Consider the following 123,150-nt stretch of genomic DNA (forward strand, 5'->3'; position numbering starts at 1 on the left):
ATTTGGGATCGGGAGATGGACGGCTTGTAAGAGCGAGCAGAGGGGGATGGGGGGGGGGGGGCTTCGGGCTGCCCTGGATGGGTGAAGGGCAGGGAGGGGGCTGCGCTTACCAGGAGGGTGGGTGGGAGCCACCCACCCACCCGGCTGCTGCCCTGCTCCGGGCTGTGGTTCTAGGTGGTCCTCCTGGCTGTGGTCCTGGACCATCCTAGGTGGTTCTAGATGGCACTAGGTGGTCCTGGATAGCCCTAGGTGGTCCTAGATAGCCCTAGGTGGTCCTAGACAGCACTAGGTGGTCCTAGACGGCACTAGGTGCTCCTAGACAGCCCTAGAAGACATCCCATGCAGTGAGCAGGGTGGGAATGACCACTCTAGGAGGAAAGAGCCTTTGCACCGGGATGGTGCGAGGACCGAGGTCACCCTGCCCGTGAGGCAGCAGGAGGGAGCGAGTGGAGCTGGGCAACAGCCCCTGCTCCCCAAATTGTCCCCCAAACTTAACTCCGAGGTTCATTTTAGTTGCAACTCTCTCTCTCTCTCTCTCCAGGTGGTAGAGGCTTATAAGCAAGGTCTCAGACCAGCCTGTTGGCTATGAGCTCAATCCCTGGCTCCTGTGTCTCTCCAACTACCGGGCCTGGAAGGCTGGGTACCACGGGAAGGTTTCCTTCCTGAAGAAAGATCTGTGGAAGGTAACGGCATCCCGAGGGTCTGGCTGTGCTAAGGCAGGGCCAGGGCTTGGTCTGCATCTCCGGACAGGCTTTGCTGACGGTTGCTTGCTCCTTCCCCAACCCACGCTGCTCCCAGGAGGCAGAAAAACCATCTTCCTTTTCCAGGGGAACACCAGCCTGGGCAGCCCGTGGCTGGCTGCTGTTTGAGAAGAGGTCTTAGGTGCTGCTGACACACGGTGACCTTCAGAGACGTGCTGCTAAAGCTGGCATCACGTACAACCGGAGAAAACCCAGCCGGGAACATGGTTCCGGGACGATGCTGGAGGCGGGTGTTTTGTAAGAGGTGCTGCTTTCACATCCAGCTCCCGGTCACACCAGCACATCCCCGTCGGACACGTTGTGGGGCGTCTTTGCTTCCTCCGAGGTTCAGAAGATCACCCGCAAGGCATTCGGCCACTCGAATGGTTCCCCCCCGTTCCCCCTCTGCCTGTTGCTTCTTTCATTCCCCTTTTCCTTCTCTTTTAAGGTGAATCTTTCGGATTGCAACAACGTGATCGTGTTCCTGGCCCCCAGCGTGGTAAGTCGGTCCCTTACACCCCGACTTGTTCTGAGCGAGCTTGAGGGATGGTTTTCTTAGAAAAGAGAGAGAATCTGGGACGGCGGCAAAGACTCTTTAAAAAATAAGGCCAAGCGGGCGTCGCTGTGAGCGAGCGGTTTGGTGCTCAGCACCACTCGAATTTATAGAATCACAGAATCATTTAGGTTTGAAAGGACCTTTAAGATCATTGAGTCCAACCGTTAATGTAACACTGCCAGGTCCACCGCTAAACCATGTCCCTAAGCGCCACATCTACACGTCTTTTAAATACCCCCAGGGATGGTGACTCCACCACTTCCCTGGGCAGCCTGTTCCAGTGCTTGACAGCCCTTTCGGTGAAGAAATTTTTCCTAATACCCAATCTAAACCTCCCCTGGCGCGACATGAGGCTGTTTCCTCTTCTCCTATCACTTGTTACCTGGTCCTAGTCCTAACCATACCCAGGGCTAGTACCAGCCCTACGTTTTGGAAGGGTCTTTGGTTGATGCTGCCTGCTTGGGACCCACCGGCCGTGCCGAGAAGCTGCCCTGTGGTCCCTGGTGGCACTGCCGCTTGATGACTGTTTCCTAAGGCCGCCTGACTCTGGCTGTCTCTCTCTTCCCCAGAAACCTCCCCTAGCCACCAAGCTCCTTGCAGAACTTCCCGACGAAGCCCGGGTGGTGGCTGGACGCTTCCCCTTCCCTTCCTGGACCCCCACCAGCAGCCTTGGGCAGGGGCTAGAGCAAGTCTGGGCCTATGACATGAAGGAGGTGCGGCGAGCAGCGCAGAGCGGCGCAGAGGGAAGCCCAGTCTAACAGCAGCCTCGTTAAGCCTGGCATTAAGAGTCAGAGCCTCTCCAGCCCTTGGGCTCAGCTCAGGACAGCAGCGAGAGGGCTGCTTGGCCAGGCTTTTTCCCGGGGACTTGCAGGGTGGTAGTCCCTCGGTTTTCCAAAGAGTGGGCAGTTTCAGGGAAGCAAGGGAGGGGAAAATCAGACCTAGAAATCCTGGAATTATCGCAGGATTTAAGGGCTGAATCTCCGGTGCCTCTTTCTGTACATTTGCTACTTTATTTCTAGTTAATTTTTCAAAATAAACATTTGGTCCGTTCTTCCCTTGAGACTTCTGCTTTGCCTTTGAGCCGCCGAGTGCTCCTGGAGCCAGAGCAGCCGCTGCTCCCGGCCTCAGGCTTTGCTCCGCCGTCCCTTTGAAGGCAGCTCAGGAGGGAGTTTGTCCAGCTCACCTCCCGCCGAAGGATCAGTTTGGCCCCGATCACCTTATATAACGTTCCCTTTTCCACTCAAACACAGAGGAAAAAAGGGTTTCCCCACCGTAAAAGAGCAGCTCATCCCCTTTGACTAACCTCTTAGACCAAAGTCTAGCTTGAACCAGCCCTGGCCTTATCTTTTAGAAGCTGAGAGGGGAGCTAAAGGCAGGGGCAGAGTTAGCCCTTGGACTCCGGTCTAGGTCTGACCCAGGAGAAATGTTATCGCAGGAACGGGAACCTGTCCCTGCAGCCCCACAGTAAAAAGCTGCCTGGGAACCTGACCCTGTGTCCCGAGGCGTGATGTGCTTGGGGAACAGCAGAATTCCTACAGCTGAGGGGTCGGAGGAGAGACGAGACGCAGTTGTCTTGTCTCATTTTAGTACTGTGAATTTGAGACCGAGAACACCCACGTGGTTTCCCTTGCTGTGCCTCCCAGCCGGGGAAGGATACTTGCCCCGGCCAGTCCACACAACAGAAAGCTCCTTCCTTTTAAATCCTCCTCTTTCCTACGATCATGCTGCTCCTTGGAGCCGTGGCAGAGAGCTACGGTTTGTGGCTGACAGTCCTTCTGCCTCTGAGCAGCGAGTGAGTATCGGCCGCCCCAGCACTAAGCGTGCGTGGCACCTCGCTGCCAGCGAGCTTCTTCAACCGGAGGATCTCCTGCTTGTACCTGCAATGGGGAAGCAGCACCATCATTGTTCGTGTAGTCCCAATCCCGAGCGATCCATTTGAGCGTACGCTATGCCTTGCGTTGCTGTGTGCTAAGGACACGCAGTGTCCATTAATGCAGAGCAGCCAGCCCAGGCACTGAGCCACGCCGGGAACTGAGCCCCGGCAGATATAAAACCACAGCCTTTTCCTGAGGAAGAGGGGTTTGTCGGCTCTGCCAGGTAACGGTGCCAGCAACAAGCCTGCGAGTCTGACCCGAGTTCAGAGCCGAGCTGGCTGGGGAGTTACGGCAGGCGCGGTCGGACCATTGCTCCGACAGACGTGCCCTGCTTGTTCTCACCCTTCCTTGCCCTGCTTCAGGGCGTGATGAGCCAGGGAGAGAGGACAGTAGATCAGGGGTTGCTGGAAGGCTTTAGATTTTAGGCAACCTAGCTTAAAATCTTAGAAATCTTAGCTTTCTCCAAAGGATGGGTGAGCACGCAGGGAAGGAGACGTGCGGCTGGGCAGGCCAGACGCTGCCTCCCCCCCCACACACCCTGCGGAACAAGGGATGGCGGCAGCTGCCGGCACAGCTGGACGTGCTGCGGGACATCGGCCGTGCCGGCAGCGCTGTGGGAAGGCAGCGGCGAGGTCAGGCGCCGACAGCGTGGCGGGCATGGCGATGTCGCTGGCAATTAGCCTGGGAGAGGAACTTGGAGCACGAAGCAGAGAACACGTGAAAGGGGATCCTACCATCTCACCTGGCAAGATGCTTATCTATGTATTCCTGCAGCTCCGACACCTGCTCTTCTGCCACGATCGCCCGAGTCAGCAGCTGGCTTCTCTCCTGCTCCAAATCCTCCTGGAGGGACAAAGAATCATGGAGAAAATAGAGCGCTCTGTGAGATGGGAGTGAAGTTGCTCAGTCCCTCTCTGCCAGGCGAGGCTGACCACTTCCCCATCGCTCAGCTCTGGCACCACTTGGCGTTAGGCTACACAAGCAACCGAAAACTGATGCGCTCGGGGAAAGGAGCCTGGTGACGATAGCGCAGCTTTCTGCAGGCACCACCGCTCCAGGGCATTGGCCGGGCAGAGCAGGCAGCCTTCCCTGACCAGAGCACAGGCATGGGGGCCAGGGCCACGCCAGGACAGGCAGTAACCCCTGCCTGCCAAGCCATGATTTACTCCCCCAGAAGCTTCACAGACGACTGGCGGAGCGGTCACTAGATCTGGCACTCGGACACAGCTTTCACACCGTTCCACCGGTAGTTTGTTGCAAAGGGAAGGTCGCTTCCCTTTTAGATAAAAAACCCATTTGTTCTTTGCACAGTGTCTCTGGGCAGTGGATCACCAGCTTGCCCAAGTTAACTGCGCCGTCCCTGTGTCACCAGGAGGATCCGAGGTGCTTGACGGAGCTCACCCCCGAGGTGCACAGCAGAGCCAGGAGCAGGACCTGCTCCCAGTGCAGTGCTCCAGCCTCTCGGCCACGGCATCTTCCTTCTTTTGGCCGCAAAGACACACAATTTAGGTGTTTAGCTTTACGTGACCAGAGAATGGTGAAGAACTTCCTTAAGTCGCTGTGGACAGAGGAAGGCATGACACGGAAGCGGGCTGGTAGCACATCTATAGCCTTGTCTACCACAGACAACCGAACCTCTGCTTGGTTTCCAAAGCCCTTTTCCCTGCGTGTGGCAGTCAGCGTGGCAAGGATCCCAGCACCAACCCTTCTTTCCACTGCTGCCATCACACTGCCGGACAGCAAACCCCACCTCAGCCAAGCCCGCTCCCAGCGAGCATCACCACGGTTTCATGGGTGCTGTAGGGCAGCGTTGCGGATGGAGAGAGCTCTCCTCCCCGCTCTGGGCCACCCCATTCCCCAGTGCAGCACAAATATCCTTGCACCCAGGGGGAACCGGACTGGGAAGCTGATTCAGATTCAGACTAGACTTGAAACAGGTCGAATACAGACCCCGTTTGTTATACAGATGCCTAAATGCTTGTGCTGAAACACGGGAGGGAGCAATACAGTCCAGCAACGAGCAGCCGTAAGGGCTGCTCTCCTTCTTGTAGTAGCAGGGACAGTACAGCCTTGATACTTCCCCGGCCGGGGACCTGCTAGCATCACTTGGTGGGCTGAGGCCAAAGCCACGGCAAGGCTCTGTGGAAGGTTTCCCTGCTCCAGCCTGGAGCAGCGTATTGGCCCCAGGGCAGCAGCTGGCTGGGGCAGCACATCTTTGACATGTGGGTGAGGGATAAGCTTTTATTCAGATGGGCTGTTCCAGACCTTTACCTGGGTGGTGTGTGCGAACTCCCGGAGCTGCTTCCTGACCTCTGCCCAGCCCTCCTCATCCAGCTGCCTAGGAGAGAAAAGCAGATTTCGATCATGCCCGGACGTTCAAATCCAGCCCATCCGCAGGTCACGCAGCTCTCTTCAGGGGCTGGACACGACTCGTGCCCATCCAACCATAAACCCCAGCGCTCTGAACCTTTTCTCTTCCGATGCCTCAAACTTCTTCTGGGCATGTGGCACCGTCCCCGTGCCCGGGCACGAGAATCTCAGCCCTTCTGCCAACCTGGGATTCCCTACTGCGACGGCTGGGTTTGTTCCAAGTTCACATGAACAGTCATACATCAGAGGACTCCATGCAGAAAGAATCCTTAACCTGACACTGCAGGACCCAATTTGATGGAAATAGAGAGCGATCAATACCAAACGCTGGCGCTTTTCATGTTTCGGGGCACAGACCCACCCGTTCTGGTCACCGAGCGCAATAGGTGAGCTGTCTTGTGCAGCCCAGCCGTGGGAAAGTTCTTCCTCTTCTGTCCCAGTCTGAATAAGCAAAATACAGGTCACATCTGATGCTCGGGGAATTTGGGTTGTATGAAGGGAGGAATGCATTGTGCTCAAGAGCGGCTTTCGCTGCGACTGCCAGAGTTCCCTCTGGTGGCTGCAGCCTCCCAGCCCAGGCACACGAGAAATCAGGGCTGAGATTTCATGGGAGCAGAAGCGAAGGGAACAATAAACAGTGAAGCCGTGGAGCTGATAAAGATGAGAAGCAGCAGGAATTATAGCTGAAGTGCTGCGGTAACACCGGGCTTCCTGTCTCTAGCTAGAGGAATAAGCATGGATAAACCCGTCAGCACACAGAAAACAAGTATTTGAAGTGTGTAGGGTCTCTTGGCAGCTAAAAAAAAAAAAAACCACCTCAACAACAAGATGCATCACTAAAATTCAGGTTCTGGTCTTTCTGTGTCTTGCTCCTGTGGTGAGTCTGCCAAAATTAATGCATCTATTCAAGGACTACTACTACTTTTCAGTGTGGAAAACATGGCAGAGCCTGGTTAAGGCTCAAGCTTTTCTCTGAGACACTCCTCCAGAGCCCAGTGGCTCAGGCACTGACCGCCTCCTCAGTGCTGGCATCCAGTTAATGAAATACCTGACGTGTTTTCTAGGCTCCCACATTTTAAAAGGCTGAAAAATCCCAGCTCAGATTTCTCCTACACTTTGTTCCACCTCTCCACAGCTATAAGTTGATAGAGTTTCAACAGAATAACGGAGCAGGGGGAAGAGACCCATCACAAATGAGCAAATAAAGGGTATGTCAGGAAGGCAGGGAGGTATCAGTACAGGGTCACCTAAGGGTTCCAGCCCGGCTTCTGCGTTGGGAGGGAGGGAAAACAAGACCGTCCCAAACTGGTGGTGTTTCACTTGCCTTTCTCGGGTTGTGATCCACCCAAGCGCTCGGGCATATGCTTAAATTTAAAGAGATCAGTGGGACTAAAAACGTGATTAAATCAAACATGTGCTTAAGAGCTTTCTTGGCTCAAGGCCCAAATGACCAACTCATTTCACCGCAGGAAGCGCTGCACTGAGACGACAGCTGGCTTTTCTTCTCAGATGAGTCCCTATCAGCTTGCTTTCTCCCTATTTATTACTGTCTCCAAGTAAAGCAGAAAAGACTCCTCAATCCACACGGCAAGGAGAATTCCGAATTACAAATATCCCGAGAAACAAACCGCACTTACTGCTCAGGAGACAGTGGGAAGGCAGAGGTTTCTTCCAGTCTTTTCTGAAGGCAAAGGAAGAACAGTATTCCCGTAAGCATTAAACCATTGCAAATCTCACCACAGACCCTGCCACTTTGAAGTGGCACAACATATCCTAGCAGTCTAACAGCCACCAGTGCCCCGGCAAGGAAGTGATGCGCAGTACAATCTTAAGGTTTAGGTCTCCCATCCTCTGACTTTTTAAATAAATGCATCTCGCGCAAATCAAGAGACACGTCTCTGCCCAGGCAGAACCAGTGGGAGGACATGGAGCTGACTGACGTGTTTCTGACTGTGGTCTCCTGCTCAGTTAGCTATTCACGCTGAGGCAAAGGCATTCAAGAACAGAAAGCCCCATCCTATCCCCCCCTTACTCACCTCTTCTTTTAGCAGTGAGTGAGTCTGCTGGCCTGGCAGCTCTCCCATAACATCTGCTCCTCCTCAGCCCTCCCAGAGCTCAGCGACCCCAATCTACGGGGCTGCTCAGCCTCCTGGATCTAACTGTAACTCACCCCTACGCAGCAGGGTTGAAGCAACGAAGGGACCGCTTGGACATCCCGTCTCTTCCCAAAACGAGAAAGCGAGCAAGCACTGCCCCTGCCTTTGCCACAGGCACAGCAAACCCTCAGGGAACGCCTAAGGAAGGGGCTGAATCTATCGCTTGTGAGACTCTCCCCACCGCCCTCCGGTTTCACCGCCGCAGCGAGCCAACAGCCCAGCCACCACCTTCTGCAATTCGTGTAGCTGCATCTCCAGTTTTGCTTTATCCTCCCGCAGCCGGTTGAGCTCCCGGGTTGTGTTTGTCAGCAGCTCTGGGTCTGTGATGGAAAAGTGAAGCTCGGCAGGGCCACAATCCATAGCGCTGCTGCCCAAGGACCGGATCTGCTCGCGCTGGAGCCTGTAACATGCCAGAGGGGTTAGTCCCTGGTAGCTTTGATTAGGTAACAACACGGAGCATTTCTGCTGCTGATGGAGGTACCATTCGCTTGGGACCTGCTGGCTTCTGGCCACCAAGAGCCAGTCCACCTGCGAAGGATAAGTGGGAGAGCCCAGCAGTAACGCACAATATTCCTGGGAGTGTTTCTGAGGGGAGCTTGTCCTAGAGCTATTTGTGGCTTTTATGCCACAAGAATTTCTGCTGCTTCCCACAGCCCAAGCTGCTGAGAGAGCTGTGGAGCAGAGCTGAGAGCACTGCAGGGATGGGCTGGGAGGCAGGAGTTATTTGTGGTACCTCTGCATTTCCACACCATCCAACGTGGAATCAATCTCTCACCCTCAATTTTACACAGGAGAAACATATGTGCAAAGCAGGTCCAGGGTGTCCAGAGCACCCTGATGTGCAGCTGGAGACACCTTGCTCCTGGCTTGTCAAGAGCAGGGAGATAAATGTGCATTCCAGATCCTCTGCTCCACCTGGGAGCCCCGTTTGCCTCCCTCTCGGCCAGGGCTCTGGGTGCTACGGGGCACTTCCCCTTGGTCCTTAGCAATGAAGAGACAGAGGTAGCCATGGCTTAGCCCTACCCGTAAGCAATCAGCAGGTTCTCATGCTTCTTGACCAAGTTCTTCATGCGTTTCTTGTAGCCACGTGCCGCTCTAGCTAGCTGCTCTTCCCGAGACTTGTAGGAAGCCCTGATATCGTTCAGCACGCTGTCCACAAAGCGTTTCATGGGAGCATGATCAGCTGGGGCTTTGCTAGGCCCCGTTACGTTGCTGGATTTGCTGTCCATGTAGTCCTTTAAACACACAGAGAAAGAAATCGAGGTGATCAAGTCGTTCCCTAAGGCATGTAGCCCATTTCCCCCCAGAGAAGGTCCAGGCATATTTGTGCTAACAGCACAGAGAATAGGGCATATCTTCCATTTTTGAAGAGCAGGAACGACTAAATAACTTCCATCATGGCCCTTCAAGACAGAGAAGGCATCTGTACTGTACCAGTGACCCGTGTAGGGAAACACAAGTTGGCGTCAGGAGTTACCATTTCCAGTCCCGTCTTCTTTCCACCGTGCCCTGCTCTCTCTGCTAGCTAGGAGATGCTTCAACATTGCTCTGTTAGAAATTAAACTATTCTTAATAGTAAAAATTCCTTTGCTTAGTCTCCTGATCCATCACCACACCGTGTTCTTCGGTACCAGCCTTCTCCCAGCACAGAAGCTCTTGCCAAAACCTGCTTACTGCTACCTAGGGGGGTAGAAAGAGATTTCTTCCCAGTCTCACTGCTCAATATAATCAGGTATCCATGCCTGAACCTGCCCGAAACGCCTGCCCTGTGCCGAGTCCTCGCCATGCTCTGTGAGCCCTACATCAAAGGTGCTTGTTCGCAGAGCGGGTCCCAGGCACCGGCGTTACACGGCTCTGTAGCCGATCACGGAGGCTGGCAGAGCTCCCTGCGGGGACAGCAGCAGAGGCACCATGGAAGCAGCGACAAAGCCAGAAGTGACATCGCCTGGCCTGCCGAGGGAAGTTGTCAGGGCAATGGAGATGAGAAGCCAACTGGAAGGCAGCCGTAGTAAATTAAGAAGATCTTTCAATTCAAGTAATCTGACCAAGAAAAGTCCCAGCAGAAACTCACAGACCGTTTCGTGTGGCCATACAGGAAAGCTGGGCGAGGAGAGGGGCTGGCATCTCCTCCCCCAGGCCAAGCCGAGGGCACAGAGCCCCCTTCCAGCTGCAACCATGGCTCCCTGAACCCCACTGCCTGCTCTGCTCCACGGCCCAGCAAGGAGGGGAAACAGCAGCAGCCTGCAAGAAGTAGGCAGCCAGCATGGCGAGACCTCCCCAGGCGAGGGGAGCCCCTGGGGCTGGGGGTACCCACCGCCACGTCCTTGATGTACTGCGCGAGCCGGGAGCGATATTCCTCGTTCAGCTCCTTCAGCCGGAGCTGCAGCTGAGAGTTCTCCGCCTCCACCTCTTGGAGCTGGCTCTGGGAGGTGAGCAGCACCTAGGCACAGCAAACACGCTCGCTGCTGCCCCGTCCTCCGGCCAAGAAAGGGGCACTAAGAAGCTCCATAAGAGATGGGGGACTTCATTTCCCGATATTCAGCTTCACTAGAGCTGGGAAGGTCCTGGGTTTTCACAGGAGCCCACTGGAAATGTTTATAGTCTCTGTTCCCCTGCTACCTTCTGTCGTTTGCAATCCCTGCCTCCCAGTGATTTCACCAACTCTTTCTAAATATCAGTGAACAAAATTCCTCCCACCACCTGTGGCAAGCAGCACCTTCCACCACGTGCATCGCAGCCCTGGAGAAGAAAACTGCGCCGGGAGGAGCACCTTGGTATGACAAACTCCTCGGAGAGGGAGATGTGTCGGAGTACCTCGATACAAGACATCCACCCCCTGCTAGCTCTAGGAGAAGCGCATGGCACCCAGGAGGAGCGGATGAGCAGGGGCCGGATGGGTGCCGGGGGCTGGAAAGAAGCCTGCCCTTACCGCTGACTGCTCCGCCAGCTTGTGCTGGGTGTCCCCAATCGCTCCCTTCGCCTCTTGCAGCTCCTTCGCCATCACGATCCTGGGCACACAGGAAGAAGGTGTGTTTATTTTAACCCCCCCCCCAAACTTTTCTGTAGGTCCAATACAGCCAGCTTTGAGAAGGAAAGCACTACGGGATGACAGAAATCTCTCAGCAGCAGCTGCCAGCCCCCAGCTGCGTGCCAACCAGCGGCCGCAGAGCTCTCGCAACCAAAGGTGAACGTCCTCCCCAGTCAGAGGGTCTAGTTCTGCAGCGTCCCTGCTGTGGCAGCCTTTGCCGGGACACCGACCCCATCCCAGCCTGTCGATGGAAGAACCGCTGCGGGGGTAAGGGCTAGGGCTGGATTCATCTCTGGGCTGTCACACATTTGCTGTGTGTGTCACAGAAGGTGGATTTTCAAAGGTGCATAGGCCAGTTGGGTACCTAAACACCACCGACTTCTAAGCAGACAGCTAATCCTCTTAAGAGCCTTGAAAATATCAGTTTTTGCTTCCAGGCCTCACTTGTTCCAAGGTTGAATCATCATTTCCCTCCCTGTACCCCACCAAAGGCAGGCTGCCTCCTTTCCTGTTCCCAAGGCTCAAATTCAGCTGCAACGAGCTCCATAAATGCCCAGTCAAACAGAAGGACGTGCCCTCGAACACTCACACTCTCTCTTCCAGCTTCTGCTGCTGTGAATCGTAGGTTTTCTTCAGTTTTTCAAGCTCCACTTTTACATGATCCTGGTTTCCAAGCAACTGAGGGACAAATGAAGAGGAAGATGAGACAGAGGGCTGAGCTAAGAGAGGGATTCCTGAACGGGGAAGAAGTGAGGAGAGCCTCCAGTTGAGCACAAGTCCAGCTGAGCAGTGACATACTGGGGAAAGGACAGGTTTAACTGGGCGTGACCAGTGCTCTGTAGCACACCAGAAGCGGTGTCTGATCTGGAGAGAGCACACATGGAGGTGCACACGTGTCGTTCTCCCAAGGGAAATTCTCGCGCTGAGAGTCAGATTCCGAGCAGGAGCTGGTGGCGGAGCCCAAGCTGGTTTCTCACGGGCTGCAGATGGGAAGGAGGCAGGGAGCATGTATGTGCTCTCAGTTTCGGGTGCTTTATCACCCCCATCTTGCTCAAGTATCGGCAAGAAGAAAATAAGTAAGTGTCCTCTGCACTTGTTGGCTTTTAAACTCCTGCCTCTGTTCACCCAGGGGCACTGAGCGAGGGAACCACAGCTGCCCTCTCTCAGCTTTTGCCTGCACAAGATCTGGAGTTATTCTAGTCTTATTTTTCAACTGCACAGCTTAAAAAAAAAAATTTAAAATAAATCAAGGCATCAGCTTGTCCACAAAATTCAAGTTAGCACCAGGAGGTGCCAGCCACAGTCAGAATAAATTCCCCCTCTGTTTCCCCAAGGATCCAGCAGCACACCCCCACACACTCACGTTTCTCTCCAGCTTTTGCCGCTCGTGTTCAGAGGCAACTACATCTTCTGGCTGGTTTTAGTAAGAGACAGAAGAAGGTGCCTGTTAGATCCCTGTTCTCCAAGGAGCTGGCGACGGGGAAGAGAGGTCCTTACCTTCACCTTCCGAGCAGAGAGACGATGCACTTTTGCTCTCACTCTTTCCAGCTCAGCAGAGGATTCATCGGCCATGGCGGGGGAGCGGTTGCTCTCTGTGCAGGGAAGGGTGCTCCTGGCATTGGCCAGGTTGAGCAGCTCTAGGCCGAGCTCCTCCTTCTTCATGACCTGCCAGGTCAAACAAGAAGGAAAGAGCTTCTGAAATCCTGCCTCTCCGGCTCCGCACGCTGTCTGTTCAGCACATACCCGCTGCTCTTGGTGTGTACACAAGGCAGGCACTCACATCCCCTCCTGAAAGCAAGTTTTATTTTTAGTTCTCTCTCATATGTCCAAAGGTATCAGCGATTTTTCCAATTCTCATGGAAATGCAGGGTATCATCGCCAGGCATCAGGATTATTCACATGTAACCTTACTCCCTCTGCCCATCTCGCTCTCACATTCCCATACAGATCCCGGTGCCGGCCCAGCCCTGGGCACAGCTCTGCCACCACCTCTCCGTCATGACCTCCAGCCTCCCTCCTCGCTCTAACCCTGTACCCTCCACGCCGCTTCCCAACGCTTCAGGCATGTCTTTCCCCATACAACGGCTTTGAACGGCGCTGGACTCCATAACGTAAGAGAAGGGCCACATCTCCACCCGTCTAGGCTGAGCCACCCAGCTAATTCCAGCTTTGTTTGAATGCATCCCTCCAGCAGCAGGCAGCCCACAGCACCGTGTAGGCAGGGAGATTCAAAGCCATGCTGGTGCGAAGTGACACATTTCCAAAAGATAAAGAGGATCTGAATGAGAAAGGCTCTGTTACAGGTGATCTGGAAGGAACACTGGGGGAATTCATGTCTCACGGGAGGGTTTCTATGTAGATAACAAAGCTTTGATGGGGTTTATGACTGGGGACAAGCTTGAGTAATTGTTACCATGGCAGTGAATCGGGAGGATGGGAGGCAGAGGTCATCTGAGTCATCCGTGGAGAGAATAGCTTATCAAAAGATAGCACAGGGTGGGCTGAGGGAGAGAGGAGAGGAGAAAAGAGGCTGACAAAGAGGTGAGATATACAGCTGTGAAAACTGACAGCTACGCAGAGACAGGCTGCTTGTTCTCCAACCGAAACCGATCCATCTGCAGCTGTCAGCCCTGACAATTTGATCAGAGGGGGTCACACAAGCGCAGAAGTACCAGCTTAGCAAAAGAAAGAGGCAGTCCCAGGTTTGCGGTGGGCTTCGCTGCCTCCTCTGCGCTCCCGAGCCTGGCCCGGCTCCAGGGAAAACCCCGGCGCGGAACCGGTTCGCAGCCATTTGGGTTCCCTCCGACAGCCTCGCTTTGTACCGCCGCTGCAGACGGCGTAAGCCTGCCGAACAAAAGAGGAGGAGGAAACGGAGAGTCGAGAAAAGGTCAGAGTCTTGAAAAGGAAGAATTTACAGTCAGTTAGAAAACAGGCACAAAGTGCCTGACTGGCATCTTCTGGAAGGCACTTCCCCAGGGACAGGCAAGGCCAGCTCTGCCCCGCTCCTTCGCCTGGGACAGACACAGGGCGATGTGTGAATCGAGCCGTACAATGGGGGCCGCGACAATTCAGAGGCTCTAACTGTTCCCGTACAAGGGACCGTGAATGAGCTCGCCGAGCTGCTTCTGCGCCAAGCAGCCATGACAACATATTGGCAAGGTCACAAGTAGCACTTGTAATTGGGAATGTGTAAAAGGTTCATTGTCTCCCCAGAAGAGCGCCGGGGAAGGGGAGGGGGCAGAACCGCAGGCTGCTTTTCCCATTTCCTTTGGGAAAGTCCACACTGGGAAAATAATGAGCAAGAGGCCCATGCCGCGACAAGTCCCAGCCTGCCAAGTTGGAGCCTCTTTCGCTTCAGGCAGGGATATTCAGTAATCGGAGCCAAGAAACCGGGGTAAAACCCTCAGCCTACCAATTACAACCGAGGAGTTCACCTTTGGCTTCTAGACCCCGCTCCACAACTTCTTCAAGATGCTATCCGGGCACATAACTGAATCCATGTGCTTTCACTCTCTGAAACGTTCCAGGATTCGTGCGAAAACAGTGTGTTATTACTGCTAACCTGCTAAACCCACCATTTAGAGATGTCAGCCACCTGAAAGTCCAATTTTTGACAAACATATTGCACCCCCTTGGGGACAAGAAGCAACCAAGATTGCTGAACGCCAAGCTGTTCCTCCGCGAGGCTGGCAGTGCCGTGTCTCGGCAGCGTGCTGCTTTGCTGGCAGTCAGCTGCATGCGCTCTGCCTCGTGCTCCGGCAGGACGACAGGGTAGGTTCACACTCCTGCAAGCAGCTGAGCTTGCCTCCTCGTAAGAAATTTCCATTTCTCAGCTTACGGGAGACAAATGATAGCTTCACAAGAGTCACTAACTCACTTATTTGCAACGGGATGATCACGATCTCGTATCCTCCTCTACCAGAGCTCTGCAGACCAATGCTTATCATAAAGACAGACTGGACGCTGCCGAAACCAGCATGCCTGGTCCCAGCCCCACATCTTCCCATCACAGCTCTGCACAGGGCCAGCACGGTAAACCAGGTCATTTGGCTGAACCAGCTAAACTATCTGCCGGGGGAGGGAGGCAGGAGGGGTGTCACTCATTCAATCCAATTCAAAAAGAAGGAGAAGCGGGAGGGGGGAGAGGGAGGGAAGAGAGGAAGGTCTATTGAAGTAGCTATTCTTGCCAAAGAAATACACAAATCTGGGTCCAAAAGACTTCAGTTAATAACTGCTAAGCTAACAGTCACCAGGAAATTTACTATATTTTAAGGAACAATCAGCAACTTGCTTACATTCAGTGTTTTTATAAACTTGCCGACCTCAAAAACTTCCAGGCCCCTTCCCGCCGCCGTACGAAATGAGAGCGACTACAATCAGTTCACGTGCAGCCTGCGCAAGCCATGCAGAAAAAAGGGAAACAAAGCGTGCTGGCAGTCAAGAGGGACCTGCGACGTGCACTCAGACCAGCCCCGCGGTGACCTCCTCGTTACTGCTAGTGACGGGGATCCGGGATGGCATGAAAAGAGAAAGACTCTGACAGCGAGGTGCCCAGAAGAGCACACGGGTCAGCGTGGGCTCAGCGCTGTCCCTGCTGAGCTGAGCAGGTTCTGTAAGCCCTGCTAGAAGGTGACCACGTTACATGAAATCCCTGAGCCCTGAAAACAAAACCATGCCCGAGCTACGCTGTCTCACAGCTGACAAACCTTACTGGACCTGAGCTGTGACGCGGATACGCAACCCCAAGCCCAACCAAGCTGTCTGTAGATCGGGTAATTGTGAGATGGAGTCGAGAACACCAGAACAAACGCTACAGCCTGTCTCACCTCCTGGTCCAGTTCTTTGCCTAGGGCCAAGTAATTGCTTTTCAAAATGATGTACTCATCTGCCAGCTCCTTCCGACTGGTCTCCAGAGCATGCAGGCGTTCCCGTAAGGCATCTCGCTCCCCAGTGACTTTCTCACTGCTGAGCTCCAGCTCCAGCACACGGTTCTCCAGGGCCAGGATCTGCAGAGGGGAGGCAGCAGAATCAGACTCTGGCAGAGACCAGCAGCAATCATAGGGCATTTATTTGGCCAAACAGGTTCTGGCACGCTATGACTTAAAGAGAGATGAGTTTCATGCAAGTTTCATGGTATCTGGGGTGTCGGGGGGGAATCCATTGCTCTAGCTAAAGCCAGGAGAATACGCCAAGCAAAATAAAGATGGATGCGTAATGAACTGCAGTTCTGGATAAAGGTATTGGCAGAGCTGAAACCGGCTACTTCAAACATTTGGATACCATATTTTTCAGTTCAAAGTTCTCCGTCTCATACTGCTCCTTCATTTTGTTTGTCTCGATCTGGATATCAACGAGGTCTTTGGAAATCTAGGAGAGAGAAAGGACATTATAAAGGCCATGGACTGATTCTGAGGCCAACATACTGTTTCAACAGGTTGCGCCGGGGAATTTGGACACAACACACACCCCTAGAAAGAGGCATTTCCCACCAGATTTTCCACTGCAGATCTACTGGCCTCATACGGCTTCACGGCTCAGTTCTCTCCAACTCCCAAAGTATTTGTTTTACCTTCAGTTTTTCCTCTTCAGTGAAGACCATTCTGGTTGACAAATCTGTTTTGGAGCCAGCCCGTTTCCCCATCCTCTCCTGCAGGTCTCCGAGCCGGTACAGCCTCTCATTCCTATCCTGCAGCTGCACCTAGAGACACACCACAGCTCCAAGAGCGGGTGCCAGCCAGCAGAGCCCTCCTCTCCCCCATGCTATTCTCCCACCGCGGTGCTGGTGGAAGAGCACAGCATATCCAGCTTTTCAGAGCTTGACTAGATTGTAGATGGGATTTTCAGCTGCCATTTTCCTCCTGCGATTAGGCTTTCATTTGCAGAGCGCTGGTTCCACGACCCAGGAAGGGGCTGCAGACCTTCATACTTATATTTTCGTTAGCAAGGTGCTGCACGTGCTCTGTCAGAGTACTTACGTTCTCGTTCTCTGCAACACTTCCAAAATCCATGTGCTCAGAGGTCAGGATCTTTGCACGGTATCAGGCAGGCAGCGACTGAAGAGCAAAGGAAGGATCTAAGGATCTCTATGGCAGCAACTTTTCCCTCGAGGTCCGGCACAAGCGACGTTGCTATCAACTTTGGTTACTAGAGGGTGCGGCATCCACCTTGATTTTAAGGTGGAGCCAATTATTATAGCCACCCCAGGAGCTGTTAGAAGAAAAGAAATGACGCTTGTCAGGAGGTTTCGCTATTCCTAAGACAGCACGCAGCAGATACTGAAACAAGAAGCTTAGCAGACACCCTCAGTGAAGCAATATTGCCAGCTAGGAGGTACCACTCCATTTATATTATGGACCATTCCCAAAACCTGCCCATAGGGATGGCCTCCATCTCTATTGCAGGGATCTTTGGAGAATTTTAGATCTGATTAGTCCATTAATTAATCCAACCATCTGCTCCAAGACCCTCCAGTAACATCTAACATCAACTTGCTTCCAGGCAATTTTCTCTTGATCTCTACAGTCCTTGTATCTCCTGGGTCAATGAGCCATCCAAAGGGTACCAGGATCTTTGAGCTCTGACCAAGCTAGAACTGGTGACAGGAAAGACCTTCCCCAGTTTATCACTTCGCAGCAGAGACGCTATGTGGAAAAATATAAGTTTCAAAGCAAAGCATGCACTGAAACAAACTCTCATTAGCCCAGACAGTGCTACATCTGGATTGTGCTGGTCTACACGCTGCCGCTGACTCCAAACTGTGACCATCCAGGCCTGAACGGGACAACTCCCAAGTGTGTGCAAAGCTGAAAGTACTTGAACAGAGTCTCTGATGTAAGAACGAGGATAATGGAGAGCATAAGACACAGTCGGTAACGCTGGAAGACCTTGGTGAACGGCAGCCATGGGGTAAAACGAATGCCAGTTCTTAATCTCCTCGTTTCGGGCTTATTATCGCTGCTATTTCTGTAGAGTGGGTGAGTTCAGGTAAGAACTTGTCTCTTACAGAAGAAAAGCTTTGACAACGTAACATTCAAAAAGACCATAGCTCTGACTAACTCCTCAGTATCTGTCAAAGCTAAGGGGATGAAAGAGGGAGAGGGGCCATCCTGATAGAAGCTCCGTGCCGAGCAGTTTACCAGCTCCTCACCTGGTCCAGGCTCTTGGAGAAGATCCCGTGGCCCCTCGATGTGGATTTCACAAACGGCCATGGAAGCGAGACCCAGGGGATGAGCTCTTTTGAGGCTCAGGGGAAGGAGAAGCTAATGCAACATGCAATTACGTCTTATTTTTCTGCAAAAGAACTTAGCAGACCTGAAGTAATTTTATTAAGGTAATGAAAGTGCTGATGAGAATTCACAGTCTCTTCACACCCACTGCCGAGCAGAAAGCCAAATTCACACACCGCCCACAGTGCTGGGGGGGCTCAGAAGTCTCCGGCGGGTGCTCCGGCACACGAAGGAGCCGAGCCGCAGCTCCGCTCCCCAGGCGCACGCCGTCTCCCGCTGGCTCTCAGCCCCACACGGGCCCCCCCAAGGCCAGGCACTCCCAGCCCATGCCGGCCCAGGGATGCGTGCAGGCTGGCTCACGCCACTGCCCCAGACAGCCCCGGCCCCAGCAGCAGCATGCCCAGACCCCGAGACGCCCGATTCAGGAGGGCAAGCAGCCCACCCCATCATGCCGGCAAAGCCGGGCGCTCCCTGAGCCACGGGGGTGCCTGTTTCACCTGGCAGACAGCAATATAAGACTAATTAACATGCACATATACAGTATTATTTATGGTCCCACAATGCCTGGCAGACCCAAGCAAAACCACCTTTGTGGCAGGTGCCGTGTCAGCACCAGAAACGACAGCGATCACTTTTCCCGTGGTTTGGAAATACGAAGCAAATTTTGTCCTGGCCGACACCACAAATAGCAAAATTGGGCAGAGGAATGAGGTTTTAGGGTGTCATTGCAGCCCAAAATCTCCATCACTGCTCCAGAGCAAAACCAAACAAAAAATATATGTTTTGTTAACCCCACTAAGCGCTGAAATGCCAACTCTGTGCTGAGCTTTTCTTTCACTTTTCTCGTCAAGGGCGCTTTTAACACAGCTGACGTGGTGGCTGGATCGCCAGCGAGCTCCGAAGTATGCAAATCTCGCCCGGGATGCAGCTCGAAGATGTGACAACGCTCCCCAAATCCACAGCAGCTCAAGAGGAAACCGGTTGAAGATTTCAAGCACGCAGCCCGCCAAACCGATGCCCGCTGTTTCTTTTCACCTCTCCTCCAGCACCAGCCAGACTTCCCAGCCCTTGGCAGGGACGCACGCCTCACTCTGCCGGTGCCCTGGCCTTCAGGGCGAGCCCTGAGCAGAGCGGGGGGGAACAGCCGCCCGCCTTCACGCCTTCTCAGGAGGCTTCGGCAGGGCCCGGTGCAGCGTTAACACAGCAACTGGCTCCATCTGGCTTCCAGCACCAGCAACGTGAATTTGCACCCGCTCCTGGATCTAGCGGACACCGCCTAAGCGGCCAAACGGAGCACCCTGCTGCCGGGGCTGCCCGGTGTCGCGGGAACATCCCCCGGTGGGCCCACACGCCTGGGGAGCCTGGAGGTGCGGAGGCCGCAGTGGGTGCGGGGAGCCGCCATGGGCCCAGGCCTGCGCGGCTCCTCCTGGGGTGAAGCCCGGCCGCCGAGGGAGCGGAGGACGAGCGGGCCGGGCAGAGCAGAGCAGAACGGGGGCACGGCGAGGCCTCCCCCCGGCCCTCCCCGCTGCGGCGGAGGCGGCCGGTACCCCGGGCCGGGCCTAGTCAAGTACCGCCGCGTCCCGTTTCCAGGGCAACGGGCGCTTCCGGGGGGAGGGCAGCGGGGCGGCAGCGCCCCCTGGCGGCGGGAGGCCGCCGGGAAGCATCCCCGGGTCAGGCTGCTCCAGCACCGGTCCCGCCGGGCCTTGAGCTCCCCAGGGACCGGGCAGCCCCAGCCCCGCCGGGCAGCCTGCTCCAGCGGCTCCCCGCCCTCCCCGCCACGCATTTCTTCCTTGTAGCCGACCGACATCCACCCTCTTCCCGTTTAAAACCGTCGCCCCTTCGCCTGTCGCTGCAGGTCCTGCTGAAAAGCCTCTCTCCATCGTTCTTAGAAGCCCCCTTCTATAGTGCCAGGCCGCAAGAAGGTCTTCTCCAGGCTGAACAAGCCCAGCTCTCCCAGCCTTCCTCCACAGGAGAGGTTCTTCCAGCCCCCTGACCATTTCTGTGGTCCCCTCTGGACCCGCTCCGGCAGATCCGGGTCTGCCTTCTGCTGGGACCCCAGAGCTGGACGTGTGCTCTGGGGGGGTCGCACCAGAGTCGAAGGGGAGAATCACCTCCCTCGACTTGCTGAACACGCTGCTTGTGAGGCAGCCCAGGAGATGATGGGTTTGCTGGGCTGCAAGCGGCCATTGCCGGCTCATGTCCCATTCGTCATGCGGCGCCCTGAGGACCAGGCTGCTCCCTCCATCGCCCATCGCTGGGACAGGCTCTCCCGCCTTTCCCTGTCCCTGTGCGCCTCCAAGCCCCTGCTCCCAGGGGCTCCCCTTTTCCCACAAAACTCAGGATTTGGGAAATTTCCCATCTGTGCCTCCAGCAATGGCCCTGGCCACCCTGAGTCATGGCTCAGGGATGTCCTCGCCTTCCCTGGTCCAACCAGCCCGGCCAGGCTGGTGCTGGTGACACAGTTTCACATGAGCCACCGGCGTGGTAATTAGCATCCCCAGGAGCCGCCGGCGCATCGGCCGCCTTTCCCAACTCCCCGCACGAGCCTGCCGCAGCCACGGCAGGGCACGAGCCGATGCTTGGAGATGCCGATGGGGACCTTTGCCAGCAGCTGCCAAAACCTTTTGCCACCACTACCAGGTCTCCATCTCTAGTAACGTGGGACTTTTCGAGTGAAAAATGATGCAGCGCAATAGGTGGGGACCAGGATGACCAGAAACGTGGGCGGCCAGCGAGCACCAGGCAAAGCCCATCTCCACTGGGAGGGTCTCTCCAGGAGGGACCTTGGTCCCTGCAGCTGTCCCCAAGAGAGCGGCACAAGCTCTGGGATGCCAGTGTCACCCATCCCGGCTCTCTTGGGTGGCAGCATCGGGGCTCGCACATTTTTGGTTCGGGATGAGGAGCGGCAGCGCCGGTTGCCCTGGCAACGCGAGATGCTCTCCTCCAGATGGAGATGGTATTTGGCAAAGTTTGCTAAAAATACTTCCTAACTCAGCTGCGACACCACCAGCCGTGTCGCATCCCCGTTCCCCCCTAGGGCTCAGGCCGGGGCGGTGCTGTCCCTGCTGGTACCCAGAGCTGGCCCTGGGCCACTCGCCCTGGGTGGGTGGGGATGGACCAAGGAGCTCCCCATGTCCCACCAGCCTCCCCGGCTCCGGCAGACCTGGCAGGGCCACCAGTGCCGGTCCCTCCTCGGCTCAGCCAGCCCATGCGGCTGGGGACGGAACAGGGAGCCAGGGGCAGCTGGTGGCATTTACCCACGCGAAGGGACGGGGGGAGCTCCCTGGGGAGGGACCTACGGGCACGGGAGGGCTGCTGGAGAAGGTAATGATTCCTTAAATAGGTTTCAAAGCTTTTTTTTTTTTTTTTTTTTATGATTTTGCTGCTTTTCCTAATACCATTACAGCCTTCTCCATGGCAACCAGGTAGGGCGGCTCAGACTTTGGTCCCGGCCAGGGAGATTAGCTGCCAGAGCTGAAATGATGGGGGGATCGGCTGGGGAGGTCCGCGCTGGCCGGGGCCACGGTGGGACAAGAAAATCCGTGGCGGGGACCCAAAATGAGGTCCCCATGGTGGCTGCGGTGCCACGGTATACCGGGCAGGCGCGAGGTCCCAGCGCACAGGATGGGCTCACGGTGATGCTGGAGGGAGCAACCGTGCCGCGGGGTCTGAGCATCCCCTGCTGCAGGCGGTGGGACACGTCTGGAGATGCCCTCAAGGAGGTTTAAAGGTGGAGATGGGTCTAGCTCTTGCCTGCACCGCAGCCACGTTGGGAAGGGATTTGCTTATTTACCCTCTTTATTTTCCCTTCACAGCTCATTTGATATTTTCCATGAAAGAGGGCTGTTGGAGGCAGGGATAAACCCGCTCCCAGCCACAGGTAGGGCTCGTTTAAACTTCCCAAAGAGGTTTTGTGGGTTTTGGCTGGCTGACCCATGCTGGTTCAGCTCTTTTTAGCTTCCAGATTGATTACACCTTGTGTCAATATGTGCTTAGTGCCTATTAGTGGGTGCATGTATCTCCATCTCTCATTTCTCCCTTCTGATCTATAATTTCCCAGAAGAGAGGATTAAAATAGAGGGGGAGGAGAGCGCAGCTCGGGGCCAAAAAGAAAGGGAGAAAACAGTGCTTGTGGGAAAATTGGGTTGCAAGGCTGGAGCCTGGCTGTCTCTCTCCGACACCTCTTCCCATGGGCACGGTCCTGCTTTGGCCGGGGAGAAGGTTGCTTAAAACTGCCCGAGTTAAGCGGTGAAGAGCTGAGATGTGCCCTGCGGAGCTGAGGGAGATGCCAGGTTCCCACGGGGATGGGTGAGGTGGGAGCATGGTGGGGATGCCCATGGCGTCGGACTGGTGGTGGAGAGCATCCCTGCTCCGTCTCCACCTCACGGAGCGGCACGGGGGGAACCGGGGCTGGGAAGAGCTTCAGCGCCAGTGGGAGATGCCTGTTCCTGGAGTTGTGGATGTGAACGATGCCAGCCCTGTCCTGGTGCATCTTCAAGGAGGAGCAGGGCTACCAGGCCATCAGGAAGGGTTGGTCATGGCTTTTCTCTCCAGTAGCCACTGGCCCACAGGGCTCCTCTCACTTGGGCAGAAGTTGCTTTTTATTTATTTTTTCTTTCTTTCCTGGAAACTAGTAAAAGATTCTGCAGAAGCCGCGTTGGACACTGGTAGGGAAACAACCTGGGACACAGAACGAGGTCGCCAGCCTCCCCCAGGGTGATTTTGATGAGCTGCCAGGCAGAGAGTGCGATGTGCCAGCCCGGGAGCATCATCCGCCATCATCCCACCATACACGGGGCTGGCGGAGAAGCCAAGAGCCGGGGGACCCTCGCAGCCATTGCCTCGCCGGTGGGACCCGGGCTTTGCTCTCTGCTTCCCCTTCGGCACAAAAGCACCGAGCGGAGGGTAGTGCTCCCAGCACCATCTCCCCCCACGAGGCCGATATACCCGCAGGAGGGGTCTGCGGGTTCAACCCCGAGGCTTTTACTGCCACACAGAGAAGAGCTTTGTCCTGTTTTCCAACTCAAGTCCCACTCGTATCACCGTAAAGCCTCAGGCGTTTCAGCCCGTCTCTGGATAAGGGTAATCCCCACACCCCTAACCTTCTGTGCTACGTGGATGCTGCAAGCCCCAGCGTGTGGTTTTTGGGGTCCTGACGCAGCGTGAGGACCTGCTGCCAGGGCAGCCCCAGCAGAGCAGGGCAGGCACCCAGGGAAGGGTCAGTGCTGCTCGGGGATCTCCAGGAGCCCAGGGCACGGCTGTGGGGCACCCCATAAGGCTCCTCCATCCATCCCTCCATGCTTGCCGCCCACGCAAACCCCATCTCCAGCAGGACCAGCCTCCCCCAGGACCACCATCCCCACCACAGCCTGTCCTCCTGGGCACCTCCTTTCATCCCTCACCTCCCCGAGCTGCAATAAAAGCAGTTACAGACCGGGGCGGAGAAGCAAGGAGCCCGTCCCGGGTGATGCTCGCCCCAGCCGCGCTGTCCTGGGGGCTCAGCTCGCGTCCCGTCCCAGCAGCGGTGGGGTTAAGCCTGGCCGGGCGGACGGCTGGACAGGCGTCAAGGTGGTTGCTCCATCCATCCCTGCGCAGTCAGCGGGGCCGGAGAGCGGAGAGGGAGCACTGCCCTGCCCGCCACCATGAGCGCAGGCAAAGGTAAGGCAGGGGAACCTGCCCGCTCGCTGAGCCCCAGAGGGACGGGCAGGACAGGGGTTTGGAGGGGGAGACGCTAAAACTCTGCTGAGGCTTCGCACTCAAGTCACCCTTAGCTTTTCTTCCCCCTCCTCCATTGCTAATAAGACATTTTGGGAGCCCCCGTGCTGCCTGGGGTGCTTGCAGGCACCGTTGGGCAGAGCCCAAACCTGGACGGGAGCTGCAGGGACAGGCAGAGGCCGTGGCACCCAGACCCCTCGGCTCCGAGGAAGAGCAAGTTAATGGGGTGGGGCTGGGGAGGAAGGAGGAGAGGGGGCTGGGGGCCTTTCCCCATGAAAGGGAGAAGCTGCTGCTGCAACACAGAGAGATGAATTTTGGGGGTCCACGCACCCGAGGGGTCTGAGCTGTGGCAGGAGTGGGGGGCAATCCCACACCCTCTCCTAAGGGCAGATCCAGCCTCCGAAACCTCTTGCAAGTGCCCAGTGTGTGCAATGGGCTGGGACTGACCCCTCCACACACACCCCCCACCCCCCCAGCAGTGCCGGCACCCGGCAGGGGGGTGGCAGGGGGGTCCCCTAGAGCAGCCACGGCCCCACGCTGACAGTGTCCCCTTTCCTCTGCACCCCACAGCAGGCATCACCCTCCTGCTCCCCCTGACCCTGCTGCTGGCCACCGCCTCCCAGCCCCCCGGGGGGGACACCCCAAAGGACCAGGGGGACGTAGACCCCCCACGCTGCCCCAGCCCTTGCGCCTGCAGTTTTGATGACTACAGCGAGGAGCTCAACGTCTTCTGCAGCACCCGCAACCTGACGCACCTGCCCGAGGACGTGCCCCCCAACGCCAAAGCCCTTTGGCTGGACGGCAATAACTTCACCCTGCTGCCGGCCGCTGCCTTCAGGAACCTCTCGGCCCTGGACTTTCTGGACCTGCAGAGCAGCCAGCTGGCCGCCGTGGAGCAGCATGCCTTCCATGGGCTGCGGAGCCTCTACCACCTCCACCTCGAACGCAACCGCCTCAAGCACTTGGCTCCCCACACCTTCCTGCACACCCAGAACCTCGTCTCCCTCAGCCTCAACAACAACTACTTCAGTAAGGTGGAGGAAGGGCTCTTTGCCGGGCTCTCCAACCTCTGGTATCTGAACCTGGGCTGGAACTCACTCGTGGTCCTGCCTGACAAGGTCTTCCATGACTTGCCCAACTTGAGGGAGCTGATCCTGGCCGGGAACAAGCTCCCCTACCTCCAGCACCAGCTCTTCTGCAGCCTTACCGAGCTGAAGGAGCTGGACCTGAGCGGGAACGCACTCAAGGGCATCAAGATCAACATCTTCGTCAAGCTGCAGAAGCTACAGAAGCTGTACCTGAACCACAACCAGATCAACGCCATCGCACCCCGCGCCTTCATGGGCATGAAGTCCCTCCGGTGGCTGGATCTCTCCCACAACCGGCTCGTCTCGCTGTTCGAGGACACGTTTCTGGGCCTCCTGAGCCTGCACGTCCTACGCTTGTCCACCAACTCCATCACCAGCCTGAGGCCCAGGACTTTCAAAGACCTCCAGTTCCTGGAGGAGCTGCAGCTGGGGCACAACAGGATCCGGAGCCTGGTGGAAAGGACCTTCGACGGGCTGGGCCAGCTGGAAGTCCTCAGCCTCAACAACAACCAGCTACAAGACATCAGGGTTGGGGCGTTCCTGGGGCTGTACAACATGGCGGTGATGCACTTGTCTGCGAACTGCGTCAAGGTCCTCCCCGACTATGTCTTCAAGGGGGTCACCAAGTTGCACAGCCTCCACCTGGAGCACAGCTGCCTCGGCAGGATCCGGGCGAACACCTTCTCCAGCCTCTCCAGCCTGCGGCGGCTCTTCTTGCAGCACAACGCCATCTCCGTCATCGAAGACCAAAGCTTCAGCGAACTGCACGAGCTCCTGGAGCTCGACCTGAAGCACAACAGGCTGAGCCACCTCTCGCCCCAGCTCTTCGTGGGTCTGAGCAACCTGGAGTACCTCTTCCTCTCCTCCAACCAGCTCCTGGAGATCTCCCAGGACACCTTCAGCCCGCTCCAGAGACTCTTCTGGCTCGACCTCTCCCATAACCAGCTGGAGACACTGGACAACACAGTCATCTCCCCCCTGGCCAACCTGCGGTACCTCAGCCTGAGGAATAACTCGCTGGAGACCTTCTCGGTGGGCTTCCTCTGCGCCTCCTTCGCCCTGGAGCAGCTGTGGCTGGGGGGCAACAACTGGCACTGCAACTGCTCCCTGAAGGGCTTGCGGGACTTCTCCCTGCAGCACCCCGTGGTGGTCCCGCGCTTCGTGCAGTCTGTGGCCGAGGGAGACGATGCCCACGTCCCTGTCTACACCTACAACAACCTCACCTGCCTCCATCCCCCGGCCGTGGCGGGCCTGGACCTCCGCGACACCACCGAGGACAGCTTTGCTCACTGCTGAGGTGCGCTGGCCCCTCCCAGGGGACACGCCGCTTCCCAGTTGGGGACCCTCACCTGCCACCTCCCTGGCCCTGTCCCAGGCTCCCCGGGGCAGCAGCAGGAGCTCTGGCTCTATGGTCACCCCAGATTAGCCCAGCTTTGCCACCACCTCCAGCTGCCCATCTCGGTGCTGCTCCAGCAGGGAGAGCCGTGCCCAGGCGATGCTGGATGGGCACCGACTCCCCAGGCTTTAAACTGAAATATTTCAGTCCTTTAATATTTAAATAGCAGCCCCTGGGTCAGCACGGTCGCTCCCGGCTCCCATCGGGAACACGAACATCTCTGAGCCTCCGGGATGGGGGAAAGCTGCACCCCCAGCCTGGAGCCCTCTTCACGGCGAGGGGCATCCCCGCCAGGGCCAGGACTCATCAGCGGGACAAAGCAAAGCATCTTCCTGCCACGGAGCAGCCGAGAAATCCTAAAAGCCCCCCCGGAGCTCCCCAGTAGGTTTAGGGAAGGGGGCAGACGACTTGTTTTAATCATTCCTTGCACTAGCAGGTGTAGGCAGGGTGCAGAAAACCGCACACGTCACTTACCTGATAAATCGTAGCAGACAAATAAACCTTTGGAGCTATCGCAACCCATCTTGTAAGTATGTTTTTTCCAAAGCACATGCCGCACCCAGCCAGGGTTTCTTATCGGAGCCCCTCGGGGCTTGCAGACACAGGGCAAGGAGTGCAGGCTCCCCAGGCTGCTGGAGGAGTTTGCAGCAAGTTTTCTGCAAGCCCCGGGTGGGTGGCATGTGCCCAGGGAGAGAGCGAGAGGTGTCCGGCCATCCTGCAAAAGCCAACAGCCTGGTCAGACTCCAGCGCCGCTGCCCGGCTCTCCAAATCCCAGATAAGTGACCAAAGGTCAGACAAAATTTTCCCGGAAAGTTGCACGTGGGGGGAAACCTGGTCAGGTGCGAGTCCTTGCTGCAGGCGCAGCAGGAGCAGGGACAGATGCTCCTCCCGCTCTCCTCCAAACGGTGGCTGCCCGCTATAACCCAGTTCAGTTAGTGGAAATCTGAGATTTCCCCCCGTCTCCCCGAAACAACACTGCGAGGGCGAGTCTCAAGCGTGGAGAGGGCACGCAGGCAGGAGGGGCTCAGAGTCCAGGAGGGAGGGAGATAAGATGCAAGGACACCAAACTTCGTTCGCTTCCCCAGCTTAACTCAAGCCTGCAAGAGGAGGGCAGGTCCCACGGGAGCAGCAGCTCCGGGGCCGTGGAAGGAGGTTCAAGGGAACAGGATACTCGGAGCAGTGAGGCAGGAACCACCCGGGGACACGGAGGAGCCCCACGCGTGGCAGGGGTGCGGAGAACAGCCGTGGCAATGCATCCCGCAAAGGACTGCCAGGGCCAGCTTTCCGCAGGACAAGGCACTAGCTGGATGTTGAAGCTGGTATGGAAGAGGAAAGATTTAGCTGAACCCCAGCAAGAAAACCAGGGAAAAGCAGAAAATGCCTAGATGTACGTGAAGCACTCGTAATACCAAGACTCACAGCTACAATGAGGCCTGAAGCCACGGAAAAACATAAGTCACAGAGACTTGGATTTTAAGAAAAGCATTTACTGCCTGGAACCTTTAAAAATATTCCTGAGTCACAATAACCCCCAGCAGACCAAAAAGGCCTTGTTTCCAGCACAGCAGGATGCAGATCTCAGACGGGTGGTAGACCTCCTAAAGACATTTTCTCACGCGAAGCGCGTGCCGTGCCCTCATCGGCCCATCGGGAACCAGCGATCTGAGATTTCAGAGCAAGGTGGCCTGGCTTGGGTCCACATCGGAGCAACCAGCACGAACTCACCAGCCACTGAACCAAGTACCATATAATCCGTCACGCAAGGAAAGCGGTAGAAGGCAGCAGCACATGGAGCCACGATCCAGAGGATCGCTGCCGTTTGGGTTCATTGAGGGAAGAAGAGTCGATGGTGTTTGCCCGCCGTAGCTGCATCGGGTGATTGCCAGAAGCGCTGCAGCGTACGAGACGCCACGGACGCAAGCTAGAGCTCCGCAAGCGCCCGCACAACGGCTGGCTGCGGAAGAAGGCGCTGCTAGGAACAACTGTACCATCTGGGCAGAGCACCGCCACGTCGAGAAGGCAAGAAGCAGGCTGCCGCTGTGCGGGCAGGAGCACGCGCGCAGGGTCTCTTCGGATCCGGGGGGATGGAGCAGCATTTCCCTTTTCGGATCGCCGTGAGCGGCATCGATGCCGTGCTCCCCTCTCCCTCCATCACCCCCCACCGAGACAGTTTTATAGTTAAACAGCTTCTGCATCCCCCTTCCCCGCCGGCACGGGCTGCTGGTGGCGGTGCGGCCAGGCCGGGGGCTCAGCCGGCAAGAGTCCAGCTCCCGCAGCCTCCTCAGGAGCTCCGCTGCGACGTACCATCCAAGATCTGCTGGGTGATGTGAACCAAAGCAGGGAAGGCAGAGCTCTTGGGAAACTCTTGGATGAAGTCTCTGCCTTCTTCCAAGCTCTGGCTGAGTTGGGGGTCCAGGGGAACGCAGCCTGTGGGATAGGAGGAATGGGGAGAGTGACTGCTCGCTCATTGTAAGGCAAAGGCCTGGAGTCAGGATTAAAGAAATACCCTGCCGGAGTCATCTCCAGGAGAAGCGGTAGGAAAGAGAGAGCAACCACTACCCTCACTGAGCTCTCCAGGAGCCACTTCTCACCTGCAACTGTTTCCTCTGGGTCCAAGACCCCACCACAGCACAGTGCTTCATGAGAGACCCTCACCCCCCCGATCCCAAGCCCTGTCTCGGGGTTCAGCCCTCAGCCTCCATTTCTCAGAGAGGCTCCAGGGCATTTCAGGATGGCTCTTGTGCAGCTTCAAGCTTGCTTACTCCGTCACCACGATGCCAGCAGCCAGAGCAGGCTGCTGATCATCACCACCTCTGTCCCAGCGGGACCAGATGCCCGCTTTGAGCCGTCTGGATGGCAGAGAAGCAAAGCAAGAACCACACCTCGCCTCTGACCAGGTGCCAGGGGCTCACAGGGACGGGAGTCCAAGCTGCCTGCCCCTGTGATGCTGCGTCTCTCCACTCAAGCACTCCCACAGCCCCACACGGACATCACCTCTAACCACAGAGAGCTCTGCTCAAAAGGCCACTCACCTAGGAAGGGGACCCCAGCGTGCTTGGCCAGCTCCTCACCTCCCCCTTTGGAAAAGATGTTTGTGCACTCCTGAAGGAGGAAGAGCAAAAGCAGCGAGTCAGAAACCCCACAGCCCTCTGCGACAGGGCAGCCGCTGCCTGCACGTGAGGAGAGCCAGCTCCCCTCTTCCTTCCAGCCTCAGGGCACTGCCTTTGCCCCTGCCCTCCTCCAGCTCTCTTTAGGAAAGCAGAGCCAGTGGCTTCTCGCAAAGCCGACACGCAGCAGCCGGCAGCTTCTCGTCTCCCCGCCTCGCAGCATCGCCCTCGTGGCATTTGCCGATTTTTCCACCCGAGGCACCGCATCCTACAACGCCCCATCACGAACGGGAACCCGCAATAGCGCGGAGGTCACAATCAACTCACCGAGCAGTGCGGGCAGACGAAGCCGCTCATGTTCTCCACGATGCCGAGAATTCGTAAGCCCATCTTCTTACAGAACGTCAGCTCTCGCCTCACGTCTCCCACGGACACGGCCTGCAGGGGAGAGCAGCGGAGGTTAGGGGTGTCCGTCTGTCCAGATTGACGGTGGGTCTGGAGCAGGCGTGCATCAAATGAGAGGCAGATGTGTAGAACAAGCAGCCCCGGACAGGCCTGTGCAAACACCCACCTGGGGTGCATATTCCCCTCCAAACCATGCCCGGAGGCGGAATCCTGCCCAGGAATTCCAGTTCAGCCCTACCTGGGGCGTTGTGACCAGGATTGCTCCAAGCGGCTTGTAGGGCCGCAAGGCCTCCACCGTGGAGATGTGCTCGTCAGACGTGCCCGGCGGCGTGTCCACGATGAGGAAGTCCAGGTCCCCCCAGGCCACGTCAGCAACAAATTGTTTGATCAAAGCTACGGAAATAAAAGGGGCAGGGGAAAAAAAAAAAGCAAAGAGGTTTTGGCAGGTGCCCTGGGAGCCGTGGGCCAGACGGGACAGGGGTCGGGAGGCACCCTGGGTGACAAGGGCCCAGGGAGAGACGGCAGGGCTATCTGTCAGCACAACACGCGCTGCGCTTTCCCCATCAGAGGGATCTGAACCCACTCCTGCAGAACAGGAGCCTTGTTCCTCCAAGGAACGACCTGCCCAGAAAAGCCTGGCCCCTCAGCAGGAGCCAGCACCACCTCCAGGAGGGTTCACAGAAGGTTCCTAGCACTGGAAGGTGGCCACCAACAGCAAAAAAAACAACCCAACTGTACCGTTTTTCTTGGGTCCTCTCCACACCACGGCATCATCCGGCTTCTCCAGCAGGAAGCCGATGGACATGAGCGAGATGCTCTTGTCTTGGTCGACAAAGACAGGGACCCAGCCGCTGTCGCACTGGTGTACGTCGTTGTCCTGCACCCTGAACATGCGGGGTATGCTGGGGCCACACAGGTCCACGTCCAGGATCCCCACCTGCGGGCGATGAGGCAGAGCCCTTCAGACAGGGCTGAGCACAGCGGCAGCACCCAGCCGTGCTGCTTCCCTGGGTGGGGGGAGGCAGCGCCCAAATTTCACCTGCTCGCAGCACTTTACAGAACAGACTCTGTAGCTCAGCAGCCAGATTTGAAACACAAAGAACTGCTTTAAAGTTTGACTGCCCGCCCCGGCTCCTGCTCTCCAAGGAAGGTTTCCTGGGTATTTCCAGACACTTTGGGGAGGTCTTTATGCCAGATTCCTGTTAGGATCCAAGTGGCACTGGCTGCACAGAGCCTTTAAAAAAAGAATCCTCAGGGAATTCAGCCTGTCTTATGCCCACAGTTCCCCTTTGTCCCCATCGTAACGCTGTCCTTCAGCTCACCCACATCACTCCGCAAAGGGAGCGTGTGTTACACCACAAACCAGCAAAGTCATTTCTCAGTGCCTCAGTTTCAAAACCAACAACAAATCTTGGGTGATTTTAGTCTTTTGGATGAAAGGGAAACGAACTGCAGTTACCTGCGCTGGATCAAGCGAACACAGAAAAAAAGAATCACTTGAGCAGCTATCACAAACAGTGTTATCACACAAAGAATCCATACACTGCCCACACAGGACACACGCGTACATAAAGGACGAGCAAAACCCAGCCCAGCTGGAGGTCAGGAAGGAGAAAACAGAGCTCAGCATCCCACAGACCCTCGCTCACTTTCTTCCCGGAGTGCCGCAGCGACAGAGCCAGCTCGGTGGAGATGGTGCTCTTCCCCACGCCGCCCTTCCCGGAGAGGACCAGCAGGATGTGCCGCACCCCGGCCAGGTTGCTTCTCTCTGGGAGGAACGATAACAAGGCATCAGAGTCTCTTCTGATGCAAGACAGCAGCACGTGACCGGTCAGCGCAGAGCCGCGGGTCTCCGCTGAGGGTGACGGTGGCTGTCACTGCTCCAACAAGTCTGGTTTAGGCGTAAGGGAGAGGGAAAGAAGAGGCGGATGTGCCACAGCCCTTTTGCCAAAAGAAAAGGGACGATAAGAGCAACGGCAGTAAACAGTCTGCGGGGAGCAAAGGCTTTGTCCTGATGACCTAAGCGGCAATCGGGCAGCAAAGCAATAAACACCCACGGGGCCTCATCACGCTGTCCCTACGCCAGGCTCAGCCCAAGCCCTCTCGGGGAACAGCCGGGAGGCTGTCGGTGAGGTCAGGCCCTTGGCGTTTCCTTCCTCCACACCACACCAGTCGCCTCCCCGCAGTCCCACGCTCCTTTCCAGCCTTCCTGCTGTTTCTTGCTGCGTTGTCAGCGCTGCTCGGGTCTCTGTTTTGGGCTCAGCCGCCACGTCCCGTCAACGTGGAGCCGAGAGCGGGGAACGCTCGGGGCCGGTTTCCCCGGCCCGGGGCTGCACAGATGGCAGAGGGTCGGAACATGCGCTCCAGCCGCAACCGAGCAAACGCCACCCACCCACCCGGGCCCGCGTTCCCGGGCGTCCCGTCACCACCGGCCACTGACTCACCGTGCCAGGCCCGGCCCGCCCCCGCGCCGCTCCGGCATCACATCGGCACCGGGACCGGCACCGGCGGGATGGAGCCCGCACGCACCATGGCAGACCTCATCCGCACCTCCACCGACGGTAACGGCGCTCGGCCCCGAGAACGGGGAGGGGGGGGGGAAGAAGAGGGGCCGGGGATGAGGGTGGAGACGGAGCCTCGCAGCGAGGTGCTCCTAGGATACCGGCCCGGTGACACCGGCAGCCCCGCGACAGGCTCGGTTACTCGGCGCTTCCCCCAGCGGGAGCCAGGCCCGGGCCTCCGGCAAGGCCCAGCGCCATCCCCCGGTAACCGGGCCCCACCGCCTCGGGGCCCCGGCCCGGTCCGAGCACCACAGAGCTCCCCTCACCAGGAGCCAGGCCCTATCACCACGGCAACCGGCCAGGCCCGGTCACCCCGGAACTCCCCAGAAGCCGGGCCCGACCCCACCGCCAGGCCCGGTCATCCCGGGCGGGACGTCCCCCGCGAGGTGGGCTGGGGCCCCTCGCCAGGCCCAGCCACCCCGGGATCCCCCCTCCCCACGGAAGGCTGGTTCCGGCCCGGCCGCCCCGAGGAACCGCCCCGGGGAACCGCCCGGCCGCGGCCCCATCGCCGCTCACCCGCTGCCGCCGACTCCTCCATGCTGCTGCCCAGCACCGCCCGCTTCCGCCTTCCGCCGGGTTAAAGCCCCACCCCCCCAGACTGGCAGGCGCCGTCCCAAATCGCCAGCCGCGCTCTCACCGGGAGCCCGCCCCCCCAAGGCTTCACAGCCAACCCAACCCTCTGACTCCCCCTCCGCCAGCCAATGGACTTAGCGCTTTCCCTCCGCCACGCGCGCTCGCCCTCCCAACGGCGCGACTCCTCGAGGATTGACGCACAGCGCAGCCAGTGGCGCCGGGCTCCCCTCAGGCACCTCCCCCTCCCTCCTCCTTCAGCTGTGAGCGACGGGGCGCTCAGCCAACGGCGAAGGGGCGCGGCGCAGACGTAGCCAATGGGCTCCTGAGGGGCGGTATCGTGAGAGGATTGTTTATGTCCCGGGAGGGGAAAGTAGGTCAGAGCGCGGCGGCGGGGCCGGGCCGCGGGGTAGCGCCGGGCCGGGCCGGGCCGGGCAGGTGGGCCGGGGCCAGGACCGGGACCGGGACGCGGGTGGGAGCCGAGGGCCGAGGCCTGGCCTTGGGCTGTGCGGCCTAAGCGCGGCCCAAGCGCGGCGGCCTGGCCTGGCCTGGCCTGGCCTGGGCCGGTCCGGCCGCGCCTCAGCTGCGCGGGCCAGCCGGGGCTCCGGTGCCCGCCCTCCGGCGGAACCGCCTACCCCTGAGGCCAGGCCGGGGGCCGTCAGGGAGAGGGGGCCGGGCCGCGGCTGCCCGCCGTGGGGAGCGCCTTGGGTCGCCGGTTCCTCTCCCCCCCTCCGTCCGTGCTGCTCGGTGCCGGGGGAAGCGCTGCCCCGGCAAGCGGGACTGGCCGGGGTGGGGGGGGGGGCTCCGTCCAGGGCCCGGTCCCCTGGCCCGGAGCTCTGTCACGGCGGAGGGAAGCCCTGCCGGGAGCTCCCCAGGCTGCCCGTCGGGGTCAGCCCTTGGGCCAAGGCGCAGAGGAGCGGGTGGGACGCGGCTGGCGGGGTGCTGCAGCCGGGGCGGTGGGTGCCGTGCAGCTCACGGCCTGCAGCCGTCCCTCTCGGACCCACAAAAAGGCCTCAACAGCCCTTGGTCCCCCTCTGGGGCGAGGGGCTGACTCTGCCCTCGGTGCCGGATCATGTATTGGGGCAAACGCCGTGCTGTGCCGACTCTGCCCCGCGAGCCCCGGCCGTAGCGAGGTGCTGGGGGAGCAGAGCTGTTGCATTTGGCGGCTGTGGGTGCCCTTCAAAGGCGGAGAAGGGGGGCTCTGGCATGGTTTTAGGTGCTTTCCCAGCATGGCTGTGCTTGGCAGAGGTGAGAGCCCCCTGATCTTGGCGGGTGGGATGCCTGGAGCCCTTCAGAGCATCCGTGGGCACCTGCACAACCGGCTGTGGCTCGGCCTGTCCTGCTTGTCCAGGAGCCGCTGGCCCATCAGGGACTGAGGTGCAGGAGGAACGGGGACGGGTGCCGTATGGCAGGCACCGGGATGGGGCTGACCCACCGCACGTTTGCAGGATTCACGTGCGCTCAGGGCTGACCTGCTGCACCCAGGGAAGCACCGGAGCGGGTGTGGGTGTGCGGAGCGGTTGGCTGCGGCGGGGAGGCAGCCACAGAAGCTGAGCAGAGGGAGCGGGTTCAAGGGACGAGAGGGGGGGTTACAGCCCTGCGGGTGCCTCGTGGTGGGGAGTTGTTTTCTGCAAAGGTAAGCTTTGGGGGAAATGAGATTGGGCGTTGAGGTTCCCCTGTCACATCCAGCGCAACGCTCCCGCGTGGTGGCTGGGAGCTGATGTGGTCTGTCAGGCTGTCCGCAGGGAAGGAGCCCGTGGAAATCTGTCTCTGAATAACATCCCAGCTTGAGTCGGGAGACAGGCAGCTGCCTCGCTTCGGTCTGTTGCCCTTGAGGCAAGTCGGGACAGGTCCGTGAAAAGGCCGGTTTCCCTTCAGGGAGCAAGGAAGTGGTTTCTCCTCCACCCCAAACGCTGAGAGCAAAATCTTCTCTCGGTGGGCAGTAGCTCGGAGGTGAACAAACAGCGTTCCCCGCAGACAGACACACACAGCTTAGCCACGCAGGGGCCGCGGTGGTGGCCAGGGCAGTGCAGGTGGCCGAGCAGCATGGCCGGAGCCCAGGCAGCTGCCGGAGGGTGATCAGGCACCGGGGAGGCCGTGCCTTGGTGGCTGACCATCCTGATGCTCCCCAGGCCAGCAGTGGGAGGCCGATGCTGGATCCACACACTGCGGAGGGGGCAGCTGCTGCTGCCGCCGGGTCTTGGGAGCGTTTCTGGGGGCCGGTTCAACACCTGAGCTCGGGGAGAAGTTGGCCCTGTGTAGAGAAAGAGGTTGAAGTTTGCAGAGGCTCGTGATGCAGGAGGAACTTATTTTGCATCAGTTTATCCGTTGATGGGGCCTGTGCAGACGTGGTTTGTGCCGATCCGTTCCCGGGGGGGGGCTACGGTGAGCTGGGGGAGGTTGCTTCAGAGAGCAGAGCCCGGTGGGTGGAAGCGGGACATGGCTGCTGCGGGTAACCTGCTCTCCCTTGCCCCCGCAGCTTACCTCTCTCAGAACAGCATGGCGCGACGCACGCGGAGCAGCAGGGCCTGGCACTTTGTCCTGAGCGGGGTGCGGCGCGAGGCGGACACCCGGGCGGTCGCCTTGGCCACCGGCGCGCGTGGCTGGGGCTACGACTCCGACGGGCAGGTAGGCTGGCGCTCGGGTGGCTCTGAAGCGACACGAGGGAAAGCTTTTCTCTCCCCCGACAGCAGGCACTTACTCAAGGTCTGTGTAACCGAGCAGCTCGTACTTCAGCAGGCAGAACTGGCCAAAATCAGAAAAGACTTAATAAAATAAACCGGCCGTCTAACGAGCCTCCTCCAAGCTCTAACGTGGGGTGTGGGGCTCCCAGCACATCTTCCTGAGGCAGGGAAGGCTATGCTACCCGTAATCTGCTCCCCAGTTGTGCACCACAGCTCTGTCGTTAGCTGAGCCAGGGAGCTGATTGATACTAAGCTAAATGCTTTTTTAAGCATATAAAGTGTGTGTGTCGTATATAAAGTACATACGATATTTTTTAAATATTCTTTTTTAAGTAGTGATCGAACTATGTGTTTAAACTGGATCAGTTCTCCAATCTGGCTCGCTGTACAGCTGTGCTAACTTCTGGTCTTCGTGCGGCTCGTAGATGGTGGTGGAGGGAGCGGGGCTGCTTCAGGCTGTGAAGTTACAGTCTCAGATATCTTCGAACTGAAATTCTCTCATGTTTCCTGCTCTGTAACGTGCACATCACTTCTGAACCTGGCCCGGGCATGCAGGTGTGCTGGAAGATGGGAACACAGCAGGAAGAGCAGTGGGTAAAACAGTGCGAGGAGTGACTTAGATTCGTCTCTGCCATCCTTCGCTCTTTTTCCCAGTTCTTGAGCGTGTGAGTTCAGTTCCCTGTGCAGCGGTGGGGACGCAAGGAACTGCTCCTGGAGCTTCAAAGCTAGGCTAAAGCCTTACGAGGCCGCTGCCGGAGCGTGGTGTCCAAACCCAGGCACTGTGCTCCCAGAAAATGAGCCTTTTCTCTGCAGTCGGAGTAGCTTTGTGTTTCTGCAGTAACAGGAACGGCCAGATTTCTAGATAGCAGTAGTTAGGAAGGGTCAATGAAAGACAGAAATCAAGCTTTTTGGTATGCAGGCTAGAGAAGGAGGGGTGGGTGGTACATAAGTAAGCCCGAGTCATTTCAAGTCCCACTGTCTTACACAGCTACAAGAACATGAGTTTAAAGGATTTTTGTCTTTAAATACCGCTTACAAAGTCTGCCATGAGGGTGAATAACGAGCAGGTACACCTGACCAGCGTGTAAACCCAGAGTAACTCGCTGCAATCTGTGGTAAGAGACTCCATTAGGCGACACCAAGCCTGCCGTAACATAGGGAGCGAGTCGGGGCTTTGACTCTTACAGCGTCCAGTGCAGGGACACTTTGGTCTCTTGGCACTGGGGAATAGTAAATCAAGTTTTTGTGTTCATGCATGAAAGTAAACAAAAGCCTTTTAATCCTTCCGCAGGTTCCCTGCGGGCCTGTCTGCAGCGCTGGCGTGAGGAGCTGCAGCCGTACTGCTGAGCTGGTTCCCCTTTGTTCTGCCCTCTCCCCTGCCTGGCCTCCTGTCCCTCTTCCTCCTCGTCTTGTTTGCCTGCCTCTCTCCTCCCAGGCTCTCTAGAGCAGTGGTTTTCAGCTGCGTGCTCTGCTTTTGTGATGCCTCGGCCGGGGTCTCCACCTGGCTGTAACCTGCCCGTTGAAAACCATAGCTTTAGCACAGAGTTTGCTTAAAAATGCGTGTGTTAAAGAGTTGGACTGTCACGCTGCTTGCCTGTTGTGACGGCTCCTCGCCCCTGGAAGGCACAAAGAACGTACCCGCATCCTAGAGTGCCTGGTGCTGAGAGGTCTCTGCAGCTCAAACAGATGCTAGCCAGGTCCCAAAGCAGGGTAATTCGGCTGGCACAGCCCCTCACCTCCCTGTGTGGCGGGCCAGGCCGGGGCACGATGCAGCCGTGCCGCCGCCGGCTCTGGCACGAGCCTGGGGACCTCCCCGCACGGCTCTGCGGCGCCGCAGACCTCGCAGACCTCTGCCAGCCCGGCTCCCCGAGCCTGGGGACGTTCAGTAGTGACCATTCCTCCGTTTTCCCCGGCAGCACAGTGACTCGGATTCAGAGCCGGAGTTTTCTTCCCTCTCGCCCTCTATCCCGAGCGCCATCCCTGTGACCGGAGAGTCCTACTGCAACTGCGAGAACCAGAGCGAAGCGCCCTACTGCTCCAGCCTGCACGCCCTCCACCGCATCAAGGACTGCCAGTGCGGCGAGGAGGACGAGTGTAAGGAAGGGGCTCCCCCACGGCCCGCCGTAGCACCTTTGGGGTCTGAGGTGGGTGCAGTCCTGGCCTGGCGGCACGGACTGCGCCCCTGCACGGATCCTTTGCTTTCCACGGGGGCCTTTATCTCTGTCCCGGCGTGCGGTGCTCCTTTGTTTATGTCTCAAGGCCACGTAGACTGTAGGAAGATTACAAGCACGTGCCTCCGGTGATGTTTCAAGGGCTAAGCGCTGAACTTGTTAATGCATCAGAGTTCACCTCTGGGGACCCCTGCTTTCGAATCCGGCTTAGGCCACCAGTGAAACCGGCCCCTGTGGTTACAGCCCTCTTCCCGCTGATCCGTGGTACGGCTGGCAGGGCGCCCGGCTGTGCGGCAGGACGTGCTCAGAGCGGTGGGGAGAGGTAGGCAGAGGGTGGGCTTGGGCTGGCCGAGAAAGCCTGTGGCGTAGCGGAGCTACCCCTTGAGCCTACGAGAAGTGTAGGAAGGAAGGAGGCTCCGCCTGGGTCTGCGGAGCCTCGTGTTAGCCAAAATGGGAACTGGTGAATGCTGACAGCTTTGGGTTCAGAGCACTGAACCGTCCCCGGTGGGACACTGCAGAATAGCTCAGGCCTCAAACAACTCTCCAGTGTGCACAGCTTAGGATTTACCCTCTTAAACGGTTAAAAAAAAAAAAAAATAAAAGCCCCGACAGGCCTTCGAAACAAATGGCTGCCTGTGCTTTGGCTTGGGGATCGCTCCCTGAGGGCCTTTGCCCATCCTTGTCCCCTCTGTGCTTCCCGAACAGATTTCGACTGGGTGTGGGACGACCTGAATAAGTCGACGGCCACCCTGCTGACCTGCGACAACCGCAAGGTGAACTTCCACATGGAGTACAGCTGCGGCACCGCCGCCATCCGGGGGAACAAAGAGCTGGCAGACGGGCAGCACTTCTGGGAGATCAAGATGACCTCCCCGGTCTACGGCACAGACATGGTACGTGGAGCAGAGTTGCTTACGGGCACACAGAAATGTCCAGGATTCTTTGAACAGGGACTGGGAGAATGAAGTACTGCCCACTGTAGGAGAAGATCAGGTTCGAGGTCATCTAAGGAACCTGAAGGTGCACAAGCCCATGGGACCTGATGAGATGCATCTGAGGGTCCTGAGGGAACGGGCAGGTGAAGTTGCTGAGCCACTATCCATCATATTTGAGAAGTAGTGGCCGTCTGGGGAAGTTCCCCCTGACTGGAAAAGGGGAAACATAACCCCCATTTTTAAAAAGGGGAAAAAGGAAGACCCGGGGAACTACAGGCCAGTCACTCTCACCTCTGTGCCCGGCAAGATCATGGAGCGGATCCTCCTGGAAACTATGCTAAGGCACATGGAGAACAGAGAGGTGACTGGTGACAGCTAGCATGGCTTCGCTAAGGGCAAATCGTGCCTGACCAATTTGGTGGCCTTCTGCGACGGGTTTACAGTGTTGGTGGATAAGGGAAGAGTGACTGACGTCATCTGCCTGGACTCGTGCAAAGCATTTGACACTGTCCCGGACGACATCCTTGTCTCTCAATTGGAGAGACATGGATTTGACGGATGGACCACTCGGTGGATAAGGAATTGGCTGGATGGTCGCACTCAAAGAGTTGCGGTCAACAGCTCGATGTCCAAGTGGAGAGCAGTGACGAGTGCCGTTCCTCGGGGGTCTGCATTGGGACTGGCGCTGCTTAACGTCTTTGTCGGCGACATGGACAGTGGGATCGAGTGCACCCTCAGCAAGTTTGCCGACGACACCAAGCTGTGTGGTGCGGTCGACACGCTGGAGGGGAGGGATGCCATCCAGAGGGACCTGGACAGGCTGGAGAGGTGCGCCCTTGCGAACCTGAAGCAAGTTCAGCAAGGCCAAGGGCAAGGTCCTGCACGTGGGTCGGGGCGATCCCAAGCACGAATGCAGGCTGGGCGATGAGTGGATTGAGAGCAGCCCTGCCGAGAAGGCCTTGGGGGTACTGGTGCATGAAAAACTGAATATGAGCCAACAATGTGCGCTCACAGCCCAGAAAGCCAACCACATCCTGGGCTGCATCAAGGGAAGAAGCTCTTCACTGTGAGGGTGGTGAGGCACAGGAACAGGCTGCCCAGGGAGGCTGTGGATCCCTGGAAGTGTTCAAGGCCAGGCTGGATGGGGCTTTGAGCAGCCTGGTCTAGTGGAAGGTGTCCCTGCCCATGGCAGGGGGGTTGGAACAAGATGATCTTTAAGGTCCCTTCCAACCCAAACCATTCTGTGATTCTTTGCACAGGACAGCAACCTTCTCCAGCCGTTCAGCTGGGCCTCCTCACTTAGGAAAGGAAATTGGAGCTGGGAGCCTTCCACTCTGCCTCGAAACCTCTGACTTGGCTTCACCAAAACCTCTGGGTGTTTTGGACTGTGCCAAGACAAGGAGGGGAGAGCCGGAGGTGGAGTCTCGGTTGTGTTTTGTTGCTCGAAAAGATGCTAAGCTTGTGTTCTTCTTCCTGGCCTTGCCTCCCAGATGGTGGGAATTGGGACGTCGGATGTGAATCTGGACAAGTACCGCCACACCTTCTGCAGCCTGCTGGGCAAGGACGAGGACAGCTGGGGACTCTCCTACACAGGTAACGCAGGCAGGGCAGCGGCAGAGGGCAGGATGGCTGGAAGGGCAGCAGCGGGCATAAGTGTTGTCCTAAGGGGTTGAGAATTCAACGATCTGAATGGGATTGAGGCCAAAAAGGCCACCAGGCCTGCGAGTCCCTTCGTTAACGACAACCAGAGCGGCTGCCTGCAGCTCGCAGCTCTTGGAGCATCTCGCCTTGCCTGCGTTCTGCAGAGCCCTTAGAACCGGCGTCTGAAGCTCCAGGGCACCGGGACTGCCGGTTGCACATCACTGATTGCGGGTTTCAGTGCCGCTGCCTGCGCTCTGATGTTGCAAAACCTCAAGTTTCCCCTTTTCATCGCCCACTCTGGGGTGGGAGGGCAGGGATCAGGCGACGGAGGGATTTTTTTTTTAGGCACCGAGCGAGGCTGTACCAGTGGGAACTCGCAGCGCGGGAGTTGGGATGAATTCGTGGAGCAGAGGCTTTCCACTGAATGCCTTTTTTTGTGTGTTTTAAGGACTACTGCATCACAAGGGAGACAAAACAAACTTCTCTTCGAGGTTTGGCCAAGGCTCCATCATCGGGGTGCATTTGGACACGTGGCATGGGACACTCACGTTCTTCAAAAACCGCAAGTGCATCGGTAAGAGCCAGAGCAGCCGCAGCGGCCTGCAGGCAGAGGGACTGGGAGAGGGGAGCAGCGCAGCTCTGGCTGAACCCAGAGTCTGGCTGCAGCAGGGCTGTGGGAGAAAATGCTGGCAAAGTAGAACACCAAGGCGTGAAGCGAGTGGGAGGAAGGTTACGTTTGCTGTTCAATAGACGGGGATTTCAGAAGGCTGTTTTCCAAGCGTTTTCCAACAGCTTGGTAGTTAATAGGTTCAGGGTAGCTGGGAGGAGTGAGATTCCCCTCGTCAAAACTAATGTGAAACCTCCCTCATGCTGTCCCCCGGCAGGGATTGCAGCCACGAAGCTGCAGAACAAGAAGTTTTACCCCATGGTGTGCTCGACGGCGGCCAAGAGCAGCATGAAGGTGATCCGTTCCTGCGCCAGCTGCACGTCCCTCCAGTATCTCTGCTGTTACCGCCTGCGCCAGCTCCTGCCCGACTACGTGGACACGCTGGAGGTGCTGCCGTTGCCACCGGGACTCAAGCAAGTGCTACACAACAAACTGGGGTGGGTCTTGAGCATGAACTATAGCACGTCGAAGCCTTCCTCCTCCTCCTCATCGGGAAGCGACTCAGATAGCTCCTGCGGCTCAGACGCAGAGGCCTGCCAAAGGAAGAGGTGCAGGAGGACATAATGTCTCTGCAGATGAACTGCTGTGAGGGAGTCGGGTGGGGTTTTGTTCCGCTGTCGGCGAGGGCTGGCCAGGCCTGATGCACCTCTTTCTTCACGGGGACATCCATTTCTACTCGTTTGGAAAGATTTCTCTTATGCTGTTGGAAATCTCTAGCCTAAACATCCATCACATGCATTGAAAGGACCTGTAGACTCCAAGAGGTCCCAGCTCTGTCAAACTGCAGCCAAATATCTGAGCTTCATCTCCTGACTTGCTATCAAACTTGCCGTTGGCTCTTCCTGAAGGATCCCTCTTCTCTGCAGACTGTCAGCAGAGACAAGATTTAAGGTGGCCTCCCGGTTTCAAAGCAGACTAGACTCCAGTCAGATAACGGACTTGATTCATCAAAAGACAAAATCAAAGACCAGCCCCCTCCTCCTAACTGTTGTGTGTTGGTTTGGTGTCTGCCATGAACTCGTCACACCGTGGGGCACGATGGTGCAGCAGCACGTAGGGAAACGGGCTCCTAGAGGTGTCTCTGCGTTGGAGTTGTGAAAGAGCAGTTACTTACAGGAGTTGGGCTGTTGGTGATCTTTCTCGGGTCCCCGATGACTTTAATTGCTTTGCATGTTGGCTCCTGCTGCTTCTCCTGTATCAAAGACTGTATTAAACTGTAATAATGAAAGTAGAAGCTGTCTTTTGTTCCTCTCAGGGCCCTTGAAGGCAGGAATCTGAAGGCGCTCCTCAATAACAGCTAAGAGCCTGGAGGGGATGTTTCAAATGCGACTCTTGTGTATCAGATCTAGAGGAGGTAAAGGCAGGGGAGATTGCCTTGCCTCTGCCCCGGGGAGGGTTCTTGTGCTCCCCGCTGAAACACCGGTCTGGCTGGGATGGATCTTCAGCGGAGCCAGACTGACGCCTGTGGCTGCGCACTGGAAGGGAGGCTGCAGGGTTTTGTAACGCCCGTCCTCTGGCAGGTTACGCCGGGACAAACAACCCCAAACCCCCATCCCAGAGCCCGAGAATCAGTGCAGCGGCGGTGCCCGGAACAGCCCCTTGCTGGGACTTCGCGGTCGCGCTGGGGGAAATGCTGGATTAGAGCGTGGGTGAGCGATGAATCCAGCAGTGGCCTGGTACTGCTGCCAGGCAGAGCCTGCCTGCTCTTCTGCATTCGAGCTGCCCTCAGATTTTAGGCAGGAAAGAGGAGGGGAAAGCACTTTAGCTGCTCCTTGCAGATGAAGACACAAGCGCTGGCTGGGAACAAACTGTGCAGCAAGAGGGCTCAGGCACTTAAGCAGTTCTCGTTTCCCGGCTTGCGTCGCGCTGCCAGGACAGGCTGGCTCCGGGGAAACCATCCCAGAGCTGAGGCAGCCGGAGGCCAGTTCAACGGCCGCATTCAGCAGCTCCGCTTCCTCCTGTTTGTGCCCCTCAAAGCAGAAGCAGCACTGCTGCGAGAGCTGACGGGCAGGGAGCACGCCGACAGAGGGGCCGCGGCAGGGAGCGCAGCACCACGCGCTCGCAGCGGCAGAACCGCGCGGGGTCTGCCGCTCCTGCGGGACTGGATGCCAACGCCATTCCAGTCCCTGCGGTTTCAGCCCGTGGCTTCTGCTCCTGCGGCTTTTCCCCGGCCTTTGACCCTCTCTTCTGGTGAGCAGCGCATTTGTGGATGATTTAGCTCTGAGCTGGTGCCATCAGCCAAGTGCAAAGGGTATTGCAAAGCGGAGGAGGGTTGAAATAAATAGGACGGGAAATGGCTTTTACCCTGTCCTCTCCATGGGTTTCCTCCCAGCACGGTCACTGGGAACACAAAGCTCCAGCCGCTGCCTTTTCCTCTGCTCCTGTTACAGGCCTGCAAAGGCTCTGGTAAAGCTTTTTGCACCACGTGCATTTATTCCCCGCTGAGCCCCATGACTCCGTGCCTTTCCTTCCCATATCACGAATCTTTAAGCGAAGATGGCTCTCGCTTCTCTGGTGACAGGCTTTGAATGAGAACCTTAATGAAGTAGGACAGGCTCTCTGTCAATCCGTCTGTATCGGTGCTGCAGCCAGAAAAAACAGCCTTGCTGGATTGCTCCTCCCCAGGAACTAATTCAAGTATTGGCAGATGGAGGCAGAAGAATCCCTGGCAAGGAGGAACTTTGTTCGGCGGGTGCCCTCCCACTTTTGCAGCACCGCTCGGCGTTGCTTTGAGGCAGCGAGCTGCGGTTCGCGGGAAGAAGTTCAGGGGTTTCTGTGTCATTGCGGAAGGCCCCAGTTAGCAATACCAAAACCTCAGGCACCGGGGGGTCCCTGACCCTTGCTGTCCTGGCTGCAGCTATTTCTGAGTTAAAAAAAAAAAAAACCTGAGCGTTTGCTTTGGGAAAAGAGAATCCCATCCTAACCCACCATTTCGCATGGAGTTTTCTGGAGCTTATCTGGCATTTCCTCATGTTGGGAGTTCAGCCAACAAACTCCCCTGCCCTGCCCTGAGCTCCGTGTTACCCCAAGGATGTTGTTCCTCTCTGGCCAGCTGCTTTTGACAGTTGGCGAACGTTTTCTGAAGTAACTCCAGCAAGACTGACCCGCCCAAGGAAGCCACAAGCAGGACCTGCAGTAACAGGTCCAGTCTCACCGAAGAGCCGGTGGGGAGCAGGACGTTAAAAGTCAGGAGATGCTGCAGAAACCACACGGCTCGTTCAGCTCCCCTGAAAGGCAGCGCAGGACAGACTTGCCAAGCGGCTGTCTCAGCGGAGGAGCTGATCCTGTGCTGCTCAGGGAGGGCTCGCTAACGCTTTCACATCCAGCCCCTGTTCCAACCATTCCTTAGCTCTCCTAGGAGACAGCCAGCTTTCCAGCCAGGGGGACAGAAAGCTGGGGCAACTAAAAGAGGAAAGGAGAGCCAAGAGGCTGAAGAAAGCATCTGTAACAAGACATTTATTGATGTGTAAGTCTCTGTTCTGAAACAGAATCAGCTGCTTCCCCTGGCCGGGCTCCCAGCAGCACTGCCGTGCCGGCAGCGGCTCAGCCACTGCCGCGTCTTGGCAGATAAAACAAGGAGGCTGAGCGACACGGCCCGCGGTCCCTCTATGTGCTCAGGTCCAGGACAAGGTCGGGGTCGGTGGATACCATGAAGAGGTAGATGCGGCGGGATAAGTCTGGCCCAACGCGGCGGTCTTTGCCGCTGACGTCCGATTTCACTGGGATGTCACTCAGCAGGAGTCGTTTTTCATCTTCTGTGCTGCATTCTTCGTAGGCCTTTGAGCACACAAGAGAAGGCAGCAGTTAACACAGATGCTCTGAGAGAAGACCCCTATCTCCCCTGCAAGGCTCAATCCCATCATTACAGTGAGGATCCATGACTGAGCCTTCATCCAAACGTACCAGGATCAGGGGATAAAACTCAGAAGAAACAAGATCTATCGCTTGCAAACAGACCTCACACACACTCAGAGTTGTGTGTTGCCCCTCCAACGCAGAGGAGAGAGCTGTAAAGCCCCTTCTTCTGAAGCAGCTGTGCTGGGGACAGAGATCAAAGCTCCAGGGGAAGAAAAAGGAGAGTATTTGACTACATGAGACTTTATTTAAAAGGTTCTGTCACAGTCCCTGATCTAACGGAAAGAGTTTATGTAATTAATGCTCACAAAAACAAGCACTTGCTGATAAAAATGTGTCTTCATAAATTGGCTAAGCTGCTGTCAGAAGGGTCAGACAGCATCCTAGTCTAATGCTGCTCCCCCAACACCTCGCTGAGCCAGTCTAGCTCACGAACCAGCAGGAAGCTGAGGGGAGTAGGGAGAGGGAGAATTTAGTGAGCTAAATCAGCTCCCTGAAGGATCAGACAACAGAAGAGCAAGGAAAGCGTGGGGTATGCCGCTGGTGACAGCAAGCAGTAGGAGAGCTCGGGTGTCCTGTGTGGAAATCCCTCACAGTCCGCAGGGGTGATGTACATTTTCTGCCTGAGGGCGATGTACAGCTGCCGGACTGTAACGGCAGCCACCCGAGACATCACCCATTTCAAACAAAACCAAGCAAAGCGGACAGACAGACCGCGTTGGACAAGGGCAATGGGATGCATCCAACAGGCCCTCAGCTGCACTGGCCGGGGTGGGCAACCAGATGTATCGCCAAGCAAAAATGCAAAGATGCTTTGAGTGGGTCCTGTGAGGTGAGACCAAGGCCGGGAGAGGCCTGGAAGGGTTAACAGGAGCGGTGAGTAGCTACTGCTGAAACAAAGCTACGGTTTAAGTCAAACACCGATCTAGAGACAAGCCCTGCCTTTCTGGAGAACCGATTTCACACTTGGGGCTTGTTTGCTCCATCAACAAAGACCTTTAAGCGAGGAAGCACGTGGCACCCCTCCCTGCCTTCATCCTCCAAGCTTTTACCAGGACACAGAGGGGTTTGAGGGCTTACCTGTAACAGGAGGCTTGGGGAGGGATATGCTTCCGCTATAGCTGCTGCTGTTGCAGGGCTGACTCTGTTAAACTGCTGGATTTGTCTCTTCCACACCTGCCAGAGTCCTGTGCCGTCCTTCTCCACTCGCACCCCGCTGGCCCAGGCCCCGGCAGCGCAGAAAGGCAACTCCTGCGACTCCAGCTGCCTCCTGCAGAAAGACAGACTGCTGAGAGCAAGACCTGAGGCCGGTGCGTGCGCTGAGCGCAGGCCTGCAGGCCCCAGGCGCTGCAGCCTTCCCCTAGCATTGAGCAGTGGGCTTCCTCCTAAAACCTCTTTCTGCCCAGGGCTAGTATTTTTTTCCCCCTCAATTTTCTTTCCTTCCCTGGAAAGCTCCAGAACACCGGAGTGAAAAGATTGTCCTAAGGCTGTCGTTTTCCCTCCTTTCCTAGTGCTGAATCACCACTGCATTCACCACAAGAACAGAGGATTTTCATCAGCACAGAGACTGAAAATGATCTTGAGACACATCTAGTCTGGGCCCTTGTGCTGACGGCATCAAGGACAGGCTGGCAGCCACAGATAAATGTTCCTGTAACTTCCACTGAGGTTTCCCAAAGCTCTGGGCTTGGGACGGGACCGAGTCCAGCGACACGACTCACTTGTACGGGCGTTTTGCTATTGCCTTCGTCAGCACAGAGACATGCTGGCCGAACTCCTGCCACGTGTCTAGGAACAGCACTTCGATGTTACCCCACAGCTGCAGCACCACCAGCGCCTGGAGGAGAAGCGACGGAGGTGAAACACGTAACACGCCGAGCAACAGGGCAAAGACAGGCTCGGGTGGGCCAGCCGTGAGGCAGGACAGCCCGAGGCCCTCGCCCTCCTCGACCCTCAGCCAGTAGCGCTGGTGCCAGCCCTGGCCACCAACGGCACCCAAGCGAGAGCAGCAAGGAAAGCAGACGGGTAAGACACGTCCCTCGGCAGGATGAAGCTGGGCTGGGGCTGGAAGGGGAGGGAGGCTGGGCTGCCTGCATTAGCTCTGTTTGCACAGCGCTGCAGTAAAGCCTGCTCATCCTTCTTAGCTCCCAGTAAGATAACCCCCTTTGGGGCATACTCAGGCAGGGCAGGAATTTAGTTCAAGGGTTATCAAGCAAGGGTTTAGATGGTATTTGACCTAGTTTATGAGTGCTGCGGCATCACAAGGAGCATTGCTGCTCTGCTGTGGGACACAGGCTCTGCAAGGCAGAGACCCGAGCGAGAACCAACAGCTCCTTTCACAGCTAAGCGGGCAGTTGTTGGTGGGGTTGGGGAGGGGAGGCTGGATCAGCTCTGAACCAGGGTCTTAAGAACAAGAGGCTTCAAACCGTGCCTCGAAGTCTGCACTCCCTCTTCAATCCCATTGCCAGCCAGGCCGAAGGAGGATGCAGGCGGATGCAACCTGATCCAAGCCAGCCACCACCTCCCCTGGCAAAGCATTCCTTCCACATAAGAGCTCACCAGCAGGAGCCTCTTCCATACAGCTCAACCCCAGGTAACATACACCTTCAAAGACTGTAAGAAGTTTTACCTCCAGTATCTCCTCCTCAGTCATAGACAGCTCTGGGCCAGGCTGGGAGCTGGGACTCTGCTTTCCAGGGCTCAGTGCCTGCTGCCTGCCCTGCTCCTGGTTACGCCTACAAGCAAGACACAGCGCTCACACACAAGCTCTACGTATTCACACCTCAGGGTCGCTGTCTGGTAGAGGGGAAGAGGCCAGACTTAACCCACCCACATCTGCTACCTCCCGATCTGATGTGAAGCTGGAGACAAAGGTGTCGAGTTTGCTCCAGGCCACCTCCCCCCCCCGGCTGGCGGCAGCTCCCCTGCGAGGGAGAGGAGACCCGAAACCAGGGTGAGAGCCACTCGGTTCCTCTGGTGGCAGAACTCAACAGGCCACAGCTGATTTTTCTTATACATAACACTCTTGGTAAAATTTATCCTCACAGGCTTAAAGTGAGAAAGAGCCCAGGAGGTGGTGAGACAAGAGCTCTCCCTGGGAAATACTCCAGACAGGACAGGACAGACCGAGCTACTGTAGCTGCGTCTATGCGGGGAACTCTGGAAGTGATCACACCATTACCACAGAGGAGATTCCTCTGCCCTGCATGTACATGGACAGGAAGGACGCAGGCACTGGGAGCAGCACACGAATGAGACATTCAGGGGACAAGAAAAGGGCTCCAGGCATTGAACATCTCTCACGGCATTGAACGGGAGGGCAATTTGGTGAGAGCAGTTCCCTCAGCTCCTCCGTATCGCTGCAGCGTACAGAGAGAAGCCTTACCTGTGAACCCCTTCTGGCTACAAGATCCTCAGAGGCTGCTATAAACACATGCGCAGAGTACACCCTCAAGACTGCAAAACCCAAGTCCCGGTCCCCGTGAGCATGGACTTTGTGATTCACAGCCACCACCAGTGTCAGCAGCTCAGCCCCGAATGTGTCCCCCCCCTGCAGACACGCTGATCTCCACCCGCCGTGAGCTTCCCCGGCACCGCCGCTCGCCCGGCACGTACCGCCTGTAGGCATCCAGCCCGACGACGGCCAGGCTGTAGGTTTTGGTGGAGGAGCCCTCCAGACCGGCCAAAGGCAACACTTGGTTCAGGTCAGGCTGACTCGCTGACGGGGCATTGACAAAACTCTGAAGCAAGACAAATCACACTCAAGTCTGTAGCGGCCTTCCTCTCTGAAACACCCCCTCCCCATCTCCGGCAGGACAGCGGGGCCTTCCAAGGTGCCTCTCATCGGTGGGAACGGGCAGGAACCAGCCTCAGACTGCAGCCGAGAGCGTTGCCTTTGGGCACGCACCGCATGCCACATCTGCCAACATCCCGCTGCTGCTTCTGGCTCACCTTTTTCCCCCGGAGTGTTAGCACTGATCTCCTCACAGACACTGCCTATTCTAGCCTGTCATTCTCTAGTCTTGGATGGGGCTGGATGGACTGGGAACTTCTCAGGGCAGGAGCACAGGCTGCCTAGACAAGTATAAATAAAACGTTGTAGGACTGCACACAAATGAGAACTAACACAAATCTCTCTGCTTCAAAATGCAAGTGTTTCCAAGGGCTGTGTACTCTGAATGTTTCTTTTAAGCAAATCTTTTAGGAACTCCTTGAAAATGCAAAAGCTAAATGCAAGGAAAGGCAAGTCTGGCCTGCCCAGGTCCCCTCTGAGGAAACCAGCATCCTGTCCCGGGGTAACGGCAGCTGCCTGCGTATCATCCCTCAAGACCTCCTGCTGTACTCAGATACGGCTTCTCCCACAAGTTCTCCCCTTTCAAACCACCGCCCTCTGTAACACAGCTTTGTTTCAGGGTGGAGCAACGGCAGTTTTGAACGAACCCTCCCTGCCTTTCCGTGTAGACCGCTTTGCGTAGTTCTGGCTCAGAGATCTGTATCACCTGGGTTAGGGAAAAGAGGCGCTTAAGAAAATCTTCTGGCTCTACCAACACCAACACCTCTTTCTCCTCTTCAGTCTTCACCACGGGGCCGTCCTAAAGAAGATGAAATCATTTCCAGCACAAGCAGGGGTCCAGCATGAAAGCAGACAGCAAGCCTCCACCTGTGCAGAGCCCCTGCTGTAAGAGGCACTAACACTCACAAGGCTATGTCAATACTACGCTGGTGAAAGACCACGGCTGAACTGAAAGGTAAAAACCCTCCCTAAACAAGCAAATCACTGAAGGTGCAAAAATAGCCTGGCGAGGAAGGCAGTGACAACTGCAGAAGTTGCTAACTAAGACGAAAGGACACAAAATGGCTTTGTCTGCACTGCACACACTGTTAGATGACCACGTTATCTGCACCTACGTTATCTGTAGTCTATTATATGACCACAGTATCTGCAATGTTTTATCCAGCAACAGCAAAAATAGAGTTCTGCCTCTGCCTGAAATTCCTGTAGTGGGGGTGAGCAGGAGGACAGCCTACCTCAGCCTCCACTGCCACGCGGATATCGTTTGACACAGAACCTTCCGAAACCAAACTGAAATGGGAACCGTATTTGGTACCAGAAGGTACCTGCCCTTTCAGGTTCCCAGCGAGGGCGTTCAAGAAGCAATCACTGGGCTTTCCGAACGAGGCGGCCCGCAGCAAATTTGCCCAGCCTCTTCCAGACGTGCAGCTGTTGCCCGTGGCAGCATGCCACGCGCAGCATCTGGGCTGGGAACGCTGCGGAGTACCCAAGCGAAACCTCTGTATGAACGACTTGTAGTGGTCTCATTCTTGCTTACTTGCAAGTTCCCCGGGCTCACCCTAGATGCACACCTGCCTAAAACACCGAGAGGTAGATCTTTAAAAGACATTGGCTTTGGAATAACCTGTGTGAAAATCAGACCCAGCTCCGTCCCCCAAGCTAACTGGTCACCAGTAATCAGCGTTTCTGAGGCTCCAATGCCCGGCCCAGAGAGGCGAGTCAAAGCTTTCTCCCCACAGCACATCAGTTGCCAGTTTACATGTACAGAGAAGATGAGAAAGACTCACTGGAGTGGACAGAGCGTTTGGCATGTTTCTCCTCCAGGTTATGCTGCAGGGAATTGCCTGAGGCTCAAAAGAATATTTACAGTCCAAGGAACTTAAAACCTTCACCCAAGCATCTGAGCCAAGATCTTTGAGGAGACCTGTGGAGAAGAACAGAACATCCTGATGTGAGAAAAAGAGGCATTTCATCAGCGTTATTAAACAACAACAAAAACGTAAGTGCAAAACGAGGAATTCTGCAAGCATGGGAAGTCTGGCTTCCTACAGCGCGTGCGCTTGCTGGCTGGATTGCCGAGTTATTTATTGACTTCATCATTGACCATCTCGGCAGGCACCTATAAAATTGTCCTCCTTCAGCCAAGTACCTGGACAGTGACAGCCAATTTGCCACAATGACTCTAAAAATCAGCTCGCACATTCTAGGTTACTAAAGGCAAACTTTCAAAGCCGGTTCTTTTGTTCCCTCACGAAGAAATTTTATTAAATTTGCAGAAACTTAAAATTATTTCTGAAATCTCTCTCTCTCTGTCAAAGAAGACTGAAGTTAGCCAACAGGCCGAACCATTCGTAGCTAGGAAGCCGGGTTCCACCACCGTGCACACACCCGACACCTCCCTCGATGCTCGCTTCAGCCCCGTTCCCATCGCTCCTGCACACACTGCTACCCCAGCAGCCAGGCTGGACACACACACGGATGTCACCGGGGAGCCTACGGAGAACGTGCTCTTAATTACTGGCTCTGCAAGTACTGTCAGTCGTAGCTAACGTGAGTTGACACCATCCATTAGGCACCTTCCTTACAGCTGTCTGCAACCTCGTCAAACCACGTTTGGACTGTTTTCTTTGACAGATCCCTGCTCTGGACTGAATTTGTTTGAGATGTTTCAACAAAATAGCACAGCTGTTTCTAAGAATGCAAGGGGAGGGTTGAGAACATGCTGTTTGCCCACCTTAAAAATATCAACCCCTTGTTTTACGAGGGAGCTTTGCCAGCGGGACTGCCCAGCCCAGCCCCAAGCCGCTCCCCGGGGCAGGACAGACCTCAGGGTGCAGGGCTGGGTGCTGCAGGCACAGGACAGGCAGAGTGCTCCTCTGTGCTGCCTGCGCTCCCTCTGCCGGCACCCGAGCACCCGGGAAGAGGAGGAGAAAAGCCTCTGGCTGGTGCAGTGAGGTGAGGGTTGGAGAAGAGGGCTGGGAAGGCAGGAGCAGGGTTGAGACCTAGGCAGGAATGGGGACAGAAGAGATGAGCAAGAACTAAACCGATTAGCACCAGGGCAGAGGGGAATGTGAAACCCGGGGCAGAGAGAAACTGTGAGGACTCGGTCGGTGCTGATATAATCGCCATGGCAGAGTTTTTAAAGTGAAAATCACATGGCATTTTCTCTGGCGGGCTGCGCATTACACCAGCCAGCCTGCCTCACCAGGCTGATCCCGCTCAAACGGGATCTCTCACCTGGAGAAAAGCCATGAAAATACATTTCTGGAACCTCCACCACCTCCCGAGCACCGGCTGTACCCACGACTTCACAGCAAATTCCACAACAGAACAGATGACAGTATTTATCCTACAAAGACTTTTCTACTGGCAGAATAAGAAGCACAACAACAGGACTGTGTTGGAGCAAAAAGGGACAATCCTCCTCAGGCAAAGCCATGCTATGGACCCCCAGAATATGACCTCTAATTATTTTAGTGGTGCAAACGTAGTAATAATTTACTCAAAACTGTGTCGGATAAAGCAGCTGGATCCCTGCCATCCAGAGAACCAACAGAAGCTGCCCAAGACCTGCATGGAGGAGAGCGAGCAGACCAACAAGTCTCTAAACAGAACGTTTAAGGATACAAACCACGTATCCTTAAAAAACATGTTTAGTTAAACAAATCTTGCTGCTAGCAATTAGCAGCGTAAGGATAATGTAATTAGCAAAAAGTGGTGCAGGACAGATGCTACGGAACAGAGCAATTCAAGATATAGTGCTCACGGATCTAATTACACCTGCACAGGGATGAGCTGCAGCTTGGATTCAAGCCACTGGGGACCAGGACGCAGCGTCACACCCGTCACTCTGCCCCTGACAGGGAAACCCACCCAGAGACCCCGGGCTGCCCAGGCAAGCTGCAGGGCAAGGAACGGGCCGGCAGCCCCGCTCCCCCGGGACAGGGGATTAGAAACATGCTCCAGGCAGTCACACGTGTCAGGGGATCAGCAGTGGCACTTGCGAGTGCCAGGAAAGGGTCAGGATCCCAGGGACACGCTGGCGGCCAGCGCTGCAGAATTAAGCCACCTCATTTTCTGCCAACGAAGCTCTGTGCCGTGACCTATGGGGTCCTGATGCCCTGAACGTCCTCCCTGACCGGGCAGAGCAGCTCTGGAAGCAGACCCAGCCCTCTGTGAGGCACCTGCAGAACGTATTTCAGGCGCTGGTATTTCCAGAGGCTTATCTTGGAGCTGAACCAAGAGGCGAGTTCCAGACAGCAGGTAACTTCATCCAGCCCAAGGAGGCGGTCGAGATCAGGACTACAGGTCTTATCTCTTAATAACAACCCTTGAGGACGTGAGCAAATTAACAGCTGGCAGCTCGCCGCCCCAGAACTAGATCAGAAACACACGCTCTATAAAGATGAGCTCCCAGAGCCCTCTGGGGCTGAAGCGCTGCCCTTCTGCTTCTGCAACAAGGCCCAGAGAAGTTAAGAGCTCATTTTCCAGAGGTGCCAGCCTGGGCCTGTCAGCCCCGGAGCTGGAGGGGTTGGTCCTCTCTCCATGATGCTCAGGAACAAGGTGGGGACCACAGCAGCTGCCTACTGCAATCTAACCACATCTAGTCTGCAGTCACGACAGCAACGACAGAGATAACGAAGCCAAAAGAGTCTAATAAATACCCAAGGGGCTGTGTGGACCCCATGCCAACGGCCCAGGAGCAGCTCAGACGCAGGGGCTCAGAGGTGGCAGCCGGGCAGCCAGGAGGCCCCGGGTGTCCCACCCCGCGCAGGGAGAGCCGGGCCCCCCTGGCCGCCCCAGCGGGCTCGGCCTCCCCGGGGCCCCGCCGCCCACCTGGGTCGGCGCACACCTCCATCAGCCGCAGGCACCGCTCCGGCCTCAGGAGCCGCCACGCCGCCGCCGCCTCCCGCCGCTGCCGCTTCTCCAGCGCCTCCCGCTCCTGCCTCCTGGCTGCAGCCTCCCCAGGGGTCCTCCGCCGCCGCCTCGGCCGGCCGGCCGGGCCCGCCGTGGGAGGGGAGCCGGCCGGAGTCGCCGCACCGGGGCAGCGGGGCTCGGGCTCGCTCTCGGGCTCCGACTCGGAGACCGCCCAGGCGGTGGCTCGCCGGGCCGCACGCCCCGGGCCGCGCCGCTCGCTCCCAGCCATGGCCGAGCGCCGGCGGCCGGGAGGCGGCAGGCCTTCCTCCCCGCCCTTGCCATGGGAACGGGGGCGGCGCACTCCTCTATCGGCCCCGCCGCTCCTCGGCCCCAGCACGATCGTTCCGCTGGGGGCGGGTGTCGGGGCGGCGGAGGGGCGCTGAGAGCGCGGGGCGGGGCGGGAGCGCGGCCCCTTTAAGAGCGGCGCCGCCATGATCTGCCTGGTGCTGGGCCTCTTCGCCGGCCTCTTCCAGAGCGGTGCGGGACCCCCGCTCCCCCTGTGCCCCCGCGGCTGAGGGCGCCGGGCCGGGCTGGGTACCCCCCCCTGCGGCTGAGGGGCCCGGGTTGGTCTTCTTCCCGCTCCCCTCACGCCTCCGCCCTTTCCTTGCAGCCTGCGGCGGGGCCAACGAGCGGACCTTCGTGGCCATCAAACCGGACGGGGTCCAGCGGCACCTGGTCGGGGAGATCATCCGGCGGTTCGAGAGGAAGGGCCTGCAGCTGGTGGGGCTGAAGCTCCTGCAGGTGAGCGGCCCGGCCCGGCCCGTACCGCCGCTGGCAGGGCGGGGGGGGTCCCCTGATGCTGAGGGGCCCAGGCCGAAGCAAGGCCCGTGCGGCCTCCCAGGCCCCGGCTCTGCCGGTAACTGCTGGGGGGGGGGGGGGGTTCTGCCTGTGTTCTGGCTTGTACAGCCTGCCATTGTCATTCGGGCACCGAATCCTCGCAGGTCAGAGGGGTGTTGGCACCCAGGTGTGCCTAAACCGCTTCTGGAGGGGTGATTCTAGTTGTGGGGAGCGTGCCTGCCCTTTGCTGTGTCCGTGCTCCAGGGCTCTTGTACATGGCTGTTGTAAGCTGGCAGGTGTTGCTCCTCTGACCTAGAAACTTCTCCCCTTTGTGTGTCAGGCTTCAGCAGAGTAAAGCCATTTTGCTCCTGGAAGTGAGCATCTGTGCAGGAGCTTAATGGTGACATGCACTCTCCAGCTTTTCCTACATCTCTCGGGTGTAGACCTTGCCCAAATTCTCACCTGCTCAGAGCAGACTAAGCTTTGTGCTCTTTGTGCTCAGGCCTCGGAGGAGCTGCTGAAAGAGCACTACATTGCCCTTCGTGACCGTCCCTTCTACAGCCGGCTGGTGAAGTACATGAGCTCTGGGCCCGTGGTGGCCATGGTGAGTGCTGGCCAGGTTCTCCGGAACCAAGGAACAGAAAGTAAGTGCAATGTTTAAGCAGTATTGGCTTGTGGTACGATGGAACCAACGTGGCTTCTCTTCAGAGAGCCTCTTGAAGCTGTACTGAACCTCAAGGATGTTTTCTGCAGTAAATTAAATCCACAGACAATTCTGATTATTTTCCAAATCAACTTTTAAGGACTATTTATAGAGAGACCCTTTCCTGTCTCTCACCCAGGTGGATCAGATAGGGAATTTAGAGGACAGATGATAGGACCTGCTGGGGGAGTTGCGGAAGCTGATTCTTGTTCTGCTGTCATGTAGGTCTGGCAGGGCCTGGATGTGGTCAAGACAGTTCGCACAATGATTGGGGAGACTAACCCAGCCGAATCCAGGCCTGGCACCATCCGAGGAGACTTCTGCGTTGAAGTCAGCAAGTGAGAGCTTTGGTTTTTTTGTTCCCTCAGTATTTCAGGGCATCCTGTCCGGGCATTCCTGTGCAAGGCCTGCCCAAGCTGTGCCAGTCTGTATCTGCAGAGCAGAGCTTTTCCCTTCTGTGCTCAGGTCAGAGCTGTCTCCCTCTGACAGCTTGCAGAGCAGCCCTGGCAGGATGAGCTGACCTCTGCCTCCTGGGGTTGGCTTTGCCAGAAGGAGGAGCCTGGGTTTGTGGTTTTCCTGCCTCCTGAGGCCTTCTCTGTTGAAAGCAGGTGGGGTTTGCTTGTCTTTTCCTCTGGGGAATTGGGACTGTCAGGCTGTGAAGAGGAAGGAAGGAGCCCTCTCTGTCCTTTCCTGGGGGAGCAGGGCACCTGGAGAGCTGCTCTAGCTCCACCGGGCATCTGAGTCTGTAACGAAAGCCAAGCGGGAGCTCTGCATGCGCTAGGGCTCTTCACCGGTGAAGATCCGCTGGTGGTGACCTTGGGTGGCTGCAGCCTGCCTTGTGGTAGACACTGCTTTTATTGAACCCTCCTGGCTTAGGCTTCTGTTCTGTGGTGTCTGACAACAAACCTGCTTCAATGGGCCTACTTTGACAGAAGGAAGGGAGGAAATCTGGACGGAAAACTTGAATTACTGACATAAAACCAAAGCAAACCCCAGATCAACAGCCACTTGCAGCTCCTCCTGTAGCAAACAAATGGTTCCTCATTATAGGAGGAAGGAGTGCTGGGAACTGGCAGCTCCTGCACATCCATGACCTAAGCTATGTTCAGCGTAACCACGAACAGCCCCTGAGCTGGGCGGAGGAGGGCTGTGCGGTGGGAAAGAATATTGTAGGATGTGACTGGCTCAGTTGGTTTAATTAAACTGGTCAAGGTGAAATTTTCCAAACTGCAGCTTCCCTCTCCCACCTTTCCCTGCTTAGCACCAGCTGATCCCTTTTTTCTTCCCCACAGGAATGTGATCCATGGCAGCGACTCGGTTGAGAGTGCCCGGCAGGAGATCTCCCTCTGGTTCCGCCCAGAGGAGCTGACTTGCTGGGAGGACGCGGCCGAGCACTGGATCTACGAGTGAGAAGGGCAGCCCGAGGGAAGTACGTCTTCCTGACTGGGCATGGGGCACTTCCATCCATTTCATCGCAGCTGCTTGGGCTGACTGTGGATCCTGCTACGGTGTCATGTGCTGTGGGCATTTCTGATCTGTGTGTGGATGGAGAGGTCCTGGGAGCTGGCCTGTGTATGTAACTCTGCAGTTCAGCTCCCTGCAATAGCAGCTATTTCTTTTTTTCTCTCTCTGCTATAGTAAGTAGTTGGTATTGCCACTCTGTTTGCGGCAGCATCTTAAATCCCAAGTAGCTCAAGGTGCTTTATTGAAGGAAAGCAAAAACTAGGTGCTCTGCCCATTCCTGTGTGTTCTCAGACCTGCCTGGCACAGGAGAACGTGTGCTCCTTGCTGCTGGGAGAGGTGCTCTGGTCACTACAAGGCGATATGATCGATATCATCTACCTGCGTTTCTGTAAGGTTCTTCACCAAAGGCTTTTAAAGAATTAGGCTGCTACTGGATAAGGGGGAAAGTTCCACCCTGGCGTGAGAGCTCGTTCCAAGACAAGGAATGAAGGACAGGACAAACTGCTCGCTCTCCCTTGGTGGGAGCTCTGCGTGCCAGGGCTGGCGCAAGTTCACCCGGCTTCAGGCGTGATTAGTGAGTCCGTGGAAGGAAGAGTCACCAAATGCTGTTAAACGCACAGTTTCTCTGGCTCCGGTTCCTGGCAGCGGGTGCTGGGAGCCGGGAAGCAGCTTCTCCCGGTCTGCTTTGGTTCTCTGCGGGCCTCCACTGCTGGCTGCATGGCCCCTGGCCCGACCCGGCATGGTCGGTCTCACGCTGTCCCTGCGTGGTGACTGACAGGCTAGCGAAGCAGCGGCACTGAGAGTGAGGTGGGGAAGGCTTTGTAGATTTGGGGCTCAGGACTAAGTAGTCCTCCTAGTCCTTCCTTCGTCGTGCGCAGTGCAGGCTGTGGAGTCCTGGCACCAAACTCTGGGAGGTCCTGAGATCTTCCTTGTCTGGTGGTGGTGCTTCCCTGCTGGGAGGGTTTCTGGAAACCCAGTTTGTAATCGGTTGGACACCACCTTGAACCTGCTGTGAGCTCTCCCTGAACATCAGACTCCTCTGAGCTGTGTTGTGTCTGAGCTCCCTGCGTAGCCTGGCCAGAGCGTAAGGGCAGGGACAGCGACGTGGCATCCTGCTGTGGAACAGGGGCACAGTTAAGCCCAGGGAACAGGGTCCCCCGAGGCTTTCCTGCATGTAGGGTGAGATGTTTTGCCTGTGCCCTAAAAGCTTGTCTTTCTCTGGATCCCCAGCTTTGTAGCTACTGGGGAACGAGTGCAGTTCTCTGGGGGCAGAGCAAACTCGCCCCCGCGCCGGGTCGGCCCCGAGGGTGGTGGGGGTGAGCAGGGACGTGCCAGCAGTGACACAGGAGCGAGCACTGAGGGGATGGAGGGTCTCCCTCCGGTGACAGGGGTCTTCCTCAGCTGCGTGACTGCCAGAGCTCCTCCTGCCTTCAGGGCCTTCTCCAGGTGGCTGTTTACAGCTCTAAGTAAGTGACAGATTCCGTTCGTTCCTGTAACTCATCCGTTTGCTTTTTTTATAATAAACTCTGGACTCCCATCATCTCTCCCTCTGGTTATTTTCCCCAGGGACCGGGAGAGCAGAGGGGGCGGTGGCCGACACCTGGGTGGCTTTTGGTGCGCTGAGGGGGATGTAAGCAAGTGCTGTTGGCAAAGCGGCTTCGCCGACACCGGGCCGCAGCTTGCCGCCCCGCAGCTGCCATCTTGGCCCTGCTGCTGCTGCGTGAGGGCGGCCGCTGGTGCGAGGCGGGGGCAGCAGGGATAGGCCTGCCCCTTCCTCGCAGCACCCCGTGCTCCCCCCGGCAGCGCAGCCAGCCCCCAGGCTCCCCTCAGCACCCCACCATGGGTGCCAGGGATGGGGTCGCTCTCCCTGGGCTGGAGAGGAGCCCCGAGGATGTGGGACTGCCCCGGTGGGTGCCCCTGAGGCTGGCCCTGTTACCAGCTGGTGGGCCACTGTGGGGCCTGTTGGTTTAATGGTGTTTCAGGCGGAGTTCTGAGGGTGCGGGGGTCTAACCGGAGCGTGCCGCACTTCTCGTCCCGGCAGGGAGAGGGGAGGTGGCTCTGCCACAGGCGGCAGCAGGGCGGTGGAGCCAAGGTGAACTCGGGTCGGATCGGAGGGCAGCGAGGATGTGCCGGTGCATGGCCTGGGATAGGGAGAGGGGTGTCTGGGCCTCCGTGCAGCGGGAGGGCTGCCGGCCGGAGCGGAGCCCTGGCCCGGGGGGTGCAGCCCAGGCCGGCGTTTCTGCCCAGGGCTGCTGGGCCGTGTCCCAGTAAGTCTGGTGGGGCCATCTGGTTTCCTCGACAGCTGTGTTTGCCACAGCCTTTAGGAGTGGAGCGGTGTGGTGTGAAGTTAGAGACCTGGGGATGGACAGAAGTGACAACATGGGGGGCTGCCAACCTTGGAGGGAATTCTGGTTTGAGGATTGACTGCTTGCTTTCTTTCTCTTTAATGACTGCAGCAAGTGCTAGCATCACAGGCATTTGTCTTTTCCCAAGAAAACTTGAGAATTAAATGACTTGTTCCACTGCCAACGTCCTCAGTTATCCTAAACCAGCTGGTGAAATCCATATCTGTGCAGCTGGGGCAGACTGGTAAGACTTGGCCACAGCCAAGTAAAAATAAAATGGTAAAAGAAAAAATAAATAAAAGCCCCGACAGGCCTTCGAAACAAATGGCTGCCTGTGCTTTGGCTTGGGGATCGCTCCCTGAGGGCCTTTGCCCATCCTTGTCCCCTCTGTGCTTCCCGAACAGATTTTGACTGGGTGTGGGACGACCTGAATAAGTCGACGGCCACCCTGCTGACCTGCGACAACCGCAAGGTGAACTTCCACATGGAGTACAGCTGCGGCACCGCCGCCATCCAGGGGAACAAAGAGCTGGCAGACGGGCAGCACTTCTGGGAGATCAAGATGACCTCCCCGGTCTACGGCACAGACATGGTACGTGGAGCAGAGTCGCTTACGGGCACACAGAAACGTCCAGGATTCTTTGAACAGGACAGCAACCTTCTCCAGCCGTTCAGCTGGGCCTCCTCACTTAGGAAAGGAAACTGGAGCTGGGAGCCTTCCACTCCGCCTCGAAACCTCTGACTTGGCTTCATCAAAACCTCTGGGTGTTTTGGACTGTGCCAAGAAAAGGAGGGGAGAGCAGGAGGTGGAGTCTTGGTTGTGTTTTGTTGCTCAAAAAGACGCTAAGCTTGTGTTCTTCCTGGCCTTTCCTCCCGATGGCCACCTCCAGATGGTGGGAATTGGGACGTCAGATGTGAATCTGGACAAGTGCATCGGTAAGAGCCAGGGCAGCCGCAGCGGCCTGCAGGCAGAGGGACTGGGAGGGGGGAGCAGCGCAGCTCTGGCTGAACCCAGAGTCTGGCTGCAGCAGGGCTGTGGGAGAAAACGCTGGCAAAGTAGAAGACCAAGGCGTGAAGCGAGTGGGAGGAAGGTTACGTTTGTTGTTTAATAGATGCATTGAAAAGACCTGTAGACTTACAGAGGTCCCAGCTCTGTCAAACAGGTAAACTGCAGCCAAATATCTGAGCAAGTCAGGAGATGAAGCTATCAAACTTGCCGTCGGCTCTTCCTGAAGGATCCCTCTTCTCTGCAGACTGTCAGCAGAGACAAGATTTAAGGTGGCCTCCCGGTTTCAAAGCAGACTAGACTCCAGTCAAATAACGGACTTGATTCATCAAAAGACAAAATCAAAGACCAGCCCCCTCCTCCTAACTGTTGTGTGTTGGTTTGGTGTCTGCCATGAACTCGTCACACCGTGGGGCACGATGGTGCAGCAGCACGTAGTGAAACGGGCTCCTAGAGGTGTCTCTGCGTCGGAGTTGTGAAAGAGCAGTTACTTACAGGAGTTGGGCTGTTGGTGATCTTTCTCGGGTCCCCGATGACTTTAATTGCTTTGCATGTTGGCTCCTGCTACTTCTCCTGTATCAAAGACTGTATTAAACTGTAATAATGAAGGTAGAAGCTGTCTTTTGTTCCTCTCAGGGCCCTTGAAGGCAGGAATCTGAAGGTGCTTGTCAAAACCAGCCATGCTAGCACAGCTAAGAGCCTGGAGGGGATGTTTTAGATGCAACTCCTGTGTGTCAGATCTAGAGGAGGTAAAGGCAGGGGAGATTGCCTTGCCTCTGCCCCGGGGAGGGTTCTTGTGCTCCCCGCTGAAACACCAGTCTGGCTGGAATGGATCTTCAGCGGAGCCAGACTGACAGCACGGCACCGCAGCAGAACCGTGCGGGGTCTGCCACTCCTGCAGGACTGGATGCCAGCGCTGTTCCAGTCCCTGCGGCTTCTGACCGCTTTCTGCATGGCCTGCCGTCAGCCTGTGGCTTCTGCTCCTGCGGCTTTTCCCCGGCCTTTGACCTCTCCTCCGGTGAGCAGCGCATTTGTGGATGATTTAGCTCTGAGCTGGTGCCATCAGCCAAGTGCAAAGGGTATTGCAAAGTGGAGGAGGGTTGAAATAAATAGGACGGGAAATGGCTTTTACCCTGTCCTCTCCATGGGTTTTCTCCCAGCACGGTCACTGGGAACACAAAGCTCCAGCCACTGCCTCTTCCTCTGCTCCTGTTACAGGCCTGCAAAGGCGCCAGTAAAGCTTTTTGCACCATGTGCATTTATTCCCTGCCGAGCCCCACGACTCCGTGCCTTTCCTTCCCATATCATGAATCTTTAAGCGAAGATAGCATCATAGAATATCTTGAGTTAGAAGGGACTCGTAAGGATCATCGAGTCCAACTCTGCTCTTTGCAGGACAACCTACAACTAAAGCATATGACTAAGAGTGTCCTTCAGATGCTCCTTGAACTCTGACAGGCTTGGTGCCATGACTGCTTCCCTGGGGAGCCTGTTCCAGTGACCGACCACCCTCTTGGTGAAGAACCTTTTCCTGATGTCCAATCTGCACTTGCCGTGACACAGCTTCATTTCATCTCCTTGTGTCCTATCGCTGGTCACCAGAGAGATCAGCACCTCCCCTTCCACTGCCCCCCTTGAGGAAGGTGAAGACTGCAATGAGGTCACCCTTCAGTGATGATGTCACCCCTCAGCGTCTTCTCCAAGCTGAACAAGCCAAGTGACCTCAGCCGCTCCTCTTAAGTCTTCCCCTTGAGGCCTTTCACAGTCTTGCTCGCCCTCCTCTGGACCCACTCTCATAGTTTGATGTCCTTTGTATATTGAGGCGCCCAAAACTGCACACAGTACTTGAGGTGGGGCCGCACCAGTGCAGCGCAGAGTGGGACAATCCCTCCGTTGACTGGCTAGTGATGCTGTGCTTGATGCATCCCAGGACACGGTTGGCCCTTTGGGCTGCCAGGGCACACTGTTGACTCCTATTCAACTTGCCATCAACCCAAACCCCCAGATCTCTTTCCACGGGACTGCTCTCCAGCCTCTCCTCCCCCATTTTGTACATATAACCAGGACTACACCATCCCAGGTGGAGAATCCCGCACTTGCTCTTTTTAAATTTCATCCCCTTGGTGATTGCCCAGCTCTCTAGTCTATCCAGAGCTCTCTGTAAGGCCTCCCTACCCTTGAGGGAGTCCACAGCTCCTCCCACTTTAGTATTGTCAGCAAACTTACTTAATGTACATTTGATTCCTGCGTCCAGATCCTTTATAAACATTAAAGAGCATAAAGTTGAGCCCTGGGGAACCCCACTGGTGACTGGCCGCCAGCCTGATGTAACCTCATTTACTAGAACTCTTTGAGCCCGACCCATCAGCCAATTGCTCACCCAACGTATGATGGACTTGTCTAGCTGTGTGCTGGACAGTTTATCCAGAAGGATACTGCGAGAGACAGCATCAAAAGCTTTGCTAAAATCCAAACCCACCACATCTACTGGCTTCCCTTGGTCAACTAGATGGGTGACCTGGTCATAAAAGGAAATTTAAGTTGGTTAAGTGGGACTTTCTCCTCGTGAACCTGTGCTGGCTATGACCAATGACTGCGTTGTCTCTCAAGTGTTTTTCAGTAACTCCCAGAATAACCTTCTCCATGATTTTACCAGGCACTGAAGTGAGACTGACAGGCCTGTAATTACCAGGGTCTTCCTTCTTACCCTTCTTGAAAACTGGGACGTTTGCCAGCTTCCAGTCGGCGGGGACCTCTCCAGACTCCCAAAACGGCTGAAAAATAACGGAGGGAGGTCCCACGATGACACCGGCCAGCTCTTTCAGTACCCTGGTATGAATCCCATCAGGCCCCACAGCCTTATGCACATCCAGCTGGAGCAGCGTCCCGAACAAGTTCAGGGTCAGCTGGCAGTTTATCATCCCCCCAGTCATGGTCTTCCAACGCAGGGCTCCGGGGATCCCAGTGCTTACAGCCTTATTCACAACTTCCAGTGCTTTCCTGCTCTGTTGCCCCTTATCGTTACCTACATTCCTTAAGTTGTATTTAATTCTACGGAATAAATCTGAGCTTGTTTAAATGCGCCTGGGCCCAAGAGGTGTAGGATGAACGCAGCTTCCCGGAGGCAGGAGCGTTCATGTCAGTGATTTCTATCCGGGTCCAGCGAGCGCTGCTCTGTAAGTGACGGGGACGCGGGCAGCCGGTCCGACAGCCCCGAAACAGCCGCCGCTGCCGCCCCTCAACCTCCGGTGCCGGCCCGCGGCCCCCACACTCGTCCCGGGTCCTCCCCACAGCGCCCCAAGGGACGGCGGCGCCGGGCACGGAGCCCCAGCCGGCTCCGCCGGGTCACGACCTCCCTCTTAGCGCCGGCGGAGCCTCAGCCGCTCTCCCGAGGCGCGACCCGGGCCGCCGCTCTCCTCCCCACAGCCGCCATCTCGCCCTTCACCTCCCGCCGCCGCGCGAGGGCTGCCGGGACGGGGTGGTACCGGCAGCGGGGATAGGTCCGCCCTCGTCACGTGGGTCGGGCCGGCCGTCAGGGCGCCGTTCCTTCGAGGCGTGACTGCGGCGGCGGCGTCGATTGGGCGCGGGGCGCGCGGCTTCAGCGCGAGGGCAGCGCCCCCCGTATGTGACGTAGGAGCGGGGCTCGGAGTCGGCCCGGGAGTCAGTCGGCGGCGGCCGCGTCCCGCAGCGGCGGCGGCGGTGAGTGCGGGGCGGCCCTTCCCCTTCCCCCGCCCGGCCCCGCTGCGCCGCCGCCGCCTCCGCCCGGCCAGCGGCGTCCCGCGCTCCTCCTCCAGCACCAGGGCCCCGGTTCCCCTCAGCCCCGCGGCCCGCTCCCCCTCAGCGCGGCCGGCCTCGGTCTCCTCCTCAGCACCAGGGCCCACGTCCCCCCCCCTCAGCACCGCGGCCCGCTTCCCCTCAGCGCGGCCGGGGCTCCCTCCGGCGGCGCAGCTAGCCCCCGGGCTCCGCTCAGCCCCTCGCGGGTGCCGGGGACGGGGTCGCTCTCCTAGGGACAGGGTTGTCCGGGCCTCCGTGCAGCGGGAGGGCTGCCGGCCGGAGCGGAGCCCTGGCCCGGGGGGTGCAGCCCAGGCCGGCGTTTCTGCCCAGGGCTGCTGGGCCGTGTCCCAGTAAGTCTGGTGGGGCCGTCTGGTTTCCTCGACAGCTGTGTTTGCCTCAGCCTTTAGGAGTGGAGCGGTGTGGTGTGAAGTTAGAGACCTGGGGATGGACAGAAGTGACAACATGGGGGGCTGCCAACCTTGGAGGGAATTCTGGTTTGAGGATTGACTGCTTGCTTTCTTTCTTTCTCTTTAATGACTGCAGCAAGCACTAGCAGCACAGGCATTTGCCATTTCCCAGGAAAACTTGAGAATTAAATGACTTGTTCCGCTGCCAACGTCCTCAGTTATCCTTAACCAGCCGGTGAAATCCATATCTGTGCAGCTGGGGCAGACCTTTTCTGATGCAATGGGAACTATGCCATGAGGACTGGTAAGACTTGGCCATAGCCATGACGGAGCCCCACAGGGTTTCGTTCACCACTCTCCACGGTCCACTAAGCAGCAGCTTCTTGAAAAGGTCTCGGAAAGACGATGGAGAGCAGCCCCAGGACTCTGAACCAGCTGCGACAGCCGTTCGAATCACACTTACTCTCTTTGAGCCAGATCACAAACGTTGTCCAGAATTTTTCTACCCAGATCTTCTGAAGAGTTGTCGAGGGAAAGTAAAAGGTGGTTCTTCAGGAGACAAGGTAAGTGTGTTAGCTGTGAGGTGCTGAGAGGTGGAAGGAGGGTGCTCAGGCATCCCACTGGCAGGAGCACTGGCATTTGGGCAGGGGTTCTTGTTGTCAGGCCACACTGTCTCACTCCTTTGCCTTGACTGGAATTTCATGTCTGAAAGGTGATGTGTTGGTGGCAGAGCGTGGGATGTAATGCTCGTTTAGTTTGGAATTGCTTGATCTAAAGTGATTTTTGGTATCTGGCTTGCTAGCAGCCACGAGGAGCTCTTTTCCAAAGAGCGTCAAAAGGAGAGATGCTTCTACGATATGTGGCCAGATCTTTTTGGGGGCCTCTGCTCTACTGCACGTGAATATTTCCACCTTAGTGCTTGGCGTCTCTTTCTGTGTGGTGGACGTGGTGCTTTCAGGTGTTGCCTGACAATTCTGTTTGCCTGTTGAAAGCCATTTCTCAGGATACGACGACATGCAAACTTCTGTAGCATCTGAACTTTGTATTATGGGTGTTTTTCTATGAAAAGAAAGCTGATTGGATTCTACTCAGTTTTACTGTTGCTCTTCAGAACTGTTTAGCAGTCAGTTGATGGTTCATGCTGCTTTTTTGTTGTTGTTGCTTTTGTTTGGGTTTTTTTGTTGTGGGGAGAAGCAGAGACAGGTATAGAACTAGCTGAGAGAGCACCCAAAACCTAGAGATGCTCTCAGAATTGTAGAATGCTTTGGGTTGGAAGGGACCTTTAAAGGCCATCGAGTCTGTCCTCCCTGCCATGAGCAGGGCCATCTTCAACTAGATCAGGTTGCTCAGAGCCCCCTCCAACCTGACCCTGAACGTTTCCAGGGATGGGGCATCTCCCACCTCTCTGGGCAACCCGTTCCAGTGTTTCACCACCCTCAGCGTAAAACATTTCTTCCCTATATCTAGTCTGAATCTGCCCTCTTTTAGTTTAAAACCATTACCCCTTGTCCTATCGCTACAGGCCCTACTAAAAGTCTGTCCCCATCTTTCCTACAAGCCCCCTTTAGGTCCTGGAAGGCTGCAAGAAGGTCTCCCCGGAGCCTTCTCTTCTCCAGGCTGAGCAACCCCAACTCTCTCAGCCTGTCCTCATAGGAGAGGTGTTCCATCTCTCTGATCATCTTCGTGGCCTCCTCTGGACTTGCTCCAGCAGGCCCATGCCTTCCCTGTGCTGAGGGCTCCAGAGCTGAACGCAGCGCTGCAGGTGGGGTCTCACCAGAGTGGAGCAGAGGGGCAGAATCCCCTCCCTCAACCTGCTGGCCACGCTGCTTTTGATGCAGCCCAGGATGCGACTGGCTTTCTGGGCTGTGAGCGCACGTTGCTGCCTCATGTCCAGCTTTTCATCCACTGGTACCCCCAAGTCCTTCTCGGCAGGGCTGCTCTCAATCCCTTCATCCCCCAGCCTGTATTGATACCGGGGGTTGCCCCGACCCAGGGCAACAACCAAGGTTGCGGGACCTTGCGCTTGTCCCGTGAGGTTCACGTGGGCCCGCTTCTCGAGCTTGTCCAGGTCCCTCTGGATGGCATCCCCTCCCTCAGGCGTGTCACCCGCACCACTCGGCTTGGTGTCATCTGCAGACTTGCTGAGGGTGCACTCGATCCCACTGTCTGTGTCACTGACGAAGATATTAAACAGTACTGTACTAAATACTGTACTAAAGGTTGGTTTGTCTGAGCTTCTGTCTGGATGTGCTAGTTGTGATGGGTTTAATGCATGGGGTTTTGGTGGCAGCGTGACAAGACTGATTCTGATGTTTTTGTCTCTCTTATTTCTACAGAAGAAAGACCCTGCTGATCCCTTTAACGATGATGAAAAGGAAAGGCATAAAGTGGAGGCTCTTGCTAGGAAGTTTGAAGAAAAATACGTATGTATTTCTTCTTTATATTATGTTACCCCTTAGAATGAGTAATGTTGTTCAGCTCTAAACCAGTAGTATTTAATGGTCATTGGCTCTTATGTTCCTGTTCTCCTGCAGTCCTTTGTCTCGGCTGGAAGGTGCTGTTTTCTGTGTTCCTTTCCTGTCTCAGGGCTGTGGTCCACGAATATAGTTCAGATAGGTTCTTAAATCAGATGACAGTCTGATTAAAGTGAATGACGTTCTCACTTGTAGTGGCAGATAACTTACTGTAGTTTGTAAAATTTAATTTTCTTAAGCAAAAATTAATTTCTAGGCCTTGTCGCTGTGGCACGATGTAATCTGTTAAGTTTCTAAGTACGGTGCTCTGGTGAATCTGCTGCCCTTAGGACAGTACTGCGCTGGGTAGCGTGAGAGCCACAGATCTATCTTACCCATTTCCTTTCTGTTCTTCCTCTCACTTCACTTCTGTAGATGGCAATAAAACTACGTTATGTTTTACAACTGGCACTTTTGGATAGTGAGTTGCTGTATTGTCTTGTGATACAAATTTGACCTATGGATCACCCTAATGCACTGCGTGTATGCTTGATGCGCGTAGTACCGAGTTTGTACCGACTGTGTAGCAGTTATGGAAGAACAATCCATCTCTGCACTGGCAGAAATGTTGGGTGCAGACGCAATTCAGTGTAAAGTCTTTGGCACAGAGTCAGCCTGTCTGGCAGGTCGGCGTTCTGTTTCATTTGGCTGCACCGTTTTTGGTTCTGTATGACAAAGGCTAAAACTAGATTTACCATATCCTGAGATTACAGTATGATGGGAGTTAACGCTGGTTTGGTTCTGCTGCTGCTAGGAGCGAAAAAGAGCTCATTCCCTTTTCTGTACTGGAGCCAATGTCAGTGTCCTGTGTCGGGGCTATCCCCGTGGTAATCGGAAAAGAAAGATGAGCATGCTGTCAATCTTTTATTGTTTAGGGTGGCAAGAGACGTAGAAAGGACCGTATTCAGGACTTGATTGATATGGGGTATGGATACGACGAATCTGACTCCTTCATCGATAATTCTGAAGCAGTGAGTACTGGGGCGGGCGTGAGGGTGGTTCAAGGCAGCTGCCTGGGGGGGCTGAGCGGGCACCTGGGGAGAACCTGAACTGGGTGCAAGCCGGGAGCGTGCCAGGGCTGGGGAACGAGAGATCCTGGGGCAACCGCATGGCAGGAGAATGCTGGTTAGCAGGCCTGTCCACAGCCCCGTCTGTTCCTGGGGGAGCACAAGTCCCACTCCGTTCTCCAAGCAGCTCAGCTACAGAATAAAGTAACAAAGCTTACAGTGCCAATAGATTGTTCTCTGTTATTTCCAGTACGACGAGCTTGTTCCGGCTTCTCTTACTACGAAGTATGGAGGGTTTTACATCAACTCAGGAACACTGCAATTTCGGCAAGCCTCTGAATCTGAAGATGACTATGTTAAAGAGAAGAAGAAGAAGTGTCCCAAGGTCAGCAAGCCAGCTTTCTTGATTATGTCCTCTGTTGGAGCTCAGAGGGTTTGCTGCATGAAAGTGTGTTGACATTCTAAGCAGAGTGAGATTTGTGAATTGGTGCGGACAGAATAGGGATGAGCACTTGAAATCCCATTCTGTCCCCATATTTGATAGGAAAATGAAGCATGTCTGCCATGGATGAGACTCTGGTGGCGTTGCCTGGTTCCTAGAGTAGAGGTGACAGCAGCCCCTTGTCACCCTGAAAAGTCGCTTAGCGTTATGGGGATGGAGAAACTAGTGCTCCTCTTTGGTGGCAATGTCTGTTGGAGACAGCCCCTTTTTCACGATGCCGAAGCGAGGCGGCTAAAAGGGGCAACAGCAGGAGCACTTGGCATCCCTTCCCCTTTTCTGATGGGATTGTCTCTAGTGGAAAAGCTAGGTGCGCTGTGAAATGTTGAAGACAGTGTGTGCCAGAACCGTGGTGGTAGAAGTCTGGGGTTTGGGTTAATGTGTCCAGTGCGGAAGGAGCTGTTCTCAAATTCTTGTGAGAGGCCCAAAGTCGCTCTGGGGGCGCAGGTCCGATTCCATGAGCAGGAGACGCTTTGATTGTGACTTGGTTTTAACCCTCTCCAGAAGCGGAAGTTGAAAGATGGAGGTGAAAAAATGAAGAAGAAAAAGAAAGATGATTCTTACGACAAGGAAAAGAAATCCAAAAAGTCCAAGTTTCCAAAAGCTGGGTAAGGCGGAGGAGGAGGGAACGCTTGCTCCTTGACACCTTGCTTCAGGGTTACAGGTGGCATTTGTTACGCTGCAGCAGTACCTGTTGCAGTGGGGGGTGGCTTGAGTGCGTGCTGCGTAAACACCAGCAGGTAAACCCCCATCGCTTCCAAAGCGGGAGAAGAAAGGCAGCTGTCAATCAGGGAAGGAGCACAGCTCTGCAGCAAGAGTGTCCGAGCAAAGAGGGGCACAGCTAGCTGCCATGTTGGTGTTTCTTGGAGCTCTGTTTAGGCACTGACGGTGGGAACAGATATTGGAGAGCCTGAAGAGAAGGAAAAGGAGTTTGTTCTCCTGGCTTTAATAGGCAAAAAGCTTCAAGCTGCTGTCACGGTCTCTCTTGCTTCAGTTCCTCCGCACTAGTTGTTTGCGCATTTCCCAATCTTCCTTGCTGGAATAATGCATGTAGCTAAATAAGAGCATAACGTGGTGGAGACAGTGATTGAGATGATTCAGACATCAACAGATGATTGAGACAGCTCAATCATCTCTCTGTGGTGAGGAAGGACAGCCTTCTCTTCTCCAGGCTGACCAAGTAGTGGGACCTTAAGAAGCAATAGAATATTTTTCCTGGTGTAATTGGTTAAGGGGCTAAGACTTTCCAGGGGATTGGTGCATATGGCTGAAGTGAACTGGGATGAAGGTATCCTCGTCTCTTCCCCTTCATGTTGTATTCATTTCAGTTCCCTTTCCTCCTCCGTACTTTGTTTACAGCTTTACAGCATTAAATGCAAGTAAGGAGAAGAAGAAGAAGAAATACTCTGGTGCTCTTAGTGTCAAGGAGATGCTGAAGAAGTTTCAGAAGGAGAAGGATGCTCAGAAGAAAAAAGATGAAGAGCAGAAAGTGGCGACTCCTTCACCAGCAGAACCTCCAGCCCCCAGGGAGGCGGAGGCGATGCCGGACCCTTTGCTCTCACTCTTCGGCCATGCCAGTGATAACGACCTGCTTCAGGCAGCGACGGCTATGGACTCATTAACTGACCTAGACCTGGAGCGGCTCCTCAGTGAATCCCCAGAAGGGAGCCCCTTTCCTGATGTGGAAGATGGGAGTGATCCTATTGGGATGGGCTTGGAGCAGGATTTCAGGCAACCGCCATCCCTCCCAGAAGGCCTGCCAGCCCCTTTGGAGAAACGCATCAAAGAACTGGCTCAGGTATGGCAGTTCGATGTGGGGCAGTAGGATTGTGTGGTTGCTGGCGGGGAGACAGCTCTGCAGGGTTTGCGTAGCTTCACCCAGAGACAGTGGGGGAGTTTCACAGTGCCACGTGGGATCACACCTTTGTGTCACCCAGTTTTCTCTTATGGCCAAGTCACTTTCTTGAACGCCCGAATGTCAGGTAGTGTCAAAGTCCTTGGCCTTGTTACCTACTGAATGTAACGCTCAGCATCACACCTGTCAGTATGGCTTCTTTACCTCTCTTGGCAAAGTATGGACCTGATGCAAGAGGTAATTTCCGAAGTCAGTTTAACATGAATGAACTTAAAATGTGAACTAATGAGGCTGAAGGACAAATTCCACCGTAATAGTTTTAATGTGCTGTGATGGTCATGTGATGTGATGTGGTCAGGACAGCGTCTGTGAAGTGGTGTGCAATGTTCTGTATGTAAAATAAGTGGGTGCAGCTGGAAAGCATTCCCTGTTCTGCAGTGTGAGAAGGCGTGAAAAGCCCTGTAGATGGGGCTTGAGGATTTGTTAGAACCGTTTCCCATGTCATACGCAGGCAGATGCCTTCACTGAAGCATGGGTACAATTTGGCATCTCCCACGTTGGAGCTGCATCACTGGCAATTTGGGTTCTTTACCCATCTTTAACATTTTGGTGTTGGGGTACTGTTTAGGGAGTGGAATATATTAATTTCTAGAAGGGTGATCCCACATCTTTTCACCATAGCTCCTCCTGCAGCTGGACTCCTGCGGGACTCACCCATCTTCTCCAAAATGTTGTGACGCGCTTTGGGAAGCGCTGTTCTGGAGAAGCGGGAAGGCACTGGGTGCTGGTCAGGGATCCCTCTCCTGGCATGTCAAAGAAGTGCGTTTTCAGACTGGCTGTGGGGCTTCTCTGGTGTGAGGGCTGTTACCATCAGCCTGTCAACAAATGCTGAGATGTTTTGTTCCTGCTACTAGTGTTGTTTTTCAACATTGATTTTTTAAGTCGTAAACAGTGCTCTTAGACCTCTGTGGTGGTGTGTGTTCTGCCTTCTGGGGCACATCAATTTAGAGCACCTGTTACTTAAGCATCTCTTACTTAATAACTCCTGTTACTAAAGATAAGCTTCTGTTAAAGATAACTGTGTTCTGCTGAGAAATTTTAAGTGTGTGTAGTGGTGGTGAGCAGATGGAAGAGAAGGAGGAATTGAAGAAAGTATTGCCACAGCTGATAAAAAGAATGAGCTCTTCATGGATGTTTCTATTTGCTATTCAGGCTGCTAACAGAAAACACTGAACAGCTGTTTCTGAACTATATCTGAGTTAAAGGAGAATATTACGGAGGCTCCCATGATACCAAGTTAATTGTTATGTTGCTGCAAGATGGTGTAATAGCAGACTACCCACAGATTTTCCTGCTTAGATTTTCCTGCTGCTGTGTCTCTTGTTGCTGGACTGTGTATGTTAAGAAAAGAAACCAAGGAGGAGAAATACAAGATTTAATAAATTGAAGCCTCTGAGTCAGTTAGGATTTTGGGACATGAACTCCGTTGCAGGTAGGAATGAAGAGGTACTGTACCTCTGTCTGAGAGCCAGGTCTCTTCCATCCCAGCAGGTGGGACCATCTCCTGAGTTAAATGGAGCCTCCAGGCATTTCCTCTTCTACTTGAACTGATTTGACTTTAACCTTCTCCTTCCTAAAAGAATTTTCCTTTTGAGGATTCTCTTTAGCATTGAGCCTTCTCCTTTGATGTCACCGGCTGTCTATGACCTGCTGCTGACAGAGAGGAACGTACACCTTCTGGGCATAAATTAATCGCTTACCAGCCTTAACCTTGGAGTGTTAAATCAGGGGATTTCAAAATCGTGCCCTTTTCTCCTGGTCTCCTTTCCCATGCAAGGAATCACTAACTTGATGTGGTGCCTTGTGGTGAATCCCAATTTTTTTTTACATCCCCACTCAAAAGAGACTGAAAGCTCTTGGCAATTTTCTACTACCTCATTCATCTCCTGGAATTATTTTCCCGCTGGACATATTTTTCATGGGTGTGATTTTTTTGGACAGTGCTGTGTGTACTGCAGTCATAGCTCAGGAAGCTTCCTGAACAGGATTTTTTTTTTTTTTTTTAGTTTCCATGGTCTTGATTGGAAATAACATATCCCCTGTGGCTGCTACTCTTTCCGTTGGTTTCTTGGCTTAGTGTCCAGATTGGTCTACAAAGCCTGGTGATGAGTATCCCTGACCCTCATTAAACGTGACTAGGATGATCTTTGCTGTTCCAGGGACAAGCTCTATGCTCATATTACTCAATCTAACAACTCTAATGTGAAGTTACGGCCATGCCCTAGAACTGTCCCTTCTCCCAGTGGGAAGTATGCGAGAGAAGCCAGTTGCCACCAAGCCATCTCCTTTGCCCCATTAAATGGAGGAATCTTCACTCCAGTGTAGTCACTCCAATGCACTCGACTCTAGTGCATCTGGACAAGAGAATCCAGAATGGGAAGGTCTGTGGGCAGGACGTGGTCTTGCCAGTACAGATGGCAGGGTTGGACTTGAACTCAGGAGGTATAAGAGGAGAGGACACAGTCTCTCTTCTGTCTGTCGATTGTGGCAGCTTTTAACCCATCTACAGCAGGTAGCTGGTGCGGAGTTTGGTGGAATAAAACTGTGCCTTGTTTTACAGTATTTCTGAAGTGGTTTAAAAACCACTTGACTGCTTGTGCCTGTCTGTATCTGTGAACTGATGATGACTTGTGTTATTTGCTAATTTCCAGGCTGCCAGAGCTGCAGAGGGAGAAGGCAAACAGAGATTCTTCACTCAGGATATCAACAACATCATACTGGAGTAAGTGCCGCCAGGAGAGAAGAGTGGGAAAGGAGAATATTAGGCAGAGCATTTTTGGTAAATTCAGGAGCAGGTTTAACAGGAGTTGTGGGGGTGTCCTTATACAGGTCCTCCATGCAGAACATGCCTAGGATAACATGAAAGTCTCCTAGAAATGGCTTTCAGTTGAAATATGATGTATAACTGAGGTATGAGAATGTTGGAGGGGATGTATCCAGGCCTCCTGTTCTCAAGATGATGTTTGATATCCATGTGCTTAACTTTGGTCACTTGACCTGCGATTGTAGGTCAAGATACAAGAACAGTAAACCTCTCCCTGTCAGAGATGTCAGGCATGTTCTTTGCTATTTGTTATATGCTATATGGAATATTTTATAACTGGGATAAGGCTGCTGTGTTCAACTGGCTTTCTGTGCAAACTGGAGGAACTCCATTACTGCTCTGTGTTTTCGAGTCCCCCTATTATAGAATGCCAGTGTTGCTTCATGCAGCTGTTGATAATGGCTTCATTCTTCTTCAAGTGCTTGGAGAAGGCTGATGAACGCACACAGCTTTGTGATCATCGCAGTGTAATAATACTTACACAGAGGCTTTAATTTCATTAAGGTTTATCAAGGCACTTGAAGGGAATTGCTGAAGGGAAGTTCCGGAGTCTGTTTCCCTCTCGTTTCAAGTGGTGATTACCACCTTTCAGTATTCCAGTGCTGACTGCACAAACAGTCCCGAACTGTTGACAAACTGATAACTTTAACCACGTTCAAAAGAGATTTAGATAGATTTGTATGACTTTGCCATAGACTCAGTTAGGGGTTTTTACACTGAGAGGTGGCTTAAAAAGCTAGTCTCCTAAGTTATATATAACTGTGTAGATGGGTTTGGCACACACTGACCTCTCTAACCTACTCACTGGGAAGTAAGTTCAAGCCCAAGGGATAAAGTTTGATTCTGTATTATCCTGAGTTAGACCACCATAGTATCTGACGTAAGCATTGTATACCTCTCATTTCATTGCCTGACACTCCTGCGCTTCAGTTGCCAGGAAGAACTGCAGAATAAATGAGACTGCTGTCATCCTTTTGTTCCTTTTCCAGATACTCTGAAACTAGATTAAAAGGCATAGCTTGGGATAAAGGGCTTGAGTCTGTTGGTTCTAAAATGTAAAGAACCGTCATGTAGTTTGGCTTGTACTTTGTCCCTCTCTCCCTGCCTCCAGCTCCCCAGGTTGTATCAGAGTTGCATTTATGTTGCTTAGAGAACCTCTGCCAGGTCCCCGCTCAGCGCTGTGTTTGTCTTGTTCTTCAGCATAGAGCTGCAGACCCGGGAGCTGAACAGCCAGATCCGGTCAGGGGTATACGCCCACCTGGCTGCTTTCTTCCCCTGCAGTAAGGACACTCTGGTCAAGCGTGCCCGTAAGCTTTATCTCTATGAGCAGGTGAGTGAATTCGGCAGCACGGCCCTGTCTTGTGCGCGCGTTACCCCTGATCTCCAGAGCACAGTTGTTGTCTACCTAACGTGGTGGTGTCCTCCACTGAGCATGGTTCAGGCACCGCATCTGGTGGCGTGGATTCAGAACTGGCCAGGTCTCGGCCTGCCACATTTGGGTGCCTCGGCTGGAACACGCCACGTGGAACTTCAGTCTGTTCTGTGCTTGCTCTAGGGTGGCCGATTGAAGGAACCTCTACAGAAGCTAAAGGAAGCCATTGGAAGGGCCATGCCAGAGCAGATGGCCAAGTACCAGGAGGAATGTCAAGCCCATACTCAGGCCAAGTTTGCCAAGTAAGCTCCTCATTTGCTCGTTATGCATCTGTAGCTCTTCTCAGCAGGTTCCCTGTGACCTGCAGGCTGTTCTCATGAAGTTTACCACCTATTTTTGTTCTGTAGTCAAAAATTGCTGACGGGCATTAATTGGCCTAATTAAGCTGTGTGCGTTCTTTGTGCTATCTGTGGCGATGCCAACTACAGCAGCATTGATGGGACCAGAACTTGGCTGAAGTGTTTCTCTTCTGTGCAGGCGTGTCTTTAGGAACATGGCAGTCTGAGAAGAGTAAGGCTGGATTAGTCCCATGGTCTCTATTACACAATGTTGGGAGATTTCGTAACCTTGAGTACTTAGCTCAGCTGGCAGCCTAAGCAAGAGATTTAGGCCCTCTTCCCATGCGTGTGTTATCATTGACTATTGAGACCTCTGAACAGCGTTGTTCAGAGATACTTAATCCTGTCCTTGAATCTCCAGGACAATGACTTCCCATTACCTCTGTCTCCATTTTAGGATGCTGGAAGAGGAAAAGGACAAAGAGCAGAGAGATCGAGTTTGTTCTGATGATGATGAGGATGAAGAAAAGGGAGGGAAGCGCGTCATGGGACCGCGAAAGAAATTTCAATGGAATGATGAAATCAGGTTTGCATAATTTAGATATTAAGTGAACCTGTGACTTGTCTTGTTCTATGCAGTTGGAAGTAAAGCATTTCGGTATTTGTATCTTGTTTTCAGAGCAGCGCTGATCATCTGTAGTAACAGTCAGCATGGAGGTTTGTGGCAGACTGTGCTGTTTATGGAAGCCACTACGGCATTTATTAAATCTCACTTGTATATACATTACAAAATTAAGCTGATTTCAGGCACAGGCCAACTCTGAGAGAAGTGCTAAGAAGCCTCTGTGCTGAGGCCAAGAGAGGGACAGATCTTTGGGAAAAGAAGGAACTCAGCTGAATTGCTGAAATCCTACAGACTAGACTCTTAACAAGACCAGATTCTGGTTGTGAAAGCAGTTACAGCTAATGGGGATTGCTGTCCCTGGCACCCAGGGGTCTGACAAAGAACAGAGGGCTGGGAGAAGGGGAGAGTGACAAAGGATAAAATGAGAATCAATCCTGCTGTCTTTTTCATCTTATTCTGTAACAAATTGGGGTGCTGCTCCGTAGATGGCTGATTCATTTAGAACAAAGCAAGCTTCGCTTCCTGCCTTCTCATTGCCTCTCAGCACAAAGGTCTGCAGAGAGGTTCAGTTCTGTGGTTGTTAATGACGCCTGTAATTCTGGCACTGGTTTACTACCTCTGCTGTTTCAGGAGATGAAAATGGGAAGGGGTAACAAGGCTTTTCTCCCCTGGCACATCGATGTGCGTGCACACGCAGAGCGAGGAACGTGCCTTTCCCTTCCTCTTTCTTGCGGAGGCAATGCAGGGTCGGTTTTATTAGCAAGGTGTTATGCAGAGCCAGGCGTGTCTTGGCGCATTTATCCAGCCCTGGATAAACAGAATGACCTCCAACTGGGGAAAGTTAATCCGCGTAACTGTATTTGAAATCTTCCTGTTCTTCAGGGAGCTGCTTTGCCACTTGGTGAAGATAAAGTTGGATGGTTATGACCTTGACAAGAATAAGGCTCAGTCTCTAGAGGATTATGTGAAGACCTTCCTAGATGGAGAGGTGAAGCCCCTTTGGCCAAAAGGCTGGATGCAGGCCAGGTGAGCAAGAATCAAGTTGTACTCCAGGGATTCCTTGTCATAAGGGACCTCTGAAGGTCATTAGTCCTACCCCTGTTCAAAGAATGGCTAGCTTCAAAGTTAGATCAGAGTGCTCAGGGCCTTGTCCTATGGAGTTTTGGAAATCTCCAAGGATGGAGATTACCACAGCATCTCTGGACCCCTGTTCTGGTACTTAATCACTCTTCATGAAATCTTTTCTCCTTATTTCCAATCAGAATTCCCCTTGCTGCACTGAACTGAATATTCCCTCTTTTTGCTTTTTACTGTGCACCTTTGAGAAAGGTCTGGCTCCATCTTCTTCATGGCTCCCCGCCCCCCCCAACTCTTTAGGTAGCGGAAGACCGCCGTTAGATCCCTCCTTGGTCTTCTCATTTTCCAGGCTAAGCAAACCCAGTTCCCTCAACCTCTCCTTGTCTGTCGTGTGTCCCTGTTCCTCAGCCGTCGTAGTGGCTCTGGACTGTCTCCAGTTTGTCGACATCTCTCTTGCGTTGTGGGGACCCTGAAACTGAATGCTGTATCCAGATGTGACCTCACAAGTGCTAAACAGAGGGGAGTAAGCACGTGAACTGCTGGCTGTGCTCTTGCTAATACCTGCCAGTATATGGTTAGCTCTCAGCAGTACACCCTTGCAGCAGTGGCTCACGTTCAACTTGTCCACCAGGACCCCCAGGTCCTTTTCTGCGAGGCTGCTACATAGCCAGTTGGTGCCCAGCCTGTGTTGCTGCGTGGGGTTATTCCATCCCAGCCGCAGGACTTCGCGTTTGTCTTTGTTGAACTTCACAAGGTTTGGGTTGGCCCCTTTCTCCAGCCTGTCAAGGTCCCTGTGAATGGCAGCCCTGCCCTCCAACGTATTCTGCCCCCTCCCTCCGTTTTCATGTCACCCTCAAACTTATTGAGAGTGCAGTCCATGCTGTCGTCCAGGTTGTAAGTGACAATGCTGAGTAGTCTTGGCCTCCGTATTGACCTCTGATGGATGCCACTGGCAGGGGCAAGTTACAAGGTGGAGCTGGGACTGAGGTGAGGCTGACTGGCCTGTGGTTTCTTGAATCTGTGTTACAAAGGATCACTTTGTAATCTGTCTCACAAAGGATACATTTTTCAGACACTTTGGGAAGTCTTCCCTAGAGTATTCCCAAAAGAAAGCAAAGCAGAAAGTTTTAGGGGCTTACAGACTTGCACTAGACACATCAGAGAGTCAGCAGAGTAAGTAGGAACTTGGTGTGGTTTTCTTTACCCTATCTGGTGTCTTCACTGCTGTTTCCTGCTCTTTCACGCCCTCCATCATCCATGCCATTGAGCTGGCAATTGCAGAGAGCCATACAAATTGCAGAGAGTCATTCTGCTGGGACTGTCATGAGCTTCTGGCCTGCTTTGTTTTGCTCAATAGTTTTAAAGAAAGGACAACTGTACAGTCTTACTACTGGAATCTCCATCTCTTTGCATTTAAAGAGCTGGGCAGCGCTGTCGTCTTCTCCCTGCTGAATTTGCTTTTTGCGTTTCATGGGGGATAAAGGAAGAAGTAGTTACCAGTTCTTAAGAGCAGTAAGTATGAGTAGCACATTACAGATCCGTTTGGAAAAGTCCACGGCCATTTATTGCAGTTGCGTGTGCACATGACGTACAGTAATGTGCATGGTTGTAGTGTGGTGTTGTAGTGTATGGGAGCTGAATGATGGCCGTGAGGAGGTGGGTGCAGATTCCTACTTAGTGAAGATATTAGCAGCTTGAGGGTCTTAGCTTGCCAAGTTTTAAAAACTCTTTTCTTTGAATAAAAGGAAATTAAAATCTTTTGCTCCTAGTTTGTAGGTGAAACTGTTCTTAGGCATACAGATGTTCACCTAAGACTCAGTGTAGGAGGGCCTTCCAGTGAAGTTAACTACAGAATGACTGAATGAAAGCAGTTTTCCTGGTTGCTTTCCAATGGCTCAAGGATAATGGTTTCTCCTGCTGGTACTTGATGGAGTTGGACTTGATGATCTTTATGGGTCCCTTCCGACTTGAGCTATTCTATGATTCTGTGACTTTGTGGTTAAAAGACAGAGGGTAGACTGACAGCCACACAGTAGGGGAGGGATTGGCAACACTAGGAGAATTGTAAACAATTTTATGGACATGTCGGCTTGATTCACTGTCATCGTGATCGCAGAAGTTCATCTTTAAGAGGAACTTGAAGGTAGGCAGAGTAGCAACTTTGTGTATGAGTTCCAGAGAGGCCCTGCCATGATTCTGTTTTCTCAATTAGCACTAAAAGGCGATTAACAGAATATAAGGTTAAAATAAGCTTGCTTTTTAAAAGAAAAAGGATGACAAAAGTCTTTGTCAAGCTGTTAATAGCAGATGGGAAGCGTATTCCATATGCCAGTACTGAAGGTGTATTTATAAGCTTCTCACCTTGACATCTAAGAAGGCAGCCGAGTGGCAGCTGTTTTAGGTGAAATAGTGTTCGTGTGAGATTCTGGTTTACTTCGCCTCGGTAGTGAAGGGTTTTGGATGAAGCTCTATTTATTGGTTGTGGTTAGTCAATTGTTACAGAAATGGTTGTGCTGATTTAAGAAGTCACCTCAGCTGTTTGCTGGGGACGCGAAGGCAACAGAGACGCGCAACGTGCGAAGGCTTCTCATCCATATTGCTGTATTTGAGGCAGGGGAAGGTAACCTTTCTCCCTTGAAGTTGGTGAAGAGCTCTTGTATGATCTGTGGCAGCAGTAATGCCCAGCTTGAATGATTGTACTGCCTCTCCAGTTGGCTGTCAGCTTTTTAAGCTGGCAGAGCTTTTTCCTTAGTTATTGTCCAACAACTGCCTTAATGGCCTTTCCAGCGCCTACAAGCATAGCTCCCCAGAGAGAGAATTGTGTGGGGGAGTTCAGGAGGATTTTCCTGGAAAAGGGATGAATATTTGTTTGCTCTCTGTGGTTTTAATTTCACTAAGTCCCCTGCTGTATTGTGCAGCTCTGTCTCCAGTGATCCCAGCTGCTCTACTGGGTCTTGCTGGATATCACTTCTCATTGCTCTCTTCCCTTCTTAGGACACTGTTTAAGGAGAGCAGGCGTGTACATGGACACCTCACATCAGTCCTGTGAGTATCGCGCAGCATTCCTTTGGAGTGATAACTGGTGAACTCCGTTCCCTGGGGCCTGGGTGGATCATGCAGGAGCACCTGAGCTTGCTTGGCTCCCATCAGATAGTTTGGCGCTGCTTCATTTGGGGAGGTCTAGGGAGAGTAGTTGTTTGTGTGTGACATCTCCCAACAACAGCCTTCCTGAGGTGCTTTAGCCTTACAGTAAGCTCAAAGATACGAACTTTGAAGCCAGGTTGCCTCCTGGCCTTGTTCAAAAGACTGGAGTCAGGCCTCTGTGCTAGTCCCTGGGATGCAGATCAAGGTAAAATGGAGTGTGATGCCAGCACTGTGATTATTGCTACCTGTTCAGTCGGTCCTTACTGGATTCTGGATTCCCTCTTTCTTGTTGCCTGGTTAAAGGAGGGGTACAATGAGCTCAAGCTAGTGAAGATGGGTGCAACAGGCTTGTGGGTGGCAACCCAAGAGAGCCATCGGAATCCAGCTGGGCAGGTGCTTTAATGCCAAAGGGTCTCATGGATCTTGCTGGCAGTCTGTAACAGATGATGATACGGACTTAGGCTGATGTCTGTTTGACAGACGGTCCTGTTCTTGGCACTGGATGAGCGAGGGGAAGTGTGAGAAAGAGTATGAAATAGAGTGTAGAGGCATCCTTCCCTCAGCCATACCGTTCTAGCAGTTCAGGGATGTCTTGTACCAGAGATTGCATCTGACCAGACCAAACGATCTGTGAATTTGGCAGATGCTTTTGCATCCTTGACTTCTTCTGGGAACCTAAAAGAAATGTGTAACTTTTCTCCAAAACAGTCTCTGTATCAGTTTCTCTCTGGGTATTGCTATAGTTAGGTCAGCAGTGGGTTCCTGTAGTAGCTCCTAGCCCTGCAGCCGGTGCAGGATGTGTCTGTTGAGTGCTTTCACTGCTCTGCTACCATTTCAAGATTCTGCTCCGCTCCCTAATTCATTCCCCTGTGTGGGAGTCGGGGCTTCCTAGAGCAGCAACCAAATGTCATACGGTTTTGAATCCTAGCAACCTGAGATGCTGCCTCTGTTCCCTCGGTTCTTTGCAAAAGACTCAGTGGATCATCATTGACAGGGCCCAAGTGTGCTCCCTAATCGGATGCTTCCTTGCAGGCATTCAGTGAGCCATGTTTCTTTTGTCTCCCTCAAAACAGGGCGAAGAAGAAAGTTATAGCTCCTACTAAGGTGAAAGTGAAGGTGAGTTCTTTGTTTGCTGGTTCTCATGGTTGACATATACCAAGAGTCAAGTGACTGCCATCTTAAATCCTATATTTGAGCCTTGTATCTATACATTAGGTACAAGGAAGTTGTACTGTGAAATAGCTCTAGTCAGTATTGGGCTTGAAAAAACAACTAGAACAGCAGCTAAAATTGATGGCAGCAGCAGCTGGGAGGGAGGCGGGGGGCCGGCAGGCGCAGAACATGCTCATTCTGCCTTTTATCCCCAAATCGGGAACCTTCCCTTCCCTTTTCAGCAGTAAACCCTGCCTCTGTTCTGACTCTGCCTTCTCTTGTGATTTTTTTTTTTCCAGGAATCTTCCTGCAAGCCAGATAAAAAGGTGTCGGTTTCTGTTCCTTCGATGCACTCAAGCAGCACCTTAGCTCTGTCTTCAGAGCCCCAGGGAGGAGCTCTGGGCATCAGTGCCCAAACCAGAGAACTCTTGTCCCTTGGGACAGCCCAAGCAGCCAGCAGCACTGGCACTCCTGCTACCTTCATGGATGACTCCTTGGATGAGGACTTAATTCATAATCCCACTTCCTCCCTCGAAGCAGTCTCTAAGGAACTGGCTGTGCTGAACAGCAGAGCGGGAGGGAGCCCTGACTTTACTCTTCCTGGAGCTCCAAAAGCTCCACCAGAGAAGATCCCAACTCTTGCGTCCTCGGAGGACAAGAGGACATTTCCAAAGTCCAACCCTTCCCCTACGTCATCCTCTGGTTCTCTCCAGTCTCCTCTAAATTTCCTGGCTGAGCAGGCCCTGGCATTGGGCCAGTCTTCTCAAGACAAAAAGACAGAGAACTCTAATTACAAAGAGCTCTCCTGTCAAGCCTCCCCCAGCAAAATCCTTCCTGATGCACACCAGACTAAACAGAAACACCACAGCCTGGTCCGGCCAAGCCATGGGCCTCAGACCTCCACCCCAGTGCCGGGTTCTCAGGTGAAGGTCTTCCACTCAGGCAGCCAGCTACAGAAAACCTTCACCTCCCCGGCTCCCTTTGTCAAACTGCAGAATCCCAAGTCCTCCTCCCCACTGCCCCAACGCTCCCTCCTCCAGCAGGTCAAGTCATCAACCAAAGCTCAGAGCTTCCATTCCTCTGCATCACCAGGCAGCACCCAAAACTCCAGCAGCTCCCACAAGAGCCCAGGCTCATCCTCATCATCTCTCAGCTACACAGGAAAGCACTCAAGTGGCTCTAGCTCTTCAGGACAATCTTACAAATCGCCTTTCATTTCTGGTTCCCTCTCCAAGCACGGGGCTTCTTCCAGCAGCTCCTCATCTGGAGCTTCTGCAAACCAGGGCTGCTCCTCTGGGAGCTTGCTGCCCAGTGTGCAGACCCCTTCCTCGGGCCAGGCGTCCAGCCGCCCGTCCTCAAGCTCCTCAGTGAAGAAGACGCCTGTTTCGCAGAAGCTGACTCTGGTGGCACCTCCTGGAGGTTCAAACGGAGATTCTAGTGGGGGAACTCAAGGGGTGGCCAAATTGCTGACCTCCTCCCTAAAGCCAGCTGTTGTTAGCAGCACCGCATCTTCTACCTCTGTGCCGGTAAGCAGGGGTGTGCTGGCCCAGCCTAAAGCCAGGAGAACGCATGGCATTGTGTCAGGCCATCTCCTAACTTGTTCAGACCTGCCGTGAAGTGATGACTTCAAAAGAATTTCCTGAAATTCTTGAATGACTGTCTGGATCTTGGCTGCTTAGGCTCGGAAGTCCTGGCCTTTGCCATGGGCTTGCGCTTCAGAATTCAAGCTTTCATTTTCAGCTTAAAGTAACAACTAAGCAAAATACTGTGGTACTTTCCAGACTGCAATTTTTGCATAGGCTGTGTAATGTTCCTGCCCTGACTTTGCAAGTTACGGGAACAGTAGGGCTCCCATTTGGGTCAGGAGGAAGTGCAGTAAGGCAAGTTATCACGAGAGCTAAAAATCATTGCATAAACTAAAATCATAATGATCAATTTGTTCTTAATTAAGTCTGCAAACTTGGCCTTCCTTAAATTATTGCAAGTAATTTGCTATTATTGCCACTTTTTTTCATGACTGACCTATAGAATAAATAACCTATGGTACTCAAAATGCCTGCCCAGCTTTCTTTGGAGGTTATCTCTGTCCACTTTCTGTTGCTCCCCAGTTACTCCCATAAGCTACTGAAGTGATGTTTGGAATCGAGCTCAGTGGCACGCTGGAATTCAGGGTCTGACAGTTCATTGGGATATAGTGTCTCATGAAGGACTCCTGGGTTACCTATACAGACTTGTGTTATTCAGCCATTGTATTTAATGGTATAAGGGCCTTAGTCTTCATCTATAGCAAAAAAGTAATCGCTCGTAATGCTGTTGTATTAATTTGTTGTTGGCTGCTCATACCTGCCTTCTTTTGTGGCATGTGGAAAGAGCTGGGCAATTAAATGAGTATATTTAAATGGGCCTGAAAACCATGTACTGCTCAGCCTGCGTGCCTTGTCTGTTACTGAGCTAGAGAGCTGAAACGCATTCCCCAGCGGTGTCTCTTTCCATGGGGGAGATCTCAAATAACATTCTTGGGTGCAGGGGTACACTAAACCTCGGTGCCTTGAGTTGTCAGCAGTGGTATGCTGCCAAAAGTGAGTAGGAAGCATCCTCCCTGGAACTCACAGGCAATGTGAGAGGCTTTTCCTCTGCCTAATGGAGGCACACTTCCAGAGTAAGGGAACAACAGAGTGAAATCCAGTACAGTCACATTTAGAAGAGCACAGCATGCAGCAGCGGGGTTGCCAGTGTCCTGGGCACCTCCAGATGGCCTCAAGAGTTGGCAGCTCTTGGGCCCTGGCTGGGAGGGCACTTCTTGCAAGAAGGAATTCTTGATTGCTCCATGTTTTGCAGTTGTTCTTTTAAGTATGAATGATGCTATGCTTTGGTTTTCCCACTCCTGACTGACCTTTTCTGTTGCTTTTCAGAAAGCAACTAGTGGAGCTGTGCTGCTAACGAGTTCTTCCTCCTTAAGCGTACTGGCTCCATCCTACAAGTCCAGCAATCCAAAGCTGCCAGCTGCCCTGAGCTCCGCCCCATTAGGTATTATCTCTCCTATTCATTCCTTCCCTCTTCATGTCATCTCCTTCAGTTCAGACTCCTCCCCAAAAGCAGGAGTATCAAAGGATGCAATAGTTACGGGACCTGCTCCAGGAACTTTCCACCATGGCCTTGGCCATAGTGAGTATCCTCCCGGTCACGCATGTGTGTTACTTGTGCCTGTGCTGTCAAATAACAAGAACGCCAATGCTCTGCTGTGTTAACCCGTTGCAGACCAACCCATCTCTCTTGCTGTTGCTTCATGCTGTAGTTCATGCATTTATATCTCCAGCAGTTGCCTTTGGAGAACCTTGGGCGCATCCCTATAGCTAGCCCAGAATTCCCAATAGCTGGAAGCTGAGCTATAGGCTAACTGCTGCAGCTCCTTTGCTCATTTCTGTCTTCGATGTGTATTTGTTCTTTTTTTTCCCCTCTCCTTTCTTTGTTTTTCTCTCTAGGTCTTCTAGCTGGCTTGCACGCCAGCCCCCACCATGCAGCGCCACTCCCACATTCTGCCCTGTCCACTCATTTACCGCAAAGTTTGCCAGGTAACTTGTCAGACAGTCGTGTTTGTCTTCTGCGTCGTGAGTCGTCCTGTATCTCAGCAGATACTTCCTCTAGGAGTGAAAGCAAAGTGGTTGTCCACATTGTCCGACCGGTGCGGTCGTCGCTAAAACCTGCGGCCTTTCCGAGGTACAAAGCGAGGCGTAACCCTCTGTGTCCTTTACTCTTTAGTTAACCAGGGCAAACTTGTGCGTTTCTGGAATGATGAGCCCTCAGTGCTTATAGCAAGTGTTGGTTCCTGGAGGTACTCGGCTTTGCTGCTTGCGTCGTGGTGAAGAATTATCCTGCCAGGATTAAAGCTGTGCATGTTTATGCGCAGTCTGCCAGGACTGCCCAGGAATGAATATTCTGGCTCTGTGGAGTTTTGTTACTGGTGACCTATATAAAATGCGTCAGACCAGAATGTCTTGCGTCTGTGCGCTGAGCTAATTGCTTACATCTCCTTTGCGACAAGTTTGTATTGTAAATGGAGACTGCTTTACCTGGTGTTGACAACGCGATGATTTTGTAGTTAAGCCTGTTCCTGCCCCAGTTTGATACCTGCAGAAGCAAGGCATAAACCAGGAGATTTCCGAAGAGCACCTTTCTCTGCTCATAAATGGAGTCCTGCCTGGTGGGCCGTGAGCGTGTGTAAATATGTAGCACTGTGGAGGAAGGAGAGAAGTAAGGGGTATCTGTGCAGCATTCAGAAAATTGAAATGCAGGGCCAGCAGATCGGGCTTATCTGCTTCGGGGAGTTGTTTGTCCCATTGGTAATTGCTATTTCTGCTTTCTTGAACAAGTGTTCTTTAGCACTTCAGTGCAGTTCAGTGCCACTGTCTTAGTACCTGCTCCTGTCGTGATTGTCTTACTGGGCAATATGAGCCTGATCCACTGAGGAGTGGATGTGCTAGCCTAATATTGTGGCACTGAGGCCATTAGATGTATGGATAATCTGCTGGAGTTAATGTGGCCTCCTGTAGCAGTCATGGGGTAAAATGCCCTCGACTGCTGAGCGCAGGGCTTGTTTGCTGAAGAAGGAAGAGAGTGCTGTGCACTGGTGAAAATTGAAAGAAGCTGTTGTCTTTCCTTCTTTTGCTGAAGTTTGTCTGAGGCAGGTTGTTACGTCTCTCCAGTGTGGTGGAGCAGAAGCAGAAGGTACTAGCAGCAAGCACTGGTGTGACAGACCCTTCCTTCCTGTTTGTAAATTCACAGTTACTGGAGAGTGAGATGATTGATTTCGGTTTGAACATGGGATGTGAAATGTATTCTGTGTCACTGAGGAGGAGTTCTCTGTCCTGTTATTTGAGGGAACTTAGAGTGGTTACTTCACTGTTGCTTATAGGGCTTATCACAAAAGAATTTTTTGAAGAACTGCTGCTCTTAAGCAGGACATCGTGCCAGAAGCTGCAAGTAGACAAGAAGTGCCTAGGAATAAGTGAGGAAAAACTGACCATTGAGACAGCTTCAGCAGGGACCCGCTTTCTCACTTGGTGTTTTCACACAGAGATTGGAGGTTGAGCTTAGTGCTATCATCTCTGGGAATATTATCAATTGTGGTGCTTTGTAGAAGAACACAGTAGATATTTAAGTGACCACCATAATCTTCAAATGTATTAATTTGTTTTGTGGCATAAGCTATGGTTGGCTGTATAAGCAGATGGCCACAGCTGCATTGCTCTGTCTGAAAGCTGCGAGGACTCTGGTGTGTCGGGAGGTTGCTACAAATGCAAGGAAACGTTGATGTCTTAAATGAAAGTGCTTATACCAGCATTCCTCAAAAAGCGTTTGAGTAAGGAGCATCCAGAGCTTGCTTGTGTGTTGTCACTGCTACATTTGCTGGTGGAGGTGCCTGTGTGCTGGTGCTGTGGTGATGGTTCCAACTGCTCGCTTTAGAAATGCGACGTGCTGGGACTGAGCTATTGCATGGAAAGAACTGTCCTTGTCCTGGAGAAGAAGCTGTTGCTACGCTGCTCAGTGCCACTGCTGCTTAACTGCACATCTCAGTACACCCATTTGTTCATCGCAGTCTGATGGTAGTTTTAATTGCTCCTGGAAAACTTCTGCTTCCTTAAACTTCCCTCCTTTTTCTCTCTTCAGTGCATTTTCTCTCTTCCCTCCACATCTGTTCCTTTCTATTACTTCAGTGGTTAGATTCCTATGATTCCTCTTGCTATCAGTGGGCACCTAAAGCTTTCGTTACGACGGCAAAGGTGTACTCACAGTGTTATTTCAAACCACTTTTAGATGCAAGGCAGCTAGAACCATGTATTTGTAGTTTCCTAGACGGGGAGACATGGTAGGGTGGCTTTTAGAGAAGGGCATAGGCTAGCTAGTCAACCAGCAATCTGAATCTATGCCGTGGTGCTTTTGCTGGGAGACCACAGGAGACCCTCAGTGCTTCCCATGTCCCTTACTCAGGTACAGAGGCAGTGCTGCTCCCAGTTGTGAGATGCCTCCAAGCATGTCCTCTTACCCCCTGATTCCTTGAAGCTGGAAAGGAAAAGTAGGTCTTTCTGTGCAGGGAGATCTGGCTGCCCCAGCTGCATGCAGCTCCGTGGAGCTGATGCCTAACCCCCTTCCCACTTGGTTTTATTTTCTTTCAGATGCTTCTCAGCTTCACGGCAAAGGGTCCAATGCACAGCAGCGCAAGTTGTGACGTCTGCAAGGAGGGGAGCTAGAGCACACATAGGATAAAACCAAGAGGAACAGGTCATGAGCTTTGGATACCGGCTGTGTCTTTTTTTCGTTTGTTTGGTTTTTTGGTTTGTTTTTTTTTTCCCCCTCTTTCGCACGACGACTGGAGAGACTGAACCGCAACGAGGAACTCATTGGTGCGTTTGCTCAGAGGCTTTTCAGAGCTAAGCCCCACGCGAAGGGCCACCTTGAGCCATGCCCTAATGAGAGAAGCGTTTTGTAGCGCTGTTTTATTGCTGCTGCCCTTCACGCATTCCCTGGCACTGGCAGGAGCTAGAACTCGCAGGGAGACTCGGGTGGCTTGGCTTTCTTGCAGTGGATTCCTACCTACCTGTGTCTGTATCTGCCAAGTACCTCCAAGTCCAGTTACCTCCTTGGTCTCCCAGCGGAGGGTATGAAAGGTGCTTCTTTCTTCTGCTTTGGATTTACTTGGGCAATTCTAGCACTGCCAGTGCTTTCTGAAGACATTTGACTAACTTTTCAATTGTACTATATAACTGTGCTGCAGTTAATTGGAGGACTTAACATTTCCTGTGTGGTGAATCTAACGAACCACCTGATGTTCCCCTCTGGAGGAGAAGGAAGACTCTTTAGAGAGACTTTTAGATGCAGTCATTGACTTGGAGAATTCTGCTTCTTTTGGGTTTTGGATTTTTTTTTTCCTCCAAAGGGATGCTTTTTTCCTGCTCAGTTTTATCCTCATTACCATCGAATGCATTGGATTGAATGGGACACTTCTCGGCATGTCACGTGTATAGGAAGACATAATTCCAGTGCCTTTTATGGTGGAGCAAGAATGGACTAGTGACACACATTTCAGCCCTATTTTGTGTGCTCCTCAACCCTTTTTTAATCATTCTGTATTTAAAATGTATTCTGTTTTATTTAATAGAGCTTTTTATGGTTGCACATCAAAAAAAAAAAAAAAGCTGCACTGTCTGGACTTCAATGGTGTCTTGGTGACTGCGAACACAGTACCAAATCCAGCAAGAGCACCAGTTCTTATCCGAGTTTGTGCAAGCGGGTTCCAGACCCTCCCCTAAAGCCATTCTTTCCTAGGGTCGTCAGTTATGATCTCTTTGGTGGGCAGAGGGAATGATCTAGATTAACCAAGGTCACTACTAGTCAAATGAATTCCAGAGAATAATATTGCTCTCTTCAATGATTTCTGCACTAGGATCATGTGCTCGTCACAGCTGCAGGAATGGGGACCATCTAGAATTGAGGTGTGTCTTTGCTTTTTCATTTTTTAACTCTTAGACCTAAATATTTCTCCTGAGCACACCCTTTCAGTCTGTGCATAGCTGAGGGCAGGCTGTGGTTCTAACTGAGCTTTATGGGTTTTGATTTTTCTGCTCTTTCCCCAGTCTGCCTTTTCTCAGGCCCCCACAGCCACGTCTGAATCGTGCAGTAGTAGCACTGATCCGCATAGACTCTACTGGTATTTCAAGCAAAAGCTTGCAGCCTTCCTTCTTGAGCTTTGGGGAAGGATGCTGACACTGAGTATACCAGCAAATATCTGCTTTAGTTTTCCCCATTTTTGGTAAGATCCAAGATGGACTGTTTTCAATTTGAGCTGATACGTAATTTCCCAAGATCAGTGCATTGTTTGTATTTAAAAAAAAACACAAAAGCAGCTCAGATTTAAAATTTGTTTACAGAAAATACCTAGGTTGTAGCAAAAGAGCCAAAGACAGAACTTGTGTTATTAAAACTAAGCACAGCAGTTATTGATGGACTCTGAGCAGCGGATGTCGCATGGTTCCCGTTGAAGGCCTAATCCTGAGAGGTACTTTGCACCTTCAACTTCCCATGGTAGCTGAAAGAGCGTTCAGACACCTGGCAGGATAGGGACTCTCAGCGAGTGACTCGAGGTACTGGTTCTACTCCCTCTCTTTGCTTTCACTTGAATGCTTCTGCTGGGGAGCACCCGCGTGCGTGGCCAGAGCAGAATGCCCTCCTTCTAGGAATTTAGCGAAGCCTCTTGCCTCAGGGAAATGTTTATTTGGTGGAAATTCTGTGGGATATTTTTTCTTTACGTGCTATAATGAATGAGTGAATGGTATGGAGCAGAGTCGCAGCAAGGCAGAACCACGCAGAGACCCGACAGCTGATGGGGAGCCAGGAGTCTGGCATCTCTGCCTTGACGAGGCAACTTGCAACGCTTTCGTGACGGTGTGGGGAGGCGAGGCTCCCATGGCACTTACTTAGTATGGCAGTTCCTTTCGGGTGTAAGAGCTGCGGTTTATTATTATATTTTTTTTTGTGTGTGTTGGGACTGTCTTGCTGAAGATGGTGGGGGTGGTATGAAAACTGTTAATCTTGTACAGAACAACTGAATAAATTGTTTCAAAGTTTCCAAAATGCTTTTTTCCATCTCCTTACCTCTAGTTTCATGACTTTGTTTTCAAGAATTTGTGTTTCAGCTTGGATGATCATCTCTTGATCATCTGTTTCTTGAGCGAGTGATGAATTATTTACTGTTTTAACTGAAGTCTCTTATGTGGTAAGTAAATTGCAGCTCTGTTTCTAGCCATTGTGGTGGTAGAATTGCCTATTCTCATTCAACGTGCTCCTGCTGATGCTTGAAGTTGGCATCTGCTGGAAAGAACGTGTGGGGTTCGGACCCTGCGTGATCCTTTCATTCACAAAGGTAAAATAATGGTGTTAATCCCCAAAGCCAGGATGGATATGCAGTGAATGCTTACGGCTGCTTTTGTTGACGGCAGAGTTTACCGGGGTTCAGGTATTAGCCGAAATTTGGGAAAAAGGAAATGAACATGCTGTAGATGTGGAAGCCCCTGGTACCATCCCAGTGTAATTCCCCGTTTTCCTGCAGCTGCAGTCCCGTTCACTAGTGCAGTTCACTCCCAGCTAATGCTGCTAATTAATCCCAGCTCTAATGCTGCTCCAGCAATTTCCCTCTTGGAAAAGAGGCAGCAGCTAAAATGAACAGTCTTATTTTTTTAACTTTGACTCTGAAATGGCGTCTTTCTGTAAAGCCAAAGATGAAGAGACTGCTGTAATTAAGAAAGAAAAACCAACTTCTGATTGGAACCACTGCATTTTTATTTTGTACTATAAATAGAATTCCCCTCTATTTCCCATTCCCTTACACAAGTAAATGAAACATGTAGCTGCATGTAACTCCATCCAGTAAAATACCAGCACAAATGGCTTTTAACCATGAGGTAAGCTAACTGTGTTTCGAAGGCACTCTGCGTTTGGTTACAGTTGCATGCTTTACACTACCCTCTTGTGTTCGGCAGTACTGCCGTCTCTTCACGTACTTCTTGGTGACCTCTGTGGTGTTATGAATGCTCCTCCTGGATCTACGGCTGATGCCATCAAATTACATCTGCTTCGCTCTTCCCCAGCAGCATAGGCACGTAGGTGAACAAAATGATGGTGTTCAGGTATTAACGTGGTGATACGGAATTGAGATGTGTAGCACACCTTTTGTTTTTACAGAGCTGGTTATCTCAGAGGACGATCCCATCATTTAGTCGGTTGTCCACGATGAAACTGTCTGGCTTACCAACATGCAGCTGACGTAACCAGCTCCTGCTGGTCACCTCGGAGTCATCTTGACCTTCAGTCTCTCTAATGACTGCTGTATACAGCTTTTTATGCGACTACGTGAGTATATGTTGAGGAAACTGCAGGTTCTACTGAGTCTTTGGACTTCAGGTACTTCACTGTCCTAAGGCTTTTTGTCTTGGTTTTTGTTAGGTTGCGTGATTAGGTAGGGATGAAGAGGGGGAGAAGGTTTTGCTGTAGTCCTGACAAACGTGTTTCCCACTACTGGTGGTGCTTTTCTGCAGTGTATGACAGCAAGCAGTGTGGCTTCGTAGCATGGCTGGGGCAGAGGCTCTAGCATTTTGGAAGACGCAAAGGAGGGCAAGGATTTGCAGTGATCTGGTAGTCTAACAAGTGGTGCAGCTCTGACTGGCTGCTCTTAAGAAAAAGTTTCTAAAGTGGAGGGAGCGCTGTGGAATTACTTCCGGACACCAAGACCGCCAACTCCTGGATCGACATCTCCTTGTTGAGGTAACTGTTGTACTGAGCCATGGTTAGCCTTCCACTCTTCAAGGCATCCTCAATTGAGAACTCTCTGCCAGACTTCCTGTCGAGGATCACAGATGATTCCCCATTGGGACCCTTTATTGAGATCTCCTCCCAGTCACATTCCTGACTCTTCAGTTTGACAAACAGGCTCCATTCGATGAGGCCAAACACATGAGCTTCCTCTGGAGACATTTCTTTTCCTGTATCGGGGTCAATGACCACAATGGAGCGCCTCAGGTGGTTCTCTCTTTGTTCCCTCTTGATAGCCACTGTCTTGAGGCGATTCTGGAGTTGCTCGATCTCTGCGTCTTTTTCTCTGGATAACTGCTTCAGATCATCTAACTCTCTTTCCAAAGCTTGGAATCTGGCGTCCAGGTTTATTCCGCTGTCCACGTGGGTGATGTTTCTCAGATCCCGAGCTTCTGTTGCTGTGAGTTCAATCTCTGACTGCAGTCTCCTTGTTTCCATCAGCAGGTTCTGTTTCTCAAGGTGTAGTTTGTGGTTTTCCTCCCTTAATAAGTCTAGCTCCTTCGACGACTTGGAGTTGTTGAATTCCACCTCGGACAGCCTGGTTTCGAGGCTGTTGATATCTGCATCTAGCTCCCTCTTACGCCGACTTTCTTCCTCCAGATTGCTCTTCAGCTTTTGAATCTCGTACTCCGTGTCTCCTTTGTCCACTTGGACACTCTCTGAAAAGACCACTTTCTCTTTGACCTCCATCTTCTCCAAAGAAAGGAGCTTCTTTCTCAGGGCTTCTAGTTCAGTTTGCAAGACTTGTCTCCGGTGCTTCTCTTCTTCCAGCTCCAGCTTGAGGAGGGAGTGCTCCTTCTCTTGCTGGGGATCTTGCTGAAGGATCACTTTCTGTTTCACAGTCACTCGTTCTGTTGTCTCCCTCTCCTGTTCTTCCAACTCATTCAACCTAATCTTCAGCCTCTGCACCTCCAGCTCAGCCTCTCTGCGGGCCTGTCTCTCTTTCTCAAGTTCTTCTAGCTGACGCTCTAGCTCCGACCTCCTTCTCTGCAGCTTGCGGAGTTCTTCACGGAGGCAATCAATTTGCTTCAGCTCGCTCTCAATGCTCTGAGAGAAGGTGTTGACTTCAGCTTTCAAGGCAGGATCTTGCTCGTACTTCACTACTTCCTGTTGGACCACTTTCTCCTTCACCTGGGAAAGTTCTTCCTCCTTCTCTCTTACTTTCTCTTCTTGGAGTAGCCGCTCCCTCTCCAGGTCAATGTGTTTCATCTGTTCATCTGCTAGCTGCACTCTCAGAGACTCTACCTCCTCTCTAGTCTTGGGGTCTTCCCGAAACTGCAGAATTTCTTGAACAACTTCCTTCGTATGCACTTGAGGTTTGGTGTCTTTCAAAGCTTGTATCTCTTGTTTCAGCTGGTAGATCTCAAGGTCAGCTCTTTCAATTGCTCCTGTCCTCTCTATGATTTCCTCCCGGAGTCGCTGTAGCTCCTTTTCAGTTTCTGGATCATTCTTGTACTTAATGACCTCCTTAATGACTTCTTTGACTTCTACCAATGGCCCTCTGTTCCTCAGAGCAGCCAGCTCATTCTGGCAGCTCTTCAGCTGTTCGTCACCACCTCGGCATCTCCTCTCCTGCTCTACCAGCTCCAAACGAAGGTTGGCAACTTCATTTTCAGCCTTGGGATCTGGGCGCACAATCTCACGCACTTTCTCCTGGACAACCACCTTGGCGTTCTCCTCCTCCAGCAGCTGGATCTTCCTGAGCAGCTCAGCCTTTTCTCGCTCGTTGGAACGACCCTTGGACTTCTCATCTTCGTACTGGCGCCGGAGCTCATTCACCTCTCTCTCAATGGCTAAGTCTTTCTCTACCTTCAGCACCTCCTTGACGGTAATTTTGCCCTCGGCGATGGCCCGTTCCTTCTCAAGACGTCTGAGCTTGTCCTGGAGGAAGCTGAGCTCTTCCTCGTGCTTCTGCCGAAGGGCGCTCTCCCTCTGCTTGTTCTCTTGCAACATCCGGAATTCCATCTCCAGCTGGGGATCGTTCTGCAGCTTCAGCACCTCCTTCTCCGTTACCTTCTCCTGCTCTTTGTTCTTCTCGCTGGACAGCACAACAATTTGTTGGCGTAAAAGGGTGGCTTCATTCTCTCTGGTTCCTTCCTGCCTCCTGAGCTCTTCCAGCTCTTCTTTGAGCTTCAGGATTTCATCAGCTTGAGCCTTATCTTGTTCAATACGCAGTACCTCTTTCACTATGTATTCCTGCCCTCCTTCCTTCTTCTCGTGCTCCAAAACACGCAGCCTGATTTTAAGAGCCTCCAGCTCATCCTGGAGCACCTGGTTCTTGCGCTGCTCTTCTGCTAGGTTTTGCTGCAGCTTGTGGAAGCTCTCCTCCAGCTGAGGGTCAGGCACCTTCTTCAGCAGTTCTTTCTTAATGACAGTTTCTTGGGGCTTCTGGTTTTGCAGGTGGACAATGTTGTTCTGAATGGCTTTGATCTCCGCTTCTAGCTGTTGCCGACGCTGAGTCTCATCCTCAAGCTCTTTCTTCAACTTCCAGACTTCTTCCATGGGCCTTATGGATTTTTTGGTCTGGACAAAGTCTTGTGTCACTTGAGCCTCTGGTTGCTGTTGTTGAGAAAAGAATGTGTTGTCAAAAAACCCCAAATAATCATACTTTTGGTGCTTATTTTCCGTGCCTCCTGTGACAAAACGACAGGAGGATGTTGAGCTTGGTTAATGGAGGTTGCCTATTGCAAACGCTGAACAGGGGGGGATTTGCAAACAGGCTGCTCTTGAACTGCTCTGTGGATACCCAGCCTGAGAAATGCTTTCTGCGATGCCTGTTGCTGTCAAAACAAAGCTTTTAGCCCCGAGGGACGCTAATTCTGGCATGGGCTTGGCAAAAGAAGTGTTAAAAATGATGTGGAGCTTCCTAAGGTGAGTGGGAGATGGGACTGGGAAACACAGAGGGGTTGTCTGTCTGATTTAAGTGTCTGCTGATTAATGATTTGGGGGGCATGTAACACTAGCTAGATTTGTTTCCAGTTCAACTTGTAATAGCAAAGGCACACGTGTGTATTATTTACGCAGCTGTCCTTTCAGTATCGCGTTGCTCCTGGTGATCACTTACCTGCCGCAGGAGGCTCTGAGCGAACTCCAGATTCTGCAGCCTCTGTTTGTTCACAGCGTTTACTTCGGTGAACTTGGCTGCCAGAACGGCTTCCTGCGGAACAAAAACGTGTTGAGAAGAGGTGGTGGAACCAGGGGTGCTTGGTCAAGACTTGCTGAATAGAAACAACAGGCCCTCAAGAAGTAACCCTGGGTGCTCTTCTAAAAACCTTCTACAGCGGTGATCTGCCAAGCTTTGGGGGAGGAAGAGCGATTCTCGTGTGCACGCACACACACACACACTCATGGTCATACTGTACGTTTCCTACTCAAGATATGCAAAAAGAGATGCAGGTGAGGAAGAACTGGGTGGACACTTCTGCCTGCCTCGATAGGCAGGACGAGTTTGAAGCAGGTAGCAAACAGAGTAAGTAGCTTGTGGCCTGCTCTTGCTGTAAGTATTTCTATCTAGCATGCAGTCTTTGGCAATGAACTCTCGCTCTCAGTTTGAAAGTCTGGAGAGGGGAAAAACTTTCAGGTTTTTGGCTTTTCTCCCCCCTTTCCCCTTTCAGAAAGTGCTAAATCCAGTATTTTTCCCTCTCTCATTCTGGCCAGCCCAGCCCCAAAAAATTGATGGCTTAAGAATGATGAAAAATCCCTTCCTCCCCTGATTCTCTGCCCTCCCCTGCAGTCCCCTCGGGGACCAACGTTGCCAACAGTAAATACAACTGTTTGCAAAATCCCCACTGGTCCCATAAGCTGTCATCTGCTTTAGCTCGCTGGAGGCCACCCCTTCTTTACCTCCTCTTTCACTTTCGCGGCTGGAGACTGGAGCCTGGGCTTCTTACTCATGTACCCATTCCGGCCGTTCTCTAGGTCGAGGATGGACCGTAGCTTCTCAGCTTCCAACTCATAGTCCTGTGGGAAGAAGGTCCCAGGAGAAAAGTGAGATTACTGGGTCCCTTTCGTGCACAGGTCCCTCCTAAACCCTGGCTTTAATGACGTCTTCCCCTGGCCTGCGTTTTAGGCGAGTTGCTGAGGTCGGTGGGACGCGGAGCGCTGTTGGCAGGACCTCCCAGCAGGTTCTGAGTCGGGTACTGCCCTGTGACCATAACAGCACAGCTGCAGGCGTGTGCTGACCTTCCCGATGCTGGGCTTGGGAGTGGAAACCCTCCTTTCACAGACCGTAAATCTGAGCCGGTTGCCATGCTAATGGCCGCACGATGTCAATATCGGAGCAGATATACCCTGGTTTTAGCTCATCAGTTGACTGAGCAAGGGCACTAGGCTTTCTTTAGGTGGCTCCTTGTAGGATGTAGGTGATTCTGCCCCTCTGCTCCGCGCTGGTGAGACCCCACCTGCAGCGCTGCGTTCAGCTCTGGAGCCCTCAGCACAGGGAAGGCATGGGCCTGCTGGAGTGGGTCCAGAGGATGGCTAAAAAAATGATCAGAGGGCTGGAACACCTCTCCTATGAGGAAAGGCTGAGAGAGTTGGGGTTGTTCAGCCTGGAGAAGAGAAGGCTCCAGGGAGACCTTCTTGTGGCCTTCCAGTACCTAAAGGGGGCTTGTAAGAAAGATGGGGACAGACTTTTTAGTAGGGCCTGTAGCGATAGGACAAGGGGCAATGGTTTTAAACTAGAAGAGGGCAGATTCAGACTAGATATAAGGAAGAAATTTTTTACGCTGAGGGTGGTGAAACACTGGCACAGGTTGCCCAGAGAGGTGGGAGATGCCCCATCCCTGGAAACGTTCAAGGTCAGGTTGGACGGGGCTCTGAGCAACGTGATCTAGTTGAAGATGGCCCTGCTCATGGCAGGGGGTTGGACTCGATGGCCTTTAAAGGTCCCTTCCAACCCAAACCAGTCTATGATTCTATGTTAAAGTTCTCCCACCAGCAGAATTGCAGTCCTTACCTTCACTGCCTGCTGGTATTGCTGAGCTGTGGCGGAGACCTTCTGCACCTCCTGTTCCTTGCTTGCAATGTCACCGAGGAGCGCCTGGCATGCACAGAGACACATGTCAAAGGGAATGCAAAATCCAAATGCATCGTTCAGCCTTTTTGAGGGTTGCCATTAAAATTACAACCTCGTTGAGCTGCCCTGCTATGTGTAAACAAGGCACAGGTAGGACAGTGGGACCTTATAGCGTAAAAATAAATGAAGCTAGTAAGTATTTATATTTTTCTATTTTATGTTCAGGAGCTATCTAAGTTCTATTCCTTATCTTTTAGTGTTGTTCCTTCTCCTCTCCCCGTGGAGCCCAGGGTGCTCTCAGAAAGAATTACCGCTTGGTTCTTCAGCTTCATTTCCACTTGCTGGATGTTGTCGGTCTCCTGCGGCTCGTAGTTAGGTATGTTGCACAGGAACTGGTTGACTTTGTCGTAGTTGGTGCGGTAGTTGGAATAGGCGCTTTTCGCTTTCTGCAGGGTCTGCGTTCTGTAGGGGAAATCAGCTCAGCTTCAGTACTACCACATCTCTTGTGTCTTCTGCAAACGCCTCTTAACCCGTCCCCGCTTCCCCTGCTCCCTAAAGACACAGATTTGAGCCAGAGTTGTTCTCTTGCCAAGGTCCCCATCTCTGTTGTAAGAGCACTTAACCCTAAAGGCTGCCCAGACCTACCCAGCCAGTGCATGCCAGGAACCTCTCTCTTCCTCCTCAGCCCTCCTTGGAAGCCCTTCTGCAACTCCTCATTCCCATGATGGTGTTACGCCTCTTCCAGATTCAGTGTGGTTCCAACTCCACTGTAAATATCCCGGCTCTCCAGGTTGGTCCAGTCCTAGCTAGATCCTGTCCTAGAATCTTACCTGTGGTCGATTTGCTTGCTGAGGTTGTTGAAGCGCTGGTTGAGTTTGTAGAGCTCAGCTTCCTGCCGTTCGATGTCGGGGCAGTGCTCCTGGAACTTGCTGGCCAGGGTGTTGGAGCACGTCTTCGTCCGTAGCAAGTTCTGCTCTGCTTCATTGAGCAGGAACCTTTTGGACTGGAGCTCGGTGCCCATGGCCTGCGGAAAAAGCGGGAGAGAGGGATTCTCTGGGGTTACACACGTGCCAGGCTTTTGTCACTGTTCCCCATCAACTCCAGCAACTGCACTGGAGCTGCAGAGGATGCTAAGGAACGGCTGAGCTGCAGTAGTGCTACGAGTTGTGGAGAAAAGCAAGTTAGAGGACATTGTAAGCAGAGCCATCCGGTAAACCTGATGGGGAGAAAAGCTAGCTCTTGCTCCCTTCTCCACCTGTTAACCTTTAAAAGCAAGCACGCTACGTGCAAAATATTTGGTGCTTCTCATGCAAGCCTTAAACCCTATTCCTGCAAATGCAGCAACTCCAGAAGGAGCTGTGAAAGCTTTTGCACGCTAGTCTGAACTTGGGGACTTGATGGAAAAGCTGAAGCAGGACAGAAAATTCTGGCCTAGCCAGTTCTTGGCGTTTCTATAGCAGAAGGCTTGCCAATTTTGGTAGCTTTTCCTAGCGGTAACTGTTCTCAAAGCCTTGCTAGTCCATCCCTTTCAAGTATCAGGCCTCTGCGTTGCTTTTCCCAGACCGTTTTATCCTTCACTTCTCCATTAGTCCTCTCGTCAAATCACAAGTATTCAACTGGCATTTGATTTCTGGCTTGGGGATGGGAACGGTTTGCATTTAAAGTAGGTGGGGATCGCTGCAGTTAACGTGAGGTCTCGCCTCCCGCTAGCGGAGGCCATCCCTTACCAACTGATTCAAGCTTGCGAGTTGAGCAGCAATTACCCCAACTTTTGGAAAGTGGTTTTGTATGTGGAGCATGTCAATAGGGTAGAAAACTGGCTGGAGAAAGCACTCACCAGCAGCTCTTCTTTCTTACGGTCTATCACCCGCAAATCCTCCGGTACCGTGTCATCTATGACCAGTTTGTTCTCATAGGTAGACAGCAGGTCTCGGCCTTGTTGGAGGCTCCTCTCAAGGTGCGTGGCCACCTCAACTCTGTATGGACACAAGAGGAAAGGTGTTCAAGCACGCCTGCACCTGTCTCCTGCAGGATCCTACGTTATGCCGGGCTCAAGCCATGACTTAAGCCATGACTTACTTCTCCTGGGCAGCGCTGAGCAGCTGGACCACGCGGTCATACTTCTTGTTGGTATTCTCCACCTTGTTCTTTACCAAGGTAGCGCTGCCGGTGTTCGGCACGGATTCGATGAAGGCCTCGCACTCCTGGATCTTCCTCGTTTTCTCAGGTTCAATGCGACGGACCTCATTGGTGATGTTCTACAGTAGGAATAAAGCCTTTATAGCAACGGAACTAGGACTTTGTGGCTACAAAGAAGCCGACCCTTGGCTGTCCAGTGTGAGAAAGGAAGTCAGGGCTGAGGGCTTGTGTTTGATGGCAGGTGCCTTTCAGCCCTGTGGCAGACAAAAGGATATTTTCTGTTGACTTTCTGTTGACTTGTATCTCTTCTGGGGCAGGCTAGCTAGCACTTAGCAAGGAAACTCTGGCTGGGGAGTGGTTCCCACCAGCTCTAGCTCCATCAGAAACATGCTGGACTCATCTGGACCGTTGGGCTCTGCAGCCTGCCGGCTGAATTCTTGCCTGGACATCAAAGCACTGCAGGCAGTTGGAGCAATTTGCTTTCACTTGTGGTGGCACCTGGATTTTGACGCAGCCCTCGGCAGGTGATGTAACCAGGACCTGAACTTCCTCCTAAACCAAGGGAGGTTTGTGGCACGGAGCCTGGCTTAATTAGGGGTCTGAAGGAGAGGAAAGGAGCAGGATGCTACCAGCACCGGAGCCTAGCGGAGCAGGTCCATGAGGAGAAACAGTGCCCTGGACCGTCAGTGTTTTCCTGCTCCTTTCTGAGCTGGTGATGGTGGTGGCAAAGTTAACGTCCCTGCTGTGCTCAGAATACAGGCAGGATCAAAACTTGAGGGCTCCCCTCTCTTCCTCACAGCCCACACTCCGCAGCCATCACCTTTTTCCCATTCCACCTTTCTGTGACCGAGCTGGGCCAGGAGCAGGGCAAAGGTTTTTGGCTTCTGAGGTTGCTCAAAGGGCTGCTCCCCATCTCCACTGGAAGAAGCGCACAGCTGTAAGCATCACTCCATCCCCGCGTGCCACTGGGCTCAGGGAGTGCTTACAGCACCCAGCATACTGAGGACCACCCTGGAGACCCCCTGGGAGCACAGTCCCTGTATGGCACCATCTCTCTGCTCCCACAGCCCCGTACCTTAAGGTCCTTGGAGCGCTCGGTGCTGTCCTGCACAGCCCGGCTCTGCTCCAGCGGCGGACGGAGGTTTGCCGTTATTGCTTTCTCCTGCTTGTCCAGGTCGCTGTTCACTTTCTCCAGCCCTGCCAGAAGCTGGCGTCCCCGAACTGATGCAGCATCTGGATAATGAGGGGGGACCAGGTTAAAGCTGGCTGGAAGCTGGGTCTAGGCTCAGTCCCACCGGTGAGTGCAAAACCCGCATCCCTCTCCACTCCCTGAGCCCTGCCTGCTGCGACCGCAGCCTGGCTGCTCTGCCCCGGCACGTATCCCAACGCTGTTGTCCCCAGGACCCTTAAGAGATGGGAAGCTCTTGGTGACATCCCCCCTAAGATGGGCCACCACCTAAGTTCAAGGCTACAGCAGCTTTTTTGTGCCTGGGAAGGGGCAAGGCCCAAGCTGCCCTTCCGGAGCCGCACCTCCGATGCTGTCTGCCTTCAGCCCCTCGTAGCGCTGCTGGAGGACGTTCTTGCAGTTGGCAGTCTTCTCCTTCATGGCCGCGTAGTGATTGGCAATTCTGCAAAATGGCACAGCGTGGGCAGGAGGTCAGAGTCAGGTCCTCGGCCCCTCCATCACCCCCTCGCCCACCCCCAGGAAGGAGGTGCAGCTCTGGAGGGGCTTGGGGGACCCGGCCCCTTGAGGCAGCCATGAAAGCAAGGTGGGGGAGAGGCACCTTCACCCCACGTTGGCAAAGGGATAGAGCAACGGCTTCACCGGAGGGGTTGAGAGCAGGGGAGAGGTAGCAAAGGCAGGTACCTGCCTGCTGAGGGAGGGATGGGCAGCTCCCCCTGCCCCCCAGAGGTGGGGGGGACATGGATGGCTCTGAGCTGGCCCCACTTTGCCAGGTGGGATCTTGTGTGCAAGCAGGAGGGTGCAGGAATCCCTCCTGGAGGAAGCCTTGAGGCTTCAAGCAGGCATGGCTTCACTGCGGGAATTGGGGCAGGAGCCCCCCCGTCAGCGCTGCCAGAGGAGGGGGTGCAGCGCTGGTGGCATGGCCTGGGGCTGGTGAAGGCAAGGGCAGAGGCTGCCGGGGCAGCGGGAGGGTCTGGCACGGCAGGCTGGGGGGCACGTACTGGTCTGCCAGCGCTATCGCTTCTGCGTTGGGCGGGGGGATCATGAAGCAGACCCCCGGGGCGCTGATCTTGTCTCCTGAGCTGTCTGCCACTTCCCAAATGTCTCCGCTGTTCTTCTGCAGGGTGTAGTGGGCTCCCCGGCTTATCTGGCCCTGGGGGACAGGAACCGGTCACAGCAGCAGGTCAGGAAACACCACCCGCCCTGCCCCACACCGGCAGCCCCGAGAAGTCGCGCTTGTGGGGAGGCAGGACCGGCATAAACCCCAACCCCTTCTCTTGGCACCCTCTCGCTTCTCCAAGTGTCAGGCGCTTGCCAAAACCTCATGTGCCTGCTCCTCCCTCCCCTGAGCCTCCACGTTTGAAGCCATGCCTCCTCTTGCAACAGCCACGGCAAGCAAATTCCCACTAGGGCAGAGATGAGAAGGCGTTTCCAAGGCTGTGCTGTGGCTTTCCTTTTCAGAGAGGCAGGCAGCTGAGTCAGCCGGAGCCGCTCGCTCCTCTCCGGGCCCCTGCCGCTCCCGTGGTGTCTGCTGGCTTTGCTGTCCCATCCCTTCGGTCAGCTACTCAGTCCTGCAAAGACTGATACCGGGATGGTGGGGATGGGGGGATGCAGATGTGCCTGCTGGGACTGTGCCGGTGATGGTGGGGTGAGTTTCTTTGATCAGAAACGAGCCCCGACATCTTCACCGTCCCACTGCAGGGAGCGTGGGAATGTGACAGAGCCAGGCTGTCGCAACCTCCTGAAGGGTGTGTGATAGGCACGCTGTCCGCAGGGCGGACGGAGGCTGCGTTTCCCCCAGACCCCTCCTGCACTGCTCCTCCTGAGCTGCAAAACCTGCTTTCCCACCGGGGCAAGCACAACCTTCGCCTTCTCCCCGCTGCGGGAGATGTCACCGCTTGGGCGCTGGCAAAAACTGCTCCTTCCCCAGGTGCCTCTTCCATCCCCGGTGCCCCCCTGAGGAGACGGTCCCCAGCAGCACCTCTTGCGTTGCTCATGGGACGAGGGAGATGTTACCTGCTCGCCTTCGTACTCGCAGAGAGCCTCCACGGGGATGGGCTGGAGCGGCATCTCGCGGCGGTACCGCAGGGGCAGGATGTGCTGGCTGCGCTCCTGCAGGGACTTCACCACTGCCTCGTACTTGTCCAAGGCCTTCTCCTGGTCCTAGCACAAGGGTAATGACCAAAACCAGTAGGGAAACTTGGGAAGAACGAGCTCCTGCGCTCTCCCAGCTGGGGAGGAGCTCGTACCAACGCTGCCGTGACAGAGACTGCGGCTTCTCTTTTCCTTATGCTAGTGAAAACGGCTCCCGGGTCCTGCTCTGCACCCGTTGTGTTCCTACACCAAGTGCTCCTGCACTCTCCCGTCTACTTTTGCAGCCAGGCTGAGGACTGGGACCGTGCCCATGAGTTGCCATGCCTTGGCTCTAGCCACCAGGCAGTGACAGGCATTCCCTGGTGCGTGGTCCACATCAGTGTGGCTGCATGTTGATGGATAGCCCCGATCCCAGCTATTAGCTCTAATTAGAGCCCCGCGAAAAGGCTCTCCGTCCGTTGCTCTATTTCTAGCTGTGCGGGTGGGTATTCCATAATATTGAGTGGGATGGAGCACGCAGGAGGAGAGGGACAGCTCTTGGGAAGAGCTATCAGCTGTCCCAGGACACGTGTATCATCTGGGCCTGCTGCAGCGTGCTTGGGCTTGAGCCTGGGCTGGGCCAGCGGCTCGGCTCAGCACAGCCCTTCCCAAGTGGGCGATCTCGCAGCCCGGCTCTCGGCAGCACAGCAAGTTCCACAGCCTCCTCTGGCAGCAGGTCTAATTATGCTCCCGCCCTTAACGAGCACTAACTCAATGAGAGAACAAATAAAAACCAGCCCAGTGAGCAATTACGTTGCTATGGGAGAGGCGATCTCTAGCTAAAGGGGAAGGAAGACTCAGTGAGGGCCAGGCAAAGGGAGGCAGCCGCATAGTCCTGCCGCTCGCCATGGAGAAAGCTGGGCTAGATGCCTGCACCGGCAGGGATGTGCCTCCATCGATGCCACGGTGACACTGGCTCCTGCTGCTGCCTCCCCTGTGGTCCTGCCTGCACCAATACTCACATCCAGCTCCCGGAGGAGAGACTCGAGCTGGTATCTGTCCTTGAACTCCGGGCTGAATTTTTGGTCCAGGTCTGTATCCACTTTCTTCAAGAGCTCCTGGGCATCCTTAGCGTCTTTCTGAAACTGCAGAAAGGCAAAGTGTCTCGTGAGAGAGGGTCCTGTTGAAACATGGAGCAGACCCACCCCAGCACCCTGGTCCTGTCCCTGGCTAGAGCAGGGACAGCCACCAGGAGCTATGATGGGCATCTGGACACCCCGAAGTACACGGAGAAAGGTGAGGAATCGCTGTTTCCCATGCTCAGGACAGCAGAGCTAGGGGAAAGACAACCAGGGGCAGCTTATTCCATGGGCTTCTCCTGCAGACGTGTTAAATCCCACCTTTCCCTGCCTTCAATTTTGTTTCACTTGGACAGCATCACGACGGTGCGTGGTGTCTCCATTGCCAGCGCCGAGGAGAAGGCAGAGCCAAGCCCTTCCACACACAAACCACCCCCCGGGGCAGTTATTCTGGCAGATTACCCACAAAAGGCACTGCCTGGGCTGGGCACCACGGTTCAGTTTTGGCAACAGACTCATCACGTCGTCAACACGCCCAGGCTGTGGGAGAGGAATCCAGCCCGACCTGCTCCCCTGCAGAGCCTCCCTGGCTGTCGGATGCAATTTATCCAGCAGACATCTGTCTGCCGAGCTCAGCTGGGGCGCTGAGCCCTTGTGCAGGGCTCCCCGGGGGGGCAGCTCTGCTTTCTGCCCTACTCGGACCTGTTCCGCTTCCGAGCAGAGCATGCAAGGTCTCCCCATGCCTTGTTTTGGGGGTGAGGTACCTCTGCGAGATACCTCTGCTGTCCTGCAGACAAGGATGCTGACGCCGGACTGCGGCTCTTGAACCTCGGCATCGGAGCGGATGCTTTCTGCAAGTCATGCTTTGGCCGAGCAATTACTGACCTTTGGTGCTTGAGCAATTATGACTTGTGTTATATCAGCTCAAGGTGGTCCTCCTAGCCTTAAAAGCCCCGTAGACGAGAGGACGCAATCTCTTCTACCCTGTTCCCAGAGCAGCAGGGGTTTGTTCGTATTCTGGGATCTCCTGTAACCCAGCACCTACTCTCCGGGCTGTGCGGAGCAAACAACAGCGCCTCGCTGCCCCCAGGGAGCCGGTACCTTGTGGAATTCCTCCATGAACTTCAGGTGGCTCTCCTCGCAGATCAGCAGGTTGAGGTACTCCTTCCAGTCGGCGTGCACTGCCTCGATGTGAGCCTGCAACACAGGGGTGGGAAGTGGACGTTAGCAGTCTCCCTATGGTGGGAGTAACTTACTCCTGTGGTAGGAGTAAGCCTGACCTGCTCACCAGAAAGTACCAGTTTCCATTTTGAGCAAACAACTCCTTGGCTGCCTCTGAAGCCACCCAGATGCTCTCAGGTCAAAGCTAGGATGGGAATACCAGAGAGCTAGTCCAAAGCTGGGATGCTCCGATGGGAGCGTGGGGCTGGGTGGAAGGAGGTGGCAAATCCTGTGCCCTTATGTCCATCTTCCCATCAAAGGTGGAACTTGCCACCATAATTTATCCTTTGTAGGCAGGCACAGGGTAATCGCCACAGGAATGAGGAAGATGGGAATTGCTCCTTAGGTTTATCTCAACTCCTCCGATGGCGTTTACACACTTGCAGGTGAAGGAGACTTCTTCCCACTTGGCATCCCAGGAAGTAAAGTCAAGAGTCGTGTTGGCACCAGGTCCCACACTAGAGAAGGGCTAGGTGAGTCCCCCGAGCTCCGGGATAGGTGGGGAAGCTGGAACCCATCCCTGATGCTTACCTCGATGGCGTTCTTCCCGGGGTGATTCTGGGTGAGCAGCTGATCTCCATCCGCGTGCAGCTTGTTGATGGCCTCCTCCTTCTCCTCCAGCTTCCGGTGGATGAAGTTCTAGATGGAGAGAGGCGAGATACTGATCCCCACGGACAGAGAGCGGACCCTGGCTGCGTGCTGTGACTGAGCTACTCTGAAAGGGCCTGAACAGCTCCACAAGACACAAAGTGTGATGTTGCCCCACTGCAGCTTTCGCTTTTCCTTCCCTTGCAGATGTTGCTGAAGATGGGACTCTTGCCAAGCGAATGCTGAGATAAGGGAGAGGAGAACGAGGAAGCTGTCGCGCTTCCTCATTGCATTATCTTTGGCAGGAGGCAAAGATTAACCTTACTATCCATATGCTATCATCTGGACATCTCAAAGCGCTTCATGACGGAGTGGGGGAAACTGAGGCACGGGGGGGGTAAAGGGACATTTCCTGCCCCCATCCAACCCCCAGCCAGCTCCCCTGGCTCCGTGCCCACCTCCCGTGCTGCAAAGCACCCAGCCAGCGCGGGGCCAGGCTGCAGGCGAGCGCGCACGGACCTCGTACTGGCGGCGCCGGCTGGGGTAGTCGAGGTTGTGGTCGCTCCAGTCGTAATGGGTCCTGTCCTTCGCCTGCTGATCCAGCCAGTAAAGCTTGTTGGTGCAGCGCTGCATGTAGTCCTGCAAGGAGTTCAGATCCTGCTGCCGCTGCTGGGAACCGGCCTGGGAAGGGTCAGAGGGGAAAGCTCAGCCCAAAGCTCCTCTCCACGGGTCCCCTGGGGCTGCCTGGCCCACCCCGGTGAGGGACCCCTGCAAAAGGGCTCTGCCCCCGGGATCCTAGAGGTCTCTTACCAGCAGCTTCTGGTATTTGGCTTGGAAGTCGCTCGTGTATTCCTGGTGACAGAGAAGAAGCAAGGGAAGAGTTAGGAGTGTGTCTCTGGAGAGCGGTGGTGTGGCGAGGGCTTGATGATGGAGGGGGATGTGGGGTTGATGGGATTTGCCTCTTTGTAAAGCTAGAGTCGGTGTACGATGCTGAGCTCTGAGGTTAGGTGTGGATCTGGGTGCCCACCCAACCTGGTCCGGGCCGTAGCAGCTTGGATGGTGGGATGCCCTCGCCTTCATCAGCGGCTCGGGACAGGGCTGACCCTGCGGGGCTGCAGGGAGAGGGGCGGGAGAGCTGACCTTGTTGCCTTCCTTGGCGATGTGTGGGCCGATGGCCATGACCTCGTTGTGGAAGATGTTGTGTTCTTCTACTTGGCTGTTGACCAGCGGCAGGTCAGTCCCGAAGCCCTTGCTGCTTAACGCGTCCTGTGGTGCACAGGAGTTGGGGTTAGCGAGGGGGGAACGGGATGCGGTGGCTAAGACCTAGGAAACTCCTCTTGGAGGTGACTGTGGAGCTGGGCTTGGACAGGCTCCGGTGTCGGCAGCGTGCAGGTGCCCGGGAGCATGTGGGTGAAATCGGCCGTGCTGAAGGGCGGCCATGGGAAAGCCAGTTTGGGGGTTTTAACCCTTTTCTGGCTGGAAGAGTGTAGGGAGCGGGATAAAATAAAAAATAAGGGCCATGGAGTAGAGCCCAAAGCAGGTGGTGAATGGGGATGCCAAGGCAAGGACCCAAGAGGAGAGGCTGAGGCTTGTGCAGCTTGGGGAGGAGAAGGCTTTGGGGGGACCTAACAGCATCCTTCCTATAAGGTTGTTGAGGAAATGGAGCCAGGCTCTGCAAGGTGGTGTGTGGTAGAAAGATGAGAGATGACAGGCATAAATGGAAACGGGGGAAGCGCAGACTGGGTATAAGGAGAAGCTTTTCCACTCTTAGGACAGTGGGGTGTTGGAGCACGTTGCCCAGAGAGGGAATGCGGTCTCCGTCCTCGGATGGAGAAAGGCAGAGGTTTACCCAAGCTCATCCAGGAGGTCAGTAGCCAGGCTGAGCCTAGGAGCCCATCCCCTGATGACCAGGCTGGCGCACTCCCCCGTGTCCCCCCCATCCTCCAGAGCTTTTCCTTTCTTCGCCCGGCTGCTGTCAGCGGTGCCGCTTCGAGCACCGATTCCTGGTGCCGCAGCGGCTGGCCTTGTCCCATCACCTCTGCACCCTCCCCTGCCACCCAGCACCCCACCTCCTTCCCAGGCTGTTCGCTGCTCCCAGTATAAAGCTGCCGAGAAGGTTTCCAAGAGCCTGTTTCTCCCTGGAGAGATGCACGAGGTCCTGCCCAGCTGGTGCTACTGGCCGGGCAGTGGCACTGATGGTCCCCTTGGTACCTGTTTCTCCTCGATCACTGTTGACCAGTTGACCTGGGGCTCAATGCGCTGCAGGGGGAAGTTGTAGATCTGGTCGTGTTTCACGCGCAAGTTTGCCACTCGTTCCTTCAGCTGCCGGATGCTGCGGGAAGGGAAAGATGAGGGTGGGATGCAGGAGGTGAGCATGGGCCGGCATTAGCATCCGTAGCTGTAGGTGATCCTCTCCCAGGCCCCCATGGAGGGGGGAGACTGTCCTTAGGGGACCTCAAAGAACCCAGCGCTGCCAGGCAGGCTGGCAGCAGCCACGTTGTGCAATCGGCTGGGGAGGGAGAGGGCGAAGGTTTCCTGTGCACCCGTCCTCTGCCAAGGGCTGCTCAGCATGTCCGCCAGCTCAGGGCAGGCCGGTACCGGGGGAGAGCACGGTCTGCCCGCACGGCGGGCAGCTACCGCCTCGCCATGCTTTGTGCGGAGCCGCCATCAGCAGGCGTGCAGCCGTTCTCGCTCCACCCGTGCCCAAGGATGGCGCGGGTTACGCACCTTAATGCGAATTGGGATGCGGAGGAGCCCGTGGTGACCCCCCAGCTGCAGGCAGGAGCTGAGCAGAGCCCCTGGAGAAGTGTCCTCCCCCCCCCCAGTACTCACTCTTCTGTGATCATGTCACCCTGGGGGTGCTTCATGTGCCGGGCGATGGCTGCATCCCCATCCAGCACGTAGAGCAGCTTGTCGGACTCGGTGAGTTTCTGAGCCGTCAGGTCCTTGTACTGGGCTAGCTGGCATGCCTTAATCTTGTGCAAGTCCTGGGCAGGCAGAGAGCAGGGAGGAAGGGTCACGAGGGGAAAATAAACAGTATCCAAGAGGGCTGAGCGAGGTGCCCTCCGCCTCACTGCCCCTGGGCACCAGCTCTGCCGTCTCGTGTCCTCCCAGGTATGTATTTTGCTTTCCCCTCGCCTATGTTAGCCCCGAAGAAGGGCTGTGGCTGGGGGGCTGCGTCACCTCGGGATACGCCGTACCCTTTGGGAAGAGGAGGGTGGTTCAGGCCCCTTCTCCTCCATCCCAGCTGCCTGCTGGATTACACATCCAGGGATGCGCATCCCCGCTCTGCACGGTGCTACCCTGCCCTGGGTAGGGAAGAATTTCGGAGCCCCGTCGCCTGTTACACCCTCCCACCTTCTTCCCACGAGCCGGGGGAACCCATGCCTCCCTCCGTTACGGATCGTCGCAGCCCGGGTGCCCGCCGCAGGGCAGGGCAGCCGCACACAAATGCCGTAGGAGAGGAGGTGAGACCGCAGCGAAGCGGGAAGGGCTGCGGCAGGAGGGAGCAGAGGGGACAGGGCTGCTCGGAGGAGCCGTGTGCGTGGGGCCACGGCTTGCTTACATTTTGCATTCGGGAGTCGGTCTCCACGATGTTTTTCTCCACCTGGTCGGCATTCTTCTGCAGGCGCTCTATGAGCTCGGTCAGCTCTTTGCTGGAGATGCTGGGGAGAAAGAAAAGGAGAAAGAGGGGGACTCGTCACCCCACAAACACGGCCACAGCCCTGAGCCGCTGCCGGGGGCTGCCCTCGGGGTGCCGTGACCCCGGGAGGTGGCCGAGGGCCAGCCGAGGCTGCCAGGCACCGCAGCTGCGCGTGACTCACTGCTGCCTTTCTAACACTTTCCGAAATACTCGGCCGCTCTGCCAGGAGGGGGGTGGCGGGTGGGGACGTAGTGTCTCCCGCATGGTGGAAATGGGAGCGATGCCGTAGGCGAGCCTGAGCCTCCCTTGGCTCCGGAGCAAGAAAGAAAAGAGCTGTTTGCGGGGACAGGGAGAGAAGGGGGGTCCACGTGGAGATGGAGGAGCCTGAGCAGCAGAGAGGACCTGGACCCCATGCACGCAGGCGAGATGGCCTGTTTGAGGCTGTTGCACGCAGGCTGTTGCCCATGCCCTGGGCAGCCCCTGCCTGCAGCCCTGCGTGCACCCCACTTTGGGTGCCTTGGAGCCCCCCCTGCTGTGCCCCTCCATGCCATGCTCAGGGCTTCCTTGCTCTGCAAGGAGTTATTCACAATTTAAACCAAATAAAGGGATGGGAGAGCACACGTTGCATCTATCTTTCAGTGCTTTGTCTCTTGCTAGGCACTGGTTTTTGCTGCCAGGGTGACACCGGTCCAAGCCTTTCTGTTTGCAGCCGGGCTGGCAGGGTGCAGGGCCAGCCCAAATATTCAGGAGGGGCTGAGCTAGAGCAGAGTCAGAACAACCCGTGATGTAGCTTTTGCATTGCCGGGGTTATTTTAAACATTTCGTCTTCTTGCTGTCACTTTGGCTGCAAGGAGAGGTTGCAGCGTGCCAGGGCCAGCTCCAGAGGACCGTGTGCCAGGCGATGCCCGCGGCTCTCGGGCTGCGGCTCTGCAGACCGGAGGCAGAAAGCAGGGTGTGCTCCCCACCAGCCCCTGCAGCTGGAGGGTTCAGAGAGCCGAGGTTGGCGGCGAGGCTGGGGCTCCTGTCCCGGCTGTCCTGCTTTGCCGTGTAGGCTTAAGCCAAGGGTTGGCTCACTCCAATCCCAACCACATATAGAGCGGGGATAATGAGCCTTAATGACCTCGTTACGTGGTGGTAGAATTAATCTTTCTATGGTGCTTGGAAGCGTTAACTGCTGTTATAGCTGCTAGTAGATATGTTGTGTGTCTCCTGCAAAGGCTGAAGGGCAGCGGGGCAGGCTGGGGGAGAGCAGAGTTGTCTGGTGGAGCACCAGCATCCCAACCGTGCTTGCTCGTGCCCACGGAGGGCTCCTGCGTCCCCAGGCGGACAGCCTCATCCAGCACCCCAGCTCTGAGAGGTCCTGCAGCACCTAGCCCTTCATGGGACGGGGTTGACCATGTGAGCTTCTCCAGGACAGCACGAGGCATGTCCTCCTGTCTTCCACAGCATGGTGGGCCAAAGCTGAGAGTGGACATGGCTTGTTGCCCAAGGCAGTCCTCTTCCAGTGCTTTGCAGTGCCTTCCCTGGGCATGTGCCAGCACTCAGCTACCAGCAGGTAAAAGCAGTACGTGGCCTCGTGGGTCCTGTGCACCTCAGGGACCGCACGCAGTCTCCAGCGGGGACGTCTCAGCTCGCTGCCTTTCCAGTGTGGGCACTGGGGGGGAAAAAAAAGCTTGGCCAGCCCGGGTCTGGCTAGCCTCCCTCCTGGCACTGGTGCTGAGCTTCAGGACACATTCCTGCCTGCCACGTATGCTATCGCTTTCAATGCAGCGGAACAAAACAAAACCCAGCTCTGGGCTTCTTCCTCCCTACCTCAAACCCTGCCCCGGGCTGCAGGAGCCTCGTAGCATCTGACAGCTCCACAAAAGTTCACATTTCCCCGGGAAGTTCTGGTGTGGGCAGGATTTACACTGATTTTTTTTTTTCTTTGCGTAGAAGCTGCAACATCGGGACGGTACTCAGCACGGCTGGTGGTTTGTGTCTGTCACCGCTGCTGGTGCCTGCCTGGCACCTCCTGAGGAGCAGAGGGATTGCCGTAATTACGGGCCCTCTCGCATCAGCAGAAACGAACCGAGCGGGCATTTCCGAGCAGAGGAGCAAACGAAGGGGTCGTCGCGAGTCGTGCGGCTGGTTGCAATCGTTGCAAGGATGAGTCTTGTTTTCTGTTCAATAACCACAGCTGGAGGGTGCAGGGGTGCAGCAGGAGCTGAGGCACGGGTGGCTGGATCCTGCTGCAATGCTGAAGCAGCTCTTCGAAATCCACTTTGGGGTTTCTTCTAATCCGCATCATTCCATGTAAACCAGGGAAAACATCAGATGAAATCAGCGGAGAGAAAGTGGTTTGAAGCTCAGCAACTAAAATGTGCTGCACGTGTTCGTGTGTCTTCAGGTGACGGTTGCTCAGCGCTGGCACCTCCTGCATCCTGAGAGAGCTTGCAACCGCCAAGGAGCCTTCCTCATCTCTCACCGACGAACTGGAGGCCACCTGAGCTTTGAGGGTGGGAGAGGCTGATTATCCAGGTGGGAGCTTGGGATGCTTCGCTGCGATAGCCGGGAGCTGAACCGGCACTGAGCGGGGCTCGGGAAGAGCTGGTAGGGCTTGCCGGCTCGTCTCCACGTTCCCTACCTTGGTCTCAGTGTTTTCTAGCAAGCCAAAGGATGAATCTTCAGGGTTTCAGTGGATCGATAGTATGGATGGGAAAACCATCCCAAAAAGCAGAAGAGGTCCGGGGCTTTTCTAGTTCTGGTTTTGACCGAAGCTTCTAAATTGTATGGAGGAAATAAAATTAAGCCAGGGATCGTTCGGGATCCATGGCAATGCTGCGTTTCAGCCACAGCTCCCTGAGCTCTTGCTGCTGATCTGGTCTAGCAGAGCTGAGCCTGGAGACTCTGCCTGGCCTTTGTGCTTGCTTTGCATCAGCAAAACTTGATCTCGGGTGCCGGGAGCTGGCGAGCGCAACACCCAGGCCCTGACCCTCTTACTCAGGTACCGGCTTTGCCGGGAGCGTCCTCTGTGGCCGCGCTGCTGGAACAGCCAGGCCAGTTTGGGATGGCGATGACATGTCTGGGTGAGGATGCATTCTCGTCCCCTTCTCCCCACTCTTCCCCTGGATCTGAGCCATGAGCTCTAATCACCCCCGTTAATCACCCTGCCGCCGAGCCGGGGCTGCCTGCGCCCTGCCAGCCGGTTCCCAAGCTGGCGGCGCTGCCGCTGGCCGTCCCTCCCCACCCACCCACCCTCCCCGTGACTCAGGGAACCCAGCGCCGGGGCAGAGCCACCCTCCAGCCCCACTGGTACCCGGGGGGGGGGGCGACGGCCCCTTCTCCATCACTGCAGGGAGCAGAAGCGGGTGTCAGGGCTGGGGGAATAGGGAGGGCAGAGGATGGAGTTTCCCTGTGTCGGAGAGGATGGTTTGCCCAGTAATCCAGAAACTGCTGCTTCGATGTGCAGTATCTGGGTGACCAGCGAAAAGAAAACGCAGAGCTTGCTCGGAGCAAGCAAGGACACGCTCAGTTATAACATGGGCATGGCTCTGCTGCTCAGCCTCAGCTTACCTGACGCACGCAAGAAGAGCTGTTTGCTCTCTCCACCTCTGTGGTTTACACGAGAGTCACCGGCGGAGCTGGTGACCGTCACCAGGTGAGGTTTTGGTACAGAGAAATCTCATAAAAACCTCCCACGGGAGCTGGATCTCAAAGCACCCACTGCAGCGTCGGGGGAGCTGCTCCTCCGCACTCCGTCCAGTGCTGAGCACAGCACGGGACCGCGAGCAGGGAGGTTGGTGTGGGCTCCAGCTCACCCCCGCTGCTGCTTGAAATGCAGAAATAATGAGAGAGATCTTATAAGAGAGAATAAGATCTCTCTGTATTTATTTCTGCATACTTATCACTTCTGTGCCACTTAATCAACCAACTTGGACATCACTGATATGAGAACGTCAGCCCTATTAATAATCTGCCTGTCCCCTCCATAGCTGGGTCTGCGTTAATAATCCACGAGGACGTGGTTTATTGCATCTGCCCGGATGTCAAGCAGGGTGCCGGAGGGATTGGCTGGGAAAGCTGAAGCCTGGCCGAAATCTCCGTGCCAGGGGATGGAGGAGGTCGGCTTCCCCCTGCCCTTCATCTGCTGAGAGGAGGAAGATGCAGGAGAAGCACAAGGTGATGGGCGAAGCGGTGAGGAATCCTTGGCCGGCCCGGGAAAGATGCATGGATGGAATTTGCAGGAGACGGCTCTTTTCGGGAACCTGCTGGGAAGAGCCGCGGGTGCATCTGGGCTTTGGAGCGGAGCTGCTGGCAGGGTAAGGCAAAGGGCTGCTGGGGCCAAAAAAACAGGCAGGAGGGGATGGCCGGAGCGTAGAGCGGAGCTGGGGAGGGAGAAGGGCAGGATTTGGCCATAGCCCAGCGGGGAAGGGCAGCGCACGCGAGACTGAGCGGAGGCAGGAGCAAAGGTGCTCAGGGCACGGCCCTTGCGAGGCTCTGGCAGAGGGAAGGGAAATGCAAAGCTTTTCTGCTAAAATAGATAAGTCTTTGTTTCAAAGATGGAAAGGAAAAGAAAAAAAAAAAAAAAGCCTGGAAAAACTGGCTTTGCCATTTCTGGAGAACTTTAACATTTTCTGATCAGGAAGGAAAAAATGATATCACTCATGAAAAGCTGCGCTCGGCAGAAGCGTTATTTCTTTTCAATGCTGCCTCGAGCAGCCGTAGCCTCGCCTGGCTGGTGTGAAGGACCCGAGATTGTTCCTGTGAGGAACAGGAGGGGGTTTTCGGGTTTCTCCCAGCTGGCGAGCTGGGAGGAGGCAGCTGCTCTGTGGCGGACATCACTTCATCCATGTACCACAATTCTGACCTCAGGTGATGCTTTGTTTCTTAGGGTTTGGGTTTTTCTTAGGGTTTTGGGGTTTTTCTTAGGGTTTTGGGGTTTCTTGGGTTTTGGGGGGTTTTTTTGTTTTTTTTTTTAAGAGAGGTTCTCAACAGACAAATATGATGATAGTTATTGTGATATGGAAACTTCGCTGCTAAAAACTGGACTTTTTTTTCTCTATTCCTGTTTTTTTTTCTCTTCCCATTAGGTTGCATCCTCACTGATAAGAGCACTTTTTGGACCAAACTTCCCCGAGGCCGGCATCTCCAGGATGTCCGCAGGTTCGCACCCTGGCTTTGCGCGTGCTGGCAGGTGGTAGGAAATCCCTTTGATTTCTCAGTTTCCTTTTTTTCCCAAACAAGCAGGCTATTTCACTAATCCCCCCAAGTGAGGATGTTCAAATAGATACTCCTGGAGTTTTGACTGCTCCAGCTGACCGCGGTCCCTGGGAAGGCTCCTGCTGGGAGCTTGTCCCGTGAATCGGATACTTGCTGGGAGGGTTAATGGGAAGGGCTCTGTCCCGCTCCTTCCCCCAGCTCAGCGATGCTGGCCGTGCCCCTGCTCTCCTGCTGGGAAACCTTCCCATGCCAGGAGCTTCTCCACGGGTGGGACTGCTCGGCCAGGGACAAGCAAGCTGGTTGAGGACGGGGTCTGAGCACGGATCCTGGTCCTGCTTACTGCGTCCCACTGCTGGGATGCACAGACGGTGCATCAGGCAGTGACCACCTACTGCTGCTCTCAACTCCATCTCCGTTTAATTTCCATTCATACAGATTTCATAAAAACATACCCGTGTGAGCACTGCTGCTGGAGACCGGACTTTAGGAGGGACTTAAACTGCACGAATCCTCCAGAAGGCCACAGCACAGAATTATAAATGCCCTTAAAGCTCCCCGAGCCGCAGCTACCACTGCATGATATTCCCTTGTGCTGCTTGTAACGGCACTGGAGTGAAACTACAGCAGAGCAGAGGACACAAGGGCTGGGCTATGGCTAGTGTAATTCGGGTTTGGGAGAGTTTAAGATCTGGCTCAAAACTCTGGAGCAGCGTGCCGTCAAGCTACCCACATCAGGGCGTAGCTGGACAGCCGGGTTGCTGTGCTTAGTCCAGCTTGTTTCAATTATATTTATCTTCCCTCACGGTAATGGTGATATATTATTGTAATGTGCATGGAAATTAAAGCAGAAATAGGCCAGGCGATGGCGAGGCTTGCTCCACCGTAAATACAGAGCAGCTCCCCTGACTCACCTGCTGTCTGGTCCTTCGTGCTGACTCCACCCTACCAAACAGCCTCTAGAAATGGGTGTCAGCCCTCCCCGCTTCTGCCCCACCTGCCTGCACCCCCTCTTAGATGGGGACTGGGTTTCCTGACACCGTTAAAGGTCTCCAGGGCTGGGAGCCCTCCTGGATGGATGCTCTCACCAGGGCACCCCAGGGATGAACACCTTTCCTGCTGGCAGGAGGGTGAGTTTCAGCAGCGACTTCTCAAGGCTGCGCTGTGTTTTCTACTTCCCAAGCCTGGACTTTCCAAGAGAGAAACCAACCTCCTGTCTTCTGAGCGTGGCAAGTGTTTGGTGAAGATAATGGGGAAGGAAGGTGATGTTTTTCCCCCATACTACGTCCCTACTCAAGGCTTCTGCCTTCCCTTCTAGTGACACACACACAGATACATATAGATGATGTGCTAACAACACAGCCGTCATGGTCAGTCCCAGCTGAATCCCCAGGGCCTTACACTACTGGGATGGGGCGAGCAAGAAGAGCATAAAGCAACCAAGTCCATGAGACAAAAGAAATGTTGTCATCATCTTCCATGTTCCCCAGACAAGGTAGGGAGATGCCCACACACCTACTGACGTGCCCAGGGTCGGATGCCAGTGGCTACTGAACCTGGAGACCACAAGCGCAGAGCAGAGCTGTGGCAGATATTCCTAAGGAGAGACTTGGACCCTGGTCTTGCTCATTTGTGCATCAGAAAAAGAAAACCCTGGGGAGCTGTTGAGGAGCATCACCTGCACACTGCGGGTAAAGCAACCGCTGGCGCTGGGAGTGACGTTAGGAGGTGGATGGAGGGGGATGCGGCCCAGGGTGCTGGGCACAGAGCATTGCCGTGGTTTTCCTCCAGCCAAACCGCGGCACAGCGCGTGGCCAGCGCGCTCCAAGACTCAACTGGTGTTGCCGAGGACAGACGAGCATGGCAGGCCAGAGGACCCAGCACCAAATCGTCTTCAAACCGTCGCGGCTTTGCAGGATTTAACGTCGCTCCTGTGCTTTCCCTGCTGTTGCCCCATTAGAGCTTCAAAGCAGGCTGGCTTTCCTCCTTCATAATGGGAGCGTGGGGCCGACCAGCCTTGAGACGCGGAGGCGGTTGCCACAAATGGCTCCTTCCTTGTTCAGAGAGGGGTTCGGCTCCCACGGGGACCTGCATCCCCAGCACGGCAGCAGGGATGGAGCAGGGAAACCCTCTCACCCCCTGGGTCCCGGGCAGGCTGCGGGCAGCTTGGGGATAGGCAGGGGAGCTGCTCGAAGCCCGTATGCTTCAAGATGCTTTGGATGGGAGGCTGAAGGGCCAGTTTGGGGTTGGGGAAGGGGGGGTGGCTGCATCCAGAGGGACGGAGAGTGTTGTTCGTGGGCGGATTACAGCACCTGGCTTGAGCTGCACAGATTCACAGAGAGCTTGAGTCTCCGGTGCCGCTCATTGAGATGCCCCCATCATGCGAAGGGCTTGTCCCAAGGCTGAAGAAGCCACCAAGACTCACAGCGGCTCCTCATCAGGCTACGAACTACTGTCCTGGGCAACCCCTAACTAACTCAGCTGAGCTCGTAGCCCCGGCTCCTCATTGCTTGCAGCAAACGTTCCAGCGCCCTCGCACGCTTGCCAAACCAGTGCTCGGTTGTTGCCCTGTCACCACTGTGCTTTGAAGGCTCGGTCACCGGCAGCACCTTGGCACCGAGCCCTCGTCTAAGGCGCAGCCCCTGCGCCCCGGCTGCGCAGCCTCGCCGAAGCGCAGAATGAGGCCGGGCTGCACACGGTGTCGAAATCTCCGTCCCTGTTTACGGCGGGGGCGGTCGGTTGATTTTAGCAGCGTTGCTCTGTTTTTCTAGCAGCAAAACTGGGCAGGAGCCGGCTGGGAGCCTGGCAGTGCCTGGAGCAGGGGATGGGGCGGCGGGAGCTCCTTGCTTCTTCACAATCCTTCTCCAGCAAGTTGTTTAACCGGTCCGGCACCGGCTTCCCCATCTTGATGGTGGGGCCGTTTCCACACGGTGGGAGTGTTCCTCGGATTCACAGATGTTTGTAAACTCCAACGCAGGAATTAACAAATTGGGGTTAATGAGCACAGCCCTCCCCGAGGTGTGCGCGGACAGCCGGGGTGCAGGGAGGGAGGGTGACCCGAGGCCACAGCGCTGCGCTGCTTCCTCAGCCGCCACCAGCCAGCCAGAAAAATAGAGATTTCAGCCTGGCCCGCAGCCTTCAGAGGTGCTTGGGCACCTGCCCAGAGCCGGCTGGGCCCGCAGGCAGGGCGGCGGAGGGAAGACCGTCTTCCCTGAGCCCCATCCGCCGTCGGATGACATGAGCACGGGGTACCCGGCGCTGGCAGGGCTCGGAGCGCAGCAGTGGGGACCCCGGCTGCAGCCCCCAGGGTGGGGATCGCAGGGTGAGTACTTGGCGCAGAGCGGGTCTGTCTCCTCCTGCCTCCCAGCATCCTGACGCTGCTCGGAGTCCTGAGCTCTCGACCCAGGTGGGGTGTTTCTCATTTTCAAGCCTTCCACTAACACCCCCGAAGACTAGAAATGCAACTGGGTATTTACACCATCCTTCGACCATGGGAACGCTGGGGCCATCAGGGAGGTGTGTGCTGAGCCTCAGAGGGCTCTGTGCCACCCGTCTCCTCCTGCCAGCCCCCCCCAGGGCAGGAGCTGGCAGCAAAGCGTGCCCCGGGCTTTGGGAGCAGGAGCCTGGGCGGCCCTGCTGAGCCAGCCGGGCTGCCGGGGGGAGCCCGTCCCCAGGGCTGAAGCTGGAGCCTCAGCCAGAACAGAGGGAGCTCAGCGAATACCAAAGCCTGAGCACCCACTGTGCCAGGGCAGCACCCTCCCCTCTCGGGGAACACCCCTCCTACAGCACCGCACCCGCGGGCAGGGAGCAGTGAGGGGCTCCCCAGCTTGGAAGACGACCGATCCCTTTCTGGGTCCTCGAAGGCACCTCAGAGCCCCTGTACCAGCTCCCCAGTTTCCTTCCAAAGGAGGATTTTTGGGAGCTGGGTGGCTGCTCCAAGCCCACCGGCCAGGGCAGGTGCCTCTGGAGAGGGATGGAGAGGGACGAACAAGCCATGGGCTTGAATCTGCACCAGCCGTCCCATTCCGTGTGCTCCAGAGCCCCTGCAGCTCCTCTGGGAAACGCAGGACGCGCTTCTGAATCGATCCGAACATCCAGCTCTTTGGAAAAATGTCCCCTGTGCCATCAGCCCTGTGCAGGCAGGGGCTGGGGGCTGCCCGCTCTGCAGCCCCCCTCCTGCGGCAATGCATCGCGCAACCCAGAGAGGGGCCGAGCCTTCTCGGGGGGGGGATTTTAAAGTCTTTTCCCTTTTAACAGTGACCTTTCACGGGGCGCATTCGACGCGCTGCCCTTTTTTTTATGACCCGTACAACTGAAACGCGTCCCCACCCCATCGGAAAGAGCTGAGGGAAAGACGATCGACTGAATACTTGGTCCTGACGGAACAAGTAGATGAAAGCTGAGGACAGCCAGACTTTTTTTTCCCTAAAATCTAATCCAGCACACGCCTGGGAAGCGAAGGAACCTGCTCCCCGGAGCTGTCGCTACTGCGATGCGAGGGGGACTGGGGAAAAACCATCTCTGTGCCCCCACCCGGCACAAGAGATGTGGACCCAGCTCGGAGGGGAGCTGACACCTCGGAGGATGCCCACACCTCGGGGGTGCCCACACCTCGGGGGGTCCCACACCTCGGGGGGTCCCCACGCTCCGCCAAGCCCCGGTGCCGGGAGGGGATGCTGCGGGGTGGGAGCCCCGGGATCGCGGCGCTGCTTGGCCCGGGAGGAGCGGGGCTGCCCGGGGCCGGGACACTCACCTCTTCTTCTGCACGGAGGGGCTGTATTTCCCTTTGTTGCGTTTCCTGAAGAGCGAGTGCATCGCGTCCCCGGCACGGCGCCCGCCGCGCTCCGCCTGCTCTTCCCCCGCCGCCGCCCGCAGCCTCTGCACCGCCACCGGGCCGGGCCGCGCCGGGAGGCGGGGACGGGGCTGCACCGCCTCCTGCCTGCCTCCTGCCTGCCTCCTGCCCGCCTGGCCCGCCCCCCCCCCGTCCCCCCCCGGCCCTGCAGCATCCTCCCCCGCCCGCCCCCGGCGCTCCCCGGCTTCCAGGAGGGTTTTGGTGGAGCCCAGTGCTCCCAGTTCCAGCCCTGCTTGAAAGGGGCTCCGGCAGGGCTGGATCCCCCAAAATGTGCAGGGTCAACTGTGACATCCCACCACGAGTCAGGGCATAGGTGGGGAGCAGCAGAGTGGGGAGTAGTTGGGGTGGTCCCCCAGCCCCGATGCTGCCGGGGGTGATGGGTGCAGGGTGCAGGCACGGAGGGGCAGCCAAGGGGCTTGGGTGCCTTCTCCCCCAGCCTCCCTGCACCGGCCGTGTTTTGCCCCAGCATCTCCCGGGTGTTTTCTGTCTTCAGGAGCGACTGGTGCGCCCAGCATCACGGCTCCTTCCAGCTGCATCCTTCCCCGGGGCCTGCAGCCCCACTCGGGAAGCCGGTGTCGGCGCTGCCCTTGCATGCGCTGGGGCAGATCCCCCCAACAAAGGGGGGGGGGATCCCCTCCTCCCGGGGGGCTTGGTCGTACAGGCAGCAAGAAGGCAATGAGATGCCTCCCCCAGGCCCACTGCAGCCTAAGAGGTTTCGCTCACACATCCACAAGCACACAGCAGTCAGCAATTAGGACCAGCTCTGGTCTTTTTATCCTGGGATTTTGTGGCCATGTGGGATTAAAAGCCTGATTGTAGCTTCCCCACCAGCCCCAAATCCTCTGCTGATTTTAATTCTAGGGGCAAGTCAGTGCGCCTTGTGACCTATTGATCCCGATCTCCTGCGTGTATCCCATCACCTCGTCCCAGGCACCCTGAGAGAGCACAGAGCTCTCTGGCCAGTGAGATGTTCCTGCGTGGGTCCAGCTTCACCTGCCCGGGGTGCTGGGAGGCTGCAGGTTCCGGCAGCGACGTGTGTGTGTGTGTGTGTGTACGTGTGTGTGTGCGTGTGTGTGTACGTGTGTGTGTGTGTGTTTTTTTTTTTTCTCCTCCTGGCTGCTTTTGCAGGGTGAGAGGCAGTTTTCTTGCAGGGGCTGAGCGCACCGGCACGCAGCGAGGAGGCTGCCGGAGGCTCCGTGGCACTGGGGTGGTCCGACCGTGCTCCCCAGCTTTGCCAGCCGCTTCTCGGTGGTGAATTAGTCATCAGAAACCAGCTCGGCTGCGAGGCTGAAACCTGCAGCTGATGCCCCACGGAGCCTTGAACCCGCTTGGAGCCGGGCTATCACCCCGCAAAATAGCAATGCTTTGGGTTTTCATGGCCTCGTCCAGCCAAGCATCTTCAAGCCTTTGGTGAGCAGAGACACATTTAACACGCTCGCAGGTGCCCAAGGCTGTGCCAAAGCCGGATCTGGCAGTGCCGTGCCCTGGAAGAGGCGGCAGGGTCCTGCCGGGATTGAGCTGCCCATGGGGTGAAACTGTGCAATGAGACACATACCCTGTCCGCTGCCGGGGGGGGGTGACGGGGTGAGGCTGGAGCAGCCCGACAGCGGCAGCCCTCCCCCACCAGCCCCAAAACAGCCGGAACTGGGGCTGCCGGCCTGACCCCGCACCGGCTGGGGCCGAGTTTCTGGGCTTTATCAGTTACCAGCCATGACAACTCCTTTTTAACTATAACTGAGGTTACAGCTTTGTCTTCAGGGCGCCCAGCTTCAATTTGTGCTTCCAAATAGATTCAGTTTGTGAGAATCCCCTTGGTAAGAACCGTTCATCCGATCCCGCCGGTACCGGTTAATCCCTGCGGGCTGGCTGGGCTGGCAGTGCCGGGAGGCTGGCACGCTCCCTGCCACGGCCATGCATCCGTGCCAGGCTTCTGCCCGGGCCGAGGAGCAGACCAGGCTTTCCCTATTTTTTGGGGAGGAGGAGGATTTGCCTGCTGCTGTGGTCCGTTCAGAGGCCGTGAGCATCCCCGTGCTGGAGAGGCACCCGCATCCTCCCCGCCCCGGGCAGCGTGCGCTGGCTCTGACCCCGAAACAAGGGGAGGCAAGGAGGGAGAAACCCAACCCATTTACTTTTATTTTACTGCGTGAAGTTCTGTGCATCTTTATTTGCTCTAGAAACACTTTCTGGTTTTCGTGCTTTTGTATCCCCTTCAATATCTAGCGGCAACACGTTCCCGGGTGCTCAGGGGACCGGTTGCTCCTCTTCCAGCTTCCCCCCATAAGCTGTACGCACCCAGAGCCCCCCTCGTTCTTCAGCCCTTTGGGAAGGTGAGCAGAGGCTGGGGTTAGGGATGAAATGCCTTTGCCTACCGGAGGGTTTTTGCATTACATCTTCTCCTCTGCCAGCTCTGCAGCCTTAATCCTCCTAATCTCCCCGCATCTCTGGCATGGCTCATTTTTGTGTGCGAATGCCCTTGAGAGCTGCAAAATTGCAGCTGCTGGGTGAAACACCGGGCAGAGAGAAACTCCATTGTAGTGGAAAACTATGTCTTATGTAAACTGCCCAGGTATTTTGCCTTTACGTTGGCTTGGGATCAGAGGCGCTGTACAAAGCCGTATTGCACAGCGTACTTTTGGGGACCTGGGGGCCTGTGGTTTGGGGGTGCTGGCAGCTCTTGTACGAGCTCCGGTGCCTGCCCAAAGCACCGCACGCCCTGTGCTGAGGTTTCCTCCCCAGCTGGGGTCTGCTGGAGCCGCAGCTCAGACCTGAGATGAGAGGTTTGGGGTTGTTTTGCAGCATTTATTTTGCAAAAGAGCCTTTCTGCGGCTTTACTGATGCGGCCGGTGCCCGCTGTGCTCTGTGCCCCCCCCAGCTCCTGCTGCTGCCGCACCCGGTGCACCCCGTGCTGGTACCCGCACCCGGTGCCACCTGCTCCTCTGAAGTCTCTTGAGCATTGAGAAGTAGGGGTGTCCTGCCAGCCAGGAGCCTGTGCCGGGGAGAGGGCTTCGGCTCCGTCGTGCCCGGGGAGCTGCCGAGCCGGGCCGGGCCCCACTGTAGGGCAGCCGGGAGCTCGTGGGGGGATGCTGAGCCCCAGGGGTGCTGCTCCCGGGGACCCCGGAAAGCCGCACTCAGGGCTGGAGCCCACTGGGACCCCCCACCAGCCACGCTCCTGTGACTCTCTCCAGCCCTTAAAACACCCATCGAGCTCCTTCCACGGGGGTGAGCACCTCGACAGAGGCAGCGATGTGGCAATATTGACTTAACCTGGGTAAGAAGCTCTTGAGCCGCTGCCGTGGGAGGGGAGCGGGAGAGGAGCATGTTTTATGCAACGAGATTGCATTTTCCTGGCAAGCCCTTCGCCGGCACGGATCCCACACCCTGCCGAGCTCGCCCTGCTCCACCCTGCACCGTCCCCATTGCTGCCGGCCGAGCTGATCCTGCTGCCGAGAGCTGCAGGATGGGCATCAGCTGCCGGGGGCTTTCTCCCCGCTGACACCTTCATGATGGCCTTGGCCATCCCGCCGCCTCCCGTCCTAACTTGGGAAGGCATCTGGGCTCGGTGGGTCAAGCCAGCATCGTGGCAGCGGCATTCCCCTCCCTGCGTGCCCTGAAAGGCACCGCAGCCCCGGCATGTCATGCGGTGCCGAGGGGTTTTGGGGACCCATCGCAGCAGAGGAGCTGGGCATGGGGATGCTCAGCCCTGGGGGCTTTTCAGCGGCGTTTCCCAGTGAAGAATTTTCGCATTTAGCTTTGGATGGCGGGGGTAGGGGCAAAAAAATTTGGAAACTTCTTCTAAAAGCTGAGACACTCGGTGAAAAACAAACCAACAGTGGATTGGCCAAAACCTCATTTATTTTCTGGGTGGGACTTTTTGACAGCCCTTGGAGGGGCCAGCTGAACTGCTCACTCCTGTGTCGAGGGTTTGCTGGCTGTCGGGGTGGGAAGGGAGTTCCCGCTCGCAGCCGGCATGGTGCAGGAAAGCAGGGCACCGAAACACCTCCGCGCTGCCGCTTCCTTCTCGCCGGCTCCCACGTGCGCAGGAATGCAGCCGTGCTCGTTCCTAACTGGTCCTGTGCCGGGTGAAACCTCCCTCAGCTCCGTTTAAGGTTGGTTTTGCTCTGAAATCAGCAGCCAGCCCGGCTGCTCCAGCCCCAGCCCACAACCCCTGCGAGCCCCGAAAGCTTTAAATGGGTCTTGTGGGATGCAGTGGCTTGAAGGAGCAAGCTCAGGGCTTCATCAAGCTGCGAGAAATAAATAGAATAAAACAAGTGCATCGCTCCCAAGCGGAGCCGAAGGACGGGAAAGCCCCTGCCCCAGCAGGGCAGTGGCTTTTTCTGCTGCACTTGCTGGTTTGAGCCCAAGTGCCATCAAGAGAGTTAAATATTGAACAAACGCTAAGCAAAAGCCGGCGCTAGCAGCCAAGCAAAACAAAGGCTGAGCGAGGCTGGCGCTCTGACTCATTTGGCATGAAAATGCAGCATGGAATAAATTAAATTCAGCTCTTCATCATCCTCCCGGTGTGGTACGGAGCAGAGGAGCCGCGTTGTCACCGGCGGTGCAGCCGAGCAGGCTGGTGTGGTGGCTTTGGGGTGCTGGGGGTGCCAGGCTGGAGGCAGCAAGCGGTGGCACGCACAGCGAGCATTGAGGTGGGATGGGGGGCATCTGCACCAGACTGGGGGGGGGATGGACAGAGGGGGACACCCCCACCTTGGCAGGTCCCTATCCTGTGTCCCCAGCCATGGCTTTCAGAAAGGCACCGAGCACCTTACGACAGGGCTGGTGGCATCAGGATTTTAAGATTGTGATGCGCTTGCTGCACCTGAAGCAGTGGCAGCCGCTCTTGGTCCTTATTCCCCTGTCTCACGAAGGGATGGAGAGGGGAGGGGGGTCCCAGCTTCTCAGGGGGGACACCCAGGTGTCCCCTCTGCCTCCTGCGTGGCACGGTGCTGCAGCCTTGGACACCCGTGCGGGAGCCCTGGTCTTGTAGGAGCTCGGAGATGAGCCATGCGCCCCTGCAGCCCCAAACCATCGCAGCGGTCCCGATGCCGAAGGGGCTCCCGCTGCCCGCAGGGGAGCATCACCTGCGGCTGAGGTCCCGGCCGGGATGTCCCAAGGCAGGGTCCGCCCCGGCGCAGGCTCCCCAGGACCCATGGAGAGGGAGAAAAAGGTCAAGCCTCCACAGCAGGCTTTGGCCCGTGATGTAAAGGCTGGGAATTTCCGGGGTGTAATGTTTGCATCTGTATAAATATGCAGATGGAGCGCACCCATGGGCAGCTGCCTCTGATGGGCGAGGGAGATAATGCTCCGCTTCCGCCAGCACGGAAACTCTCGGAGGAAAGGGCAAGGCAGCGCCTCGCTCCCCAGCACGTCTCCATGATTCACCCCACCAGCCTGGCTGGA

General features: G+C 55.0%; 9 protein-coding genes across 13 annotated transcripts in view; 5 read left to right on the top strand and 4 right to left on the bottom strand.

Moving 5' to 3' along the window:
* ANTKMT (adenine nucleotide translocase lysine methyltransferase) overlaps positions 1-2,356 on the top strand; it is a 2,685-nt gene extending 329 nt beyond the window's left edge. Inside the window, 5 exon segments of the mRNA XM_050906211.1 lie at positions 1-26; positions 542-577; positions 579-683; positions 1,189-1,239; positions 1,866-2,356. The exon segment at positions 1-26 is cut by the window's left edge and continues 79 nt beyond it. Coding sequence (XP_050762168.1) covers positions 1-26; positions 542-577; positions 579-683; positions 1,189-1,239; positions 1,866-2,054 — 407 coding nt within the window. The 3' untranslated portion in view covers positions 2,055-2,356.
* A 652-nt stretch (positions 2,357-3,008) lies between these two features.
* CCDC78 (coiled-coil domain containing 78) lies at positions 3,009-16,732 on the bottom strand. Its single transcript, XM_050906079.1, has 15 exons — positions 16,643-16,732; positions 16,294-16,410; positions 16,005-16,091; positions 15,551-15,730; positions 12,222-12,389; positions 12,088-12,138; positions 11,314-11,402; positions 10,626-10,704; positions 10,011-10,136; positions 8,720-8,931; positions 7,925-8,096; positions 7,178-7,221; positions 5,442-5,508; positions 3,913-4,013; positions 3,009-3,173 (listed from the first exon to the last, which is right to left on the bottom strand). The coding sequence occupies exons 1-15, from the start codon at positions 16,730-16,732 to the stop codon at positions 3,047-3,049; spliced, it is 1,710 nt and encodes a 569-aa protein (XP_050762036.1). The 3' UTR covers positions 3,009-3,046.
* A 6,860-nt stretch (positions 16,733-23,592) lies between these two features.
* Positions 23,593-26,049, top strand: IGFALS (insulin like growth factor binding protein acid labile subunit). The gene is made up of 2 exons (XM_050906078.1): positions 23,593-23,608; positions 24,236-26,049. Exons 1-2 carry the CDS (start codon positions 23,593-23,595, stop codon positions 26,047-26,049), a joined length of 1,830 nt encoding a protein of 609 aa, XP_050762035.1.
* Positions 26,050-27,615: 1,566 nt separating this feature from the next.
* On the bottom strand, positions 27,616-31,728 carry NUBP2 (NUBP iron-sulfur cluster assembly factor 2, cytosolic). The gene is made up of 7 exons (XM_050906212.1): positions 31,719-31,728; positions 31,311-31,516; positions 30,400-30,598; positions 29,900-30,054; positions 29,584-29,694; positions 29,182-29,251; positions 27,616-28,576 (listed from the first exon to the last, which is right to left on the bottom strand). The coding sequence occupies exons 1-7, from the start codon at positions 31,726-31,728 to the stop codon at positions 28,431-28,433; spliced, it is 897 nt and encodes a 298-aa protein (XP_050762169.1). The 3' UTR covers positions 27,616-28,430.
* Positions 31,729-33,152: 1,424 nt separating this feature from the next.
* Positions 33,153-60,448, top strand: LOC127022474 (SPRY domain-containing SOCS box protein 3-like). Of its 2 annotated transcripts, none has more exons than XM_050906089.1 (7): positions 33,153-33,169; positions 35,272-35,420; positions 37,393-37,570; positions 38,353-38,540; positions 40,073-40,175; positions 40,672-40,797; positions 41,108-42,175. In XM_050906089.1, the coding sequence occupies exons 2-7, from the start codon at positions 35,292-35,294 to the stop codon at positions 41,452-41,454; spliced, it is 1,071 nt and encodes a 356-aa protein (XP_050762046.1). In that variant the 5' UTR covers positions 33,153-33,169; positions 35,272-35,291; the 3' UTR covers positions 41,455-42,175. The 2 variants fall into 2 exon arrangements, 1 of the variants encoding a protein (XP_050762046.1); XR_007767348.1 differs by lacking the exon at positions 33,153-33,169 and adding an exon at positions 60,207-60,448 and having other exon boundaries at positions 41,108-41,965.
* Positions 44,271-53,684, bottom strand: EME2 (essential meiotic structure-specific endonuclease subunit 2). Its single transcript, XM_050906086.1, has 8 exons — positions 53,375-53,684; positions 50,326-50,462; positions 49,245-49,337; positions 48,364-48,485; positions 47,375-47,480; positions 46,467-46,582; positions 45,826-46,015; positions 44,271-44,667 (listed from the first exon to the last, which is right to left on the bottom strand). Exons 1-8 carry the CDS (start codon positions 53,682-53,684, stop codon positions 44,497-44,499), a joined length of 1,245 nt encoding a protein of 414 aa, XP_050762043.1. The 3' UTR covers positions 44,271-44,496.
* NME3 (NME/NM23 nucleoside diphosphate kinase 3) lies at positions 53,869-57,936 on the top strand. Its single transcript, XM_050906097.1, has 5 exons — positions 53,869-53,932; positions 54,066-54,196; positions 54,735-54,836; positions 55,161-55,273; positions 56,228-57,936. The coding sequence occupies exons 1-5, from the start codon at positions 53,887-53,889 to the stop codon at positions 56,343-56,345; spliced, it is 510 nt and encodes a 169-aa protein (XP_050762054.1). The 5' UTR covers positions 53,869-53,886; the 3' UTR covers positions 56,346-57,936.
* A 3,624-nt stretch (positions 60,449-64,072) lies between the features above and the next one.
* UBN1 (ubinuclein 1) lies at positions 64,073-89,025 on the top strand. 4 transcript variants are annotated; one of them, XM_050906135.1, is made up of 17 exons: positions 64,073-64,494; positions 66,268-66,354; positions 67,320-67,415; positions 67,702-67,836; positions 68,455-68,558; positions 69,310-69,748; positions 72,517-72,587; positions 73,890-74,019; positions 74,245-74,363; positions 74,857-74,985; positions 75,907-76,050; positions 79,096-79,146; positions 80,319-80,361; positions 80,697-81,923; positions 83,310-83,562; positions 83,880-83,969; positions 86,571-89,025. In XM_050906135.1, the coding sequence occupies exons 1-17, from the start codon at positions 64,255-64,257 to the stop codon at positions 86,621-86,623; spliced, it is 3,411 nt and encodes a 1,136-aa protein (XP_050762092.1). In that variant the 5' UTR covers positions 64,073-64,254; the 3' UTR covers positions 86,624-89,025. The 4 variants fall into 4 exon arrangements, with proteins under 4 accessions (XP_050762092.1, XP_050762095.1, XP_050762096.1 ...); XM_050906138.1 differs by lacking the exon at positions 83,880-83,969; XM_050906139.1 differs by lacking the exon at positions 83,880-83,969 and having other exon boundaries at positions 83,310-83,424.
* A 687-nt stretch (positions 89,026-89,712) lies between these two features.
* Positions 89,713-117,713, bottom strand: PPL (periplakin). Its single transcript, XM_050906155.1, has 22 exons — positions 117,652-117,713; positions 107,622-107,721; positions 106,889-107,043; positions 106,268-106,388; positions 105,197-105,322; positions 104,867-104,908; positions 104,576-104,737; positions 104,000-104,107; positions 103,349-103,444; positions 102,191-102,313; positions 101,112-101,258; positions 100,097-100,248; positions 99,443-99,540; positions 98,988-99,145; positions 97,853-98,031; positions 97,611-97,749; positions 96,604-96,797; positions 96,085-96,235; positions 95,714-95,797; positions 94,603-94,719; positions 93,824-93,916; positions 89,713-93,318 (listed from the first exon to the last, which is right to left on the bottom strand). Exons 1-22 carry the CDS (start codon positions 117,711-117,713, stop codon positions 90,634-90,636), a joined length of 5,292 nt encoding a protein of 1,763 aa, XP_050762112.1. The 3' UTR covers positions 89,713-90,633.
* Between the last annotated feature and the right edge of the window lie 5,437 nt (positions 117,714-123,150).

Source organism: Gymnogyps californianus, chromosome 15, assembly GCF_018139145.2.
Source record: "Gymnogyps californianus isolate 813 chromosome 15, ASM1813914v2, whole genome shotgun sequence".
Taxonomy (NCBI): domain Eukaryota; kingdom Metazoa; phylum Chordata; class Aves; order Accipitriformes; family Cathartidae; genus Gymnogyps; species Gymnogyps californianus.

Excerpts from the sequence above, each read along its gene's own strand:
- UBN1 (XM_050906135.1), top strand. The coding sequence starts at position 64,255 with ATGACGGAGCCCCACAGGGTTTCGTTCACCACTCTCCACGGTCCACTA. Across the intron at positions 67,416-67,701 it reads TCATCGATAATTCTGAAGCA|TACGACGAGCTTGTTCCGGC; the intron begins GTGAGTACTGGG and ends TGTTATTTCCAG. Across the intron at positions 81,924-83,309 it reads CATCTTCTACCTCTGTGCCG|AAAGCAACTAGTGGAGCTGT; the intron begins GTAAGCAGGGGT and ends GTTGCTTTTCAG.
- EME2 (XM_050906086.1), bottom strand. The coding sequence starts at position 53,684 with ATGGCTGGGAGCGAGCGGCGCGGCCCGGGGCGTGCGGCCCGGCGAGCC. Across the intron at positions 50,463-53,374 it reads GGAGGTGTGCGCCGACCCAG|GTCTCCTCAAAGATCTTGGC; the intron begins GTGGGCGGCGGG and ends TCTTCTCCACAG. Across the intron at positions 46,016-46,466 it reads ATAGCAAAACGCCCGTACAA|GAGGCAGCTGGAGTCGCAGG; the intron begins GTGAGTCGTGTC and ends GTCTTTCTGCAG.
- NUBP2 (XM_050906212.1), bottom strand. Across the intron at positions 30,599-31,310 it reads TGCGGCACTCCGGGAAGAAA|GTGGGGATCCTGGACGTGGA; the intron begins GTGAGCGAGGGT and ends CATCGCCCGCAG. Across the intron at positions 29,695-29,899 it reads TCCTGGTCACAACGCCCCAG|GCCGTGTCCGTGGGAGACGT; the intron begins GTAGGGCTGAAC and ends TCTCCCCTGCAG.
- CCDC78 (XM_050906079.1), bottom strand. The coding sequence starts at position 16,732 with ATGGATTTTGGAAGTGTTGCAGAGAACGAGAACGTAAGTACTCTGACA. Across the intron at positions 5,509-7,177 it reads TTCCCACTGTCTCCTGAGCA|GCAGCTGGATGAGGAGGGCT; the intron begins GTAAGTGCGGTT and ends TTTCTCTCCTAG. Across the intron at positions 3,174-3,912 it reads ATAGATAAGCATCTTGCCAG|GTACAAGCAGGAGATCCTCC; the intron begins GTGAGATGGTAG and ends TCCCCATTGCAG.
- LOC127022474 (XM_050906089.1), top strand. The coding sequence starts at position 35,292 with ATGGCGCGACGCACGCGGAGCAGCAGGGCCTGGCACTTTGTCCTGAGC. Across the intron at positions 37,571-38,352 it reads GTGCGGCGAGGAGGACGAGT|ATTTCGACTGGGTGTGGGAC; the intron begins GTAAGGAAGGGG and ends CTTCCCGAACAG. Across the intron at positions 40,798-41,107 it reads CAAAAACCGCAAGTGCATCG|GGATTGCAGCCACGAAGCTG; the intron begins GTAAGAGCCAGA and ends GTCCCCCGGCAG.
- NME3 (XM_050906097.1), top strand. The coding sequence starts at position 53,887 with ATGATCTGCCTGGTGCTGGGCCTCTTCGCCGGCCTCTTCCAGAGCG. Across the intron at positions 53,933-54,065 it reads CGCCGGCCTCTTCCAGAGCG|CCTGCGGCGGGGCCAACGAG; the intron begins GTGCGGGACCCC and ends CTTTCCTTGCAG. Across the intron at positions 54,197-54,734 it reads TGGGGCTGAAGCTCCTGCAG|GCCTCGGAGGAGCTGCTGAA; the intron begins GTGAGCGGCCCG and ends CTTTGTGCTCAG.
- PPL (XM_050906155.1), bottom strand. The coding sequence starts at position 117,713 with ATGCACTCGCTCTTCAGGAAACGCAACAAAGGGAAATACAGCCCCTCC. Across the intron at positions 107,044-107,621 it reads CCGACTCCCGAATGCAAAAT|GACTTGCACAAGATTAAGGC; the intron begins GTAAGCAAGCCG and ends CTGCCTGCCCAG. Across the intron at positions 100,249-101,111 it reads GCGAGTACGAAGGCGAGCAG|GGCCAGATAAGCCGGGGAGC; the intron begins GTAACATCTCCC and ends CCTGTCCCCCAG.